This window comes from Myripristis murdjan, chromosome 17 (genome assembly GCF_902150065.1).
Source record: "Myripristis murdjan chromosome 17, fMyrMur1.1, whole genome shotgun sequence".
Classification (NCBI taxonomy): domain Eukaryota; kingdom Metazoa; phylum Chordata; class Actinopteri; order Holocentriformes; family Holocentridae; genus Myripristis; species Myripristis murdjan.
Window position 1 is genome coordinate 545,626 of NC_043996.1, and position 130,598 is coordinate 676,223.

The window sequence follows — 130,598 nt, forward strand, 5'->3', positions numbered from 1 at the left end:
AAAAAAAAAAAAACCCAAAAAAACCAATTTGCACCCTCTTAAAAGTTTTCTTTTCCCCAAGACACCATGCTGGTATTCTTGTAATGGTACTTTATTCACTTCTAAGCACCCAAAATTTGTGAGCATTATGCATAAAGCACTGACTCACTTCCCATGCTTGTTCTGGTCCAACAGTCCCTCCCTTCAACAAGGACTATGTTAAAATACAAACTCATGACATCATTGAAATGCACTTTTCTTATGACTTCTTGTGAAATGTTTGCTGGTAGCTATTGTGTGTGTGCAGATCCATCACGCTTGAGTTCATCTATTTATAACTCTTGGGCCCCACTCTGGCTAGAAAACCACACAACAACACTGCTTCTCATTAATCAATTTTATTAATGGAACAGAGAAATGTATGAACATAACAGTGCACTGAGAGAACAATTAAACTACCAAAATTACAATACTAAAAGCTCCATAAACCTGAAACCAAATGACAAAAACAAATCTTAAAAGAAAGATCAAGCAAAACAATACAGAACTCTCATATCCCTCCTGTAATGGTGTGATATCTGACTTTGACTGCACAGAAACCAATGGTTGTGAGAAAGTGAATATCCTAGTTAAATTCATACCTACTTTATCAAAAATTAATATTTCCAGGAGAGCAAAGTTTTTCTTTCTAATTGGCTGAGCAGACTGGGCTGGTGCTGACGATGTCATCACTAGGGGACATTCCCTCTGCCCATAGCTCCTCCTCTTCGAGTGAAACCTGGAGATGAATGGAAGGAAGCAAGGAGGAGAAAGAAACGCTCAGTTCTGCCCTGCATCACCTGTTTTGTTGTGATTTAATGCCCAAAATCGATGTGGTGTGTGTGTGTGTGTGTGTGTGTGTGCTGCTCTCTGCTTCAGTAACTCCAATAAACAGCTTCTTCATCACAATTGCACTGACTTGCGTCCACTTTGTAACTCTGTAACTGCTTTTCGAAGAGGAAGTCAGGGTTTTGAGTTTTGGTTTTAAGTTTTGACTCAAGCGAGGGAAAATCTCAAGTGGAAAGTGAAAAAATACTTAAGGGCAAATTAAGTTTCATCACGTAGATTTTGACAGTTGAAAACAACTGAATCAGGGAAATCTGAGATGAAATAGATGAGTTAGAAATCTTATTCCAAAAAAATATGTCTGCCTTTATGGACATTATGGAAAACAACAACCAAGAAGGAGGTTGGAGGAGGAATTTTAGATTCAGACAAAAGCTGTGAAATACTGAGAGCAGCAGGAATTAGACCACTACCATTTTAACAGACAGGGAACATTAGAGCTGTTTTTCAAAAACAATTCAGGTACACAGGAGCACTTGCATACTGCATCGTAAGTATTCATCTTAAGTTAAATACTGTCACTACACCAGTCTAACAGAGGCTAATATAAATATATAATACAATATAACACAAGGGACGTTACCACACTCATTTTATTCTTATTTGTAAAACCATAACTAAGAAATAGACAAGAAAAAAATTTGAATACCTGCAACAAAGTTTTCAGTAAGTTTTTCTGTTATGTCTAGTTAAAGTCTGAACTCAGTCGCTGTGTTAGCTGTAACACATCCTCCTAAACTGATTTATGCAAAACACCCAAAGTGGAGTAGTTTAATGTTACACCCCTCAGTTTAGGTCATTTATCTCCGTAAGTATTAAACTTAAGACAAATACTTCAGATCAGGGATACTCAAAGTCCGGCCCTCGGACCACTTCCGGCCTGTGACACAATTTTGACTGGCCCCCCAAGCAATCAATCAAAAATAAAAATAAAATGCTAAAATACAAAATAATAATATCAAAATTATTATTTTAAAATTGCAATAAAGATATGATCTTATCATTAATTACATTACTAGTATATAATTAACTCATCTAAACAGGCAAGGCTGCCCTCACTCAGAACAGATCTGTGTTGAATGTGGCCAAGTCATACATGACTCTGTGTGAAGCAGCTGAAGGAGATGTGCTCAGGTATCTTCAGTGTTAACCCACCTGACAGCAGACAGACGCACAGAAAGCTGTTCATGTACATTTGTTGTTCATGTAAAAAGTTGTTTGTGTTAAATGTCCAAATCGCACTTACAGAATTATTCAATATTGAGGAAAAATGTGGCAAATTCATTTGATTCCAAACTGTGTTGTGGACATAACAAAAATGAAAAGCCAAACCATAAAAGACTATCATTGCACTTACCTTTTGATACGTTTTGTGAAAATAAAACAAATGAGAGAGAGAAGTAATCAAGTATCATTAATGTTGTCATTTTGTCAACTGGCCCCTGGCCCCATGTCATTTTCCTAAAGTGGCCCCCAGGTTCAGGTATTTGAGTATCCCTGCTTGAGATGCTATATTTAAGCGCCCCCCTGTCCCTCAATTTCTTTTTGAGAAACTGGCATAGAGGAGAAAAGTTCAAAGCATCCAGCCAGAGACACTGACAGACTAAGCTCCTCTTTTAGACTCTGAAGGACAGGTTAGAGTGTTACCTCTGCGGCTGAGTGTGGCCCTGACCTCGCCCCGACCTCCTCGGCTTCCTCTGGCCAACAGGCTGCTGTTCTGAGGCTGGCCTGACAGTGGGCGCCGTGGAGCCATGCTGCTGGTGTCTGCAAAGCCAGAGAGGAGAAATCAGATCACACTGAATGAACCTGTCAGTGATGCTAAAATGTATACAGGACTATCACAGCAGCATGTAGACAACAACAGAAAAAAATCTGCCAAAGACTGAACCAATCAGAACCTAATAAATCAACTTTTTCCAAAAAGAGCTGCTGCTGCTATAAAGCACAAGCTGCTACTAATAAGGAATAACCTTCTGAAACCCAAGTACATTCACTTGATTTCTTTCAAGAACAGAAAAAAGGTGATTCACAATTTATCAAAAGATCTAGAAAATTCAAAATAAATAACTTATTAACTACCGAAATATTGATTCAGAAAAGCCTCTGAATCGATTCAACCCCTAACCAGTAGGGGGCGCGGTGAGCAACACCTCCGTATGATTCACGTTGTACGGACGGAAGCCACACTGTACACAACAACATCATGGAAGCAAGTAGCAGCAGCATTAAGTCGGCGCCTGTGACTTTAAAATCTGACGTTGGGCTCACTTTGGATTTAAATGTAACCCCTTGACACAGGTAACAGACGAGAGTCAAGTCGTGTGTAAACTGTGCCAGGCAGTATTAAGGTAGTGTAATAATACCACGAACCTGCACAGCCACCTTAGCCGACACCAGGCCCATGTTATGCAGCAACCTGTGGCTAAACCAAAACAGATGCAACTCCACACATCCTTTTAAGCATTATTACACGAGAGGGTGTGCTTGATGCTAACAGGCGCATCACTGAAGTGACAATAATGACGGTCAAGCACACCCTCTCGTGTAATAATGCGATTATACAACTATTACCAACAAAATTAAATGTATAATCAAAAAATATTCATACTGTGAGCATTTTGCTCTCAAAATATAAATGCTTTTTGCTAGTATTCTCATGAGAAAACATGAGATCTGACGTTAACTAGTCCTTGTCAGCCAACCAACTTGGGCTTATCATGTTTTCCTGACATCGTGATTCCCCAAAACTGAATAAATACCACACATAGCAACACAAAACTGCTTTGCGAGCGCTATCATGATGTAACTAGAATATCTGCTGGAAAAATTTTTTTTTTCATGGACTGATAGTTATACTTCTGCCGACTTCTCAGTCATTTTTAATCTAACAGGTGCCGTGACAACGACTCACCAACACAACTGATCTTTATCTACAACCAACTTATGTTAACAGTTATATTTAAATACAGGCAACTGCAATCCAGTGTCGGCACCATAAAAACATCTGTCTTTTAATAAACTCAACAGCAGATGTTTTATTTCAGCTGGGGGTGTGCCACTCCAAGTTAACGTCAGCTCCGAATAATGTGGCTAAGCAGCAAAAAATATTTGTGCATTTCGACTTATTACTGAATCGATATTGAAGTGTTACCCAAAGAATCGAACCCCCCCTGGGCATGCGACTATAGGGTTACCGTGCTGATGGCTGAGTTAGGTGGACTGGAGGCACCTGTAGGCTACTGGCCGATAAAGTATATGTTGCAATAAACTTTACCCTGCTTGTTTTTGGTTTCGTATTCTGTGCATTTGAGTCTGTTTTCAGTCCAACTCCCATTGTCCTGTACATCACAGTAACCTCCCTCCAATTTTCCACCCTGCGGCTGGCCCGCGAACTACTTGTGTCCAGCCCACAAAAACAAACAAAAAACCCAAAATGTGTGTATTACAGCATGCCTGTGTACGCCCACTAGCAATCATCAATAAAATAGCTACACTGCACATATCTTGTGCAGGTCCTGTGGGTAGCCCCGCCCCATGCAGAACTCTAACTCACACACAACAAGGTGAAAAAGGCAAACTGACTTCAACATTATAGCCCCTGACATTCCTCTCACAAAGAAATAATGGCTGATGTTTCATGAGGAGGACCAAAGTAGTCTAAGGCACACTGCAATGTTGAAGTACATAGAAAGCAGAAGAAATTACCCAGGTCTTGGCTGGTGGACGGCAGAGCGGTGTCATCACTCTGCTGTCCTGTAGGTTCCATGTCTGTCTGCTGACTCTCTAAAGACTCGATAGGACTACACCACACACACACACACACACACACACACACACACACACACACACACACACACACACACACACACACACACACACACACACACAGTCAGTTGTCTGTTACCTTGAATACATTGAAGTTCCAATTATTTATTTTTTTTAACTCACGCACTGAAACCAGTTTTTATTTTTCAACCAGTTGTAAAGTTTAGTGCAATAGAATTTAATTGTAAGCCATGATTTAATTAATTAATTAATTAATTCTCACTCTCTCTCTTCTTTTTTTTAGCAGCAGCTTACTTAACATTCAAATGTCGAGATGATGTTACCCATTGACTGCCCTCTCAGAGAGGTTGTTGGTTTGAATCTCCTGACTGGCTCCTAAAATCAGTCAAAATGCTGCCTGTCTAAATTCAAACCTACAGCTTCAGTTTGCTTCTGCCACTTGAGCTTATAAAAATCTATTTATTCTTGTAAGTCTCATGTTTCAGTGTGATCAGTGGAAAGGCCCTCAGCCCAGCCCAGACTGGTAAGAAGAGGCTCACCCCTCGCCTTCTTGCTCCATGAAAACCTCGTCTCCATCGTCGGTGGCAGCAGTGATTCCCGTGGAGGCGGTAACCATGGGAACAGACTGGGAGGCCATGTTGTCACTGCTGTCTGAGGGCAGAGACTCTGTGAAGACTGTCACTGCAGAGACAGAGACAGGAATAAGACTATTTACTAATCTCAATATTTTCCTACACCACACAACCAGGGCTAATATCTGTTATATAAAACCTGTTTGAAGATTTTTGGTCTAAAATCTATGTCTCACTCTCTATCTAAGTAGAGAGGAAATTTGAAAAAAGTATGTGGGCAATAGAAATTTCAATCACAAATCATGTAAGCCTAGTTGACATTATTGCTGGACACCTGCTACATTAATAAGAAACCCACCATAGTTCTGGGAAAGATACACACATTGGCTAAAGTTAGGATTCTAGTTGGGTGAGGGTTTTCTGGGATACATCCACTTGGTCTTCAGTTCAATTTAAGACTATTAATGACTTTTAAAGCCTAATACTTGTAAAACTGAATTGCAGATATTGTAAGACTTTTTAAGGACAAGCAGACAACTGGCATGCACAAAATTGATTGAACTCAAAGAGAAAAGATACTAAAAAGCAGGTTTACGTTAGAAACACAAACAAAAATGAAACACATTTTGTTTGTGAAGTTTTGCACTAAATTAACCTCATAAATAACACACTGCTGATACACTTGTGATGAGGTTATACAGCATATGCTAATTATTGGCACAGATTAGTTGCTCCTGTATACTGAAACCATGGATTCTGAGATGTGTGTCTGTGTTACCTGGTGCAGCCACCTGCAACGGTGTGGTGGGGACACTCCGTCCACCCCCCTCTTCTTCATGAGCAGCCAGAAACAGAGGAGACTCATACATACCAAGACCTGCACACACACACACACACACACACACACACACACACACACACACACACACACACACACACACACACACACACACACACACACACACACACACACACACACACACACACACACACACACACACACACACACACACACACACACACCATATTTAAGAAAAAAAAAAATTAAGCATTTGGAAAAATGGGAGAACAGGATTTTGCATAACTGTCTGTTTGAGGTTTAGCTTCTTTGCTCTTATTAGGTATTTGCGTGTGTGTGTGTGTGTGTGTGTGTGTGTGTGTGTGTGTGTGTGTGTGTGTGTGTGTAGTACCTCCTTGTGAGGCCAGCTGTCCCAGGTCAGAGTGTGAAGCTGATGTCTGAGGTAGCAGGTCTTCTGGAGGTCCAAACCTGAACCTGGTGGATAATCTCTCCCCTGCTACCTGAGGTGAGCTAAGGAGAGGAGAGACATTCCATTTTACAAATTTTCATGGCTAAATGTTCCTCCTTCCTGATTTGTTCATATTATTCAGCATGGGTTCTACTTCAGTTGGACTGAAAACCACTAGTTGATGCAATGGATGTATTAAAAAAGCTGGATAACATTCTGCCTCATTCCAGTAGACTGACCATCTGTAAAACACCCTGGAATACCAACTCTGAATCCCATGGTATTCCAGGACTTCAAATACCAGTGGGTATATGGAATATAAAATTAGTGAAAAAGTTAGTGTAAAGTTAGTGAAGTTGCCAGTGTGTCTGTGTATTTTACTTTGTATACTGTATATAATAACACCGTCTCTGTGTGTGTGTCTTACTGTATAGCCTCAGCAAAGCCATCAGTACGGTGTGGGACCACCAGGGTGGGAGTACTGGGAACCATCCTGTCATCATCATCAAAAAAATGTTGTTGCTGAAACACACACACACACACACACACACACACACACACACACACACACACACACACACACACACACACACACAGAGTTACTGGTTCAGATGTGGATGTTTTGTGTGGCATGTAATTTTTCATTTATAAAACCAGTAACACCAACACACACATTAGCAAACAAACAAAAAACAAAAGAGGGAAAAAAATGCATCCATGAACTGTCTCTTACCATACTTCCAATTCCAGGCGTTAGCTGAGGTACTCGTCCCACTGATGGCCGTCGGAGCTGAGAGGACTGTCTCTGGATGGACAAACACACATCATCACTGTATGTTTAGTAAGCAGCAGTTTGGGCTGTTACAAGTTGTATAACCTGCTGTAGCAGCTGATAACATAATAACTGCCAATAATGGAATGATTTTTCCATTCTTAATGTAATGAATGCTGAAATTGTAATAATTGACCAATAATGTAATCAAATTTCGGAACCAATAATGTTATAACTTTTTGCCAATAATATAATAAAGTATTACATCATTGGCTGGTTATTACAGTGTCACAGTGTTGATGTTGTATTATGATGATTAAATGTTCCCTTAATTTTTTGAACAGTGTATACAAGAAATGTTAATCCATGTGCACAAATCTCAACTAAATGAACTATTTAGCCTACTAAATTAAATTAAAGCTGAAAGCTAAAGTCGTGTGGCTGAAACAGTTTGCTTGAAAGTGATTTCAACAAGTTAAATTCAAGATTAAAGACATTCTTTGATGAAAAGAAGAGGTGGTCTTTGTATTCCAGGGCAAAGCATCTTCAAAAAGGTATAGATCATTTCATTTTATACAACATCAGAATGATGTCTGTGTTTGCAAACATTTGATCTCAGATGGTTAAGGAAGAGAAGGCAGAGCTGGAGATAAGTAGCACAAACAAATAAATAGTTAATTCCTGGGAGCCGGTGTGTCGGCAGAGACTATTTGCATGTTCGTAGATCCATGCATACTTAATGAGTGCAAGCTGTGGAGTTAAGAGTACAGCTACTCATCCAAAAATGTACTTGAGTTTGAGTTACCTTGTTAAAAAACTACTCAAGTAAAAGAGGGTAACTTTGAACTTTCAGCATTTTTCTTGTTCATCAACTGTCAACTATGAGATGTAAGCGTGGCTAAGAGCCACTCCATGCAGCCTCTGATTTGATCGTTTGAACTTCCATTGCTGCTAGCTAGTCGAGTTGAAAAGGTCACTGACTGCAGCGCAGCTTCTTCTTTAATCTCTTCTATGTTGTGCTGACTGTGCGGCTGCAGAGTGATGTGTGGCTGTCAGCTCACTGTATGAAAATCATCGAGTTTGCACCAAAGATCCACAACAAGACTGGGGACATACACATGCTATATTATGCATATCAATGAAAAAACATTAATTTCTTAACATTTCAATATGTATTTGACTTTTTTTTAATACAACCCTTGCTCTTAAAATCTTAAAATCAAATTCCCAAATAAAATTCAAGCAAGAATTAAGTAGTGGAAAATAATGCATTCCCATACTTTAAGGGGCTTTCACATAGCGCGTGGTTTGGGCTGTGCTCTGCGCTGGGTATGGTTCACAGCAACGCTTCGACGCACATTTTTGCTTAACATGTAACTCTCAATCAACAGCCTAAATCATAAACACAAAGTTCAAATAGCGTCGGCGTGTGCTAACAGGACTAGCAAAAGATGTGATGCAAGGCTGCCTGTTAGCTGTCTCCACTGTTTTCTCCTTGTGCTTTAAGAGCATGTGGTTAAGCATCGAGCTAGTATTTCTCTGATATGCAAGTTAAACGCCACATATCTTGCACTGCACGTTAGCGTCGTCTTTTATAGTATATCCAGACATCACTCTTCCTGGTTGCGGCTGACATGGTGCATGTAATGCCAAATGAGTTGTAGCCAAAACCAACACACTGCAGAGGTGCACGAATAGGAAGACGTTACTCAAATACTGACGAGTACTGACGAATACTCAAGTACTCATACCCACCTCTAAACAAGACGTGCTAAAACTTGCAAATACTTGCAAAAGAATATGGAGTTTCCTCCTCTTGAAAACATTAATTTCTCTTAAGGTGGTTACACACTGACAAGAGGACATCCCCTGAAAGCAACTTAGCATCTAACATCCAGACACACACTAGAACACTATTTCAAAACCAGACACCTGCCACTTAACAAGATGAGTCACAGCAACACTCTCCAGGCTCTGTCTGTTAGTCACTCAGAATGACTAACAAGTGCTTCAACATGAACAGTCCACACCTGTGTGTGTGTGTGTGTGTATACCTGTGTGTGTGGAGGTCCAAGCTCTTGAGCAGTGGTCTGGATGCAGAGTTGTGGGGGGAGAGGGTGGTGGGGCCGACGGGTATGTGAGAGGCGAGGGGTGAGGGAGGAGGGGGCAGAAGAGGAGCTGGGTGGGGGGTGCACTGGGTCTCTGGGGGGGTCCGACTCTGATGTAGCACTACTGCTGCCTTCACCTGGAGAAAAAAAACAATCAATTAAAAACTGACATGAGTCAAACATTAAACTTCCCTGCCCCTTCTGCACCCGTCTGTTGTCTTTCAGTTCTCCATAAACAATGGCACACACACCACACAAGTTTTTGCCAAGATGGTACAAATCCACTACTGCCATTCTTTTACACAGGAACAAATAAAATCAAGGCTTCTTCATTAGGAGTTGCTCTTTACCAGGGATTTCAATTTTATGCCCCTATCTGAAAAGATGGCACTGCAGTAAACATCTCTAAACCTTCCAACTTTTAAGCGGTTTTGCAATACAAGAATGCTAACCATTAGCCTTAATAGCTACTGATGTATCCTCTAAATGTGACACAGTGCCCCACCACAAAATGCTATTCACTGAGGTCATGGATCAGTTCATCTTCAGGCAGCAGGGAACAGTGGCAGTGTCCACTGGCTGGATTCACTTTGAGATAATCCCAACCAAGTTTGTTTAAACATCTCAAGAGTCTAAATGGACCATCACTAGTAAAGCATTTTAACATTATTTTCCCCTCAGCTGTGCAACAAGCCTATTTATTTGCATGCAAACACAATGTCAGTATAAATGCATTACTATTATGTGTTGCATCCAGATACACTCCTAGGTTTAGCTCAAGGCGATACATCAATGAATTATTACTAAACTGGGGTACTTTGATAGAATAATAGAGAACAAATGAAATTATAGCTGCTGTGCAGCAGTGGTCAGGGCCGGGCAATTTTAGGCAATTCTGAGCAACAAGTGGAGAATTGGAAGATGGCATTCTAATGTGCATTTTGCATCAGCTGAGGTATGAACTCACAATTTCTGGCATGAAGGACAATGCTCAACCTCACTGAGCTAATTAGCAAGTGACAACACAGCAATATGTTTAAAACTAATTCTAGGTTATTATGGGAATTACAGCAACAATAACAAGCTAAGGCTTGAACTCAAGATCTCTGAGGCCAAGGACCATCTTCTATCTCACTGAGCTAATTCCTCAAATTGTGAGGATTCACAAGTGGACTAAGCCAGTCACATGATAGCAGCAGCCTATGCATGGAAAGGCAGCTTTCAAATTACTGTATATAAAAAAAAAAAAAAAAAAAAAAAAAAAAAAAAAAATCACTGTAGGCTCAATTTTTGATCAATCGAAAATCTCCGTGGATCGTTTGTGTAGGACAGTCTGAAGATGCTATGTAGCAAGTTTGGTGTCAATTGAGCAAAAATTGTGGGAGGAGATAGGTTTAATAAGTTTTACAGTTTTTGAAAAAAAACAGAGTGATGGACTTCATAATTTGCGATAGGTTTAAGTGCACAAAAGTTTCTTCAGTATCGGGGCTACATTTTGGTGAAAGTTGCATAGCACATATGGTTGATTTGTTATGAATTTTCAAATTTAGAGGTTTGCTGTAGCGCCACCATCAGGACTATTGGCTTGTGTTTGAATCTGAGGTAATCTGGCATGGGACTGGACCTTTGTGCAAAATTTGGTGATTTTTCATGCAAGGGAAGTAGGACTTCCTCGAAAGAAAGAAAGAAAGAAAGAAAGAAGAAGAAGAAGAACACGCAGGACTACAAGAGGGCCCTGGCAACTTAGGCTGCCCGGCCCCTAATTACGGCTCAGACAAGTACTACCCTTTATCACACATCAGTGCTGCTGTTAATGCTGTTTTCTTTCAAAATGAATCACATTTCCCATCAGCCTCATTGCTTCCTGTTCCTCCATCCCCTGCCTGTTTTGTGCCGTAAAGCAGCATGGCAGATTTTCTGACAAATCCAACTTGGGAGTAAATAATGCATTGTGAGGCTGCCACCAACTGACAGTCTGACAGCGTCTGTCATTTATGGCAATTATAATATTGTCTCAAAATTGAAAAGATTATTTTTGGGCATTTCTGCTTTATTTAATAGTAGAGTAAAGAGAGAGGAAAGGCAGGGGAGAGAGAGTGAGAGGGGATGACATGGAGCAGATGGACTGGGCTTAGACTTGAACCCAGGACGCTTCTGTCAGAACTCAGCCTTATCAAGTGGTACGCGCTCTATCAGGTGTTCCTCCAGGCCAACCCCATATTGTCTCAAAATTAATGTGGTAATTATTTATTGATGTTTAAAGGATAAACGTAACACCCTAAACTGCATGCGAGGTGATGCATAAATGATGCAAATACAAAAGCAGAAGGTCCATGGCTACTGCAATCCACAGTCTGTTGAACAGGCACCTGTATACAAATGATGTTAGCCTGTTTTAAGTGATATTTCTGGACATTTATCTGATAAAAGGTTAACAAGAGGGTCATCTGTAATATGAAATTAACAAGCATAAAATAATCACTTCTCTCTAGCTGTAATTGCTCCTTACTGCTGTGTGAGGGCTCTGAGGGCTGATGGGAGTCTGAAGAGGCTCCACAGAGAGTCTCCTCAGCATTAGTGTCTTCTGAAGCCTCCTCCTCCTCATTCTCCTCATCATCCTCTGCCTCTGGGCTCCCCTCATTACTCTCTTCTCCTCTTCCCATCCCTCCATCACCAGCATCCTCGTCATCCTCATCATCTCCTTCTTCTTCTTTATACTGAGGCAGAGACAGCAGGGTGGGACATTAATTTCAGACAAGAGATAAAAAGCCTCTGAAATCTTTGACAAGTTTTAACAGTGCAGCACCACCTCCTCCTCTTCTTCTTCTTCTTCTTCTTCATCATCTTCCTCCTCTTCCTCTTCTTTCTCCTCTCCCTCTTTGCTCTCCCGGCTCTCACTGTCTGTGTCAATCACGATGACGTCTCTCTCCTGACTGGAGGCTTGAGGGGTCGTTTGATTGGAGGGAACAGACTGGGACACATCTGCATCCCCGATCTCATCTTCCTCAGCGAGGACTGGAAAACCCTCCTCTGGGAGCTCCTACACATACACAAAGATTTATGTTATATTATATTAGACTATATTATATTCTAATTAGGGATCGGACATTAAAAAAAAAAAAAAATCTATTCATCTACAATTGTAATTTTTTGGTTCGATGATTTTTATATCGCCATGCTGACCCTGAATTGATCAGTTAAATAAAATAACAAAAGGAAATTGAATAAAAAAAACAATTTAAATATATTTGCTCTTTTTATATATGTATATATATTACTTATTTTTATTGTCATTATTACTTGTATTTTAACTGCATTTAATAAATAAATGTATTTATTAATTTAATTAATTTATTTATTTAATTTTAATTCTCATCTTTTTATACATTAATTACAATAATTGTAGAAATAAAAGTAAAAAATTGCATAATAGAGCTATACTGAATGGCGATACTTCACCATACATAGAAATGGTACCCAAGTATTGTGAATCGTATTGTATTGCGGGGTCCCCTTCGATTGCCATCCCTAATTATAATGTATTATGTTATATGCAGGCATTTCAGTGGAATAACTAGTTTCCCGTGTGTTAGTCTGGTTTTCAGTGTCTTGCAGTCCAGGTTTCTACTAACTGATTAACTGACCTGACTGTTGTCAGCCGAGTCCTGTTGCTCTCTCTCCTCCTCGAGCTCTTCTTCCATCCCTTCATCACCTTCCACCTGAAACACACAGACACACACACACACACACACACGGTATGACACATCCAAAGTCTTAACAGTTTATAAGCCTCAACAAGTTATGAGTTAGTGATGACTTACACTAAATGATTGTTGTTGTTGTAACCACTGTTGCTGTTATTACTATTATCACCACCAGTTGTTCAGTGTACACAGAGACAGACACAAACACACACAACTAAATATTTCAGTTACCCAATTCAGCACGGAGATTGGTTTACTGCTTTATGAGCAAGCAAAAAATAAAGGCTCAAATTCCAATCATCACTGATTTTAAAGTGTTGAAAGTAGTGCTGGACGATATGGCCAAAAAATAAAATGTAAACAAAATAGAAGTCACAATTCACGGTTTTAATCCAGATTTTACTTTTTTTTCACCACTACTACTAAATGATGGAAGTCTTGCCGTCATGTGATCATGATCATGTGACTGGTGATTGGTGATGCAGTGTTTGGTGACTGGTTTTCAGGTTGATGGGAGTGGGTTAGGGCAGTGTCTTAGTGTAACTGTGTGTGTGTATACCTGCAGTGTTATCATTTGTCTCAGTCGTAGTTTCTTAGTGGTTGGAGGAGTGTGTGAGCTCTCCGGTTCGCCCTCCTCCTCCTCTCTCCCCCGCTTTGGTCCTGCTGAAACCACACACACACACACACACACACACCTCAGCTGTCAGGTAATAAATACTACTTGGGATATTATGCTTAGGCAAGGTACCCTCATATCTCAAACTTGCGGAATTGTCATCAGTAAGGATCAATATGAATGGCTTTCATCACATTAGTCACCTTGTAGACCCTCCAGAAATACGCGATTATGCGATCGCATGAATTCCCGCATAAATCACCCAAATGTCGCTGATTATGCGGGGGTCAATTATTTTCCAAAAGGGTGCATAATCCCCGCAATAATCGCAAATTCCCATGGAAAATATGCGAAATATGTGGGTCTCGCTTCATTTCACAATTTTCCGCATAAAATGAGAAAAATATAAGTAAAATAAATACATGGAGTTGTGATGTTAATTTATATGCGGCGCCCGGCCCAACGTCATCAGCTCTTGCATTCACAACACAACACAACACAACAACGAGCTAATGGAAGAACGGCGCCCACAGGAGAGAGAAAAGATGATACTGCACTGAACAGGGTTCAGATGGTGCAATAAGGCTCTTAAACTATTTAGACCTATAGGTTTGGCTCATTGAGAGCTGTTATTTTTAGAGTTTAGAGTTGATGTTCAACAGTTGAGTTTAAACTGTTTTTGTAAACATTGTAGCAGATGGTTTGTTCTACCACAATTTATACCTCAGCTGGGGTCCGTTTCACAAAGCAGGTTTAGTTAAAACTCGGAGTCTGTTAACCCTGAAATGAGGGAAACTGAGTTTTCTGTTTCACAAAGAGTTTTGGCATGGCATATTAGTTCTGCCGTCTGTTATTTAAAAAAATAATAATAAATTAAAAAAAACAGTCAGCAGGCCTTTAATAGAAGTCCATTAGTAGTAAAGGCTGAATTATGCTTCAGCGTTAGAAGAGCGTACGGGGGTTGTGCGAAGCACGCATTTCCTATGCAGCGCGTGTGTGTCCAACATACCTCTGCGAAACACACTGAGCAATTCTCCGCCCACCAACGTCGCTGCGAGAGGACGAGTCGTATAGGTGCGGGTACTTGCGCACCTCCTCGGCCAGGCGTTCTTCCGCGAGATCCAGCACTCTCCAAAGTTTTCAAACACAACCGACGAGTTGAGACACAACAGTTGTTTTAAAAATGGCGCTGCCGGACGGCATAACAACAGGATGTGATGCCGGTTGCAATGAAATGCCGGAAATGATGTACTTCGGTGGACCAATCACAGCTCTTGTGGGGCTGCGTAGGGTCCGCGTAGTTACAATTTTTGGGAGGCGCGCGGCAAGGCTCTGCGGCGGTCACACAACCCCTGTAAGCTTCGCACAACCTCCGTACGCTCTTCCTACGTGGAAGCATAATTCAGCCTTAAAGTGGTGACTTTTTTCACGAACATGGCATGTCCTTTCAACAGCGATCCCATGTATAAAGGTGCAGTGTTACTGCGCAGAGAATTAAATATTTGTCGGGAGATGGTTATTAAGACCATCTCCTGACAATGTTTTTATATTTCATCTTAAGCTGCTGCCAAGTGCGCTTCTCCCCGCGGGATTGCATCTAAATTAAATAAATTAATAGGCTACCATTCAAGCAGTTTCCCCGTGTAATATTATTGTGATTGCAACGGACTAGGCTACATTTAAACTTACGCATTGACCCGAGCAGCAGTGTTCTCCCACGCCATGTCCCTCTCCTTTGCTGCTGCAGTGGTGTTGCACTTTTTTAAAAAAAAAAACATGTTCAAACTCGCTTAACGCCAGGTGAAACTACTCCGAGTTGATCAAACTAACTCAAATCAGCTGTTCTGGAACCTAAAACTCAGAGTTTCCTATGTCAGAGTAGATCAACTCAGAGTTTGGGGTAAGACTCGGAGTTTGTTGAACCTGCTTCGTGAAACGGACCCCAGGAAGCATGTTTTATTTTTGACAAATTTGTGATTGAGGAATGTTTAAGCCATGCTTAAATTGATAAAATAAAATAAATTAAACATTACCAGCACTTTCTGTGATGTAGCTTGCTTCTAGTATGCCTGTTTATCATAGGATATCTTTAAAATTGGTCTTTTTCATTCAGTAGTAGCCTAATAACAGGGTGTGGGAGAAGAATCACCTTTTTTTCCAGTTCCCGCATATTTAGCATCTTTTCGCATATTTCACAACTATTTGCATACTTTGAAACTTCCCGCAATTTCACCGCATAAAATGACATAAAACCCCCGCATATTTAATCGCATAATCAAGGATTTTAGCCCACGGAATCAAGGATTGTTGGCCGGGTGTTTCTGGAGGGTCTAACCTTGTAATCACAACTTGCAAAATTCCAAAGGTTATTACTGAGTTATTACTGATTTTAATGTTTTGTGTGCTGCGAAACATGAAGTCAAATGTACTATCAGTCAGTGCGTTTGTGTTAACTGTGGAAAATCCAATGACTACAGGAAACTTCAATCATGGCACTGTTTGATTTAAAAGAGACTGAACACTTCCAAGTACTTGTTTGTCATTATCAAGTTGTTAAAGCAGTTATTCTCATATGACCTAAGAGTACAAGCTGAACACGGCTCTTTTCCTGTCGCACTGTATTTTGCTCACCTGCTCCAATCAGGCCGGAGGATGTGGATGGTCGCTCTGCCTCTGCACCAGGCCCTGAGTCTTGACTGGTTGCCTGTTGCTGGGTAGGCTGGACAAAAGCTGTGGCTTGCAAGCTGGTTGGCTGTGTCATTGGTGTGTTCACCAGACTGGAGCTGGTGGAGTGCACTGAACCGGCAACACTGATCAGCGCTGGAAAGAGCGACACTGGATTATACACATCATTTACAGTGCATTCAGAAAATTTTCAGACCCCCTTCACTTTTTTCACTTTTGTTATGTTGCAGCCTGATGCTACAATCTTTTAAATTCGTTTTCTGAATACCTGGGTAATATTTTATACATATTAAAAAAACAAAAAAAACAATAGTTTATGAAAATAGCTTTTTACCAGAGTTTGGAGAACAATTGAACTTAGTTTGTGAAGGAGAAAACTGGATGTTTGGTTAATTCATTTTCCCCCTTATTTATATTTTATTAGTGAATTTTAATTTGATTGCCATCTGGAAATACATACATTATACTGAAGTGTCTCAAGTGCACTAACAGTATATATGTGAATAATTTCCTGATATTATAATAAGTAGACTTGTGATGACTTTTTTATTTATTCATTTAGTATTCTTATATATATATATATATATATATATATGTGTGTGTGTGTGTGTGTGTGTGTGTGTGGGTGTGTGTGTGTTTTTCTTTCTTATACGGTGCATTCAGAAAGTATTCAGACCCCCTTCACTTTTTCACTTTTGTTATGTTGCAGCCTGATGCTACAATCGTTTCAATTCATTTTTTGTCTCATTCATCTACACTCAGTACCCCCAAATGACAAGATGCAGTACGCCAAGAATAACAGGATGTTCTATTACATCTAGTCAGATTTTGCAGTATGCATGTCAGCATGCTTCTCTGGCCATTCTGACCCACAATCCTTTGCGCAGCACAAGTTAGGTCGCACTGACTGAGCTGCGTGTACAAGCCACACCCACATACGGAAGACAACACGACACACATGTTGCATGTCAGTGACAGCAGCAGCGACAGAAAGACAGAAGATCAGAAATATGACAGACGACAGCGCAGTATGAAACAGCACTAGCATTTTGACAACAACATTCAAATGTGGCGCTACGGACGGCGGCGGAAGTGAGCAAGATGGTCAGAGTTCAGGGATGATGTATGTAGTGTGTCCCAATAGTATGCATACATATGGATACTGCATATAATATAACACTACATGCTTTGTAAGGGCAGCTGTAGTACATACTAAAAGTAAAAAGTAGAAGTATGTGATTTGGAACACAGCCACGAACTGCCTTTAGAGCTCAGAGACAGCAGTGTTGCAAGGCACAGATCTGGGGAAGGCTACAAAAAAAAATTCTGCTGCACTGAAGGTTCCCAAGAGCACAGTGACCTCCATCATTCTCAAATGGAAGAAGTTTGGCACAACCAGGACTCTTCCAAGAGCTGGTCACCCGGCCAAACTGAGCAATCGTGAGAGAAAGGTCTTAGTGTCAAAAAGGTTACCAAGAACCCGATGGTCACTCTGACTGAGCTCCAGAGATCCTGTGTGGAGATGGGACAAAGTTCCAGAAGGACAACCATCACTGTGGCCCTCCATCGATCTGGGCTTTATGGCAGAGTGGCTAGACGGAAGCCTCTCCTCAGTGCAAAACACATGAAAGCCCACTTGGAGTTTGACTCTCAGACTGTGAGAAACAAGATTCTCTGGTTTGATGAAACCAAGATTGAACTGTTTGGCCTCAATTCCAAACGTTATGTCTGGAGCCCAAGGTCCTTTCTGTGTGGAGTTTGCATGTTCTCCCCGTGTCTGCGTGGGTTTCCTCCGGGCACTCCGGTTTCCTCCCACCGTCCAAAGACATGCAGGTTAGGTGAGGTGTGACTGTGTGTGTGAATGTCAGTGTTTGTCTGTCTGCCCTGCGATGGACTGGCGACCTGTCCAGGGTGTTTCACTGCCTTCGCCCTATGAGCACTGGGATAGGCTCCAGCACCCCCCCCGCGACCCTAGTGAGGATAAGCGGTTTAGAAGATGAATGAAGGAATGAGGAAAGCAGGCACCGCTCATCACCTGCCCAGTACCATCCCAACAGTGAAGGTGGCAGCATCAGGCTGTGGGGCTGTTTTTCAGCAGCAGGGACTGGGAGAGTGGTCAGGGTTGAGGGAAAGCTGAATGGAGCAAAGTCCAGAGATATCCTCAATGAAAGCCTGTTCCACAGCACTCAGGACCTCAGACTGGGATGAAGGTTCACCTTTCAACATGACAGTGACCCTAAGCACACAGCCAAGACAACACAGGAGTGGCTTAGGGACAACTCTGTGAATGTCCTAGAGTGGCCCAGCCAGAGCCCTGACTTGAACCCTATCTATCATCTCTGGAGAGATCCTCCTCCAGAGGATTTGCAAAGAAGAATGGAAGAAAATCCCCCAGTCCAGGTGTTAACAGCTTGTTGTGTCATACCCAAAAAGACTGGAGGCTGTAATTGCTGCCAAAGGGGCTTCAACTAAGCACTGAGTAAAGGGTCTGAATATGTATGCCAATGTGATTTTTCAGTATTTTCTTTTTAATAAATTTATTAAAAAAATATATATATATAAAAAGTTTTCACCTTGTCATTATGGGGTACTGAGTGTAGATTAATGAGAGAAAAAATGAATTGTGAAGTGAAGAAAGTGAAGGGGGCCTGAATATTTTCTGAATGCACTATATATGGTATTTCTGGACTATTAAGGGTGGAAAGGTGGGAGGGTGAGGGTGAGAGATTGATTCAGCATAAGATAGAAATTCTTTTTCCTCACAATAATCAGCAATTCCCTGATACATAAGAAAATCCTTTTTATTTACATTTTTGTCACTTCACCGTCACAAGTAAAAACTGAAGCCAAAAGGGATGTGGATAGATTATATTGAAAATATGAAAAAAAGCCAGTACTACTTAGTACTTATGTTCATAATTTCCTTTTATAATACAGTCAAAGAGGTTGCTCTATTTTAAGCATAGGGCTATATGAAAATTTCATGTCCTGATTAGCCTGACCAAAAGAATTGCGATTCATAGTATTATCCTGATAATCATCAAAATATGCTTAAAGCTCTTTAAATGGTACTAAAACATACTGGAATCACTTTACCTAACATTTTGTTTAGAATAAATATTTTTACAAAAGCCTTGAGACATGGTGACAGGCTTAGAATTCTGGAATTACTGGAAAGATGTGTGCTCCCCCTTGTGGCGACTGGTGAGTACATTAGCAAGCTGGGCAGCTTTTTTAAATCATTCATGTGACTTGGTTACTCACGATTGTCCTGATTTATTATCCTGATCTGAGATACTTTTTTTTTTAATTATTATTATTAAACTGCAGTGCTTAAGTAAAATGTGGAAAAGGACACTTTGATTTGTCACACAATTTCTTTTCACAATACACCTTTTTCACAGCAGGCATTTTGACATGAAATAGCAGGTAAACACAGGTGTTACTGGTTACATTATTTACAGTTCTGTGCTGTTTAGGTCTAATAGAGCCAGGGTCCTGGTGCTGTTCATGCTGGCTCACACAAAGACTCTGACGCACTTCAATGGAGCAAATTATTAGATTATTAATCTCATTAGTAACACCTGTATTTACACTGCTCTTTTATCTTTTCTCTCTTTCTCTCTCTCTCTTTCTCACTCTCACTCTCTCACTCACCCTCTTGGCTGTCTGTCTGTGTGGTTGGCATGACAGTAGCAGTGGGCGTTGGCATGGAGACAGTTGCTGGGGTAACCATGGGCCGGATGCTGGCACGGGGTGTGGCCTTGTTACCAGGGGAAGGGCTTGGCTTGCTGCTCGGAGAGGGCGTGCTCGGGGTGGGCCGGATGTTGGCCGTGGGAGGGTCTGACAGACTGGAGCTGACAGAAGCAGAATCAAGAGTTAGACTGATAGCAGGATATCCTGACTACTACTCTGGTATTTGTCTACATCAGGCTCTTTTCATAGGCAGCTAGTTCTACTAGTTTCTCCTGTCTTTTCTTCTTTTTTCTTGTGCTAATTAGGATAGCAGATGAACTGTTTATTTAAACTATGTGTATACTGTAAGTGTGTTTTCAAAGCCATCAATCTTTTCATTTGACTGACATGCTGTGTGTTAGCCCTCAGCCTGAAAAAGCTCAGTATGGTCAATTTACTTAAAGACAGAATGAATAGGATTTTCCTAAAAACAGTATATAGATTCATACACAAGTAATCCCACTCAATCATCACTTAGGTAGGTCGAATAACAGGGCGTGGTGCCAGATTGACAGCACCACATTCAATAGGAGGCTACAAAAATTGCAAACATGGACTATGGAAAAAGGAAATCTAGCAGGAAGAGCGCCAAGCAGACAAAGCTTGTTCCACAACAAAAGTGAAGCTGGGGTTAACTTTCATCCACTGGTGAGCACTGAGGGAGAAGATGGGGATGAAGAGTGACACACTGCTGGTCTGTTTCCTGTTGGACCGGTAGAGGCCGGTGGGCCAATTTTCCTAGGACAGCGACAGAATGTTTCACATCTTGGGCAGTTTTTTCATTCCGTTGCCATTCCAGGGAAGAAAAACTCCTGGCCATTAGCTTAGCCGGGAGAAGGGACCAACTTTGAATGTTGTGTTGACAAACAGCAATGATAAATCCTACTCATTCTGCCTTTAAATTTGCTCACAACCTCACTTTTCCATGTTCTGGCCCTCCATGTGTTTATTTTGCTCATACATGGATTCTGGGCGGAGAGCAGCCTAAGGGAATTCAGTATTCAGAATACAGAAGTTTTTTTTGGTAACTTTACAGTAATATTGTTGTAATTTAATTTAAACATATACTTATATCAATTATACATAATTTTCTTGTATTTGTTAAAACACTTTTATGCAAATTTCCTGGTAATGTTTTACTAACTTGCAAATTTTTGCTAAATATAAAAAAAATATGTATTTTTGGGGGGGCTAATTTTTTTTGTATTTTCTGGTCATTTTCTTTTAAGTTTTTACTTACACTTACACATAAAATACTTGCAATTTTATGTGTAATTTCTTGCTAATTTGCATTTTCCCCGTATGTTTTTGAAAGAAATCAAGTAAATTTGTTCATGTTTAAAAGGGTTGAATGCTTGTGAAAGGGGTCTGAGTGCAGCTTTTCACAATTTAGCCAAAGGAAATCTGACGTCAATCCAGCATTATCGATATGACTTCTAAATATGTATTTTTTAATTACAAGAGAGGCATTTCATTTTTTTCTGGCAAATTTTCTGGTAATCTTTTTTGCTCTTTTTTTAATGTGTGTGTGTGTGTCTGTGTTACCTTCCTCTGTCTTGGGCAGGATTTTTCAGAGATATCTGCCTCTGGTCTGCTGATCTGGGCTGATCACCCACCTACACACACAAACAAATATGTTATATATATTTTGGAATTCTCACCACTGGAAAATGTAACAGACTGACACTATCACAGTTAGGAGCAATGATATTGCATATTTAGAGAAAAGATGTTGAGCAGCAAAATTTTGTTTTCAGCCTTCCATTTTTGGTTTGGTTTTTAAGGTCATGAGTCTTGAAAATTAAATGGTCAACCTGTACAACAGGTCCACTGGAAATATTTTAACTGGTACTGGTACTAACTAGTTTAACAGAATATTCACCAGCATCCATGCTAAAAATACACATCGCTTTTAACTCTAGTAGCAAAACACCCTCTATTCCAGGTTTGGGGTGTTTAATTATGCAGTCCTATTGTAATCAAAATGAGTTGAAACCTCTGTCAAACCATTGCTGATGACCAGAAAAAAGGTGCACACTTCAAAGGCTCTTTGTGTTGGGAGAAATAAATACCGTCAAACACAATCATACCAGAAAACTTAAAACAATTAAAATAAAAAAAAATAAACAACAAGTTTATAACTTTAAAAAAGCCTTGTGAAATGAAAAGGAAACTGAATGCAGTCTTGGTGCGTTTTTACACGTGGTCCCTTTGTTGTGGTTTGAATAAAGTAAATAGAGTAGAATAAAACAGTTGATACTTTGTGGCACTGTTCATTTGGTTCAGTTTGGTCTGGCATGAGGTGGAATGGTGGTGCAATAATTATTGCTATTGTCTAACAGCAAGAAGGTCTGTTCTCTCAGGGCTGCCTCACACTGCCTTCTGTGTCCCCTACCTGTGGTGTCTGCTGTGCTCTGTATCTGACTGACTGCCATGATTTCTGCACTGTCTTGTATGCAAAAACAGTACAATAAATAACATATAGAAATATGAATTGATGAATCAATTGTTTGTTGCCTGCCCCAATTGTTTGTTGCCTGCCTGAGCATGAAAGGTGCAATGCATTTCCTCTTGCAATAATGTAACCGGGGAAACTCCTGTACTCTTGCTAATTAAAAACTTCCTAGCAGGCAGGAGAGCCGCACGCACAGGAGACTCAGTTAGCTATCATCTGGCAATGACTGTGTTGACTGAGTCTGGCTGGGATGACTGTACTTGAGATCTTTCACTGATAAAAAAAAAAAAAAAATCCCCAAATTCCCTTCTAAAAAATTAAATAAAGAGATAGAGATTTTTGTTAAGGGGTGAAATAAAACTTGCATATAAGTTTTATGTGGCATGATGGCTGTACCTTAGAGGCACTCTGGTCCTGAGCCTCCTCTCGACAGTCAGAGTGTGTTTGTGTCTCTCTCATCTCCTTGAGCTCTCTGTCCAGTCGGAGAAGTCGACCTTCATACTGAGACTTGAGGGCGTTCAGTCTCACCTCCTGTTCCTCCTTACACTGCTTCAGCTCCTCTATCTCTTGACAGAGCTGCTCCTTTGCACCTGAAGGCCAGGGCAAGACAAGCAAGTCACAAATTACAAACACTCCATCTTTTTCCTTTTTTGAGATTTTTGCCCCATGTTTGTAATTGCCAATGAATACAGAGATTAAGTCACAGGCAACATATTGTGCCTGTGTGCTGTGTTCAGGTGCCTTTGACAAGGACCACTAGTGGCTGATTGGGCACAAAATGTCAGCAGTAACTTACTATTTAGTTGATTGATTTTGGTCTTGGCTCCGAGGAAAGCCTTCTTGGTCTTTTCTTCTTTGTCAGCCATCTGCTGCCTGAGCTGCTCCTCTCTGTTGCTGCTGTCTGACAGCTGCAGCACAACACCACCAACATAATTCATTTTAATCTGCTTCACATTATTTAACCTTTATCCTGGATAATTCCTTGAACTAAATTCTGCTTAAGGCTGCACAAGCAATTTTTAATTTTTAATGATTTTGGCTTCAGGCGATCATGCATACCAGAAAATATAACAAATGATGTATTTATTTGTTTTTCAATTCAATTATATTTAAAGTTCAAGAGGATCCACTGTTAATAAAGTTCAGTTTCTTAAGAAGTTTTTTTTTTTTTTTTATAGTTGTGATTTTATTTTTAGCCATAATTGTGCAACCCTAATGCAGGTTGTTTTTTTCTTCAGAACAAGAACAAGAATGTGCTTTAACACATACAGGAGAGAAAATGTGGCTTTCACATGTGGAAAATAATTAATGACAGTGGGTAAAATCCGAATCAGTCACAATTTACTGTTAACAGGCAAAAATGGAAGACAGCATTTGGACAACAGTAATGAATAAACATTTGATGTACCTCCTGTCTGAGTTTAGCCAGCTCCTCCTGTAGTGCCTGGTTAGTGTCACCAGCAACGTTAACACTGCTGGACTGGACAGACAGGGAGCTCTGGCTGGCTTCGTTAGCCTGGTTAGCTTCAGTGAGCTGCTCCTGCAAGCGCCTGTTCTCTGCTTCACACTCACCAACAGTCTGTCACAGATGGATGAGGTAGAAAAAAATAGATTAATAAAATACAGATGAATAGAATATTAGAAGGCATGAGGGGATGGGGGAGTGTAAATAAGGGAAGGATGGAAGAATAAGAACAGAATTAGGAAGAGAGGAGTGAAGAAAGATGAGTTTACAATTTATTTGTGATGTAGCTTCAGTGTAGCACTGCAACCAACAAACAGAATATGTTTGTGTCATTGTCATACAATATAGAGAAAGACTTTTTCTACCCTTTAAGCTACCTATGGGGCTGTTGAAAGGAAAATCAGAGTTCAACAGTCAGCAAGATTCAAACATTAGTGTGGAAGATAAAAGAATGAAGTGCAGAGTTTACCTTCTGAAGGCTGTCCAGCTGGCCTTGCAGCTCAGCCACCTGTTTGGAGGGAACAATGGATAGAGATGCACTAGTTATTTGTTATTAGTTTTATTGCAGGACATTAAATATCTAGTTTAAACATCAGGAATCAACCAAAGTCTTCTACAGTGACAGAGGAAAGACAAAGTAGATATAGACAAAAGCCACCTCACCTTGCTTTCTGACTGGCTAAGAGAAGTCTTAAGGGTGTTGACTTCCTGGTTGTAGCTCTGCTGACTGGTTAGTTGGGTCTGTTGTAGTTCTTTTTGATTGGTGAGGTTCTGCTGAAGGGTTTCTTTAGCCTGCTGGAGCTCTCTCTGGAGTTGCTGAATCTGATTCTGACGGGCCTGGGCTTGAGACTGTGATGATTTTAACTGGTTCTGTAACTACAAATGACAAGTCAGCAGATTAGACTGGTTAATGTCGACCTGCTGCTTCTAATGAACCACAGACTGGCACTGGGTGAATTTTTTTGGATCCTATGGTACATATTGATTCAGTTACACGCTGACCCTGAATCGATAGTTTGTCCTTAATTTAAATCAAATTTTAAAAAATGAATTAAAAATTTTCAATTAAATACAATTTGATTAAATTAAATTAAAATACATATGCTTTATCGAAATATGAAGAAAATACATTCAGAACTGTGTTTGGGGAACCCTGCCGATTCCCATCCCTACCTGCAGTAGCAAACTATGGTTGTTCCTACTTCTCACACTTAACACAGAAGAACACTTACATTTGAGTTTATGTTTAATAACAAACCTTGCAGTATCCAGAAAAAAAGAAAAATTCAGTAAGCAGTTCATGTTCATGGTATTTAAAGAGCTGTGTCTGTGTGTCCGGTGCAGTTTTTCCACGCAGCCTTCAGTACCTGCTGCATGTGGTTCTTGGATTGCTGAAGGTCTTTTTGACTCTGGGTCTGATGCTGCTGGAGTTGTGTTTGGCTCTGGCTCAACTGGGACTGGACCTACAGAACCAACAAACCAGTTCAAAAGTTGACATGAATGTCAACTGAACAAATCCATGAAGTAATTGTTGCATTTTCCCTCACTTAGAAAATGGCCAGACCATAGACAGACTAAGTTAGGTTAAGCTGCAGTACCTGTGTTAGCTGGTTCTCCATCTGGGACAGCTGATTTTGGACATCCTGAAACTGTTCCTTGGTCTGCTGGTTTTCCTTTTGAGCCGCCTCCAACTCCTGCTGGCACTTCTGGGCCTGATGAAAAAATAAATCAATAGGCAGTTTCCTGACAAGCCCAACACAAAATTAAAACTTATTTAGGGAAATTTAAAATTACACAGAAAGTACAGGATAGCCGACATAATAAAACTTGAGGCTCAACCAAAAACATCATCCACAGCAATGCCATGAAAACTTCTGTTTCAGATTTTGTTTTCAGGTAGTTCAATCAAAAAATTAGAAAAACAAAAAAGGGGGTGTGGTATATCACAATAAGTAACAGGACTTCACAATGGATTAACATCACACCAACTGGGCCATTCCCACTTCAGTACAATTTCTCCAAAGGGGACCTTGTGGGATGTTGTCTGACTTGCTGTGTAACTGCTGACAAGTTAACTGATAGACAACCACGCCCAGTTGTGGTTGTGCTCTTTGGTACATATTATATCAGAGGTATGAGCTCTACTGACTCTCTGTTGCTCCTGATCAAAGATGGGAGTAGGATGCACCACTGTTGGGGAAAAACATGTTTACTTGTTCAGGTAAGGTTCTCTAAAGTCAGTAAGAGTTTTCTAAAGATACTTCTCCTGCTCACCTCCTCCTGTTTTCTCTGCACCTCCTCTTTACACCTGCTCAGTTCCTCTCTGGCTTTGCTGAGCTCTTCCTGGGCCTGACTGAGCTCCTGCTGCGCCTCCTTGCTCGGTCCGGCTTCAGTTCCTGATCTAGCTGCTGTTTCTGCCACCAGCTGAGAAAACAGACACACACATGAACACAATAAAATATAGTTCTGAATGAAAACATTGCTATGAGCTGCTCACATCATATCTAAACTATGACTCTGTATCAGTCAGGCTGCTCACTTACTGGCTGCCACTGCTCTACATCTTGACTGAGTTCTTTGTTAAGTACCCTAGTGTTAGTTAATGCTGTGAGGTCATCATAAACAAACAAACACACAATAAATCATACACTGCATATATTAGTGAGAAAAAACTGTTTTATTAGCCCTTGGCATGTCAGCCAAAAACTTCTTGTTTGGTAGTTAGCCAAAAATATCATTATTAGCAATGTGCTTCAAAAACCCACAATGAATCAGCCAACTGTTCATCCATTTAGTAAAAAATTAGTTTGCAAACCAACCAGTGAACCAAGCCAGGCACAGTCCCACCTTGTCATGCTGGGCTTTCAGCTCCTCGTACTGGGTCTTGTAGCGCCGTCCGATCTTCTTGACCTGGGTGATGGTCTTATTCTTTTCCACAAGGTCATTCGATTTTGTTTCCAGGTCTTTCTTCGCCATGTCTCTCTCTGAGGTCAGTCGGGCCACAGAGTCTTTGAGGGCTTGTAGCTGAGACTGGGCCGAGTTACTGCTGGCACTGGATCTGATCAGCACATGGGAATAAAAATGATAAATTTACGTAGATTCTCTTATACTAAAGTTTTAATATAATTAAAAAAAAAAAAAAATACCATTTTTAGGCAAACTCAGTTCAATCTGCCACTGATCATGATCGACCAATAGATGTCCCAATGGGTTGTTTCAGATGTCCAGTCACATTACAATGCAGACTTACATTTGTTATTTAGTCTCACTGAACACTGTCTTTATTTTCTAATGAAGAGAAGGCCTGTTGCTTCTTCCAGCAGCCTTTTTTGTTAATTTTCAGAGATAGTTTCAGTGTGGCTTGATTGTTGATTATTCTTTCATTTGAATATCTGGTTAAAATCTGTAAAGTGAGTGGTGATACAAACCCTAAAAAAATTGGCGATAATGTTTATTTTATTTCTCAAGTCAACCACTAGAATCAGTCAAGTTCCTGAATCCCTTTACCAACTGAAACTGAGGCTGGGTCAAAATGAAATTTGGTCCCAAGGAGAAGAAAACATAGTATTCCATAATTAGCGGTCTGTATTGCGGATGAGTCTGATCTTCACAGAACTTTTGACTAAAGTTGACTAATGTTTCACCTAAATATGGCTGAGACAATACGCTTATCTCCTGATTTGCTACTGTCATGATACTTGGGTGCCAATTCAATATGTATTGCGATTCTTAAGTATTGTGATTTGATATTATATGATTTATTGTCATTTTTGTTTTTTTTTTAATTATCCTCTGATTTGTGGCTGTAAAGTTTGATGAGACTGTGATTATCCTAGAGGTCAAAATAGGTCATTTTATACAGTGACAGCAAGTTTCAAAAAAATTGTCTCACAACAATGAAATGTCTACTACGGGGGCTAACATCATCAAACATGAACCAAATGTCGCTCACTGAATCCACAAAAGTCGCAGCTTTTCAGTCAAATGCAATTTATGCAACTCCAAGACTGAGAAATACATTGTTTGGCAAAGGCAAAAACAACACATTTGCACTGCATGGTTTGTGCCCCAAAACTGCATGTAGTATTAGCGTAAGGTAATCATGTCTGCAAAGGGGACATTCATGGGTGCCCATAGAACCCATTTTCATAGATATCCTGAGCCCTGCCAGATTTTCCCTTGCCAAAATTTTGCTGTTATCACTGGACTGAGCAAATACTGCCGAGAAAGCATATTTACACCATCTTTATGTTAGCTCCAAAATGTAATAATAATAATAAGTATGCAGAATAGCAATATATGTCTTCTTTGCAGCAGACACATAACAACAACAACAACAACAATAAAATAAAATTTCAGAGGAAATTTTTAATGTGCCTGTTGCTCTGCACGCATAGTGGTTTGTGTAGTTGCCAATGTCTTTCTCAGAAAAACATTAAACTGTGCTGGGGATGGGATTTGAACCAGCGACCTACAAGCCCACAGGTCTACCCACTGAACCACACTAGCTGCATTGGTTTTGACAATCATGAATGTATTATTCATGTGAGGCTGTTATCACCAAATTGAGCAAAAGTTGTTGAGAAAGTAGATGTACACCTTCTTTATGTTAGCTCCAAAATGTGTGAAGGCACACAGATATAAAGTTCCTGTCTAACAGGTAGTGCGAAGGCATTACATCTGGCAAAAACATCAAAATGGCGCTGCCCGCTTTTCATGCTTCTATGGGCTGCTGTTGGCATCACATCGTTTCACGTTTAGTACTGCTGGATTCAGCCAAAAACACTGAAAAGATGAATGTCTCATATGTGCATGTCTGTTTGAATTGCGGCCTCTTGTAATGAAAAACTACCTTTTTTTGGGGGGATAAAAGTCTGTCTCACAGAATGTGTAGTAGAGTGGGGGAGGGCCACCTATTGTAGCAGGCTGCTAGTCTTCTTTAAATATAGTGTTTTGTTGTGCAAACTTAACCTTTGTTTTCTTCCACAGTACAACAGATATCAAGATGATGTTCTGCACACATAAAATTCCACTTGTGCTGACTGGTTTAAACTTCAAATGAAGTTTTTTGGGAAAAGTATGTGGTAGTTGTGAGGTCACGATTTCTGCAATTTTAACGTGTTGACAAATGTAAAAAAATAAAATGATTTGTGGAAAAAACACTATGGATTTGAGACAAAATTGGCACGCAGTATGGTATGGGAAACTATTGCCCCGATTTTCATGTAAATCAGACCAAGTATTCCCCAGATATAAATAAACAAGCATAACAGCACCCCCTACTGGCCGGTGGGCACCAAATTTTGCACAGACCCCCACCCCTACACTTAAAGCTTCATTTTGTTGCTGGTCAACTTGGCCAGCTCAATAGCTTGGCAGTTTTATGGTTAGCTCCATGTTGTGTCTGAGTGTTTGTTTGCATGGTGTGTATATGCTGTCTGTGTTTGTATTCTACCTGGCCAGTTCAGTCTTTAGTTTGCCAGTCTCTTCAACTAGCTGTGCGATGCGTCTCTGCTGAGCTTCTCTCTCACTGGCCAGTTTCTGTCGCTCCTCTATATTGCTGTCCTTCTGTTGGCTCACCAGTTGCTATAGATGCGCACACATACACATCCACCCACCCAACACACACACACACACACACACACACACACACACACACACACACACACACACACACACACACACACACACACACAAAAGTGAGTGAAAATGAATCCAGAAAATGAAAGAGATTCGATACACTTCAATCACAGCTGTAGATTACCTGTACTCTGGTCTGCAAGCGTTTGAGGTCATCCTCCAGGATCCTCTTATCAGCTTGCAGGGAGCCGTTCCTCTCAGACAGCTTGGCCAAAGAGTCCTGGAGAGGGCTGATGTCAACCTGGAGCTTCGTCACCTGATACAGACAGAGAAAGAAGGGGGGAATGTGTTCTTGTGAGCTTTGCATAAGCTCAAATATTGCACTTCCACCGAAGTGACAGTACAGTGTAGACAAGTGGATTTAGATGAAGATGGAGGGTAGCTCTAATATACCCTGTTCCCTGTTCTGCTCATATTTTTTTTTTAGTTTTCACCATGCTGCCAGAGCATATTTTGCATTGCAGGGTAACTAAACACCCTGTTTTAGCTAGTATGCACCTCTTTCACAGACTGAAAAATACATTCAAAGTTGGGGGAAAAAGTAGGTGGGTAGGGTTTGAGGTAGTTACCACAGCCAAGGCCCCGACCCCCATTGACACTGCAGTGGAGAGGTTGTGCAGTTGTTGATGAGGTGGGAAAATTATGAAACTTACATCATGTGTAATTTAGTGCTATGTAGCTGAACACTGCAAAATTCACTGATACTTCTTGGGTTCCTGTTTACAGCAGCAGCACACACGATACACTGAGGCTTAAAGTCCTGCCTATTCAACCACCTGGTTTTCAAATTATATGGTTTATAGTCAAACCCTCCTCTCAGAACCTGGATACCTTTTACCATCAGACACTTGATATTACCAATGGTGTGAATGTGAGACTAAATTAATGCTAACTCAATTAAAGAAACAGAAGCAAGTGTACAGTACAGGCCAAAAGTTTGGACACACCTTCTCATTCAATGCGTTTTCTTTATTTTCATGACTATTTACATTGTAGATTCTAACTGAAGGCATCAAAACTATGAATGAACACATGTGGAGTTATGTACTTAACAAAAAAAGGTGAAATAACTGAAAACATGTTTTATATTCTAGTTTCTTCAAAATAGCCACCCTTTGCTCTGATTACTGCTTTGCACACTCTTGGCATTCTCTCGATAGCTACTGTATGTGTAATTTTTGGTCTCACTTTAGCTTGTGCTTGCTGCAGCTCCTGCTCCATTTTATCTCTGTCCATTTTCAGCCTCCGGTTGGCCTCCTGGAGCGTGTTAATGTTATCCAACCGCTTTAACTGCTCCTCTTTCTCTGACAGAGTCTTCACTGTAGCCTGAATGAGAGAGGAAGGGAGAACAGACACCAAAGGTATTTAACTCAAGCTACTTTTGTTCCTTTAAGCCCAGAAGTTACCATCCATTATTTAGTTGTGTTCAGTGCAGTCCCACAGCGAAGTAATGGTTTTGCAAGATGCTGCTAACGAGCTAAAAATGATTTCAAAATGCACTGTAGAAGCACAGACAGCCACACTCCATGCCCAGATGAAAATAAGAAGCCCTACCTTTTTTAAGGTTCAGAGGGTGAAAGGGCATATCAAACAAACCAAGATGTTGACATCACCAATCAAAGATTAAATACAAGGGGTAGTTCTTTCTGAATAGAACAAGAGGACAGTGGGAGGTGGAAGGGTGCATTTACAGTAAAAACATCTTTCATTTGAGTGAGTGCTTGTTCATGCCCATCACCCCTATCTGTTCTATTTGAGATCAACTCTGGGTGTTTTCTCATCCCTCTACAGTGCTTCACATAAATGATAGTTTGTCCTTGTTAATGTACGGCCTACATATTAATTTTTAATATTAAATATCATTAGGTAAATCAAGCTGTTGTAGTCAGGTTTATTTGTGGTACTTTCAGTAATTTTTAGTTGTACTGTGCATGGTCTCCAAATATCCACCACCTTGACTTTGTATCTCTGGCAGGTTGTTAGCTCTTGCTCTTGGACTACTAGACTCTTTCTTCGCTAAACAGGTTAAGTTGACCAACGGGCCAAATGTTCCAAAACCTTGGTGTATTCTTTTAATATTTTCTTATCTACAATCCGTCCTTTCATTCCCACCTGCATCTTCGCTCTCTCTGTGTTCAGAACTTCCTGAAAGTCCTTCAGTTCTTTCTCCTGGTGTTCAACTCTCTGTCTATGGCGAAGAGCTTCTCCATCAGATGCCTCACACTGAGCGACAGCGATCTCCTTCTCACGGCGAACAAACCTACAACAGCCACACACACAACACATGACACAGATTCAGGTTGTCAAACTCAGTCCCAGCAAGGGCCACACTCAGAAATGAAAACTAAGGCAATGAGGCAAAACTTTCATGATCCTGGAAAGAAATGGATTGCGGTGTCCTCTATTTGCAAAAAAAGGTTTGCATTTCTTATGTCAGAACTGAAAGCACTCCTCACCAGTCTAGTGATACAGAGTAACCCTTAGTGCTGAAGGATTACCTGAGTATTTCCAGGAGCTGTTCAGTGGTCTTCCCTTCTTCACTGAAGGACACATTGAGCTGATGCTGCTGTTGTTGTTGTTGCTTTTGTTGTTCCTGACTCCTGGAGGCCATTTCATCCATTTGTTGGTGCAGGAGGGCATTCTGCTTCACCAACTCCTCAGAGCGACGACGCTGATTGGACACATCATCCTGGGGTAGGGACAGTCAGAATGCAACACTTAAGGCTCTATTTTAATGATCTAAGAGCCCTGGGTGCACAGAAGGGCACAAGTGCATTTGCTATTTGCACAACGGGGGCTCTGGACAGGAACATGACAACTACATTGGTTGGAAACTAGCAAAGGCACTTTCGTCACACTTGGTGCTGCGTTGCACTGGGTGTAAGACTGGGCCTAGAGACTGTATGACTAAGCTGTTATATTTGAGCAGTGGTTCTAAAGTAGGCCTTTTTGACCAATAAGGAACTGATTCTGTTCCTGTTTGTGAGGCTACTTCTGAACCATTTGAGTATCTTTAAATATTTCAAAGTAGGGACCATGGCAACAACAAGAGGGGGTGTCTCTTTAGTCCAGTAATTTTAGGCCAAAATTGGGGTCAACCTACCACTGGTGGAAAGTTTTGAAAATCACCTATACATGTGACCATGTAATACCAAAAAACACCCTTTTTAACACACAGGTGAAAGGGGTTCAAAATTTTACTTTCAGATATCACTATAAAAATTCACGATCGTAATCAAGTTGATTACACACACAAAGACAAGAAAAAAAGTCAATTACAAGTTCTTTGAATTATTCTGTTTACACATGCATATCACACATTATCTGATTTGATATGCGCTAATTGGAATAAATTCCAGAACAGATATTTAAACAGTGAATTAAAAGGTTACTATATATATAGTAACCTTGAATTAAAAGGTTACTATATAACAGTGAATATAGTAACCTTTTAATTCACTGTTTAAATATCTGTTCCTTATATTCCTTATTAGCGCGTATCAAATCAGATAGTCAGTTTAACACTTTAAACCCAGGAGCCCACAGGCGGCTCTCGAATCCACTTCACTCCTTCAAACCAAACCAGAGAATTTAAAAACTGATACTTTGGACTGTGAATATTTTCTCTCTCTCTCTCTGTAACATTCAGCTGCCAGACATCACAGCGGTATGGATTTCTATTCTGTGTTGCTTCACACGTAACTGTCAATCAACAGCCTAAATCATAAAAACAAAGTTCAAATGGAACAAGCAAATTTTTACTTGTGACACAAGTGAACAAGTAAAAACTAGCTTGTTCCACTGGCAAAATGTGTTTACTTGTTTCAAGTAAATTTTCACTTGAAACAAGTGAAAATTGTCTAAAGACAAGTAATTTCTGAGCTGATCATGTCTTATTTTAAGTGTAATGAGATATTTTGACTAGAAATAAGACATTTTTACTTGAAATAAGACAAATAATCTTGGTAAGATTTTGACTTTTTGCAGTGCAGGGTAGTTTCCAGTCTACTCTGTTAACATCTCTTTGCTCAACTCTTTGCCGTGATGCGTTTTGTTCACTTTTTCTGAAATTTTCTACTTTTCTTTCTCTCCACTTGCCATCCACTGTTTGTCCTCCTCATGCATTGTCTAAACTCCCCTCCTCTCTCCTCCTACCTTCAGCTGTCTCTCCAGTGCGGTCCAGGAAGCATTTTTCTCTTGCAGGAGGGAAGAGGTCTTGTTGAGATGTTCTTCCAGCTCTTTCTTCCTCTCTGCTTCGTGTTGAAGTTGTTTCTTCACCTCCTGCAAGGCCTCCACGTCAGCAGCATGCAGCATCAGCTCCCGTTCATATTTCGCCTGAGCTTCCATAGCTAGCTTAGTCTGGGAGGAGAGGACAGAGGTGTTTGTATGGAAGTTAATGGGCCTCATTTATCAATATGTTTGTAAGTTTACTGTAACTTTACTGAGAGCAAACACCACATTATGTGCGGTAACAATATGATTAATATTACAGAGTTACAAGTGTTATACTGTTTTCCATAATTTAACTAGAAAGCTGACTCCCATCTACACCTGGCTGACAAGGATGAGCTAAATTTCTTTAGAAAGATAGACTGTAAGTCCAAATCCTGTCCCTCTGTATCACTAAATAAGAGAGGTGAATACCAAGGGAGCTAGTGGCTCATTTCTACCTAAGTAGAGTTATATAAATTCTGTTCAATTCATGAATCCAAAAAGCCTCTTTTCTTTACAGCTGATTAATCCAACTACCTCCTCTTGGATTAGTTCACACTCTTGATCGTTCTAGACAACGGCAATATGATCATATTCTCAACAGTATTTCATCTGAATTATTGTCCAAGAGGTCAAACAAAAATGTTATGGAGAGGCAGCAGTGAATAAACAAAAACAAAAAGCAATCACAAATCACATTGTAGTATTATACAAATCATCAATAATCAGTAAATGGGACTTTCATAAATTACAAGTCCCCAGATAAAATGTGTTTTGCAAGCTAGAATTCTATTTGAGTGTCAAGTCAAGATGGTGTAAAGGAGAAGAGAGGAGTCAAAGAAAGTAAGCACTGAGTGCTTGAGCACTTTTGGGTACTTTTGGGTGATTAGTAGAACCCATGTTGGCTCCTTAGAGCTCAAAAGACAGTGCTGTGGTAAACAGCAGCCAGATGCATGCAGGCATCAGAGAGTTTGTGTTTAGGTGTATGTGTGTATGAACCTGCAGTAGACTGTCCTGTGTGGCCTTCTGCTCCTGTGTGACAGCAGCAGTGGCTCTCTCCAGTGCCTCTTGCTGGTCTGTCTGGCTGGACTTCAGGCTGCGCTTCAGCTCACACACCTGCACAACAGAGGAGGGAAGCGAAACACCTGAAGCTGTACTGTCAGTGGTGAACACTGCGACAGAATGAGAGGTAAGTGACAATGGCAGAACTTGAATGGAGTAGAATCCACTTTGTATAGTTTGTCATGGTCATCTACCTGGTACAGAATAAAATGTCAATTATAATTAGTTAGTTATGCTGAACATCTGAATCTCTGTTTCCTGTTGTGTTATACAAACGCTTATACACAACAGTCAAAACTCAGCTGAAGTCTGACATTAGCCACAAGGTACTGTATAAAAGTGTGTGTTAAATTTAACACCAGCTGAAATGCAAGACATCTTTCCACTTCCTGAGTACTTGCTGTAAAATGTCATCTCAGAGAGTCGGCGACTTGCCAGAAGCTGATTTATATGCAGTCTAATATAGCCTGGTACCATGGCAGTGGTGCATATGGTACTAGGCTGCAAATGGCCGCTACTCCGACCATCCTGGTATGGTGATTTGAATGGGAAAGACCATTCTACTCCATTTAAGTTCAGTGGTGACCATTTACTGGTGTGCATGACAATGGAAAGTTATTGCTATTGTAAAATCAAAAATGCTAATTTAATGCAACCTGTTGTAATGGCTAAAAATAAACGATAACTTAGATGTATTAATCATATCTTAAGATATCCTTTACTTATCAAGGATCAAGGTCCCACTGACATACAATATCTCTTCTTTCAGGGAGTCCTGGTCAAAAAGTGTAAGACCTACTAATGCCACATTAAAATCCACAGGTTCCATGTGTCACTACGGCAGTATGGAACAGATTTATGGCTGTGTGGGTCCAGTCTCTGGCCCATGAAGACACAGTGGACTAACAAGCAATCCAGGGTGTGTGAGTGTGTTATTGAGCTGTCTGATTCTTGCTAAAATGTGATTCACAATTTTTCTCTCTCAGAACTGAGATCACAATTGTCTCATACCATTCTTACTTTTTCAACAAAAATACTGATTGATGCTCAAGTAAAAAAATAGAAATTATGCAAATATGCAACCGAATTACGAGTCATTGTGCATCATCGTGCATCACCTCACCACCAGAATTTTCCTTTGTGTCGCTCTTTTTTTTTTTTTCTTTCTTTTGAAAAGTTTCTGGCTCTGACTTCTCCAAGTAGGCTGGCTAAGTTTCTGTTTCTGACTGCCTCCTTCTGGCTTGTTCTACATGTGCCATATCAAGTTGTTATGGTATCCAGGACTGACAGCAGAGCACTGTGAGTTAGAACAAACACTGAATGCCTTGTATGCAGGAATAATGAATTAATAGCGTGTTTTGCTTTACAGTGGGTACAGAAGTATGAATCAAGATAATGATTTTTTTTTTTAATTAACTGTGCAGCCCTAGTGTTAACAGACCAACCTGTTTCTCCACGGCATCAACAGCCTTCCTCCTCTCTTCCCGTTCCTGTTGTTTCTCCTTTTCCACCTCGATAATCCTCTTCTCCAGCTGCTTCTGCACATCCTCTGACTGCTTCAGTCGCACCTCCAGAGGGGAGCGTGCCTGAAGGACAAGGGGGTTTAGTGTTTGTGTGTGTGTGTGTGTGTGAGTGAGAGAGAGAGGGGCAGACAGACAGAGTACAGAGAAGTGAAAAAGAAGCAATAGCTATACCTGCTTCTCTTTCTTCAGACTGTCTTCCAGAGTCAGCACCACAGCTTTGTACTTCTCCACGGTAGTGTTAGCGTTCTTTAGCTGCTCTGCCAGTTCGCTTTTCTGCTCCTCAGCATCACACAGGCGACTTTTGACCTCTGCAAGCTCCTGATCTGCCTGGCTGGACTGCTGGGAAGCTGGCACCATTGGAGCTGAGAACGTGCACAGACACAAGCAGAGTTCAGAGAGATGATCCCACAACACCTGTAGGCAGTATTTAGCTTTGGGACCAAGAAATGCTCGAAAGTTACTTTATCACTGATGGTATGTCACTTAAATGTCCCAACTGATCTGAAATGTCTACATAACTACTGGTATGTTCATGTTATACTCGGAAGCTCCGACATGTGAGTCTTCAAGCTAGCTGTCAAAGAGCATTGCTTTTATTTGCTGTTCAGTCAAAAAATAACAACCAGGAATACGTACAAGGACACTGGGGAAAGGACAACTTGGCTCCTTCTTGACTTGCATTAAACAAGTTATGATAGTTTGTCCGGCTAACTACCAAGTATAATTTTTTCCGATTTGTCAAAAGCACATGAATGCTCCAGTCCTTTCCGTTACACTCAGAAATCCACAAAACAGAAAATGTCTCCAGATGAGAAAAGACCCTGCGGAAAACACTGTTTCATAGACTAAAAATATTCAGACTATATGAGAAGTTATTACTAGCTGCTTTCTGTTAAGTGAGGGCCAATTCATAGTTTGTGTGTCTGTGTGACATAAATACTCTAGATGGATCACTCTATGTTCCTGACAGATTGTTACACACTTTCACACAAACACAACATGCAGGAGCAAGGAAGCTAGCTCTACCAGCCAGCTGATGTTCATATCCATGTTATGGGACACATACTCTCACATCTCTGATCACACACACATCGGATCAGGAAATGCGCATGTGTGGACTGACACTCCTGTCTGTACAACCAGAACAGTTGTGCGGCTGCCCGCAGACACAACACATGGAAAGTATGTTAAAGTCTTAATACAAGCCTTCACATTCACAGAACTGCTGTCTACCTCTGAGTGGCGCTCTGAGACCCAAGATCCTAGTTGCTGGGGTGGTGGCACTGCTGGGGGTGGCTGTTGTGGTAATGGCTTCAGAGGAGGCAGAGCTTAACTGGACTTTCAGCACTGCCACCTGCTGTTCAGAACTACGCAACAGCTCCCTAGTCTTCTGCTGCAAGGTATTCTGGGTCTCCAGCTGCTTCTTAGCTTCTAACAATTGGGCCTGAAATGAAAATGCAAAGCAAGAGTAAATCACTAACTGCTAAACTATTGACTGTCCAGCTGTCAGAGAGGAATGAATGCACAGATAGATAAAAGACACAAGCAAAAGGTTACTGAGTAAGACAGAAAGACAGCAAAAACTAGGGACTGACCGATATGATATATAGGGCCAGTGTCTGAAATTGCAAATTGTGTTTATATACATAATGTGGGTTTAGCATTGGGAGATTGGACCGGTATGTCCCTATATTTAGTTAGGTTTTTTTTAACTTTGGTCTTCTAAAACATTTCAGAAACCCTTCACCACCAAATTGACCCATACCCTTTGACTGTTATTTTTGGCATTGCTCCAGACTTGAATTTGCCTAACGCAAAACTGAATGTGTTAGCTTTAACTTCTTTACTGGCTCGATGAGATATCATACTTCCCACTCTCAATGGGTTAGAGACATTATGTCCTGAATGAATCTAGAGAAAATGTGTTATCCTACCCAGGGAACAGAGAGTAAATTTTATAAAGTGTGGCGGCCCCTCTTGGCATTTTTTGAAAAACCTACTACAGTAATCTATTTTCTATTTTTTATTTATTTATTCTTGTTTCTGTTTTTTTTTTTTTTTTAACTTAATGTTTCTGTTACAACTGAGGTATATCATAGGTATTTTCTCTGTGCTGTCTGGTATTGTTTTAATTTCAAATTCATTTGTATATGGTTTAGAGCATGTCTTCTAACCAGTAAAAAGACCTTGGAAAGCATTGGGAGATTGTAAGGACATATGGGTGGTGGTTGACACAACATTCGTATAAGAAGTCCAAAAATTTGTCCCACATATGAGTCTGACCATCTATCCAAGCTGTGTCCCAGAACATATATAAACTTTTAGTGTGTGTATGAATATGCGTGTAATAAATATATACATACATCCATATCGCGTCCCAGGGCATGTCTCTGCTCTACCTCCCGGTCTAGTTTAGTCTTCATGGTAGCAAGCTCTGCCTCCAAATGCTCGATCTGGCTGTTCATTCGCTGGCGAGTCTCTGTCTCTGTACGCTCCATTGTCAGCTAAAAGGCCGACACAGATAACGGGACACAAAACAAGTTCAGTGAGGACAACACCAAACAACAAACGTGTGTTTGGGTTAATGCTGAAAGGTCTATTCAATGCCTTGATAACTATTAAGATCATGAAGTGGTGCTACTGTGAAGAGCACTGTTGCTGTTGCAGTTAAAGTCAAAGCACATAGTGTCTGGTATCAGTGTTTTTGAAGGCCAGCTATCACGGTTTTTCCCTAATTGTATTATTGTCTGGGTAGAGCAGCCTTTGAGATAGCATTCAGACCACTGGATACTAGGGGTGCACCGAAATTTCGGTAACGGAAAATTTTCGGCCGAAAATAGCAAAAAAAAAAAAACACACTTTCGGTTTTCGGTGGACCAGGTGAAAAGCAAGGCCGAAAATAGCGGCGTGTTTTGACGTTGCAATCAGTGAGTGACAGTGACAACAATCAAGATGTCGACGGTGTGGCAGTATTTCCGAGTGTCGGAGAATGACAGAAGAAAGGCCATTTGCGAAGTGTGTTCTGCTGAAGTATCTAGAGAGGGCCATTTGCTCTGTATCGTACTAAAGCAAAAATGCCCCCCTCCCTAGTCCCCTGCTGGCCTGCACTCACATTACTTAAACCCCAAACGCTGGCACTGCGCCCACCCAGACAGGTCTGCCAGATCTGACAGGTGAGCGGCACACACAGACTGCCATATATACCTTTCATCATAAGTCAACTTTTGTTTATACGTGGTTGCAGCAGCACAATGGACAGCGACACAGACAACGTGGTTGATTAGTGATTGCGCAACGTGGCCATTCGCTGGTAATCACGCTGCGCGCATTAACCGATTTTGCTTTGATGAGCAGTTTTTTTTTTTTTTTTTTTTTAAATTTATGCAATAGTAAAAAAAAATGGCTAAATAAATGAAAAACTGAACAACCGTTTTCGGTTTTTGGCTTTTGGTTTTCAGCCAAGTGTTTAATTTTTTTCGGTTTCAGTTTCGGCCACAAATTTTCATTTCGGTGCATCCCTACTGGATACTAAATCTGGCAACTGAAACTCAGCAGAACACAAACATATTCATGTGTACAATCTGATCAAAATGTCTGAGCAGAATCAATTCAGGTTATGGCCTTCATTTAGACCAGGGATTTTCAAACTTAGTCATGTTCTGGACTTGTAAGTTTTATTGGGCCATGGACCCCTGTCTGAAATTATTTCAGGGGCTCTGATAGGAAAATATATTTTGTTTGCATGAAGTATTTAATTGTTTAGATGCCAATCATGAAAACTGAAAAAATTAAAAGAGGTAGGATTATAATAGCACGCTAAAGTAATGACTTTTTTTTGTAGAAGGACAATTTCTAATTACTTAATTACCTCTTAAAAGGAGGTGATGGAAGTTATGTAATCGGCTGGTCTGCTGGTAAGAAAGATATCTCAAAAAGTTCTGAGGGGATGTATATGAATCTTTGTAGAAAGGTCGTGAGCCAAGAGTGAGCTGATTCAATTTTACCACCTATCAGGCAAAAGACACGACATGGGCCACGTTTGGTTAACTGACTTCATATGGGGGATAAGACACGTAAGTGGCATAGACTCCAATGTCAAAACAATGCTATAAAAAATGCTATTTCAAGAGTAGTATTGAATGAAATGGCAAACAGGTCACACTTTCGCAATTTCAAAGACTTCTTATGCGTTTATCATTGGTTTTCATAATATAAAGTATCAGATCAGTGATACTGGATTGATGTCAGATTTCTTCTTAACCCTTTGAAACTTAAGCCAAGTCTCCTGATTTCTTTAAAAAAAAAAAAAGTGGGAAAATGTGTTGAGCACATTAGCAAGAAATGACCCCAAATTCAGATAGAAATTAGTAAAAAGTCACAAGACAATATCCAGAAAATTATCAAAAAATGTATTTAACCCTTGTAAAGCCTTAAGGGTCAAAACGACCCAGGCGTCTTCGAGTCTTTTTTCCGGGGTCCTGTGGCACATTCGGGGCCCAGGCTGGGGGTCCGGGGGGCCTGGGGGGCCCAGGGGGCCCGGGGGCACTGGAAAAAAAGACTCGCAGACACTCGGGTCGTTTTGACCCCTTAAGGCTTTACGAGGGTTAAGGAAAAAAAAAAACTACCAGAAAATGATATATAAAAATACATAAAAATTCCAAAATAAACAAATAATAAATAAAATAATACTAATAACATTAATAAATGTCAGATCAGTGATGCTGTAATGGCATTAGAATTCTTGTGTTGACATGCTTGTGCCATAGACTGCTAGTTTAAGAAAGATCAAAACAATGACACATCTAAAGTCACTGACACCTAGCTGTTCAAGAATTACAGCACATTTTATTCACTGCATAAAATGAGGGGTATACTGATGTATTGTTAGAACAACAATACCTGTATGGTCTTGAGGTTTGTGAGCAGCAGGTTCTGGTTACGTTGCTCAGCCGCTATGGCTTCTTTTTCCTGGCTGAGGCGACTCTCTGCCTCCTTCAACATGTCCCGCTCTTTGGTCAAGTTCTCTACTCGCACCTACAAATAAATACAACAAAATAAAGGAGGGAATGATTATTAAAAATTAAAAATTTATGCTAAGGAACACTACATATTACTACTAACTACTAAATATTTTGAACGGCTTCGCATTCAGTAAATTTATTCTGTCAATTCATGAACATGAAAACTGCACTAATGTTAAACTGTAATGTTAAAGCATGATAATTGTCCAGAATTACAGGTGTTGTTTGTTAATTTATCTGTTTAACACAGAAAAAATGCAGTAATTTAACAAGAATCCAAGTTCTCGGATACACTGAGGAAAAGGGTTGGCTCTAATCTGCATCAATTATTGGGACTACAAAGTGTTGCAGTTTGGAATGCTGTCTCCTGTCTCACAGTCGAGGTAATACACTCTCATCTACTTTCCTATCTGTTAACATCTATCTTTCCATACCTCAAGCAGAGCCAGTTTTTCATTGGCCTGTTGCAGGTCCTGGTTCATGGTGTGAATGATGTCTTCGTGTTGTTGGGCTGTGGCTGTCATTTTGTGGTTCCTGTCCTGTAGTGCAGAGATCTCTCTACGGTAGGCTGAAGCTGTTTCATTGAGCATCTCATACCTGTCAGATAGAAGAAAAAAGACAGAAACCGCACACAGAGCACAAGAGTTATTTCAACGTGAAGGGGAAACCTGCTTTTCTCAAACTACTAAGGTGCCCTTGGATGGACTTTGCTGCATCTGACCTTAACTTTCAGTGAGCTAGCTACTAATTACAACTAAATGCATTGCGCTCTAATAAGATATTTTCATAAAATAAATGTCTGCTTTACAACTCTACATCACTCACTGATATAACCAGATTTGGGGTAAGAAGTTACTATGTTACTATGCGGCTATGTTGTCGCTGTTGAGGCTTGGTGTAACAGAAAATGGGTCTGTGCAGCAATTTGTGCTTATAGTTCTTATAGTATTTTTTCTGTGTGAGTTTGGTGTGTTCTTCCAAGAACTGACAATAAGTGGATTGAAAACACCTTATCTGAACTCAGACTGACCTGACCTTACTTATGACTTGCGTATTTGTAGTCAACAAACATTGTCATCTCAGTTATTTAAAAAAAAAATGAAATGAGCTTTCTTGCCTGCAACCATTTTTGAGTTGATAATGCACTCAGTAAGGCAGTATTTCTCAACAGCAGTGATGCTATCAAAATTACCCACATGCTTTAATGTGGGTAACTTCACAGTACTCTAATTGAAGAGTAACTAAGTAATAAAGAGTAACTAAGCAAAGTAACTAGTTACTTTCAAAAGTAACTTCATAACAGCTGTGATTCAACCAACAGACAGTTCATGGGTTTTACATTTCAATTTTGTTTGGAATAAACAGAAGTGAGTAGTTAGTATTGACAGCCATCATGCCTGAACAGACAAAGAAAGGAGGTACTGATCTTTTCTTTTTAGAAACTAACAATGGATCAAAAGAAAATCCCAGGAGAAAGACATCATTTTGATAGGTAATCTCAGAGGTGCAGTGCACAACTACGTCTGCAATGAGTGCTTAGCACCAAAGATACTGACAAAATTATGGAAAGGAGCATATGACGCACCACTACTCTAACAACTCAACACACCTCTTGTTGCTAAAGTCCAGTTGAGAGACCAGCTTGGCCTTGCTGGAGCGCAGCTCTGTCAGCTGTTTCTGCAGCCTGTCATTGGTGTCATTCATCAGCCTGTCGTTCTCTCCCTTCTCCTTCTTATACAGAGTGAAGGCATCATTGAGCTGGATACATACACATACAAATGAGAGCTATTAATTTTCATTTTTCCACAGTAATGAGAAGACAAGAATGCAGATATGATGTGTGTGGACAGGTGTTCATCACCTGTTTGAGAGCAGCTTTAGCCTGAGCAGTTTGGGCGGACTCAGCAGAAGCTGTTCTTTGTGGAGTCGAGCGAGTGGCTGGGACAGAGGGCCGAAGCTGAGGAGGCTGGGGGGACGAGTCTGGACCTAGAAGCACACATGAAAACTTTGCCTCATCCTGTATTGACCATTACATTATACTGTTTTATTATTGTCAGAAAAGTTGCTTCATGGCAGTAATTTACACCACTGGCTCGGAGTTCCTAGATCAGGGCTACTCAACTTAAGATGGCTCAGAGGCCACTCAGCAAAATTCAGCTGTGTCCAAGGGCCGCAAGCTAAAAATATCTGTCCTATTTTGGATGTTTAAACAATAATTTTGTCACAAGCTACATGACTAGTCTAAAAATTAATGAAACATAGAGAAAACAGCCACAACTGGTGTGGGCTTGTATATCAGCTATGTAAGGTGAGGCATGCCCACTTCTGGTCAGTAGGTCAAAACAGGTTCATGACATCAGCGCAACAGCCTATGCATTATCTTCCTCTTGTGGTTAGTGATAGAAATGAATTGTCCACAGACTGAAAGTCAATAATTAGATAGAATAATATTTTTGTTATATGACAGTGGTGGGCTGCATGAAAAAATGATATACGGGCCGCATGTGGCCCTTGGGCCGCGAGTTGAGTAGCCCTGTCCTAGATGTCTTGAATGCAAAATTACCACACATGGGCTCAAATAATATGCAAACATGGAAGAATGTGACACAAACTGAAATTCCTTTCAACACCCAAGACAACCAAGACGGAATGAGGAACTTGTACCTAAAAAGTGGGATACTTTTGTTATTTGGATATGGTTTGGATGCATGAACTTTGGCAATGTTAAGAAAACAGTACTCTTCAAAGTATGCTGCAGAAGAGTTCCCACATCAGACCTCAGCACAACAAACCTCCTGTACCACTGACAGATTAACCATGAAAGACAGTACACGGAAAGCAAAAAATGGGAGCTACATGTAAAGGCCGGATTATGGTTCTGCGGACAGTCGATGCAACGCGCACGCAGTTGCCACGCAGGGCATGTGTGTCCAACATACCTCTGCGAAACACGCTAAGCAATTCTCGGCCAAAACGCTATGGGGCACGTTTTTTTTTTTTTTTTTGGCAGACCTACATACACCCTGTGATGTATGGTCGCTCCTCTACCTGTTGTGGTGCCGGCAGCGCTATTTTTAAAAGGAGCAGCAGTAGATCCAGATCCAGCATGATCCAAACTTTCCAAATAATTTGAAATTAACTGACGAGTCAAGATGTGATCACAACAGCAGTTCTTTTAATTAAAGCTGCAAGCAGCGTTGGACGGGCCCTCGCACCCATGCCACCTCGTGCCCACTTGTGCCCGGTGGCTGTGGCATTAAGCACACACACACACATACACACACACACACACACACAGTTGTTACTGCTCCTTCCCAATGAGTGTGCATTGGGAGAAGGCTGCAGGCAGCTACTGTGAGTCAGAGGAGTGGAGGAGGGGAGGGAGAACAGTGCAGTGCAGAGAGTAGAGCAGAGGAAAAAAAAAAACAGAGTCCACACCTGTTAAACAGGTCTTCACCGCGGCCACAACCTTTTTCGAATCCACAGCAAGACCTCCTATTTTTGTAGGAGAATTCGTGCTCTTTCCATCTGCATAGGTTTGGAAGCTGTCAGACGTTTACTTTGGACTGCTGGGGCCTAATTAGTGTCCATTGTCAGGCAAGTGGCTGTTTATTCACAGCAGGCACACCAGGGTCAATGGGAAAAAGTGGAGGCGTTGGTTGTGGACACTCTGACTTTGAGGGCTTCTGAAATCCAAACGGTTCGAAATTATACTTAACCTTGAAGAACTTTTGTTAAGCACTGTTTACTCTGTCATGTATTAAATTTTCAAGCCGATAAAAGTAACGCCCTGGGAGTTTATAGATTTCATGTAAAGCGCAAATTTGGGTGAAAATGTGACTTTCAATTGCAAATTGCGGACTTCCTGTTGGTTTTAAGTGGGGGGCACGAGCACGAAAAATGTCGGGCTTGATGAGATCTACGTTTCAGCGCTGGTTTGGTCTTTCTATGACATTCCCTGTTAAGCACTGTTTACTCTGTCATGTATTAAATTTTCAAGCCGATAAAAGTAATGCCCTGGGAGTTTATAGATTTCATGTAAAGCGCAAATTTGGGCGAAAATGTGACTTTCAATTGCAAATTGCGGACTTCCTGTTGGTTTTAGGTGGGGGGCACGAGCATGAAAAATGTCGGGCTTGATGAGATCTACGTTTCGGCGCTGGTTTGGTCTTTCTATGACATTCCTGTGGGCCGCAGCAGCTGCCTTTACGTCCCTAGGTGGTGTTACCGAGCCCATTTTTGCACGGGGGGGTTCCAATTTGTGATTTTATCGAATTTTTCGCCAGACCTGGTGTGCATGCCAAATTTGGTGAGTTTTTGAGCATGTTTAGGGGGTCCAATTAAGCGTCAAAGAGACGTAATAATAAGGGAGAAGGAGAAGAAACCTTACAGATACAATAGGGCTTTGCACTAGGACAGTGCTCGGGCCCTAAAAATGATGCTGCCGGCATAACAACGTTGAGAATTACGTGGGGTCCGCGTAGTTACAATTTTTCGGAGGTGCGCGGCAAGGCTCTGCGGCGGTCGCACAACCCCCACAAGCTTCGTACAACCCCCATACGCTCCACTTACGCAGAAGCATAATTCAGCCTTAAGACACATGTTGAAAGCAAAAGCAAACTTTAGTTCTGTTCAATGTCACTTCAAAATAAAGGGATAAAAGAGAAAGTGTCTGTCATTGTATTTAGTTTACAGAAATATCAAAAGTAGTCATGGTGGATGTGGATATTTTGTATAGACAATTTTTTCATTAAATTTACAGAAAACATGTTATATCATGACATATATCGCCATCAAGATACTACACTTTCTACATCATGACAGAATATTGTGTATATTGCACAGCTGTACAATGTGTGGTGGCCAAAGGCAAAGCCCCTAGCAAACACTGAACAAACATCTGATGATAAGCTGACAAGCCCAGAATGTAAGGAACTAATCCTCGAACATCAAATAACATGTTACTTTATAAATGCAGGTTACTTTATATACGTGCATGTGTTTGTGTGTCTGTGTGTGTGTCTGTGTGATGAATATACATACTATTTTTCCATCTATTTTGGTAAAATGCTGCCACACTGATGACGTCTTTGACATGGTAGAGGACTAACTGTTCATTTAACGTTCTTAATTAAACAAATATTCGGAAAACCAGGCCTACATAAGGGCCTACCTATCTGTCTCCGCCAGTGGGTTGGGCTAATCCAATTGTGAGAACAAGGGGGGTGTTTTGAAGACAGACTGTTACCTGTGAAACAGTGTGTTCTGAAAACATCCCCATTAGCACTTGGTGCTTTATTCCTGATAAAATTAACACGGCAAATAATCGACCAATCAGATTTTGGTCGACCAAGAACATATCGACCAATAAATCGACAAATCGACTAATAGACTACAGCCCTAGTGCAAACACACAACTTTCGCGCTCAACTAATCACACATACCCACCAACCACCTAAAATGCTTTAGTGTTCTTCATCTACTTGAGAATCTTATATTCCTGTGAAAAATGATCTCTGCATCTTCCTCAGCAGTTTTCACACAATTCTCAACATCATCTACTGGTATTCAGAAACTCTGTACTGTTTTTGATTACACATCTCAACAGCTCTTCAAGTATGTCCTTTGTTTTTCATTGATGTAAGTTATTACACACCTGATGCACCAAAAAGGTCAAAATTGTAGAACATCTATAATAAAAAACCAAGCAACCAGCAAAAACAAGCAAAAACCCAAAGGCACACTGACGCTAACAGTTTTAATTGTCGATTCTGATGAAGGATTCTTCAGTGTTGTAACATTAGCTGTTAGATCTGCAACTACTGAATGTGCTTTAAAACAGTTTTGTCTATGTGAATCTTGCAAAACATGTGCATGCTGCATGTTTTTGTTTTTTGTTTTTTTTTTTTACCTTGAGGTGGCAAACTGTAGCCACTCTGAGACAGCAGTATCCGGTACATGTCTCTCTGTCTGGCGTTAGAGTCAGCCAGTTGTTTCTGTTGGTTTCTCTGCTCTTTCAGCTGCTCCACTTCCTTCTGCAGCTGATCATTGCTTGTCTCCAGCTCTGATACACTGGAAAGAACCAAACAGAGAACTGGTGGTTAAAACTCCACCGCTTCTCAGTACTCTACTCCATCAGTCAAACACACACACACACACACACACACACACACACACACACACACACACACACACACACACACACACACACACACACACACACACACACACACAGTGGTGGAAAAAAGTTTTCAGACACCCTTAAAATTTTTACATCATGAAATATTTGTGGAAAAATCTTTTTGTGTCTCAAAAGGTGTGGCTGCATTAGACAGATACAAACAAATACAAATGATACTTTTTGTTTATTGTTTACAAGAAAAACTAACAAAACTAAATTCTTGACAAATTCCTCTGACCACAGAATCTTCTTCCAGTTCCTGGCTGTCCAGTTCTTGTGTGCCTGGGCCGACGACACCAGGCTAACCTCTGTCTCTCATTGATCAGGGGCTTCTTGATAGCCTTGTAGGACCTTAAGCCATGATCTAAAAGTCGGCCACGTACAGTGCAGGTGGAACACTGGACACCAGTTTGGTTTGACCACTGCTGCTGAAGCTCCTGTGATGTCATTCGGTGGTTTTGCCTGCACATGCGGATCAGGATGCGGTCATTTCTTGCTGAAGAAACCCTTGGACGCCCAGATCTTGGTTTGTCTTCCAAGCTGTTGGTTCGCCTGTATTTCTGCAGAGTGGATCCAACTGCTGAAGGACTGCATCTCCACTTCCTGGCTATCTGGCGGCAGCTGTACCCTTCCTGGGTGAGAATCTTTATCTTCAGGCGTGTTTCCTGCATTAGGTTCCTTGTTTTAGCCATTTTTGTGTCTGAAGAACTTTCAGATGTGCTGGCTTTATATAGACACCAAGCTTGGAAACAAAAATTGTGTCTTTTAATAAAAAGAACAACCTTCATCACTGGTACCAAAATGGCCCAATACTCAAAATTTGGTTCCATGCATTTTAATGGAACCAATCAATTTTAAGTTTTTTAATGGCTTTTTTAGGATTTTTTTTTAGTATTTTGGCTGTGACTGTACTAAAAGAAATTGCACTTAAAGACCTAAGAGTGATTCTTAATGCAATATTTCACAATGAATGGGGTGTCCGAAAACTTTTTTCCACCACTGTATTTTTGTTTCCTCAGCAAATTAGATTTTTTTTTAAAGCTCAGTTAAAAAATTGTATACTCTTCTACTTTTGTACATATTGAAGCAAAGTAAAAACGGTTCAAAACAGAATGCTACAAAGTCTTATGGTCTTGTGTCAGACAAGGTGATCATCTTTTGGACTTGTATTGATCTATTCATTGTAAAACGTTTAGCCCCACCTGTCTCAGGACAGCCCTGTTCATGGTACTATTAGAACTAGCTCCCATTACCGTGTTGATGTAAACTGGCTCTGTTGTCTCTCTCTCTCCTCCTCCAGCTCCCTCAGCCTTCCCAGCAGGCTTTGGTTCTGTCTCTGAAGTTCCTCCACACTACGGAAGGCCAGCTGGCGGGGGCTGATGACCTCAGAGGAGCTGCTGATGTCAGCAGAGCTGCCATCATCCTTGGTCACATGACTTCCCCTGGCTTCCCCTAGTTCCACCAGAAGAGCACAAACCTAGACAAGCAAAAGATGAATGAATGAACACTAATCCATGGTTTATAATTACCTACTTGTATGCACATGCAGACTATTTTATTCATAATGAACTCCAATATTCCTTTAAAATACATGGCTTACAAGATAAATAGATAATCAGATAAATAGATAGATAAAAATAAATAAAGTTTCTAGTTAAAAAGAAATTTCTTCCTTGACCAAACAGGCATAGAAAGAGCATGATATATTCCAACTGATAAGTAGGGCTGCAACGGATCAAAAAACTCACGGATCGGATCACATCATGGTTTTGAGTCATGGATCGGATCATTTTTCAGATCAGCAAAAAAAAAAAAAGAAAAAAAAATACAAGACAAGACAAATATAACTTTGTCCTCCATTTATTTTGTAAAACACTTTTGCCCATTAAATAAAAACATTCAACTAAAAATGTCGATCCAATGTTTAATTAAAATTTTAAATTATATAAAAACAACTGTGCAAAGTACAATTTCAGGCATGATACCTTCTAATTTCGCATGCCACAGTGCCTACACAGGGCAATGTGGGCAACCGCCCAGGGCGCAATACACTCGGTCGCGGCACCGGCTGTTACCGCGCCCACCCGGTCAGGTCTGCTGGATTTGACAGGTGAGCGGCCGGTGCCGGTGCCGGCCTGCCTGGTGCCGCGGCCAACTGGCGCTATGGTAGGAGTAGTAACGTGGAAGGGCGCAAGCCAGTAATTTCACCTAGGGCGGCAACATAGGCAGAACCGGCACTGTTGTCCACCATCATTGTATGTTACAGGGAAGCCAAAATGCTCCCATACATGAGACTTAAATGATGCAGGAGGTTTTTCAAATTCCTCTGCTCCTCCGCTAGCCATGATTATTGCAGCGCTTGTGTGCATTGCACATGCACCCTTCACGTGAACGCACACAACTTTTTTTTTTTCATCAACCAATCTGCGGACCACGCTCGTGCCGAACCGTGGAGAGGGATCCGTACGGATCACGGATCAACGATGATCCGTTGCACCACTACTGATAAGAGAAGTTGGTTTTTTTTACACCACCTCACCCACATCCAATAAAATCTCCCTGGGAATCAGCTGGTCTATTTCATTCCAGATGACTGTGAGACACTGCTATCTTGACTATAAATGTGTGTGTGTGTGTGTGTGTGTGTGAGAGAGAGAGAGACAGTCAGTATACCATGGTGGTTGTGTGTTTCCATACCCATGAATTACACTTTGCTTAAAAAAAAAAAAAAAATTGAAATATTGTGATTCATATGCAATTTCTCTGTTGAGAAAGTAACTGACCCAATCAGCACCTTTGTAAAGTGGAATAAAACTGTGTCAAAGCCATAAAGATCGTAGCATATTAGCTAACACTGGACACATTAAAATGGATGATAAAGTTATAGATGTTGCTGCCAACGTGATTCATTCTGCCAACGTGATTTAGCAAAAGTTTATTTTCATTTAGCAACTAGCCCCACTGGTCGGTTTGTTAAAATTAGCCTAGCTCTGTCAGTTACTGAGATGTTGATCCTGTTGACCTAGTTACACTAACAACTGGCTAGTGACGCTCCGTGGAACAGAGCTAGAATTTGCCCAACATCAGTGAATCTTTTGTCCAGATGTTTTTCACCAGCTTTTTGGCAATTTAGAACTCTTGCATTTCATATGTGGCTGAAGTTGCCAAGTTGTAAACATTTGCAATAGACCTTGTTAACTGGCTACCGTGTCAACTAAAAACTAGGTCACAGAGTGTGGAAGCGTCGGTTAGAAATGGGCAGTTTTGTGCAAGTTACTGAAAATTAGTAACAGTAACAAGTTATTTCTCTAAAAGTAACAGCATTACTTATAATACTTATAAAAGTCATTTCGTACTAGGGAAAGTAAGTTTTGTGTCAATTTTAAACATCTGCCTCAATTCTCATTAATGCACACATAGCTGTATTATTTTAATGTTGCTGTGACATATGGCCCTTTTCCATTAGTATCTACTTGGCTCGACTCGGCTCGACTCTACTCGCCTCGACACGGTTTAGGTGGTTTTCCATTACAATTGAGTAGCACCTCGCCGTGGGTGGAGTCGTCACAGCAAGGCGGCGCACCGTCCAGCTCCCTCTGGATTCTTTGGGCTGCCACCAAGCTCAGAAAAGTCTCCACGTCTTTATTTGACCGCGGTAGCGGTTTGCTTGCCATTTTCCGACTTTGACAACTTCGCTGACAATCAATGCGCACGGCCGCTGTTGCCGTTTTTTTTTGTTTTTTTTTTTAAATGTCGGGTTTTGTTTTCGTGCGGGAGTCGCTCTCGTCACTCCCTGTCCAATCAGTTGCCTGCACGGCGTTAACGTCACATTTTCAGCTCGACTCAGCTCGCTTGGAACCCCGGCTGAATAGGTGCTAAAATGGGACCTGCTAGCAGGTACTACCACCTAATGGAAAAGCTCTTAAACCGAGTAGAGTTGAGCCGAGTCGAGCTGAGTAGGTATTAGTGGAAAAGGGGCAATAGTGACCTAAGACACTGTCAACTTTTATCTTGCTTGTCTGAGGACACTGGACTCAACTGTTGACATAGGTTGTATGACTTTAAACAACATACCCTCAAACACTCGGTATTTAGTGTTAGTGTATGTTTATGTTAACAATATGTTAAATTATTATTATTTTAAAAATGTAAATTACTTATCAAACAGACCTAACAATTCAGCTGCCAATGAATGAGCAGTAATATCCATGTGATAACATAGATTGAAAAATAAGCCGAAGTGATACCTCTTCTCTGAATAGACAAGCTAGGCCAGTGTTGCTGTTAGCCAGTGAAAATACAGCGGAGTGGCCACTCTTCATATTGTTACACAATCTATATCAGTGCGCTGCTGTAGCCTGGAAATCCCGGCAAAATAAGACAGTCGCCTAAAAAGTAACTTGTTTTTAGACCACTTTCACTTGTTTCAGGATCGTTTTCCTTGTTCCACTGGTAGTTTTTTTTTTAACTTACTGAACTTAGTGAACTGTGTTTTAAAAACGAACAGCTAGCTAAGAGGATGGCTGGGAAAGTGGAAATTCGAGAGAGGTCGGTTGGTTTGACAAGATCCTTTAATTCACATGAGCCGGCATATACTCCCCGCAAACACATGTCGCACAGATCGGCAGCGTGTGTGAGCTCGTCGTATATCATCATATAGCAGTCAAACTAAGCTGCATTTTCACTTCCACTACCAGGATGCCGATTAACACACACACTAGCGAAGAAACCGCAACACAAAACAAAATCCTCCAGGAAGGGAATTTCGCAGCTCTGTTCTTCCTCTTTGGCAGTTTTGGCAGCGACTTCCAGTGCACTCTTGTTGATACAGTGCCACCACATCGGCGCAATGCTGCAACTGCAGTTAAAATGACATCCATCTACCACAACGCTTGTCAGAAAATAACAGTTTTCCCGACGTCAGAGTTTTGAGAGCCGGGGGCGGCACGAAATTAGGCTGAGGCGGCCACCTCGTAATTTTATATGCAGGAAAAACCCTGATACCTTGTAATCCGTCCATTTAGTTCTGCCTGGTTTACAGACTGTGCACAAAGTCTTGGATTTATAATCAAGCCTTGGCTGTTTGGGTGAAGTGGTTCCTTGCTGGTCAGTGGAGCCAGCACTGGGATCTTTTACAATTAGCTTTGTAAAAGCATGTTGTTTTACAATGTGCTTCGAAAGTTTAGAATTACTATTCTGAACCATGAAATATGGGGAGCAGGCTGCATTTGTCTACTATCAAGAGTAACGAGCCCACTTTAATTTCAGTGATTGTAATTGCTTTATATAATTTGAAAAGCAATTAGTTACATTTATAGGTACTGCTATAAGTAGTAGAATTACTGGAACGCATTACTTCCAACACTGGTGATTGGTTAGTGGGATTCAAATCCCTCCACCTAAAGAAATCAGCTAAAACGGGCAAATTCAGACTGACTAATGGAGTGGAAATAGAATGGTCATTCAGTGTGAATATGAGGCTACCTGGGTGGATGTGTCCTCCAGCTGTCTCTCTATCCTAAGTTTGTCTCTCTCCATGGCAGAGCACCGCTGCTTAGCCTCCTCTTTCTCTTTCTGCAGACTGTGGATCTCCTGATGACAAAGTACTGATCAACATGCAGTTTTCACATAAACACACTGTACTACCACCTAAAAAGAATTAAATTGTGAAAACTTTAAAATTCAACAAACACTTTGATAAACAGATACAAAAATAATGGAACCAGTATAAGAAGAAGTGGCACACCATTCGAGCCTGCTCCAGTTTGTTGCATAGGGAGGTCATGGACCTCTGCATGCTCTCATACTCCTCTCTCTGGCGTTTGAGGATCGGAGCTTTGGACTCCACCTCCTGGACGATGTCATCCAACACCTTGCTCACTCTCTTGGTTTCCTGCTTCTCCAGCTGCAACTTAGTCTGACACTCCGTGTAGGCATTGTACAGCTGGACACACACACAAAGAGAATAGCTGTTATAGTTACACTGCCACAGGTGTGTAGTTATAAGATGAAACTGATCTCTGATTTAACCCAGACAATTAAATTTTTAAATGGTTTTATCTCTCTCTCTCTCTCTCTCTCTCTCTCTCTCTCTCTCACACTCACTCACTCACATGTATATATATATGTACATATGTACATATATATATATATATATATATATATACAAAGTCTCTTTACAATTAAAAAAAAACTATTACAATGCCAAATAACAAAACAGCAGGTCTCGATGGCTTCCCTGCTGAGTTCTATAAACACTTCTGGTCCATATTAACCCCACTCTTCATGAAAGCAATAACAGAGATAAAACAAAAATCAAGATTTCCTATATGAACACTGCCATAATCTCATTGCTCCCCAAACCTAACAAAGCTCTAACCCTACCATCAACTTACCGTCCCATTTCCTTAATCAATGTTGACATAAAAATAATCAGTAAAGCCCTCGCCCAATGGTTAGAAAGTCATCCCTCATAAAACTAGGCAAAAAAAAGCTCTGCACCGCTTTTTCAGTCTGTAATTTCTCCCCTTTATTTATACCCAATAGTGTTGTATCTTATACCGTTGTAAAGCCTGATTCGTCCTCTTTCCAATAACTTGTAAGCATCCTGCATTTCTGGAATGAGTGACACCGGTAATTGTGTGGGAAGTGACCAATTTTTTTTGACAAAATCCCCTGCAATATTTTTTCAGTTGATCATTTCTCCCTTTTAACAATACTGTTTGGTGTTGTCTTTTATACTGTTAGAAAGCCTGATTAGTCCCCTTTTCAATGAGAAATAATTGTAAGGATTGTCAATCGATTGGTATGACCAACATGGCAACATGGCTTTTCCAGCTCTGGTTTGACCACATCACAAAATGTCAAGAACCTTTTGACACAGCTGACTAACAGTATTGCTGCATTAAAATGAAACTCATTTGAAAATAAACCTTCAAGACACTGAAAAATAAGACCTAAAAATTCTATGAGAAACTAAAGGTACAGCATGTCAAACAAACTCACCTCAAAGAATTTCATTCCAGGCTTCACAATCTGAGCTATAGCAGCTGCTGAGGGACACATGGAGTCCAACTGCTCCTCAGTCAAAGAAGGTACACCTACATGACAACAAATACATTCAGATAGAAGCTAGGATGTAGGCTACACATACATGCATACCATAGAAACTGAATTGGGTAGAATCAGCATTGTATTAGAAATCCTACTGTTGCCAATGAATGTACTAGCAGCTATCTTAGAGGAGGTGATTGAATAATTTAATTGACACTTCCTTGGTGACAAAAGAAGCACCTGGCCAGCTGTTCAAACTCTGTCATGGTGTGCATAGCTCACAGCGACAACAAATTTAAGTTGAAATTTATGCATGAAATTAATTATTAAAAGTGACTGGAAGCTAATTCATAGTCTATCTCTGGCTAACCTTAGTATCCGTTAAGCAGATGTTGTCAGCCACTCCTAATTAGCTGCGGTGTTAATAAAATTATTGAATCATGTTCTGGCAAAGCCACCAACAGCCCATCAAGAAAGGCTCAACTCCCCCCAAAACCAACATTGGTTTTTTATATGAATCAAAATCATGAGCCACAAGGTTATTTTAATAATTGCTCATTCTATTTGTCTTCTTGAGAAAACAGAGCTGTTAGCTCAGCCAACATAACCAAACTCTTTTGCCTAGATTTGCCATGAACAAAAAGGACCATGTCAGTTCCACCTGATTCAGTTTCTATGGTATATACGTACTCTCTCACAATGTGTGTGTGTGTGTGTGTGTGTGTGTGTGTGTGTGTGTGTGTGTGTGTGTGTGTGTGTTTCCTCACAGCAGTGCTTGTCAGCAGCCTTCATTGAGGCATTCTCCAGCTCCTTCTCCATCTTCTTGATCTTCTCCCTAAGCTCTGCCTCCAGTTTGGTCTTCAGCGCTTCCCCTTCAGACACCTTACTCTCTAGCACCTTATTAGCTACAAGGATAGTGGAGGGCATTAATCACATCCATCATATCATCTGGGCTCAGTGTAAGATATATCTGCCAACCCCAAAAAGATTTTGTCTGAATTTAGACTCCATCTATCTAATTGTGGTGGAAAACACTGTGCAGGAGCAGCGATTCTGTTAGTTACTGAACTAGAGAAGCTTTGTTCTCTGTCTTAAAAAGCTCCAGACAGATATGGAGGTACAATGACTATTAACACTGTGCTAGCTTGTGCTAGAAATCAAGCACGCTTACTTGAGCAAATTCACTTGATTTCTTTCAAAAACATGGGGGAAAAGGTGATGACAAAATTCACATGAAATGAGATGAAAATTTTAAGGAATTAGTAAATGAGTTACACAAAAATGGCCATGAAATGACCAACAACCAATGACCAACAAATTAGGCCCAAGTGTTTGTGAGGACATATATTTGCAACAAATGTACTGGTGCATACAGTTCATGTGTGCGACGTGTTTCTGGATGTAAAGAAAACAATGGTTGCCTTTGAGGTGCAAGACAATCTTGTAAATGACAAATAGTAAAAATATTAAAATGTAAATACATCAGACCCTGAACCATTTACACAAATATTTGTAATGGAAAAAATGACTTCTGCTCTAAGAGTGAAAGATGATGAGCTTCCAGAAAATGGGAAAATAAAGCCACTCACAACAGTATCATTTTACTGACAATAATGTAAATTATTGTATATAAAGTGTTAATAAGTAAACAGTAATGTAAAGTGCTTTGTAAATGTTTCAAAGCAATACAGACTAACGTGATGAAAACGTAAAGGCACTGGTAAATGGAAGTGTGAGTCTTACCCTCTGTAGTGTCTTTGACCACCCTGCTGAGCTCCTCCACAGCTCTGCTCAACTCTTGGTTCTTCGACTCAGACTCAGATGCTGCCCCCTGCAGGCAGAACAGATAACTGAGTCTCTCTGTTGCCATGCCTAAACCAGTTAACACAATATTTTTCGACACTAACTGAGCTGGAGCACTTTGCTTAAAACACAGTGAAAGAAAATGATCCCAACAGTAATCAATCAGTGCCATTTTCCTGATGCTCCTAAAGTCAGACAACATTTAATGAAATTTCTTGAGCTCAATATATATTTACATACTGCCACTCAGGGGCACCGGGGCACTCCACTGTAGATCACAGATCTTCCATTTCTTATAAATGAGATTTAGAGTGTCACATAAGTCAGCAGCCTCTCTCTCTCTTAACACTTACAGCTGAATTTTCATAATATAATCATTTGAATGAGAGAGTAAATCTAGTGATCCAAAAGACGTGGGATATAAATCCAGCAGTTTACCCTATCATTCTATTAGCGGGGCACAGCGCCTTGCCAACGGAGCCTCCCGCCTTGCCTGAAAGTCACACTAAACTAATTTAATTTAATTAATTTTCAAGTTAAAAAATAAATGAAATCACAACAGAAATGATTTAACGTCACGCTTCTATAGAATATGTCTAGACCGCGTTTTTATCAAATAAACTAAATACGTTCAGGTTGGTTATTAACCTAATGTATATACTGTAATTTCAGCATAGGGTCTATCTGGTCGGAATGCGCTCTGCTGTCTTGTTAGAAGACAGAGAGAGGAGGAGAACAGAGGAGAATCAATTATTCATGTCACGTCTGAAAAACAGGCGGAAATATCGGCGTTTTTTTAAATGCACGGTACAACAGCCTGAGTCGACCACCAGTGGCAAGGATGAGTGTGTTTGTACTCGTCCGGTCCTTGGTCCAAGTCAAATGGACACCCACAAGGGCATTCTAAGCACTATAGCCGCGGGTTGACTCCTTAGTTTGTTAAATTTTCTATTAATATAGATGAGTCAATGAGTACAAATCTGAAGAATATTGAGCAACTTATTAATACTGTCCCAACCCTCCAAAATGTTTGTGTACCCCCAAAAATATTCATGCATGAAGCACGCATCCCCCCTCCTCAAAGCCAGAATCCTAGGGGAAACACTGTCCAGTGAATCTGGACTTACCTTCTCATTAAGTTAGATTTTGAAAATTCAACAGACAGCATAAAAAAAAGGAGGTTGTTCCTATATTGTTCAGTTAGAAGTGTTTTAGGCCATATGGGTATAGAAGGTTGTCCTCATGCTGCTAAAATGTGATCAGTCTTGCAGATACAGAGGTTGGTGTGTTTTATTAGCTTAGTTTCTCTCTAATCTGTTTAAATGTAAAGTAACTGCACTTGGGAATTACACAAAGTGTTATCAGAGACAGCAGAATGTCACAGCAAACAGCCATTGACACAACACTTACTTCAGTGTGTCATTTGGTCACTCAATAAGTTGGTTGTGTTGTTGTGTGGTACAGACACAGCACAATACTTTGTTCAACATCACTGGCTCCAAATCCAAAGTACTTCCAAACTACAGATCACCACCCATGTTCTGCTCCTGACATTTTTTCATCTTCTTCTTACATTACAGGGTTCAACGTTAAGGTTTTTTTTTTCATTTGCCCGGTCGGGCAAGTTGGTCAGACATCTACCTGCCCTAAGTCAGTTTTTACTTGCCCTATAGTAATGGTTTCATTTCAGCTGCTATCAAATAAAAACAGACTACAGTTAATTTACAGCAGCACACTGGCTTAGCTTGTCTATTCAGAGAAGAGGTATCACTTCGGCTTATTTTTCAATCTATGTTATCACATGCATACTACTGCTCATTCATTGGTAGCTGAATTGTTAGGTCTGTTTGATAAGTAATTTACATTTTTAAAACAAATAATAATTTAACATATTGTTGCTGAAGCCCTCCCCCACAGTTTCAAAAAATCCAGGAGGAAACCCTGAAAATGCTAAACTTTAAATGAATGTTAAAATTATAGTCTACTTTTTTTTGAAGTGGGGTTGTATCTGCCAGAGCTCTCTTCTCTCCTCCAGTTTGCAGCACCAGTGCTGAGAACAGTCCAACTCCACTTCAAAAAAGTAAATTACGTTATGCCTTTAAAAAGAGCCAAGTGTACAAGGTTAAAAAAATGCGCCCGTTTTGTTGGCCTTAAGCGGATTTCACATAGCGCATGCACAGCGCAGTCATTCATTGTGTATGTGATCGCGCACCAGTCTGCGCCGAGCTAAGCGCAGCACAAGGCTGGCGCTGGCGCATCTGCCCGCTGCAAGTTGAATTTTTTTTAACTTGGCGCGTCCAATAGGAGAGAATAGTGGAATCTGAAAAAAATCTGGTGGATTTTGGCAGAACAGCAAAACAACAATGGAGGAAAGCCTCACTGTGGCTGTCTCTCTGCGTGCAGAGCTGTGGTACACCAGACTACAGTCCTACCGGGATCTCATCAAAAGCCCAATCATGGAGAGAGATATCCAACAATTTGGGAATACCAGGTGTGTTTAAAAACTGGCAGAGATACTGTATGTTTTTGCTTTCCACAATAGGCAAGATTTTTTTCCCTTTTTTTCTGCAATCAAAGACCAATACTGTTGTAAACTGAAGTAAATGATTTACTACACGGACAGGAGGTGTATGTATTCAGAAATCTAGATGATTGACATCATGAGATATGCACTACTCTTGCAAACAATGCAGTATAACCATACATTTATTATTCTGCACGCGCGTGCGCGCAGCTCTGCACCCAAACCGCGTGCTATGTGAAAGCCACTTTACTTTCAAATCTGCAGCAAACTGCAGAGAACATACAGGGTGACCCAAAAAAACGGGAATTTTTGAAGTGCGTATTGGCAGACATGAGCAAGTGGCAGCACTGCGAGACAGTGACCTTGAGCAAGTAAACACTCCGCCATTTTAGTAACCATGGATCGGTGGAACGGGCAACAGCGTGCGTTAGCGAGAATTGTTTGGTAACCGTGTGATCTCAAGATTCGGTAACGCTCCCTGGCCCCCTAGATCGCCAGATTTGTCAGTTTGTGATTTTTTCTTGTGGGGCTATCTCAAGAGTAAAGTGTACACGACTCGACCAAGAACTCTGGATGAGTTAAAACGGAGAATTCAGGATGAAATTCACAGTATCCCAGCTGAGATGTTGCAGCGGTCAGTGAGGAATCTCAACAGCAGATTTCAAGAATGCATTCGTACAGGAGGACGCCATCTACAGGACGTAATTTAAAAAAAATGAAAATTCCATCATTGTTTCTTAAATGGCATGTTTTAAGGTTTCAATAACTATGAATAAAATATTTTTCTTCCATTACCCTTGGTTTTATTGGATTGTTAAAAAGTTCCTGTTTTTTTGGGTCACCCTGTAGTTGGAGTTTAACCCACCTCTAATGCCACTCAGCTAAATTCTTTTTTTCACGACTCCTGAAACACTCGCTTACGCTTTTGTTCATACTTCAGCTTATCTGAGACTTCTTCTTCATTGGTTTCAGCAGGTAGACGCTTCCGCGGGGTTTTGCTGCCTTCTATTTTTTTTTTTTTTTTTTTTTTTTGAGAAAGACTGTCATGTCACACACAATATGCTGCTGGCGGTGAATGACATGGAAATCAGGAGGGAGTGGGGATGAATAGCTTCATGATACGTGATTTAACTATTTAACTTTTTCTATTTTTGTCAAAAGAAGAGATGCCAATCATCCTAACCTGACTACCTAGTGAGTAAAACTACTCAAAATGTCAATGTGTCATGTGAGCCTCAGAGATTTCATGTAAAGCAGGATGCTGCCTGCTGTCTTTCTTACCTTGTAGAGTGAAGACAACTTGATGTGAGCGTTGAGTTCATTACGATATTTCTCCTCCATAGCACTCTGCTGATCTTTAGACTGGAGACAGACACAAGCAGCATGTAAACAGAGCATCTCGTAAACACAGCACATACTGTGTGTCTGCATGTATTTAGTGGTTTCAAGGCTCTCAACTTCTCAAGCCGGCAGCCGGTGACTCTAGTCGACTTACCATCACCCAATCAGGATTTTTACCACAGCATCATTTTTAATGACACACCAAAACAAATAAATGATAAAGAATGTAATAAACAGTTCATCAAACAGTAATGATAAAAAAATGTTTCCATTCTTTAAGGTCTATTCACAGAGTCTGCAAATAAATGACTTGAAATGATAAAATATTCAAGTTTTTCTGATCTACAGCCCCTAGCCCCTGCAATGTCCTGCTGCAGCCCCCTACTACCTCACATCAGCAATTTCTAAATATCTAAATATCTTTCTAAAATTCTATATCTAAGATTTAGGACTGCATGGCATGTTGATGTTTTTGGATATTTTGCCAAATGGCTTAACATCAAAAACAAAATGGTGTTAAGCCATCATGATCTGGCTACATGTGGGTAACCTATGAAGAAAATGACTATCTTTAACAATGTGTCAATTTACATATTCTACAATAGTCTGGCTATGAATTTGTTATTCATTGTCACATTTAATGTCACATAAAATCACTATCTAAAATCTTAAAAGGACCACAACAGTAATTTTGCATATTTAGCACAGTATGTACAAAATGTATATACTTCATGATTCTGTTTATCTTTTCCTAAAGCAAGGAGCAAAATTTTAGAACTCAGAGACTTGATAATTTCTTCAAACTAGTATTCCATCATGTCATCCACATTACTTTTCCTAAAAACAGCACTGCTATGTTCTGATGACTTGAAATTGTGTGGAAAATAGTCTCAGGAAACATTTGCTTTACACAGCAAATTAGTTCTGTCGTTTATGAATGGTCGTCATTTTGGTAGCCACAAAAGCAGAGCATTATAAAGTGAGTATTCCAACCAAAAATTCAAATTTGAAAATGGAGAGATTTTGATCACATGTTGTTAAATCTTTAGTACACCCAAATGATTTGCAAAATGGTTTGGTGCAATGTGAAATGGGAGGGATAGTGGTAAATGGGTCAAAAATTCTAAATCACTGGTATGGTCCTTGAAAAATTTGTGGTTGGGACAACAGCATGTTCAGATTACCTGTTTGAGTTTATCGTTGAGGTCTTCTGCTCTTCTGCACTGGCTGTCACTGCACTCCTTCAGAGAAGCTAGCTGGCTCTCTAGTCTGGTCACCTGTTGATTGAAAGTGGTGAGGTAAAAACATCTTCAAACATAGTGCCATACTAATTTTCTAGTAACTTTTAGTCATTCTGATGGGAACCCCCTTGAGGGCCCTCAAGGACCTCTTCTCCACATTTTGCCAAGATTTGGGATTTTAAAGGCAGTGGTCTTAAACTTTTGATCAGCTGATGAACAACCTATTTCAGTTTAATGGTTGTTTGCAATAAATTGCTTACTCAAATTTTTTTTGTCTCACTCCCATTTTTTCTTTTTGCACTTTGAACCTTCTTAAGATTCAACAGTGCAAAATGTAAATTCTTGCAATTTCTCAACTGGTCTTAAGATTTTGATCAGTAGTGTATTACACAACTTCCAATAATGTCACCTGCTCTCTACAGTTGTCCAGACTGCGACGTAGCTCCAATATCTCTTTTCCTTTCTCTCTGTTGGTGTTCAGCAGTTCTTCAGTCTTGGTTTTCAGCTCAGCATTTAACCACTCTGTTTGTTTCTGCAGTAACTCCTTCTCCTGCTCCATACGCTTTTCCCGATGCTACAACACCATCACACACAACAGGAAAAGTACATTTACAAATCTGGAAGACATTCAAAAACCTGGCCCAGAGAGTATCATCACTGTGACCTCTTACAAACACAGATTGAAATGCACTTCCTCCTCTAACATCCAAAATATGAGGGAAACATAACACTAAATTTGCAGAAATATTTCCATATTTTACAATCCTTTCAGAAACACAAAAAATACCAATAATTCCGGGAGAGACTAAGCAGCCACACATTTCTCTATTCTGTTAAGGAGCTGCTGAGATTGCTACTAAAATGAGAACAGCCGGTCCTCCTTAAAGGTAAGTCCACCTTAAGTGAGCCTGGTCAGGTTAAGCTAACCCACTGTAACCAACTCTCACTCTCTGCACTGATCTATCACATAAAGGAGCCTGGCTCCTAGAATAACGCTATAGTAAGTTACTTAAAATTGACTTAATATTGCTGTAAAAAAAAAAAAACAATCATTGTTTATCCCTTCAATCACTGAAAGGATGATCAGCAGTAATCCCCTTGATGAGCTATTTTTTGATTCCAAAAGGTGACAAGTTTGCATGCGTGATTCCTAGCCAACTGACAAAAGCGTGAGTGTGTTGCTGCTGTGTGTTTAGTCTGTACCTGGATAGACATCTCTGATGACTGTATGGAATCCAGCTTTAGCTGCAACTCCACCTTCATTTTGTTGGTCTCTTTCAACCTCTCATTCAGACGCTTCACGTCCTCTGCAGATCCAAACACACATACACAATAACAAGGGAGAACATAAACCAGATAAAACAAGAGTGATTGCCCCTGTACTAACAAAAATCAGAGGGAAAAACACTGAAGCCCTCAGCAGTGCTGTCCCTAGACCAGGCCTATTCAATTGGCGGCCCGCGGGCCACATGCAGCACAGAAGCAATTCCCGAGTGGCCCAGCTTGTGGTTCAGCCAAAAAAGCAGATTATACAACACGTAGATCCGACCGGGCAATCTGATTGGTCAAACAGACGTTTAGAATGTGCTCAAATGAGCATGACAGCACGGCTAGCCGTGCGCAAATGAAAAATATCTCATCACTGAAAATATTACTCCGCCTATATCTTATTGCCCGGGTCTGTGTGGTTTCCATGGCAACACGAAACGTTTCTCAACTTAAGTAAAGAAGAGCTAAACAAGATACTCTGTGAATTTTATGAAGCTTTAATTTCTATAATAGAGAGAATTAAATGCCTCAGCGGATTCAGCATCATGGGCAGTACCTGCTGAGGCGGATTCAGCACCATGGACAGTACCTGTAAGATTTTCCACAGAGATGTGCGGCTATAACTTTGTTCTTGTTATTAATGTGTTAATGTTGTCAGTTATTAATCAGCCTATTAATCTTTATTAATTTATTTATTCTTTATGAGTTGCCTAGGCCATTGATTTATTTAATTAATAATTCATATCTGTGAAAACCTTCGTCTTTATTTCAGAGGTAAATTGATAATAGCCTGAAAAGGTGATCAGCAAAAGCCCCTGAAATATCATACATGAGTCAATATCAATATAGGGTACCATTTGGTGTCCCGAAATCACTCACTTTTCATGAAAAATTTGCAAAATAACAAAACTCTGAGGGTTTATTATAAATGGCCAAACATTTAAACACACATTGGTACAGAGATACATCTTTAAAAGGGTGTTTTTCATATTTTAAAAAAATGTTCTATGATTAGATGCATGTGATTTTGCCATGTCCCAAACTCCTCCCTACTAACTTCACTGAGTGAAATAAGTAGATAAATGATATACAATGTACAAACCTTTTAACTGCTCTTGTTGCTCTCATCAAGTACTTGAATAAAATGAGTCAATTGGATCATTTATGGTCTAATTTCATAATAATAATAAACGTTTTGCATGTGTCCCTGGATTTGCTGTCCACCCCGTCATTAGGTGGTTACTGCCACTATAAGAAACCACCTGCTGTAATCAGTGACATCACTACCACTGCTTTGTCTTTTACAAATGGAGTGAAGAATAGCTCCTGCAGAGAGAGTACATATCAACATTTATATTTTGACATTTTCATCATTTCATGATTGAACTTGAATGTGTTCAATCTTAATGTGTCCACCCTGTCATTGCAAAATATGAATCTATATAAATGCTTTTCAGAAATTCAAAATATGTTTGTTAAAATATACAGTCACCTTCCTAACTGATACATGTTGCTAGCTAATGGCCCAACATGTGCTCATTAAGTGCAAACTTCAGCCAGAAACGTCCTCCCTGTCATTGTCCACCCCGTCATCAAGTCTAGTTTTATAACAGTTTTATAAGTTTTTCAGTGTTCCAGAAGTCAAGTGGAGGACAAAACATATGCAGAGAAAGAAACCATTTGAAAGGATACCTATGTTTATACTTTTTGTGGTAGGCCTACATTTAGGGACCAAGGGTTTTTGTTTTGTTTATATTAATCTTGTTTTTTCGTCTAGTTGAAGGTTTTATTTATTTATTTTTGCTGTTGTTGAGTGTCATTTCCAGATGTAGCCTACCTGTGCACAATTCAAAATACAGCAGGTGAAAAAAGTCATGTTTTGACAAAAAACATTTGTTGACAAAACCATAACCTTTTTTCCTTTAAATATATATGAGGCACTTCACTATTGTCCACCCTGTCATGCCAAGGTCCACCCCGTCATGTCATTGTCCACCCCGTCATGTTCATGCTTTATGTGAATAAATAATTATTTTCACAAGTTATCAAAACCTTGTTTGATTTTGCTCTGAAGAGATTAGGGCCAAACAGTATTATTTCAAAGTTTGACCAGATACCTTTATTTATAGAGTTTATTCAGAAAAGAAAGTACAACTTTCACAGATTTTACATATACAAACATATTTTTCCATAATTTCTGTATTTTTCAGAGATGTTTTCCAGAAACTAAAATATATTCCTGAATGAGGGACCAAATACCTTTCTGAAAATGTACATTTTGTAATCAATATATGATTAGAATATATTTACCCTATTTAGAAATTGTCCCATGACAGGGTGGACACATTTTGCAATTCGCTTGTTCTTTCTATGCTTGCAGTCAATTTATAAAAGGTGCAGGAGCTTGACCAATATGCATTTGTAACAGCTTAAGGTCTACTTTATACAATGGATATGGAGTTCAGTGGAAAATCTCATCTTTTTTGTGTGACATTGGGAAGTCTCAATGGCACTCTATACTGATATTGACTCACATCATCATCAGGTTTAAACCTGAACAAGTTCCACACACTGGAATGTGTTGATTTTTTTGGTATGATCTGGCTAAGTTTCTGACAGTCTCTTTCCAGCTTGTTCTACACATGCCGTGTTACTATATTAACATGGACTAACATCTGCAGCACTGTGAGTGGGGAAGAGAACTGAGAAAACACTGATTGAGTTTTACATTGTGTACGTGTGATTGATACAAAGCAAACAGGTCAATACGTGAATGCAGCGTGATGTGAACGCGTAGGGGAACAGCAGTGAGTGAATAATCATTTAGAAATGATATCGCATAGATACATAAATTAGGATCATGATTTTTTTTTAACAATTAATTGTGCAACCCTACAACAGACCAAGTTTGCCTTGTGATCAAGCAGAGGGCACACTTCACTATCAGCCTTACTTATAGCATCCTCTATTGACTGTGTTACTGTGTGTGTGTGGTGAGTTGAGGATCTCACCTGTAAGATTCTCCACCTCCTGGTTTCTCTTCTCCAGCAGTCTAGCCAGCTCTCTCCTCTCTGCCTCAATCTCATACTTGGCTTTAGTCTGATGGGGGTCCAGTTGCAGGTAAGTCAGTCCAGTGTTATGATGCATGAGTGCAAAACAAGCAGAAAAAAATCATTTCTGATCCCTCCTATTACATCTTCCAAAATCGCCCTTTTAAAAAGGACTTTTTTTCTTGGTCAGTTCCTTCTATAAAGTTATAAAGACTCACTAAAATTGCTGTTAGAAACGAGTTGGAAACGCGGCAAAGCTGCCAGCTGAATTTTCAAAATATTACTGTTTGAATGAGAAAATAGATGGGATGATCCAGAAAATCCAGTAATTACAGGGAACCTGGATCTTGTTCAAAAATAATGAGGAGCTGGTTTTAGCACTAAAACGTTTTGTGAAGCACTCTTATCCCAACAATACAGAAGTCATGAAGTTAGTTGCTCCTATATCAGCAAGTTAGGAACTACTTTTAGCCTTAAGAGATTTTGTGAATATCTGAATAAATGTAATTCATTAAAAATCTAATTTCAAATTTGTGCTAGTCACTGGACAAAGGGTCATGCAGGATTCACAGGGATTGGTTGAATTTGCATGAATTGTTGCATTCACAACATTGCAAAATCCTGGAGGGCCTCTATTACTTTGAATACAATAATACTTTGACAAACTCTTCAATTAATTTCTCAGTGTGCCACAGAAATATTTGTGGCAGCTTTAAGTTCTGTGTTTAGCATTTTATCATTTGCAACACAACATGCTCATGTAAATGTAGATGTTTAGCACCAGGTAGGAGCTAGCTTTGTATCACTTCAAAAGCACTATAGTAATACTATACTATACTATACAGGTTCAACTGTCTCTTTACGATCCCCTCTTCAAACACTGGCTCGCTCTTCAATCATTTCATGTGCCAAAAACATACAAATCATTACCCATCTGTCAAAGTTTGTTTGTATGGGACTGAGCTGAGAATCAGGCTAGGTTTCACTGACAACTGCCTGTTAAAAACTAGTCTAAACATAATATCATAACACTATGTTCTCATAAGGTATGTGTGTGTATGTGTTCACCTGCTGTGGTGTTTTTTCTTCAAACGTCTCTCCCTCAATGCCCTTGAGAGTGCTCAGCTCTTCATCTGCATACACACAAGCAGTGAGACATTTACACAGAGTTGGCACTTAGGCCTAAAAAAAATCTACAACAGTCAGCATTGTGGGAGATTCATCAACAACAGCAAACTGCTTTCTCATTTTCAAGAGATTTTGGTTAGCAAAAAAAGTCCATGTGTGCTATGCTAAAACAATAAAAACCTGATCTGTTGAACAGTACAGTGTGGGTGTTTACTTTCAACATTACAAATTAATAATAAGCCAACGGTAAGTGGAATGGCCCATCTTTCTTGTCTTGGAAATAGTATCTTGTGGAAAATGCCAATAATATCAAGAAAAGCAAAACTTGGGCAGAGGGCAAAGTTCACAGCCTGATTGTTTTTAAAAGACATCAATCCTACAGCAGGGACAGACAGAATGCTTGTTAAGAGAGGCAAGGCAAATCAGGGTCCTTGATATTCATCTGCTTTCTGTTGTAGAAAATTAAGGCCTGATGCAATTTTTTCCTGTACCAGGATGTAATGATGTCACCACAGTTGCAACAGTCTGCCTAAGCTGTAGAAAAGCAACTTTCTGAAATAATAGAGAATTTGTAAAACTTTTACAAGTGACAGAATTTAAAGTTATCTTCAGGTTTCAAAAAGCCAAACCGAAGACATTTCTATCCGAAGACATACCTATCAATATTAGAGCACTATAAAATCCATTTTATTTTTTCCCCAAATTCAGTTTTATTTTTTCCCAAATTCCGTTTTTTTCCGTTTTAATTTTTGGAAATTCCGTTTTTTATGGTCTCTAAAGCCTTCTGAGGAGCTGCTGACTCCAGTATTTGGACTTGAAGAGTGTGTCAGTATGCATGAGGATGTCACTGTGGATGGGCAGATGCCTCAGACAAATGCATTAAGCACAAAAGCAAATGTAAAAACAAAAAACACACAAAAGTGGTAACCGTGGGTCGGTCTAATTCGTCAATGACCAAAAGTAAATAAAATGTACTGTTCACTCACTAAGTCTTTTATTCTCCTCTTTGAGCGTCTGCAGGTCTCTAGTGGTGGACACGATCTGCTCCTGACTCTCTGCCAGTCTCTTCTCAACATCAAAGTACTGTTGCTCTGAGGGGCAGAAAACACACAACAGGAATTCAACATGTCACACAGAGTAAAATCATCACTACATAGCACTGACGTGTACTTTTTACACTCTTGTGTCTGTCATGTCTGCTGACAGACTACAACTTTGAACAGAGGAGGCACTCCTGTAGTGCTGTGCCTTGTCAGATCACAGAGGATCTTTCAAAATATAATTACTTGCACCATCTAAGAATGTAATAAGGACAACAAAAGAAAACAAACATTTGTGTTGTGGTGGACGATACAGCAGGAATCTCCATTCAAACACAAACAAAACCAGTTTTTGAGGCCTTAAAATTAAAGTATTTGCTGTTATGGAGAGTTCAAAGTAAGTGTATTACTACTGTATATAATATAACCTGTTAAGTATGTGCATGTTTTGGGACTGTATTAACCTTTAAGGCCTGAAGTAACCTGTCTATTTTAAATCCACCCAATTTAATGTATGCAGTCATGAAGGGCTTTAGGTAAATTTATGACTGTTACTTAACATATATGTATACACTGATGCTGTATTTGTCCATTGAAGGTTCTGAGGCCTTGATGTCTGTTGTATTAATTATTATGGTGGGTTCAAAGTAAATGTATTATTCATTTTGATTTTATATCCTAAATGTATCGCTAGGCTAATCTACATATGAATGAGAATGTATCTTTTTGAGACTTCATTTAGCCTTTGGGGCCCTTAGTATCTATTTTATAGTATCAGGCAGTCAGGATAGGATGGGGGGAAATTCATGTTACTTAACATTTTTTTTTTTTATAGTTCTGTTTTTTGCTGTAAAATGTGACCTGGCAAATTGATATTTGGTACTTATGCTTTCATAGGTTAAAGTCCAGCTGGTGGTAGGCTTAAGCCACTCCCTATTTACTCCCACTATGTAGGATTTTACATTTTTGCAAAACAGCATCCCTACATGTTCTGAGTGCAATTCCATCTCCCACCACTGTCATAAAGTCTAGAACATGTGCATTTGTTTACAAGCTGGAGGACTAGAAACCGACGAAGATGATGCCAAAAGAAAAATTACATGTTGACGGGCAACGTAGGGTATTACAGGATTTTACAAGAATATGATAATACTCATTTTTATTTATTGTTACGTTGGAGATGAACACTAACATAACAAAACAAACAGCAAAAAAGAATGACAGAAAGTCTGAGTTTTGTTGAAATGCTGCTTGTGTTTTCAGGCAATATTGTGTGTGTAATGGAATAAATTGTTGTTGGCGGCATGATATAGGCTACACTGCACCTAGCTGGACAGTGTAATTTAGTTAGTTGCAACAGGATTACAAGACTGGAATGTCTCAAGGCTTACTTGGCATGAGATTGACAAAGACTGACAAAACCTTTGCCGTGAGATGAATTCATCTATTTGCCTGCTAGCCTGAGACACAAGTGGGGCTGCATGATTCTTAGGCTCTGAAAAAAACTTCTGTGAGAAAGGTGACACCAATACGGTGACAGCCCACATCGCAATCTTTGATAAATAACATGGGCAGGGATGAGCACTCTGCTGTTTTCCACAAGGAATGTCAGGACAGTGGAGACAGTTTGATTTTTATCCAGTGTTTATTAGATGCAGTACCAGCGGCATCAAATTAACTTGGCGGCAAATAAGGAGCAAGCAATGTAGTTGCTATGGCTTATTATTCTTGTATTTTGTGATATTCAGTGTAAAATTTGAAGGATTAACAGTTGTATTATCCAAAGCAAAACAGGAAAAAAGGCGATTTTCAGCCAAAACTCTGAACATAACCTGGTCCCGAGTAGGTTATGCAGCGTATGTTACCATGGTGATGAAGCTGGGTCAAGAGAGCCACCTTTGTGACACCGCAAACTTTAGACTCGACATACCTCACTAACCTGTTAATCTTATTTCGTAGTACAGCCCTCTGATGTCCCAGACATTATTTATTTACTAATGAAACAAAACATGTACATTTACATCTCTTGAATTATTTATCATACTAAAAAATCACAACCAATTTGAGGGGACAACAAGTTCTATATTTATTGAATGCTTTTGACCCAAAGTGGTCATTCTGGATCAAAATATGTCCCGTATAAAAATGAATCATACACAGTATGAACTTTACATGAGCTATTCCTCCCCCAAAATATCTTCCTTTAGCACAAATCAAGAATATGTGAAACTAAACAGAGTGGAAAGTGACATGAAGAGTCCACTGCATCATTCTTTTTCCTTGCATATTGTATCTACAAACCCTCCCTGAATCCTCTCAAATGAAAAAGTTTCATCAGATGGAATCAAAAATAACAACATAACTGATATTTAGCTGAGAAGAAATCTAGAGTCATGTTTTATTCATAAATGTACATTTCTGTCACGGTAATCCTATATTATTGAGATAGTAGTGGAGGTCTTGTACTGGGCTACATTATTTTGAGAGGTGTTTCTAATTTCTTGTCTGCCCTATTTATACACATGAGGGGGACAGAATAGCAGAAACATTAACTAGGAGCTGAATGCCAAACATCTAACTGAATTAACAGCACTAGTACTGTGACAAAAAGAAAACCTGAGCATTTTAGGCATCATAAAAGTAAACGTTATAGCAAAACAGATGTATTGGATTGTATTAGATTGTGTACCTAACAAAGTGGCTACTGAGTGTGTAAGAAATACCAATATTTTACACACATTTGTTTTAGTTGTTTTGGAAGACACTGAGGAACTATAACATGCCGTTTATAATCTTCAAAAAGCTTCCCTCTATTTAGGGTCCTCACCAAACATAGCCACACCAGTAGCAGTGTGAGAACCACTGATAATTCTTATGACATTTGAGAGGGAAAAACATAATTCCCACATGAACCTTGATGTATTGGGGGGATATGTTCTAATTAAAGGCTGTTTTAGGCAGTCAAAAAGACACATACAGTACCTGACACCTAAACTTAGGCAACTATTTTTTTTTTTTTTTTTATCACAATCATTTTCTGGAGGTTTAAATTGCCACTTTTTAAGTGGACGTTCGTTCGTCATATTATCTTCCCTTCAGATAACGTTGCGTGATAGGAGACGGCTGCGAGCACTGTGAAGCACTTGTAAAAGTAGAGCTTCGTATTTCTAAACTGCTGCTTGATTACTGCCGCGAAAAATCGGTTGTTAGATCCGGCAACTAATCATTTCACTGGAGTTTGGCGTGAAGTTTGCACATGGGCTAGATATGGATTTGGGCTAGCTATCATGCTAGGCGGCTAGTTTCGGTTTGGCTGCACTCACCGCAGTCTGCTTTGAAGCGCTCGTGCTGCGTCCTGAGCGCCTCGCTCGCGCTCTGCAACTCAGTCACAAATTTTTCAAGCTTGTTCTGGGCACCTTTCGGGAGTTTATTCAACTCCGCCCGCTCCAACACCTGCAGCAGGACGGCCGCCATCTCCTCCACAGTCCCCAAACTCCTAAAACACCCACAAGCAGAGTAAATGAAACGCTGGCCTCCTTGCTGAACTGTAGCGACCCTGGAGCCGCAGCTAAAGAATCAAACAGCCCACAGCGAACACAGGATATCCTACTCTTTCTTCTTCTTCGCTGTTACTGGCGGTTGGCAAAGCAGTATTTCCGATTATTACTTTCAAAATAAAAGGCATCTTGACGGACGCACGCAAACTTGTTTTTGTTAGTTAAAATAAAATTTGTGTTTTGTATGTTATTTGGCAAACATTGTTTTTTTAAAGTTACGTCAAATCAAATTATTAACAATAGCAAACCTTCTTTCAAGAGAAATATTATTCTTTAGCTAAAGGACTTCTGAGGAAATCCTTCGCAGGGTATCATGTGACTGCAATACGAATTTGCACATAAATTATTTAACTGAGATAAAGTGAAGAAATAATCTGAAAGCGGATGACAACAAACTCCTGTCCAGATCAAACAGCTCTATCTAACTTGTAAACTAAGTTTACCTGATCATTTTCTGTTGCATGTTACACTGAGATAAAAGACAAATGGGTCTTGGTAAGATCCAGCTTATTATTTTTTCATAAGCAAAACAGAATAGTCGGTAGTTGCAGTAATTGCTTCTAAATGACAAAAAATAAGCACTATCCAAGTAGGTGGTGGTAATCAATAACATCATATGGATATTTTTTGTTTGTTTGTTTGTTTGTTTGGATTGATATGACGCGTGAATGCAAAACCACATCCAATGCCCATATTAATGTTCATCCCATTGCCTCAAATGTTGGGTATGAGGTCAAACAACAATCTGAAATTTTGGAATAATATTCCCCAAAATGTGTAATAAATGATTTGTTAGAAACTTAGAGAGCAATTCTGCATCATAATTGTGTCGCCACTGTCCAGGGTGTTTCACTGCCTTCGCCCTATGTGTGCTGGGATAGGCTCCAGCAACCCCCCGCGACCCTAGTGAGGATAAGCGGTTTAGAAGATGAATGAATGAATGAATGAATTGTGTCGCCATATCTCAAAATCATCATATCACCACAACTGTAAAATAAAATAAATGATAATACTGAATTATACCAAAGTTTGACTTGAACTACTATTATCTCCAAGCATAAGTGTTTTTATCCAAGTGACAAATAAACGCTTATTTTTTCTTTCAATAAACTTTACTAAGAGATTCTCAAAGTCTCTTCTTCAAAATATCAGAGGCGGTCGGCTCCGAAACTATGTTTTTTTTTTTTTTTTCTTCTTCTTCTACCAATAAAACAACACAAGGCTTGTTTGTTTGAACAACACAGTAATGTCTTGTGCCAACAATGTTGCGGTGTCTTTGCGGTGGGATCAAGTGTTAAAAGGCAATTTATAGAGAGAGTAATTCACATTTGTGTCTCTTTTAATTTATGTAAGTAATGTTTCTCTATATAGAATCTATGGACCCACTTAAAAAAGACTCGTTTTACCTTATTTTTTAGATTTGTGGTAAGGACCGAACTTTTTTCCAGTCAGTGTTACTAACAAAATTACTTCAAGGAAATGTTGCTCTAACAGCAGAAATCACCTTGTTCTGAAACAGAGCTCTTATTTTGGAGTTCATGCCTCTGTTAAAAGAAAACCAAACATAACGTCATGGAGAATGTGACATCTAACAGTATTATTGGGTATTTCTCATAGATATCTATAATAAAGGCTTATATCTATAATAAAGGCCTTTATTATAGATATCTATGGTATTTCTGCTCTGACGGAAACACGATTCGGCGCGGAGCATCATGGTAAATGTAGTTGTCCCGCTCTGCTGACGTATCCACCATCTGCTGTCAGAAGGAAAATGAAGTTAACGGGAGTTTGGTTCTTGTGTTAGCTAACTCAGGTACTTCCACACAGGTTCAGAGTGAATGTGGACAGGTTTCTGGAGTTAAACGTGTATTGTGCTGTTCTTTTGAATGAAATAACTGTGACAAGCTGACGTAAATTACATCGAACTTGTCAACCAACACCTGCTAGCTAACTGTATGGAGTAACAGACTGGGACAGACAGACACAGGCTGTGGTTTTTGTTCTCCACAACTTCAAGTGGATGTAAGCAAACATTGCTCAGACCATGTGTCCGTGTGTATTTGCAGCAGAGATGTTGTCAGTTTTCCCGGCATTGCAATGTGTATCGGAGGTTACACCAATGAGGGTAATCATATGCTCAGATTCGGTTGCAGCTATGAAAAGCTTCGAACATTTTCGTCCTGATGTGGAGAGGCTTTACTTTGGGTCATAATACAAATTCTTCTTCAGATCAGTAGAATGATGACAGACTTAGAATCTACTTTCCATCACCTTTCCAGCAGTGAAGTAATCACCTGCCTATTTTCATATCTACACGAAATTGGAATGATTCATAGAATTGAGAGCAAGGCTACACATTAAGAGTTGGTGGTGGTGCTCTATCAAAAGGTAGCCCTGCACCAATACAAGAAAAAAGACGACAGTCAGACACAAGTGAACAAGTGGCTCCGATGTTAACTGCCAGTCTCTTAAGTGTTGTTTCTTTTTAACTAAATGTACAGTTTTCGCAGAGTCTGTGTTTTATCTGCCTTTTTCTATTTTCAAAATATGACAGTAACAAATAATAAATGTTATTTGCACGATCCTCCACCACCTCTCTGTCCAGTCAGTATGGGTCGTGGTTATATAGTGGAAGATTCCGTGGAGGGCTACCTGTCCAAAATGTGTGAAGCAGGAGCAGGTCCAGTCACAGGTGTGCTCATCGGCCAGGTAAGGCTTTCTTTGCAACACACACACCATATGCTAAAAGCATACTCCATGCTCATTTGAACCACATCAGTATGAAAATGTAGTATACTCAAGAATGTGGGTGTACATACTCAACTGGCTCAGTATTTTGAGTGTGAATACTTTTGTCTACATAATGTACCTTAAAGGACCATACCAGTGAGTTTGAGTGTTTGACCAGTTTATTACAATTAACCCACATTTTACACTGTAACTGTTATAATTGGCTGTATAGTTCAATGTTTCTTGCATTATCCAATGTATTACATTGTTCAGGACAGCTTGGCTGCTAAGCAGAGGACAGACACAGCAGGAGCCAGATGTACTTTCTCTATCTTGTTATTTAGGTCTGTTGCATTAGATACACGCCCAGTCAACATTCACACACATAGCATAGCACATTCCAGAAACAAGGCATGGACAGTGGTTGGCCTGTCCATGTCCGGGTAACTGGCCAATTATTCTCGGTTGCGTTTAAGTCCAACCTATGTACGGGGCAGGCCCAAGCCCAAGAACATAAATGTGTATCATTTCCTGATATCGGGGCTCATTCTGACTGAGATCCTGCAAGAGCTCTGTCACACTGAGACCAGCGCTGCCTTGCTTTATATGTGACCATAATAAATATTGCATCAGAAAATTGAAGACTGACTCCGGTCTGTTCTTGGGCTTTCAACAAAAGAATTGGGAGCTAACATAACAAGACATTTTGCAAATCATGCAGGGATACTAAAAATTTCACAACATATAATCAAAGTCACTCAATTTTTAAACTGGAATGTTTGGTTGAAACATCCATCTTGTAATGTTCTGCTTGTGTGGTTAACAAAGGCATCACTGTCAGTGTTGTGCAAGTTACTGTAAATAAATAATTAGTAGCCTGAACTAGTTAAGTTAACCAATTACTGCATATAAAAGTGATTAGTTTCAAGGGAAAATAACTTCTGAGTTTAACTTTTGAGTTTGAATTGTCAACTCGTTACACATATGTTCCTAATATGATAAATGTTGCACAGAATGTTGTAAAGTCCCATTAATTGATTACCCTCCCAACACACACACACACACACACACCCCAATCCTCACACATACATCTGTTTCAGAGCTCTGGTCAGAGGGATTTTGTCGTTACGGCAACTAGGACCCCCCAGAGGGAGGAGTCTGCTGGAGCAGCTGGCAGCTCATTGGACAAGGAGTGGGTTACTGAGCATGCCCGCCAGGTAGGCAAATAGGAAGATGTTTGTAATAGCAAAGTCATTATTACCAGCACCACCAGACCAACTTAGAAATGTGGTACTCAGGCTGCATTGTGTCTGTGCAGTTTGCCAAGCAGCAAAGGCAAAAAACTGAGAAAAACTCTGTAATGCAGTCCAGGTGATTTATTTACAAAGGTGAAAAACACAGACAAATCCAGTGTAGCAGTATATACAGTGCAGGGCTGGTGGGGAAAAAATAACACTGAAAAAAAAAAAAAAAAAAATCAATACTTGCAAAATAAGAGAAAATTACCCCAAGAAACTACAGCTTTGTATTACACTGAAGGCTCTGCCCTTTTAACACAGGACCCTTAGCAGATACATCTGAGTGGCCACCAGTTCGCCTGGTCACAACTGCTCCCAAAGGACGTCCAGCCTCCTCCTTTTATAAGCTGGGCCCTACCAGAAATACAAGATAATCAATTATCCCATAGAAGATAAGTCATTTCACTACAAATACATAAAAATATGTATTTGAAAGAGAAAGAATGAATGCAAGGCATTGAATGATGCAAGTTCAACATAGGGCTGTATAGTAATGGGAAGGATATGATATTTATTTAAAATAAAAAAAATGTTTCTGTTCACATAATTCATCTTAACTATCACAAATCCCTCTTGCATAAAACACCATGACAGGACAAACGACTTTCTGGACTTTGATTTCTGGTTGAGAAATGGGCCTGGTTTCGCTGTAAGGCCTGAAGGCACTTTAAAACTCGTTAAGCTCAGGTGTGCATTACGTGTGAAACACTGATGAGAAGCAAGGACCTCTGTCATGGCATTTGAAAGCTTCAGATGGGGCTCAGCATTTGAACACTTCTACATTGCTGTCTTTCAGGCAGATTAACCCTTTTTTTAACAGGTATTTTTTGGCATTGTGGCTTAATTTGATAGTGACAGTAGAGAGAGACAGGAAAAGCAGAGGAGAGAGGGCATGACATGCAGCAAATGGCCTGGGCTTGGACCCAGGACTCTGCAGTCAGGACTCAGCCCTAACAAGTGGTATGTGCTCTACCAGGAGAGCTAGCAGGGCACCCAACACATTAACCCTGAAACATGGGAGGCTCCCCGCTGGCTTACCAGGCAGAGTGCATGTCACATAAATTGTATTGAGGCCAAGTGTTAGCTGCAGCAACCCATGTTAAGTTCAGGCCCAGGACCACTGCTGCATGTCATCCTCTCTCTCCACAGTACGTATCTAATGAAGCAGAAACGCCCCCAAAAAGAACATGAAAAAACAAGGTGGCGCCCTGTTGGCTCACCTTGTAGAGTGCAGACTATTTGTCAAGGCTAAGTCCTGATCGCAGGGTTCGAGTCCAAGCCCGGCCCATTTGCTGCATGTCATCTCCTCCTCCCCCTGCCGTTTCTGTCTCTCTCTACTGTAACAATCACATAAAGCGGAAATGTCAAAAAATTATCTTTAAAAAAAGTGGAAAATTTGCCCCTCAAAGACGTAAAAATTGCAAGTATAAAACATGACTATTATGCATTTAAATATCAGATTTGTGATGCTGGATTGACATCAACTTTCTTGTGTTGAAATGCTTGTGAAAAGTGCCTGAACGCAGCAAAATCTCTTGATTTCTTTCGAAGACACTGGGAAGAAAGGGTGATGAGCAAATGAGCTGGTGTGTTGATGAGCTGCTTTGTATTTCTAGGTGTCCAGGATGTTGCCTGGAGGCCTGTCAGTACTAGGAGTCTTCATCATCAGTGATGCTGATCCCAAGGACATGCTCATCTCACTTCGACAGGTCACACACACACACACACACACACACACACACATATTAGTGACATTCACCTTTAAGATGGTGTCGTTGAAGGCCACATTTCTCAAATGGGGGTATGCCTACCCCTAGTGGTATGTGGAGGTACTACAGGGGATACATGAGAAAAATCTGAAAATAGAAAAAAATAAGAATAAATAATTAATATATTACAGGTTTTGGAAATATGTAATTTTAGATAATAATAAATAATAATAAAAGTGTTAAAATAAATCTGCTCAGGAGGCACTAACTTCTTCAGAGGGTCAGTTATTGTTCATTCATTGCATGCTAGTTTTGGTTTTCGGTTGCAGTTTTCTAAGCAAAATGTTGTAGTCAGGTAAAACGGGAATACTTGGATTCAGAAATCAGGGAAAGGAGGTACTGAAGTCAAAAAAAGTTTGAGAACCATTGATTTAAGGTATCCAGACTGACTGAGTCTCAGTGTGTGTACATCCTATAGTATTATATTCTTGTCAGGTGGATTAAAAGCACTGTTGTTTTGTCAGTTTTTTCACCTGTGCATGTGTGTGTGTGTTTGTATTATAAGACTGATGTGTGTGTGTGTGTGTGTGTGTAGCTGGTTTTTGCAGTGGAAAACCTGATCTCTAAGGATCGTCTGTGGGCTGCTGCGGATGATGACATTACAGACCGCATTGCACTGCATGTCAACTCCAAAACCAGAAAGTATCCTTCCACACTGCCATCTACTGGCTCAGATATGTGCCAGCAGATGGATGGATAGATGAGGGGCTGGGTAGAGGGATTGGGTGGATTGATTGGGTAAATGGATTAGTTAAGAAGGAAGAGTCTGAGCCTCTGAATGAATTAAAGACTCAGGAAACTTTAAATATGTGAATACCTTCCTTTGGTCTTTCATTACGTTTGGGGTTGTAAGAAATTCACCTTAAATGTAACAAACAGAAAAAAAGAGTTGTTAAAGGGATAATTCACCTATTTTGAAAAAAATTGATTTATTTCACCTCCCCCCTAGCTGTTATGTAGGACAGTAGTGGTGCTGTCTTCCTCTCACTCTCACTATAGCAGGATTCCTATACTGTCTGAAAAAGTATGAAATATAATTTAGATGAATTCCAGGTCTGGATAAGTATGGAAAAAGAGGACAGAATATGGAAAAATACTTGCATTTCCAGACTATTGCTTGTATTTCCAGTTTTCTTAAAAGTGCAATACACAAATTGCAATAATAAATGAATCACACAAGCAGCAAATTTTGATTTTGTTGACCTTTGGAGCAGATAGCTGAATATGTTTTCCACTCTAGAGGGAGGGGCAGAGCGTCCATGTTATGGCATGTCCTGTCCCATCCTGTCCAAGAACACAAGACGGGAAAATACAAGTTTTGTGAGAAATGGCTTCCCCAGTGGTTGGAGAAGGATTCTGAAACATAGAAAATAGCACAGTGCAAACAGTGTATGAAATCACTGGACATCTCTAACATGGGTGAGGCAGACCTCACTAGTGATATGGAAGGGAAGAAGCATGGTGATTTTGTGAAAGCAGTATCAGCACCTGGTGTCTCATCATTTTTTGTTCAACCCACCAACACAAGGCCGACAAACGACAAAGGCTACAGCACGTGTAACAGTTGGAATATTTCCATGCATGATAAACATGTAGCTATTAGCAGTCTGAGATGTGAAACAGTCTAAAACAAAATCCACTGAGAAGTGTGAAAATATAGGTCTGGAAATGTCTGGAATTTTGAAATGGAAATCATATAGGAACTACACGATTTAAAGCTTGTTGGATCATGGTTCATGATGTTCTTTTTTCTGTGGTGTACAAAATTAAGTAGTGTTTCTTCTCAACCTCTCAACATTTAAATGGCCAGTGAATTAGAGAATGAATGAATGAGCTCTAGAATAATAGCTTGCAATTTTATTTTTGTGGATGTTCTTTGATCAGTCATATCAGAGCTGTCTGCAGAAGCCTTGACGTCAGAGACCCTAAGGTTAGTTTCCAGCAGCATATCATTTCTTTCCCCAGTGTCATGGCTTCTGTCTTTAGCCTTTAGGATTCATCCAGTGGACAGTCTCCCTCTGGGTTATGGTGTTACTGCCTCAATGGAAAATGGAATGCATTGGGGTTTTTTGTCTACACACAATATACAACAATATCAAAATGTTTATTTTAATTGTTATTAATATATACGTTTTTTTTTTTTTGTTTGTTTGTTTTTTTGCAAAGTTATTGATAATGCAAAGCTGAAGTGTTTGAAGTTTACAGTGACACTTCAGATTGAGTTAATGTGCGTCCAAATTCTTGTGAATGTTCTTGAAGGACCATACCGGTGATTCTCAAAGTGTGGCCTGTGTACTACAATTTACACACATTTTACCAATTTTGCAAATTATGTGGGGGTACTGAAGATTTCACAACATATGATTAAAATCCAGGTTTTCGGTTGAAATAGTCCCTTAATAATATTCTGTGTCATGGAATTGATTATCTGCTGTGTAAAGCAAACATTTCCTCAGGGACTGTTCTCCAGAAAAGAAACGGTTAAACACCCAATTTCAAGTCATCAAAACACAACAGTGCTGCTGCTTTTAGGAAAACTCATGTGGACGACTTTATTACAGTGATGGAATACTGGTGTGAAGAAAGGCTGAAGTCTCTGAAAGATCATTTTCATATCGCAGTGGAATGAATGGAAATCAATGACTGGATAAAAGGGAGGAAAAATGATATTGGAGTTCTAAAATACAGCTGCTTGATTTTGGAAAAGATTAGCAGAAACATGAAGTTAATACATTTTGTTGATATTAAAGACTACATAAACATTATGCATTACATTACACATCGCACAAAATCACTGGTACGGTCCTTTAAGATTTACAGCTTTGAGTCTAGTTGTGGCCAGTGTGACTGATGGGACGTTATTTGAACAGATTGGGGACTAAAGTTGCATTTAATTTCTTGACAAATGTAATTCTGACTGGGGTTTTTCATATGCTTTGGTCATTTTATGATGTCATTTTTTTCTGCTAATTTCCCAGTCAGTTTCAATTCGAGTGTGAGGTTTTGGCACAACAGGATTAAATTTAATTTAGGTTTTGAGTAAAAATTAAACTGAGGTTTAAAGAGAGGTATACATTGGACCCTTCTTCATTTTAAACCATTAACAAAGGTTGATGCAACAGAATTTAGTAGTAAACCATGATTTAATCTAGTTAGAGCTGCGCAGCCTGAATGAGGTTTGACTCATACTTGTCCTTGAGACTTGATTTGGACTTGCACTGATTTGTGCAAATCATCCACACTAGTCCATACCAATGCAGAGAAAACTGAAAATGCATCTTTATTTCTCCTTTTTTCACTTACGCCCACACTAAAATGAAACAATATGCCAAGTGGATTCATTTGAAAATACGGGTTTTGTGTAGAGTTGTAGCAGCGAAAACAAGGAAAACAGGATTTGGTTTGATGACCTGTTCCTGAAGGAGAATTAAAACAGTCATCATGGCAAGTATTTTGTGTGCTGGCATTTCACAAGAGCACAGTGGGCTCCAGCATTAGGAAAGGGAAAATGTCTATCTACTACGACTTTCCATAGAGCTGCTCACTCATCAAACTTTGATTCAGCGTATACAAACAAGCAAAGGCTGCACTGCACAGGCCCTGATAGCTTGGGCATGTAATGCTGTCCTGAGTAACAAGCACTGCTGTGATTGGCTGTTACAGAGCACAGCCAAGCCTGCTGATTGGAGGTACCAATCGGGTGTGTGTTCCTGTTGGGCCACGGTGTCGTGTTGCCTGGAGGTGGACTTGCTGTTGGCGCTGCCAGAGAACAGAACCAGCATAGAGAGCATGGAGAAATGTCTCAAGGTTAGCACACACAGCCACACAGCCGATAAAGGAATAGTTCACCCGTTTTGAAAAAAGTGATCTTTTTTCTTTCTTTTTTCTTTTTTCTTTTTCTCCTTTCTTTTCTCTTCACTGTGTGTGTCAAAGATGTTGACTGACTGAAGAAATTTACAATGCACATCCAAATGTTCATAAATAAAGAAACTGTGGAATAAGTTCGGGTTTTATAAGAAAGATGAGAAACTTTGCAAAAGTTTTATCTAAAGTGCATGTGCACTTGTGAAATATACAGGTAGCCTCTCTAATATAAGCCCACATTAAGAGACGTCATTGTGCAGGAATGGGATATGTTTAAGTTATTTTTAGAGCCCCTAACAACACTATGTTTTGGCAACTTTGCATCTCCTCCTGTTTCACATCATTTCCATTTCTATTTAACTTCCAGTTGGACATCAGAAAACAGTGTGATGATATGTAGCAGCCTCTGAACAGCCTGAAATGGCATAAAAGATGCCGATCATTAAAAAAAAAAAAAGTCAACAGTGAAACTATTTTCTAGGTTCATGAAACATGTATGATAAAGGGGAATGGAGGAAAAGAAGAAGCTAGCCATAATATTACTTGCCAGCTATCTTTTAGTCATTTTTTAGAAGGCTGTCATTTTTGTCCACCAACATTTGTACTTAAATGAAGAAAAAAATGATAGCAAACTACTTTAATCTAGTTTTACAGGAATTGCAGAAGTTACCAGAACTTTCCAGATGTTGATATCAAGAAAAATACAGTTGTAAATGGGAACTTGCGTTATTCTACTATCCATGTGCTCTTGGTAGTTGTATGTGCATTTTAGTTTTGGAAATGTTTAGTTTGGGAACACTTGTAAAGTGGTGTTAAACCTTCTTTGATTGGATTAATGTCATTTTCAAGAATGTTCACTGGAGGGAAGTCCGCCTCAATGGCAGGATCCAGACAGTATCCAGCACTCAGTAATGGGAGGGGACGGGAGTGGTAGTGCACATTTCATCCACTTTCCACTTTCCATTTTTCCAAAATGGGTGAACTTACCCTTTAAAGATATGTGTTTTCAGCAGTTTTCAGTGGTACTGTTCTCAGGTCAGGCTTTGTTTCAGGACGGACTGAAAGCATGGGCGCATCAGGTTGAGGATGGAGTTTGTCTCATTGATGGAAAGAAGCTGCCAGCGGACACAGAGCTCACAGCAGGCCAGGTGGTATAAATGGAATCACTTATGTAAAGTCAGGCAGTCAGAAAACTCATGAAACCTGGGTTTATCCAAGGCAGATAGGCCACTTACACAGTCACAGACATGTTCAAGGGCACTGCCAGAAGATTTGATGCATAGAAACTGAATTGGGTAGAATCAGCACTATTCAGAGAATTATAGCACGAGTATACAACGGTCACCTAATGAGATAAATACAAATAAGCAGAACAAGTAGAAAATGTATGAATAATACAGTTCCAACTGATTCTCTGGACTGGAGAATGAATCTAAGTCAAGTTGCTGTGTTTGATTTCTGTCTCTAGAAAAGGAATGTGAGACAGACCTTCACCGCTCAGCTGCTGCTAACTCCGGTAAGACACAAACACACTTTCTCATTGTAGTGTTTTATGAAGCAATACAAATGGTTGTAGCATCAACACATTCTGTTGAGTCTATCCAGCTTTAATTCCCGTCATGTTTTTTCATTTGAAATTTTTAAGATTTTGGTAGGGAGCTCAGGTGAAACTTGGGATTACCTCAGGTTCATGGGATGTGAAAAAACAAGAGAGGAAATTGTCTGCTTTGTCTCTGTTTGCTTGACTAGATCTGTACTCTGCAGTGCGTCTGTTTTAAATTAAAAAAAAAAAAATGCATCCTCTCAATAAATGTCCACAGATAATCAAAAAACTAAACATGAATGAAAGCAAATATAATTTGAGTTCACTTAACAGCATTCATCAGCAGATAAGGGGAAGCACTAACCGGGTTCATTAGCAGCCAGCAGGCTGCCTGCACGTGTCTGCTGACATGTCTCTGCCTCGTGAGAGCAGATATTGGCTGATGCCGATTATCTGGAAATGCTAAATATCATCCCGATTAATCGCTCTATCTCACCATCATGTAATCATGCTGCTCTGTTGGCTTTGGTTACTATTCACTCTATTGTGTGTCTTACTCTGCTGTCTCAGGCTGTTATTTTAATCATGGCTATTCTTTTCATACATATATATATATATATATATATATATATATATATATATATATATATATATATATATATATATATATATATACACTACTCACAAAAAGTTAGGGATATTCGGCTTTCGGGTGAAATTTCAGGATGAACCTAAAATGCATTCTAACCTTTACAGGTGACCTTAATGTGACCTTCTGTAAACTTTTGAATGCACATGTCCAACTGTTCAGTGTTTCAGTACTTTTTGCACAAGTTGCTGTTCTCTAACACGGAGTTTAACGGCAAAATTCACATCAGGTGTTTGATGCTCCAGCTCATCGAGGTCGTATCATTAGGGAACGGCTGCTGGAGACTGGGGTAAATATCCCTAACCTTTTGTGAGTAGTGTATATAAATATAAATAAATAAATATATATATATATATATATATATATATATATATATATATATATAAGGTATAATGTGTACTTAGGTCATGTCAAATACATAAAAGTGTGAAACTTGTTGAATCTGTTCCCACCACAATTGTTCATTGACCAGCCTAATAGCAGCTGGTAGGAAGGACTTCCTGCTGCGCTCAGACTTGCACCTTGGTGCCAGTGGTCTGTTGCTGAAAGTGCTGCTGTTGATCACCTCCAGAGCATGGAGTGGATGTGCAGGGTTGGTCATTACTGACTTCAATTTGGTGAGCATTCTCCTCTCCGCCACCTGCTGGACAGGATTGAGTACAGACCCGACACCAGAGCCTGCCTTCCTAATGAGCTTATTGATGCTGTTCTCATCAGCTGAGCGGACACCTGTCCCCAGCAGGCCACCGCAAAGAACAGAGCACTGGCTGCCATATAAATAAAGTTTATTTGTATTATTCTTAGTAGTAGTCGTGTTGTGAGTAACTGGATGTGTATACCACTTTGTATTGAGCCAGAGAACCAGTTTGAATGTTGTGTCATGAGCGGCAGTAGTTGATCTGCCTCTGTTTTGAGAAGGTTGGCATGCTTTGGAAATCAGATCCTATTCTAACGTTCCTTCTATTGTCCCAGTCAGCAGATGTTTCTAGCACTTCTCAGTGGAAGTTATAGCTGTGTTGTCTGCTGCTCCAAGTGTGAACACAGCTTTAAAGTTGATTGAAATGAAAAAGCACGTCTCAGATGGAACAGCATAAAGTTTCCTGTAGCACATGTCTTCCTGAGCTGTGTGTCCTTCCTGACAGGACGGGCAGAGGTTAGCAGATGGGGCTCAGCAGTGTGGAGGCAGCGTGTCCCTTAGAGGAGCCATCCACAGTAGAGCCTACCTACACAGCAATAAACCCAAAGTCAATTTGGCTGAGAAGGTAAGGCTGTAATACCCCACATACTGTCAAGCAAAGCCTAGAGAAGACTGCATCAGTTTAGCATAAACCCTTATTCTGGACAGCTGCTCAAGCGGGACGTGGTTTCTACGGTGGCTGTGAGGGTTCAGATGCTACTGGAAGAGCTACTGACAGAGGAGGAGGGCAAGGGCAACTCCAAAGAAAAACACTGGGCAGGTACAACACACAATGCCCACATCAGCCAAGACTTTAAAGGGATAGTTCACCCATCTTGGAAAATGAATGATATTTAATTCACCCTTAGTGACTTAATATCAATTTTTTAAAAATGGGTAAACTATCCCTTTAAGTCCAAACTGTCTCATTTTCACTTGAGCTAAACTTAGAAAGTTTTTTTTTTGCTTCCACACCTACCTGATATGTAAATGATTTCTGTCCTCTCTGGCTGTGTTTATGTCTCTCAGAGCAGTTGTCTCTGCCCCGCCGTGTCCTCTGCCCGGTTAAGGGGCATGGGCCAGTGTGTGTTTGTGACTACCAGTTCAGTGACGAGGGTCTGGCTGAGGTGACTGACAGGCTGAAGGAGATGCTGGACCTGGATGCAGCAGAGCAGGACTTGGACACCAGGCAGGAGCTGGCTGCTGAGCCTGCAGATAGCAGTGGCCCAACAGGTGTGCAAACCATGTGTGCTCATCTAAAACTATAGTAGTCAGGGGTGTAGTGGGCACAGGCGGTGGCTGGCACAAGTATTGAAATGCTTGTCAAATGCATCTGAATGCAGCCTTAAACATGAGAAATCAGATGTCAATCCAGCATCACTGATCTGACATTATAATTATTGTCATGATTCTAAATTTTCTTTACTTTTTTAAATAAATATTTTAAGTAAAATATGTTACAGAATGTTATTTATTTATTTTTTTTTTTTTTGATAATTTGCTAATCGCCTTTCGCTAACCGACCATGTTTTTGAGTACTTCTAAAGTATAATATTATTATGTTTTATGACATTAAAATGTTGTGTGTTTCCAGAGCCCAGTGTAGAGACGGTGCAGGAGCCCAAGAGGAACACCTACACTGGTAAATAAAAAAAAAAAAAAAAAAAAAAAAAAAATTGGGAAGTGAGCACATTTTTGCCATTCTGCACAAATACAAAGGCAAATTGTGTCTTTTTGGTTTAGGTTAGATATTGGGAACGACACACTCGATATCTTACACCAATCCCATCTCCAATTTCGGTAGTACAGGTAGCACACAAGGCGAGTTTTCAAGAGAAAAGGCGCTTGCCCACGTCCATGTTTTATCTGCCACAACCCTGAAGAGCAACACGCCTCAACACCGGTTCCAAGTTAATGTGAAACTGTTGGCAACCCCTGATGCCCGGTACTGGGTGGCGGGCACTGTCAGACTTGGTTGAGCCTGATGGAATCACTTCACTCCCTGAGTCTTTACTTGATGCACCTTGCGTCTTGGCACGGCCCTAGTCCTGTTTGACAATCTACACATATTGTCGGTGGTTACTATGGCGTTGTTACAGAAATAGGGCCCTTGGTGGGCGTTCTGTTTAGATCCCACCACCCCGTGGGCCTTTCCCGGTCCCCCAATACTATCACAACAGTCAGTGACAGTTGGTTGTTATTAGGAAGAAATAAGGAGACAGATAAGAGAGAGTTGCTTTCCTTCTTGGTAACCACGCAATGTTCTGTTCGGGTCATTTTATGTTGGGACTTGTTATTGTAGGTTTATTCTGCTGTGGGCTAATTGGTGTTTTAGTATCTCTTTTTGGCGAGGCCTTGTAGGGGTTTGGGTTTTCGGATGAGGGTTGGGTGTTAGAGTGAGTGTTAGGTTAAGGGTAAGGGTTAAGGTTAGGGTGTGGGTGGTGGTGTGGATTAAGCCTAGGAGTTAGTGTTGGCTTGGGGTTTTTTTAAGGTAAGGTGTTTAGGTCAGCGTTATCTATTCCTTCTCCGATTTCCGAGGTACGGGCGATTTGTAATGGTTATCTTTTGCGAGGACAAGCAGTTACATACATCTGTTTAGTACCATGTGGCAACTGCTGATGCCCGGGCCTGGGAGGCAGGAGCTGTCAGTGTTGGTTTAGTTTTGTGGGATCTCATAATCATCCTAGCCTTTGTGTGTTGCAACAGATTGAGGTCCTTTCTCTCATCTGATTGGCTATACCTGTTGTTGGTAGTTAGTATTTTAATTGGTTTCAGCCCATTTAGACGTTATGAAGACGGCCTGATGGCTACAGTTCTACTCTAAACTGGTTAAGGTTAGGATTAAGGATGGTTTTGGCATAGTTTAAGAGTAATCCAGGATCTAATTTTGGCTTTGGAATTATTGCCAGATATAACTGTACACTTATTTTGAGCTATTTAGGATTAGGTTCTGGATTGATTTAGGTTTAAATTAAATTAATGACTTGTGACCTAAATAGACAGATTAACAGGAAAATGCAGGTGGTTTTTAATTTTCAAAGATCATGCAAGATAATTTTTTGTGGTTACTGGCTTCTCTGGTTACACTTTCTGTTCTTTGATTTTTGTTCCTATTTCATATTTTAAGCTTTTGAGCAAGGACCTTTCTATCTGTAGCGTCACCACAAAATCAGTGTTTCGGCTGTTTACACACTTAGACACTCATCCATGGAGGCCAGCTAGGGTGATCAAATCCCAGCTAATGTTCCATGCCCAACTAATTTTATTATTTGTTGCCATTAACTTGCTATTTTTTGACATATTTTGCAGGTGGTGGGGGTCTGACTCTAACTCTAAGATGTGTCCTAAATAACCATTACTGAATTGCTTCTGGAGTTGCCATTGCTTAGCCTAGGTTTTACATTATTTAGCAAAATTTTAGAATTTTTAAGATAGTCTCCCAATTAAGTTGTTAAGCTTTAGATTTAGGATTTGGGTTTTGGGGTTACTGGTTATGGCTATGGTCCCATTGCAACCTCGCTAGTCACCTAAACTGGATTAGAGGTTGTTAATTTGAAGGGGAGTGGTCGTTTGAAAGTGTATAATTGGTGAAGGGAGTTTCATATTAGTTTACTTAGAGGTAGAGTCAGGGTTAAGGTTAGGGTTTGGGTTAGGCATTTGTTGGTTATGGTTCAGATCAGGGAAAGGCTGTAGAAGCAGGGAAGGAATGGAAGTCAGTATACTCGAATGGCTTGTGTGTGTGAGTGTGTGAGAGTGAGAGTGAGAGAGAGTGAGAGAGAGAGAGAGAGAGAGAGAGAGAGGGGGGGGGGGTGAGGGAGAGAGGGGGAGGAAGAGAGAGAGAGAGAGAGAGTGCTCCTGATTTACATCTCTGTATCTCTGTTGTTTGTTTAGGTGTTGCCATGGCTACTGCTGCTGCGCTGCTGGCCACTGCTGCCTCACTGCTCTATCTCCAAGACGACTAACACACACACACACACACACACACAGGTAATGTTTGTTGTTTAATAAACTGAAACATGTAACAGTTACATGTGTGTGTGGCTGATTTAGGGAGTATTTCTGTTGCTGGAGTTATGTACTTTTTTGTGACAAGCCACACTCACCACACTTCCTTTGGACCAATCAGTGTGAAAGGTTAATCAGCTCTTCCATGCCCCATGACCAAGCTTTCCACAAAATCTTGTGACATGAATCATTAATGATTCACGGTATATGAATCTGTTTGGTAGTTCTGCACTTTTTCTCGATGAGCCACACCCACTGTCATGCCCATTTTGGCTTGTTGTCCTGAAAAGTTCTTCCGCTCCTCTCCTCTCCTCTGCTTATGACCAACTTTTCCATAACTTTTATATGCCTTTTTATGATTGGCAACACCCACCACCACAGCCCTTTTTGACCAATCAGCATCAAAGGTCCATCAGCTCTTTCCCTGGACTTCCCTTTCCACATAATTCGAATCCCTTCCAAACTTTTAGAGACAACTTGCTAACAGACAAACAAATGGAATGGAGTGAAAGCATGAGCCCATTCAGAGTACCTAACCTTCACTTTGACTGATTTCTTAGTTTTTCAGTATCAGTATTTGCAGTAGGCTTTTTATTCATCATTGAAAATATCTCTAATATATTATTTACATATGATACAAGGGTGCAATGACATGATGGAAATACATATAATATGAAAACAATAATCTCAAAGTAAGCCCTGATGAGGCAATAAGTCTATTACATGACTATTAATCAAAGGTTTTATTTGATAAACAACTGATTAAAAATTATTTTATTACAAGCTCAAGTAATTTACAGGCTTATGTCAGAAAAAACTAGTGCAGCCAGGTTAAGTAGGTTAGAAATTAACTTTTGAATATAACAATAAAAAAAAACAACAGATTGTCCATCTCATTCAGTAGGTCTTTGTAAGTTGGCAGTATACAATATGACAAGGTTAAAATGAGCCATCACAAAAGATCATCTGGACAAAAGGAATGCAAGCTTACATTTCTCCACTGTGAAAAGACGATGTCACAGCAGAATGAACAGGATACAGAATTTCAACCAATTGTAGTTCAGACAAAATATAGAAAATTTAGTTGAGGGTCAGAGGTTTAGGCAAGTAAATTTGGTCAGTTTCATTTTCAGCAAATGGACAGTTTTTATTTATTTTATTGACACCTAATGTAAGCAGGAAACACCTCACTGAGATATGACATATCTCACAGGAGTGTCCTGGCCAAGTTAGGCAGCACTGCATATCAACAGTTTAAAAAAAAAAAAAAAAAAAAAAGCACAAGACACACAACATGTAAATTTGGGAACAATGAAAACAATTTGTGGGACGGTGACTGAAATGAGAAAAAAGCTAATATTTTGATTTTGTTAATACAGGCTGCCTAAAAAGAATAAAACAAAGTGACAGCATACCCCAAACATTAGAGAGGTTCGGCAAACATAAAAGCTTCTTCCTAATTCAGCACGGACAGACACAACAGAAAACAGTTATAAAGTCTGTGATCACAAGCAACAGGCAGGGGCCCTTTTTTAACTGATGAAGCTCCACAAGTAAGATGGTAAGAGCACAGAACTAGTTTTATAACTCAGGGTGTACTAGTGAATCAGGCCATGTGTGGTCAGTGCAGGCCAGGCAACCAGGTCATGCACAACAGGATGAGTGTTAAACCTTAAGGCACCTTGGTTAAACACAGTCAAGAGCAGTGAAAAGAAGCATGCTTATAAAATACATGAAAGTAGCAGAGATGGGTTTACTTGTGATTAAAGTAAAAAAGAGGGGTTGTTCCTGAACTAAAAGCCAAGTTGTATCTTCAGTTTGCAAGATATAAAGCCTAAACTGAAGGAACTACTATTTGTGACCCAGGTATCAACATTCACTCATCAAACTGCTGTCTCTAGGCATGTATCCACCACTTCAAATTCCACAGCAGGACATCATGCTCGTTCCACTAAATGTAATTACACCAGACTGGTTTGAATGATAACCTGTGGTTGGTTGCGCTAAATACATTGTATTATTTTGCAGAAGAAAATACTTCAAACTAAACCATTTAAATGTATTTTATACTGAGTGCAAAAGCAAAAAATTCTATACGTGAAAACATGCCATAAAAAAGTATTAGAAAAAGTCTGTAAATGTCTTCATTTAGCATGCCATGAGGAGAAAATGAGGAAGTAGCAGACAGATTCCTGTTCTTTAAAAGATGATCTTGATGCGATCGCAGGGTGACACCATCTTCCGAGTTGAACTGGGAGAGAAGAGAGGCTTCCTCTTGTTTCTGCAGGTTACCACGGTGACTCGGATCAGCAGCATAACACAGGTCAACAGCAGCAGTATCACTGATGGGAAACAGGAAGCAGGAAACCATAGAAAAACAATGGATCAACCTCTATCCAATAACCACCTTCATAAGAATCACACAAGTTCAAGAGCAGCGTCTACACACAGATTTCTGTCCAAAGAGAATCATTTGTTTTGTCATAGTATTTCAAGGCCATCTCCTGGCTCCCTAACTCACAGTGATGAGCGCACTTGAGTAGAATTTTCAGAAAAACTGGCGCATGACATCTCACAAGTTCATCTTCCTTTCTTTTCCACCAAACAAATTCATTCATTTTAATAAATTTGTCTGTTTAATCACATGACATAATTGAGTTTCCAAATTTGTTCCCAAGCTTGACTGCAATTTTATTTTTCCTTATGCCAGACCTTATGCCAAAAAAAGAACCACCAAGTGAATAAATGATGAAAACTGCTTTGACCTATATAAGATTAAATTTACAGTCTTAACTGGTTTCCTTAGACACAACTGCATTACTAAAGGAATAATACAATAATAACATTACAGGTGGCAGCAGTGTGTGTGGCTTTTCAGCAGAGAAACACAAGGCCATGCAATCAGTTTGAAACTCTGCTGCTTTGTTGATTTTTTTTCCATCCAGATCAGATCAAAGTTACATTAATTAAAACAGTGGACAGTCTGACAATGATCCTAGGGATCCAAGTGTTCCACAAATAAATATTAAGGAAGCTTGAATTTTCAGTGTTCAGACACTGACTTCTTTTTCATTTGTCTGTGAGTCCTGCACCTGGAAAATCAGGCCCAGCACGTAGGGCCACGCCTCCCTCAATACAGGGCCCACAACTTTTTTTTTTTGTTTGCTCAATTAACCTTTGAAACGTGAACTGGTTCACTTGATTTCGATCAGTAAAATCGTAAAGCTATACTAAAAAATTACCATAGAACTGTGTTACAATTATTATAATTATTATAATCTGCAGAAAATTATCACAAAAAAATTGTAAATGCCCCCCCAACTGGAAAAAAAAGAAATACAGTGAATGCTGTTAAGATGGTGAAATAAAATAATAAATCTATTTTTTGCCCCAGGCGCTCATATGTCAAACAACGGCACTGTTACTGGCCTACAGAGAAACAATGTTATGGATTTTTTAACTGTGTTTTTGGCAGGGATGCACGATAATATCAGCATGACATCCGTATAGGCTGATATCGGCTTTAGAAATGAAATATTGGTATCCGCCTGAAATGAAGATTTCTGTTGATATGACATGCTGATAAATGAGAAAGGTCAAATCTGCCGTGCTTATGGCTGTTGTCAGCATTTTTTTAGGGAGACAATCATTCAAGCCTGTTTCAGCAGGATGAATCTTACAGTTTTGTTTGAAAGAAAATGTAATATCAAAGGCTTAGGTTATGTTTTACATAACCTAAGATGGAATAGTTTTCTCTTCTTTTGTATTTTATGTCTGCATCTGCCAGTGGGCCTTCACAATAAGAGCAGGCATAATAAAATGTTAATTCCACTGCATGAGAGACTTATTGTTTTCTGCAATTAGGTGTAAAAAAAAAAAATATGTGCATATATCAGTATCAGCATCATCTAAAAAAGTTTGCCAATATAAGCCAAAGCCAATATAATATTGGCTATTTTTGGCTCTGTTCACTACTGCTGAAGAGGGCATCACTGACTTTGTTTGCTTGTTAGACTCACCCATAAAAATAGCATTGGGACTAGGGTCAGCTCGGTCCAGGTGTTTGGTGATGTTTCCAACCAGTGCCACAATCACCACAGGATAGACTGTGAGGATGCTGCGCACCCAGCGATCCAACACACAGTTCTCCAGGATAAACCTGCACACACACAAGCAGCAGCTCACTCTCACGGTTCTCTGTAGCAATCCTCCTGCAGGATGGCTAGGAATCCAAACGATCACTTTCAAATCCAGGGCTAGAAATCTACTAAAAGCACATGAGTCTGTGTGAATCCACTGGTGAATGGCTGCCAAAGTCAGACACGAAATGATACCATGTGAGGTTTGATCATTATGGATGTTTGATTCTTACATTGTTAGATTAAAGCAGCCAATTCAGCATTTAGGCAATTCAGGCAATTCAGCATTTATCTGTGGTCCAAAAATGGACCACAGATAGAGGAGACCATATTCCTGGCCAGACAGGTGTGCCATAGGTGTCAACCCAGTGAGCAAATTACAAACATTACAGTCATAAATCAAATGCAAGAAGACTCAGTAGTAGACAGTATGGCAGCAGACGCAGCAGGAGGCTTTGGCTGAGGCTGCAGACAGACACAGGTTGAGGATTAGCTACAGAGCAGCCGCAGCAGCCAGGACTAGGAGGATGGTGATGACAAGGAGGGGAACCTGGCAGGAGATGGCCACACTTGCACAGGGCATGCAACTCATGCATATGAGACACAAACACACCAAAGAAGGGGGAGGAAGGGAGACAACATTAATGGGACCAAGACAAAGAACCAGGTGCATAAATGTATCAGTGGAGCTAAGCTAGTGGCTGTGGACAGTGCAGGAGTGAGCAGAGCCAGCAGGGGGAGCGGGACCAGGTACAGCAGGGCATGGGGACAGAGCCAGGGTGCCGGCCCAAGATGGTAGCCACATCCATGCAGCAGACAACCACTCAGACACACAGGAGAATGGGTTAGTAACAGAAAACATCACAGTCAGAGCTGAAGGTAGAAATTAAAGAGAGGAAGAGAGAAACTGTGAGGGAACATTTAACCTGCCAGAAACTAAACTAAACTAAAACAGGAGAGACTGAGCCTCTCTCAAAGCTCAAATCAGAATTATATTATCCACAGCTTTAGAGAAAACAAATAAATCTTAAGTTTGGTTTTAAAAGTAACAATAGAGTTTGCCTCCCTTATTTCTTTAGGTAGTTCTTTAGGTAGAGAAAGGGAGAGCAGTAGGAAAAGGCTCGGTGGCCCGCTGACTTCTCTTTAACTTTTGGAACAACCAACAGACCAGCACCCGAGAGCACAGGGAGCGGGGCGGGTTGTTGGGTGTAATTAAGTCAGATAGGTAGGCCGGCACAAGTGGCAAGAATCCAAGAAGAGGATTTTAAAATCTGCCAAGGCATGAATTTCAAACTTCCTTGTTGTGGTCAGGATTCTGGCAGCAGCATTCTGGACCAGCTGAAGACTCCCAGTACTGGAGGCAGGCGGACCAGAGTACAGAACATGACAGTAATCAAGGTGAAACATGACAAACAGTTTCTGCATCAACCATACTTAGCATAGGCTGAATTTGAGCAATATTGCAGAGGTGATAAAAAGCAGTTTTAGTAGTGTTTTTGATGTGAGTGACAGGTGAGAGACTGGAGTCAAAAATCACACTGATTTTTTTTTAGCTGTATAGTTTGAGAGATGAAGCAGTCAAAGTTTAGGGTAAGATCACTGAAAAGATGCTTTTGCGTAGGGGGACCAGTGACCGGCATATCAGTCTTGCCAGTGTTAAGCATCAGGAAATTTGAGGACATCCAGGCTTTAATTTCACACAGACACGCCTCATAGTTAGCCAATGCAGAGCGGTCATTGTGCTTGATGGGGATGAAAATCTGAGTATCATCAGCATACCGGTGCAAGCTAATGTTATAGTTGCAGATGATATCACCCAGAGGGAGCATGCAGATGGAGAACAGGATAGAATAGGTTTCTTTTCAAACTAGTAAAAAAATAAATGAAAATGTGTTACGACAGACAGGTACAGCAATAAAACCTCAAAGAACCTGATGATCCAACAGAAACTTCTATTAGAATGCTGATACGGTCATATGTTTAATAAACACAGGCTTTCAGGTTGAAAATGGATTATTAAGAAGAGCATTATTCCTCAATTATTTCATTCAAGAGAAGGGCAATTAGACCTTTCCAAGAGAGGACATTTTACACTTCTTTGGAAACAAAAGGACACTTGGTATTTGAATTTATAGGGAATTGAATCTGACCCCTGGCATTAAAGGACCACAGCAGTGATTTTGCACATCTGCTTTTTTCTGCTTTTCGTATTGTAGAACTCTGATACGATTTTTCGTACCTTTTATCCAGCCACTGGTTTCCAATTACTCCACTGATATGAGAATGAACTTTCTGAGTCTTCAAACTTTCTTCACAGCATTATTCCATTACTGTCTGTAATAAAGTCCTCTGCATTACTTTTCCCTAAAAGCAGCAGCACTGTTGTGTTTTGATGACTTGAAACGGCAGTGAAACACACCAGAGAAAATAGTCTCCAGGGAAGCGTTTGCCTTACATAGCCAATTATCAGTTGTTTGGTTTATGAATGGTGAAAACTTTGTTAGCCCAAGAAGCAAAACATTATAAAGTGGCTGATACAACCAAAAATTCAGATTTAAAAATCAAGAGATTGTGATTATATGTTGGGAAATATTTAGTACCCCCACATGGTTTGCAAAATGGTTTATTACAGTGTAAAGTGTGGGTAAATTGTAGTCAAGATTCAAAATCACTGGCATGGTCCTCTAAGATTTCCTGGTAGTCCAAACCGGTGACTGAGGTGGTATTGTCTTTAAAACATCATACTGGGACATCCTCCTCGAAAAACCTCATCCAATCAGAGCTTACCATCCCACCAGCTCTGCAAACAGGATGCACAGAGAGGCTGTTGCTGCAGTGCTCTTGGCCACACCCCATAGGTTCAGGACCAGGGAGAAGTTGATCAGGGTAGCGATGGATGTCCAGGTTGCATAAAGAGCCAAACCATTCTGGACCTACATACATGAACAATGACAAAAAAAACACCTTTAAATCTCTGTAGGAGCTGGAGTGTAGCCTGAGATCCCGCCTAGCTGTCCTCATTGTGCATTCATGTTACAAGGGGAAGATGACAGAGCTAAGCTTCTTGCTGGGAAATGAAAATGTTTGGCTCAGCCATTAGACTGTAAACACTATTTTAGGGTGGAGTTTGGCAGTGGACAAACTTCTTTCTGACTTCGTGAATTCTAAAATCACCCACAAGAAAAATAGCTGTGGTTAAGTTTAGGAAACGATGTATGTCTAGCAAATAACAGAGTTGAAAATGAAAGATCTTCATCACATAAGTCTGAACACTGAACTCCATCCCCACACAAGGCTTAAGTCAAACTAGCTGTGATCTCTGATCAAAAACACCATAACTATTACAAAGAAAGGGTACAATGTGTTTTTCACATTTTATATGAAAGTGATTTATAAGTGCTTCTTTGTAAGGTTTGTTAATTGTTGTTTTAATGTTTTCCTGCCCAGGGACTACAGACGCAAATTAGCTAATTAGCTAATTCTGGCTCAACTATAAGGCAATGATACAGGAAAACTGAGAAATGGAGAAAATAAGATGTTGTTTTCAGTGGGTGAGATATGAGGCCAAGGAACAGTCAATGACATAATTCAAAGTTACCTTAACAAAAGAGTAGACAAAAGGATAGGGCAGATATATAGAAAACAAACAATAATCCAGAGACATACTCAATGCAGTGTACACAAGTTACAGGAGGAGAAGACGCCCAAATACAACTCCCCCACCCACCACCACAATTAAGTTAGCACATTTAACACCTCTTTTATTTTATTTATCCATGCATGTATGCCGGTGTATTAGTGTACACACATGAATATATGTGTTTATATTCATGTGTAGTCATGTGTGTTTACAAGTACATATGTTATTACCTATAGGTGAATATGTATAAATACACATTTTCTGTTTGTGTCACTAGGTGTAAAAAATATAAAGATCAATAATAATTGCAAGGACATGAGCATTGTACATGCTATATATATTTACTGAATCATGAACTTTCTTCAGTAAAAGTATGAGGAAAAACAATTTTGTTGCTCATAGCCCCTATCTGATAAACTCAACTAAACTAATCATGTGACCATGGCAGGAAATAAACCTGTTGGACTGCCAGATGGAGCAACTCAAATCTGTAGATAACTTCAACACTAAATAACTTAAGGCAGAAAACTTCTTGAGGCAGAAAACGTCTTTGCACTTCCCTGTGGGGGGTAGGAAATTTTGGGCATTTTGTACTTCTGGTGACACCCAAACAGTGATATAGCAGAGTGTATTTTAGCAGCTGTTAACGGCCGGTGGCAGCTGTGACTACATGATATGCACATTGTATGAAAGTTTCAACCCCAGAGGGCACTGCAGCAGACATTCTGCTGGTGTTGACAACATTTCCAAATTGCGGACTTTATGTAAGGATCATGTCAGGATCGTGTTTTTGAGCATTTTAGCTCATTTACTACAATTCCAGTGTACTTCACATTACTACTGACCATTTTCCACAGCATACTGTGCTTTTTATTAGATGTGAATGTGTTTTCCTCCTTTACAAGAAGCTGTTTGTTTACATTTATTTAGGGTACAAAACACAACTTGCAGGCAGTTGAAACTTGCAGTTTAATTTGTGTATTGACTGAAAACATCTGCAAGTCATACACATGTTGGTGAGAGGCTGCATCAACAGGACTCTGAAGCCAGAGGCCAAATAGCCTTGGATTCATTTGCTATTCTGTTGTAAAGTCAAAACCAGAAGACAGAAAACAAGCAAACATGGACATCCTGAGAGGGGTGATTCAGATTTGTCTGCTTCTGGTTTTTGAAAGTTATGATAATCTTGCTAAAATCAAGTGGGATACTTGTCTTTCCAACTTATCCAAAGGCATGTGAATGCATCATTATTCTGTCAAATTTTCCAAGCAGACACACCCACACAACTGCATGTTTGTGTCAGCTAGAAAATGGTTCCTGCCAAGGAGAGAAGCTTTCAAACTAAATGCAACTGTCCATGTCCTCCAGCTATAAATACTAGCTGTTTAAAAAAATCCCAAAAACATACAGCTTTGGAAAATGTTTGGTAGAATATGTGCACAGAATAGTAAATGGGCTAAAACAATGGAATGTTGAGCTGTTGAATAGTGACTGTCTACTATCCAGGTCCATTTGCTTTGCAACAGCCAGCCTGAAGAGCTAATTCTGGCAAAATCAGTGGATCACTACTACAACAAAAGTTCACACTTTGTGTTCTTTTTTTTTTTTTTTCTACTTCATTGACTATGTTTACATGCACACCATATTCCGGTATTATTCGGAATATTCACAATATTCCGGTTGCGCACGTGTCATGTCAACACGCACCGAACCCGATTAAGGTCATATTCCGGTTGGAGAGAATTCCGAATAAGACCCCTGGCATATGCCTGTTCCAACCGGAATATTGGGGCATGTAAACACCTTAGTCGGAAAATGCCCTGAATGCTCCTGATTCAGTCACGACTGCGCATGCTCAATTCGCAAGGAATTCTGGGGCGTCTTTGTTGCTATGGTTACTGCAAGCGGGGAAAACGACATGGCACACACTACAGCATGGAGAAGAGCAGCAAGAGCCAGGAGACTGCAGTCTGCCTTCAGCTAATGAAAGACTTAAATATCATGGAGTATACAGCAGTGGAAAAAAGTTTTCGGACACCCTTAAAATTTTACACAATCTCAAATATTATCATGAAATATTTGTGGAAAAATCTTTTTTGTGTTTCAAAAGGTGTGGCTGCATTAGACAGATACAAACAAATACAAATGATATTTTTTTGTTTATTGTTTACAAGAAAAACTAACAAAACTAAATTCTTGACAAATTCCTCTGACCACAGAATCTTCTTTCAGTTCCTGGCTGTCCAGTTCTTGTGTGCCTGGGCCGACGACGCCGGGCTAGCCTCTGTCTCTCATTGATCAGGGGCTTCTTGATAGCCTTGTAGGACCTTAAGCCATGATCTAAAAGTCGGCCACGTACAGTGCGGCTGGAACACTGGACACCAGTTTGGTTTGACCACTGCTGCTGAAGCTCCTGTGATGTCATTCGGTGGTTTTGCCTGCACATGTGGATCAGGATGCGGTCATTTCTTGCTGAAGAAACCCTTGGACGCCCAGATCTTGGTTTGTCTTCCAAGCTGTTGGTTCGTCTGTATTTCTGCAGAGTGGATCCAACTGCTGAAGGACTGCATCTGCACTTCCTGGCTATCTGGCGGCAGCTGTACCCTTCCTGGCTGAGAATCTTTATCTTCAGGCGTGTTTCCTGCATTAGGTTCCTTGTTTTAGCCATTTTTGTGTCTGAAGAACTTTCAGATGTGCTGGCTTTATATAGACACCAAGCTTGGCAACAAAAATTGTGTCTTTTAATAAAAAGAACGACCTTCGTCACTGGTACCAAAATGACCCAATACTCAAAATTTCTTATGTATTTTTATGGAACCAATCAATTTGAAGTTTTAAATGGCTTTTTTAGGATTTGTTTAGTATTTAGGCTGTGACTGTACTAAAAGAAACTGCACTTGAAGACCTAAGAGTGATTCTTAATGCAATATTTCACAATGAATGGGGTGTCCGAAAACTTTTTTCCACCACTGTATAGATGGGGAAAAAACACAGAAATAGCAACAGAAGAAGAAGAAGACTTCTTCTGTATTTCCGGCAGACCAGACGCCTATACGCGTACTACTGCCCCCCCGCAGCTGAGTGTCGCATTGCATAAGAGAGTGGAATACGCCGAAACACGGGAATATGCCAAGTAACATGTAAACGCAGTTACCTTAACCGGAATATTGACCTGAACCGGAATATGGTGTGCATGTAAACGGAGTCATTGTGGCCACCACCTCTGCCTCTGGTATTCCTCCATGTTTACTAAATCATGTATGATATTTTTTATGTTTATGCATCAGTATGTTCTTTTTCTGTCATAGTTATTTTAGATCAAGACTAAATTACAATGTCCATTTTAAAATGACATTTTGTCTTGCAGTGGTGGCAGTTCCCTGGTGGTGGTGATGCACCACTGCTAAATGAATTCAGAGGAAACACTGCGCTGCTGATTGGATTTTGAAGAAATATGGCAGAATGATGCATCTCACAGCTGAAGTCTTTTACACTTTTTTACACTGATTGCTTCACAGATTGGCCCAAAACGACATGTCAAAATCTGACACTTTTACTTATATAGCTCTAAAGTTAGAATGACATAAGATTTCGTGAATGTATCCTGTATGTCTTTAGTCTACAAATCTGCCAATAGGACCATCGGTGTATTACATGAGCAAATACAGGCATGTGTGTGCACACAAACACATTCTTACCAGCACTCTGAGACAGAAAAGGTCTTTGGGATAATATGTCTTGAGCCAGAGTCCATAGTAATCCGTGGCAAAGCAGCAGAAGAACAAGGCACTGTAGTTGGAGACTGCTATTAGTGCCAGCACAACCAGAGCAACCACCATCATCCTGCAGGAGAAACAGACAGTGCAAGTGGTTCACATCAGCACTCAGGTTTGGATCTCACATTAATACTGCTAATATTTGTTACTGCTATTATAATGACTACTGCTGGTGCTTTTACTAGGATCACTGCTAGAGTTATGAGGGCAACTAATTATTCTTTTCATTGTTGATTAAGCTATCAGTTATTTCTCATGGGAGGTTAGCATACATCTTGGGTACCAAGCCCCAGTAACAACAAAGGCCAACCTTAAAGGGTAGTTGATCTGAGATTTAAGATAATAACTAAGCTGATGTAGGAACAACCCATCCCCCCCCCCCCCCCCCCCCAACGACACAAAAACTACTCAAATGTTGACAGGTATGGTGTGACAACCTTGACTACCTCTGGTGGTACTTAGTAGTATTCCAGTACCTTCTGAATTAGCTGGTGGGGTGTTTTCTCCCATCGATATACTCCATGATAACTAACTATAACCACAGCCTGGGAGGCAGCTCTGCCATGTAGTCAGTGAGGGCAAAAAAAATGCATTAAGTGCTTCATTCCCACACCATTTCCTGCTCTCCTGAAAAATTTGGTGGTGTGGGAGGTATTGAGAGTCTTGAAACTGAGTTGGGTGTGGTGTTTTTGTTCCAAAACCCAGTGCAACTCCACATTTACAGAGTTCCAAAAACCACCAGTGAGATGAAAGCCAGAAATCTTGGCACCCAGCAAAGGAGGAGCTGAGTCACTGGTACTGAACCTCAGCTCTGTTAACCCCTATCTCTGTGTTTTTGAAACACATGAGGTGAATTTGTCCAGGTTTCAACAAAACCTGAGCCAATTCACTTGAATTCTTTCATAAAATTACCACAAAATTACACACAACAAATGAAAAATAAAAATAAATAAGAGAAAACCATTCAACTCACAGACCCCTGGGTTTCAACAGGTTAATATCAGTAGTAGCAAAAATAGTAATAATGATCACAGTACTTGTCATCATAGCAGCATTAACACTGGTAATAGTAGTAACAGCACTTGTGACAGTATTAATATTAGTGGTCATAGTGGTGGTAGTGATAGTAAAAGACTAGCTGTACTGTCACAGTAGTAGTAGTAGTAGTAGTAGTAGTTGTAGTGGTGGTGGTGGTAGTGTTAATGGCAGTAGTAGTAGTGGTAGTAGTAGTAATAGCAGTAGTAATAGCAGTAGTAGCAGTAGTTGTAGTGGTTGTGGTAATAGCAGTAGTAGTAGAAGTGGTAGTGGTAGTGGTGGTGGTAATAGCAGTAGTAATCGTATTAGTGGTTGTAATAATATTGGTGGTAGTAGTAGTATTGGTGGTAGAATTTGTAGTAGAAGTAGCAACAGTAGTAGTAGTAGTAGTAGTAGTAGTAGTGACAGTAGTAGTAGCAGTAGTAGTAGTAGTAGTAGTAGTAATAGCAGTAGTAACAGTAGTAGTAGTAGTAGTAGTAGCTGTGGTGGTAGTAGTAGCAGTAATAGTCGTGGTAGTAGAAGTAGTAGTAGTTGCAGTAGTAGCATTGGTGGTGGTAGCGGTAGTAGCAGTACATACTCTCTGTCCCACAGCAGCAGCCAGATCACGTTCATCACTATGTTGGCCAGCCAGCTGCCATAGAAGGCGTACGGCAGAAGACACAGAGCCCAGGTTCTGCAAAGAGAGAGAAAGGTCAGCTTAACCTGTATGTTGGTCTGTTAAAGGAATAGCTCACTCATTTTGAAAAATGTGATTTTATTTCACTGTTCTGTAGGACAGTAGTGATGCTATCTTCCTCTCATTGTTAATGAGTTCTGGACACTGGCTAGATGCTCCTAATACTAATGCTGATATGTAGCACAATTTATAGCCCAGTTCATCCCACCCCAACCGGACTGTCTCCTCTCCCTCTCCTGTAGAGATAGGCCCTGGTTCCAACGTGGGTGATCTGATCACACTGGTCAGCACTACGTACAGGTGTAAACAGCACCCAATGCGTCCTCAGTGTGTCTTAAGATCTGATTGCTCAGGCCACATTCACACATCGCATTTGAAGTGTAAACAGACATGTGTCCCAGGATGCGTTGAAGGACATCTTGTATCTTAAGCTCTCCTCCAGCTCTCAAACCTGCAGGAATAATTAAATAATCTGCGCCTGGACCAACGTGATCGGGTTGAGCCTGACAGGGTTCTGGTTTGAGAATTGCAAACTAGAGTTGAGACATTTACATTTTCCTACATAATGAGTTTTACGAATGAGTGTCAGCTTTTGTATCCGGCCAGTATCCAGCACTCAGTAACGATGAGAGGAAGATAGCACCACTACTGTCCAACAGAACAGCTAACACAAAACAGAGCAAATTTGGATGTGAATAAAATAGGCTAACAGACAAGCAACTTAAAGGAATACTTTGCTTACCTTTGGCTACAATACATAGAAGGTATTATCAGTATTATCAGTTAAGCAAACAGAAATGAGCAACAAGTTGGATCTGCAAATTATGCATTGTGACTGCATTTCATCAGTAGCTTACCCTCTACATGAATAGGTGGTGATGTATATGACCATGAGGGACAGCCAGGTGTAGATGACGCCCCAGATAGAGAAGGTCCAGCCAGCTGGAGTGATGTCTGTCTCATAGCGGCCTGACACATTACCAGTAGTGGAGTGGAATGGAGCTGGGAAACAACAGATACACAACTGAAAACATCAAAACATCAAAACCCTTAATTTTATTTTTTTTTTAATAATTAATTTTTGTCCACTTGAGTGCTCACATGCCCTTGGAGTTTACCACAAAGTTGGCTGACTTAAAAAGATAAGGATACAGATAATGTAGATGGTTGAACAGATACACAGATAGTGGTGTACTTGCTCATCCCTAATGGTAACCTCCCTTATATGTAATTTCCAAAAAAAAAAAAAAGCAGGTTTGGGGGATGGCTTTCCATGTGCTTGCTGTACATTCACAAATTTTAGCTTAATTATAGCTTGTTCATCTTGAACTAGCCAACCATTTTATACCCAAATCATGACCTTGTGAGGCTAGTAAAGCTAGCCTCACAAGTTCGCTAGTAAATTTGTTATGAAGTTAAGAAGACTTGAAAAAAGTCTTTTACCTTGAGGGAGAATGTTGTTTTGCCTGATGTCTAACAACTTCAGTGGGGGTCTGAAGATGTAAAATGCATCTTCAGACTTTTTAAGACTTTTTAAAAGTTGTTCTTAGTCTTATTTAAGAACACTCAAAGACTGTATTACATGTTCCAAATCAGATGCAGATAATGCATGTTTTATGTTACTGTTACATTACAAAGAAACTTTTCAGGGACCATAGGCAACTGGATTATTTATTCTTGTTTACTAGTTGTTGTTTTGGCTTGGCTTTTGGCTTTTAACAAATCATGGGGTTCTGTGATGAGTCATTAGGATTCCATACAGAACCGCAGCTCTAACCAAAGAGCCTTGCTCTTCCAAGTTCACTGCATTCTTTTTGTTATGACTCTAGTCTGTCGCATATAGGCTACCAGCCCGACTCGTTTTTCTTCAAATAAACTCACATCTGTGAGGTAAGCTTTTCCTTCCAGACTCAGGGAGGAAACCCGGGCAGTAAACTGTCCTTGGAACAGAAATTATCATTGTGTAAGAACATAACCAGCGGCCAACACTTCCCCATTCCCAAGAGTCTCCCTTAGCCTTGGACAATATAAATAACAAAGTGAAATCCCTACACGCGGCACCTTTATACCCCTCTTACAGCATAGGTTATATCACGTTCTTAACTTACGGGGGCCAGCCTTCCATTCGGCACACATTTAACACATCAGGCATACGTTATTCGAATAAGTAATCATCTTTTGCAATAAGTTATATGCTAATTCCCACTATTATTCCCACCAAAACGCACCGCAGAGGGCGAGAGCAACCACGTTTAATAACTGAAGCTCTGCTGTATTAATGGAGTTAACCACGGAGGAGCCCGGAGATTCACAAAAACACAAAGACTCGGAAATCCCCGAAAACTGAATTTACACTATGTTTAATATCGACTGTGTCGCTTTGAAGCTGTAAATAAGTCTCAAAGACTTTTTTGGAAATGAATATTGCACTGGAGACTGCAGTCGCTATATGAAACCGTAACAGATAGAAAACAGCTGCAAATACTTAACTCACCTTTACCCGTCCCCGCCAGATAGTTGAAGATTAAAACTACTACAAACACCAGCGCACACAACACAATGAAAACAGCACGACAGACACTGTTGAGCTGCATTATTTGTCCGTGGTCAAACTGCTGGATGTTTGTATCTTTGTCTGTAAATGTCGAAAGTCCAGAACCATCGACGCAGACTGGCTATTTGCTGCCAAGTGGTGCTGCCTTCAAGAGCTCCTCGTAATGTCCTGTTTCCGAGTTGAAGGCTTCGACAGCAGGTCTTTTCCACGTCTTAGCGCAAGGGTGGATCTAGAAAAATATTCACGGGGAGGCCAAAGGGTTGCATGGAAATTTTACACGGTAGCAGACAGGAGTGGCAAAAAAAATTCTAATATAACATACTGTGTCAGTCAAATGCATAATTTATGTCTTTCATTTGAAGACAAAGATGAAGACAAATAGCCATTTAGTGAAGAATCCCATTGCTTTTAATGAGGGTCATTTTGATCGTGTCTGTACACAAACGTGTAATTTGGTGGCTGAGGTCATGCATTCTACCAGGCAAAGTCCCCTGATAGATAACAGCTGCATATATTTAACTCACCTTTGCCTGTCCCAGCCAGATAGCTGAAAATTAAAACTACCACAAACAGAGGAAAGACAGAGCAAGAGGGAGACAGAGAGAAGGGATAAGGAAGTACGGGGAAAATATGAGTCAGAACCATCTATAATTAACTGCTTCCCTGTTTATTGGCTTGTTTTCTAGTTATGCAGACCAAAAGTATAACATTAGTCCCCTTTCAGAACTACTAAGTCATTCAAGACACATTACCATCTTAACATATAGTTTAGTTGTTTTTCTTAATATATGCAATGAGACGTTAGGTTTCATAATTGTTTTATTATTGTTTCAAGTATGCATCCTAGACATGCCTTTTAAATGTCCACTGTTGAAAGAACAGAACAAAATGTTGAAAGAAGTGTTCGCTGCTTTTTATGGAGCATCCCAATTTTTTATTTATCCCAAAAAAGCCCCCCAAAAATAAGAAAAACTGAGAAGTTATTTCAGATTTGATTGTTTTGTGTTTTTGTTGTTGCCAGTCCCCAAGGAGCCTCCTGACCCTAACCTGGGGCCTCTTGCACAAAACTAGGATAAGGGATTAAGCCGGGATATCTTGGTCATTGTATGAAAGCCCCTATGCGCGCCCGCCGATAATTGGCCCGTAGCAGGGACGCGCACGGACATGCGCTTCAGGCGTGCCAGGGCATGTGCCGCTAGACACGCACTGACATGCCCCTTTTAACGCTGCGAGCCTCAGAGCGGTCAGTTCTGCGCAACACGGACAGTTGACTCCTTTTTTTCATTTGTGTGTGTGGATTTATGTGCGTGAGTGAGCCAGGTAAGCGCACATTTCTATTCACTCCACTGTAAAGTAACCTAATTCCAGTTGAATGTATGACTTTGCATCTTCCTGTTCATTATTATTGATTGTTGTTGCCGCGATATAATTTGTTAATTAAGCTCTGTGTAACCGGCAGCTAAGTTACATTTATAACTGCTGTTCCCTGAGTAATGGTGATGTTTAGTTATAGGGAGCTGGTTATTGTAATTGATCCATAATTGGAGATTATATTAATAATATGGTAAATTCATTTATTTGGAAATGTGGTTAAGATATTATTTTGTTTCCTTAATTTGCAGAACCACAAACATATACACACCTGTAAACCTTGTTTGAATAAATCCTCTCTACACCGACTCTCTGGCCGGAGTTATCACTCTGTAGTTGTCCTGCTCAATCAAACCAGTGTGTCCCCGAGGTCCCCTTCCTCACAAAATTTGGTCCTTCGAGCCGGATTGGGCATCCATCATACACTATGGAGAAAGCACCATTGGACATCCCAGAGCTAGCATCTGAACGACCTCACCGAGATCGCCATCCCCCCACACATTTGGCCAGCTACGATGTTGACTATCTTCCCTCCCAGTATCCCTCCAACATGCCACCCCGTTCCCAAGGACAACATGGTGGCGACACGAGGGCTCCCACAGAGAAGAGCAGATCAAGCACCCGGTCAAGTGCATCCTCCAGGCGGACATCGCGGTCGTCAGTGGGAGCTTACCCCAGCAATGCTCTCTCCAGTGTCCAGGCTGCTTTATTGGAGGAGAGGATTAAGGAGATGGAGCTTACAGAGCTGCGACAGCAAGTAGAAGAGGACTCCAAAGCTGACATGGAGTGTGAGCGCCTTGATGCTAAAGCCAGAGAAGGCCAACGCCTACAAGAAGAGGCCCAGAAAGCTCGGGAAGCTATGTCGAAACAGCTAGACCGGTGACGTCGGCTCCAGAAGGTGGAAAATGAACTAGCAGTAGCCAAGCTAGTCACATCTTTCTTACAGGAACAAGAAGATGTTAATTCGTCTAATGCATCATTAGCCGCCAGCTTTGAGCCCTTACCTGTGAGAAAAGACGCCATCCCAGCTGATTCAAGCGCCCATGCTACAGCTAACCCTTGGCAATCAACACCACAGCAGTCGAATGCAGCTAATGTTCCTGTTGTTACAGGCACAGGGCCCACTTCTGATACCACACGCATCTTGCCACCTTCCTCAGTTGCTCCTTTAGCCACACCAAACATGGCACCCCTGAGACCTGCTCCAGCCGCAGTTCCAACTAAACTGCCATCCACGTCAGCTGTTCCCACTGCCACTGCAGCCACCAGTCAGCCTGGTTCCATTGCTCCGACTGCTGCCACAACAACCTTGAGGCCATCGCTGAGTGCTGCACCTGCACTTCCCTCTGCCACTCAGTCGGCAGCCCACTCAGTGCCTGTCATACCACAACCTGCTGTTCCTTCAGGGTTATCACTTCATGGGCATGTTGCTTCACCTAGTCCAGCAATACCAGTGTTGGCGAACCCTAACACAGCTCAGCAGCAGATCCCACCAGTGGTTCCAGCTTCATGCTCAACTTACACCATACCATCAGGTTTACCACCAACTTACCTTAATCCAGCTTGGCCTTACCTGCCTCCAGCTGCACTGTGCCCTGCTCCAGCTATGCCAGCTGTCATCAGTGGTTACCCGGGAACCGAGTCGTTGATTGCCTCCACCTATGGCATTCCGAAACCAACGCTCCCAACCTTCGACACCGGCCGCGAAAGTGACTTCGCATTACTGAAGATGGCACTTGATAACCTGATGAATAATCATCCCCACCTGAGTGAGCAATACAAGTACCAGGTCTTACTTGGCCAGCTAAAGCTCCCCAGTGCACTTCAGCTTGCCAAAGCCTTCATTTATGACCCCCAACCATACACCGCTGCTTTACAGGCCTTGCAAGATAAGTATGGGCAACCCCGACAGCTTGTACAATCAGAGCTCGGAGTAATCCTAAACTCCCCCGCCATCAAAGCCGGAGATGCCGAGGCCTTCAACTCTTTCGCCTTGTCAGTTCAGTCCTTGGTAGGAATGCTCAGGACCCTTGAAGGCCAGGGTGGATCTGAACTCAGATGTGGATCCCATGTCGATCGTCTTCTGAGTAAGATGCCTCCATCACACCGAGACAGCTTTGTGGAGTACTGTTTAAGCCACAGGATTCTACAAAGTGGCACGGACCAAACCTACACTTTGGCGGATCTGGCAGCGTGGTTACAAATGAAGGCCCAAGCTAAACGCCTAGCCAACAGGGCGACAGCTCTGTACCAGCCTGAAGCACCCAAGCCTGTAAAGAAGGACATGCGCATCACCTGGCCCAAAGAGAAGACCTCTACGGTCCTTCTTAACACCACTGAAAACACAAAATCTCCTGAACTTTCTCATTCAAAACCCACTCCCAAGCCCAAGCCATACTGTCCCCACTGTGACAACAAGGAGCATTTCCTGAACTCCTGTCCAGAATTTCAGAAGTTCACCACCAGCCAAGTCATTAAGTGGATTCAAGATGGCCAGCGATGCTGGAAGTGTGGCCGAGCTCACAAGGCAGATGCTTGCACTCTGAAACGACTCTGCAGGACCTGCAAAGAGCTACACCTCACAGTGCTACATGATGCTGCTCAGGAGATATCAAAGACAGTTCTCATGGTGAGTCTTCCTGCGACAAAGGCCTACCTTGATCGACCCAACCGGTCCCAGAAGGTCATGTTGAAAGTCGTGAAAGTCCTTCTACACAATGGGGATCGATTCATGGAAACCTTCGCCGTACTTGATGACGGTTCGGAAAGAACCATTATCCTACCACAGGCCGTAGAACAGCTTGGTCTCAACAGACAACCAGAGACTCTTTTCCTCAGGACAGTCCAGCAGGAGGTCGTAGAGCTTCAAGGTGCCTCAGTGAAGCTGCACATATCCTCATTACATCAGCCTGCCAAGAAATACAGGATCAGTCAAGCCTTTACTGAGAGAGTGAGAGAGAGTGATGACTGCGCATGACAGCAAGATGGTCGCGCTTATGCCGGCAGCAGGCCGTCTGTGCTGGTTCCTCGTTGTGTTTACTCTGTTTTTTGTTTGTTCATCGCTTTGTGAGAACAGTGCTAGTTCGGTGATTGTGTATGATTTTCATACCTTGTTTAACATCCGTGCATCGGTGCTGAGATCGCTGTCTCACCGATCTGAACAGTGGAGCTCCCACCGTCACCTGCACCGCAAAATCCCCGGGGTCATCTGGAGGCCCTCCTGCACCTGCACCCGGCCGAGAAAGTCCAGGAGAAGGAGTAGACGGGCAGGAGCCGCGGTAAAGCTCCGACAACAAACCAGAGGCCGCTCCCTGTCCGTGCTCCACGCCATCTCCAAGGCGGATGGCCCTTGCTGGAGGCTGGCATGCCTACGACCCGTCCTCCCGGCGTCACGGCGCACCTACCGGCGTTTGCTCCGGTGTCCCATCGGCGAGCGCACACGAGAGTGGCTTCAGTGCCTGCGTGTGCGGGAGATCCTCATGCTTCGCCCCCGAGTGTGGAGTTGCTACCTGGAGATGAGCGACTGAGGAGGGAGACCCCTTCCAGGTGTCTGCGGCCCCTACCCCGAGCCTCAAACTTCGGCAGAGCTGGCTCGGACCACATCGCTTTTGGGCTGATTAACGCCAGATCGATTAGAAACAAATCATTTGTTTTAAATGATCTGTTTGTCTCAAGTCACCTGGATTTTCTGCAGATCACAGAGACCTGGCAAAAGGCAGACGAGTTCTCCTCGCTTAATGAACTCTGCTCCTTCTCATGTGCCCCGAGACCCACCGGCTCAGGCGGGGGCCTAGCCTCCATCCACCGAAAGTGCTTCCACACACGGACGGTGGGCTGCAAAGCCTACTCCTCGTTTGAAGTCCTCATAAACAAGGTTGGCCGCACAAACCCCTTTTTCTGTGTCCTTGTTTACCGCCCTCCAGGCAAGAACGGGTCCTTCCTGGCTGAGTTTGGTGACTTTCTGGCATCTATTCTCAGCTTCGAGAGAATCCTGCTGCTTGGAGACTTCAACATCCATGTAAATAAGTGCGCGGATACATTTGCTGTGGACTTCCTCAATCTCACGGACTCTTTCCATCTCATCCAGCATGTGTCCAGTCCGACTCACGAGAGAGGTAACACATTGGACCTTGTTTTCACCATCGGTCTAACTGTTAGCGACGTCCATGTTGTGGACTTGATGCTGTCAGACCACAAAGGTGTAATGTTTCGCTTATCTTTTGACATTGACTTTGTTCCGGAGAAACGTGTGAAAAGCTCCCGCATCATAAACAATCTAACAGTGGAGAGCTTTAGAGCTAGTTTCAACTGCAATGTTTTGATGTCGCTGGATGATGACGTTGACTGTTTGATTCGTGTTTTCAATGCCCACTGCGCAGCCATTCTGGATGACATAGCTCCTGTCGTCACTCGCTCTGCCCGCCCCACAAACTCGTCTCCCTGGTTGAATGAGGAGATCGGTGTGCTCAGACGTAAACGCCGCAGAGCAGAGAGAGACTGGAAGGCGTCCAATCTGGAAGTCCATAGACTGTACTATAAAGACCTCACGTCTGAATACAATAAGCTGGTTGAAACGGCCAGGACTGCTTATTTCTCTAACCTCATCTCCTCTAACAGGAACAACCCCAGAGTGTTATTTAACACCATTAACACAATTGTTGCTCCTCCTCTTCCACCTGTACCTGTGTTTTCAAATGATGAGTGTAACACCTTTCTCTTGTATTTTGTTAACAAGGTTGCAGATGTAAGAGCCAACATCACTCCATCCCCCTCCCCCCCGGTCCCCAGTCCAGTTGCTTTACCTTCATTGAGCAGCTTTTCACCTGTCTCTCTAGAAGAGCTTTTAGAGGTAGTCAGCTCCATGAAGACCTCCTCAAGCCCCCTGGACATTCTCCCCACCTCCTTACTGAAACAAGTCATTATGTCTGTTGCCCCCTGCCTGGTCACTATCGTTAATAGTTCCCTGGTCACAGGTGTGGTGCCCTCTTATTTTAAGGAGGCGGCAGTCCAGCCCCTCCTTAAAAAGCCCAGCCTGGACCCCTCCTCTCCTCTTAACTACAGGCCCATCTCAAAACTACCATTCATTTCCAAGGTGCTAGAGAGAGTTGTAGCTAACCAACTCAACTCGTATTTGTCCACATATAACATTGGTGACAAATTTCAGTCTGGTTTCCGGAAAAATCACTCCACTGAGTCTGCACTCCTTAGAGTTTCCAATGACATTCTGATGGCCTCGGATTCCGGCAAATGCTCTGTGTTGGTCCTGCTAGACTTAAGCGCAGCTTTGACACGGTTGACCATGGCATCCTATTGGACAGACTGAGGAACTGGGTTGGTGTGTCAGGTTGTGCCCTAGAGTGGTTTGCCTCCTACCTCAGTGAGCGTTACTTTTCAGTGACCGCCGGCCCTTTCAAGTCTGACACCGCCCCTTTACACTGCGGTGTACCCCAGGGTTCGGTGCTGGCCCCTTTACTCTTTGCCTTGTACATGCTGCCGTTAGGTCAGCTCATCAGGAGTTTTCCTGGTGTAGCATATCATTGTTATGCGGACGACATCCAGCTGCATTTCTCTTTTAAACCTGTGAATATGCAAAGTCTCAGCATTCTGCTGGAGTGTTTGGCCGCCATCGAGGGCTGGATGGCGAACAACCTCCTTCAGTTAAATGCGGCCAAGACCGAGGTGCTAGTCATTGCCCCTGATAGTGTCACAGCCAGGGTATTAGAACACCTGGGCCCCCTCAAAAACAACGCCCGTCCTAGTATCAGGAACCTTGGTGTACACTTTGATCAATTAATGCTCCTGGATAATCATGTGAAGTCTCTGAGTCGAAATTGTTTCTTTCATTTAAGAAACATTGCCAAACTGCGTCTTGTCATCTCGCACTCAGAGCTGGAGATGGCCATACATGCTTTTATCTCCTCCAGGCTCGATTATTGTAACGCACTTTTCACTTGTTTAAACCAAGCATCTGTAAACCGTCTCCAACTGGTCCAAAATGCAGCTGCCAGACTACTCACCAGGTCAAAGAAATCATGTCATATTACACCAATACTTGCCGCCCTACACTGGTTACCGGTTCACTTCAGAATCCAATACAAGGTACTACTGTTTACTTTTAAAGCTATCCATGGCTCTGCTCCCAGCTACATCTGTGACCTCATCCACCATCACACCCCCAGTCGCTCTCTGCGGTCAGCTGACCAGGGGCTCCTGGTAGTGCCCCGCACCAAATTAAAAACTAAAGGTGATCGGGCCTTTGCAGCAATGGCACCACGCCTCTGGAACTCGCTTCCTCAGGCTCTGAGAGCTGCCCAGACGGTGGATAGCTTTAGAAAGCAGCTTAAAACACATATTTTCCGGCTAGCCTTCTTAACATAGGCCTGAGGTTACGCCTTCTCCGGGTTCTTTTATTTCATTTGTACAGTGTATGGTCTGCTTCGTTTGCTGGTGAGATAATGCACTTGCACTTTATGTTGCACTGCCTCTTATGCATAGCTATGGCATTATTGTTGATGATGTTTTGTTGTTGGTGATGTCTGTAATAATGATGCGACGGTCAACTGACTGTTTTTTGTTTTATCTGTTTTTTATTGTACAGCACTCTGTGTATTCGTACTGCGAAGGGTGCTATATAAATAAAATTTTACTTACTTACTTACTTACTTTACTGCTGATAGTTTAAGTTTGGCTGAACACACTTACCCAGTGGCTGCAATCCAAAGAAGGTATGAGCACCTCAGAGGCTTGCCCTTACCACCAATAGACCATGCTCGACCTCTGCTACTGATTGGCTCGGACATGCCTCATCTGTTGATCCCGACTCGACCAGTGCGTGTAGGACCTGTAGGAGCACTCTTGGGAGTCTACAACAAGTTTGGATGGACCATACAAGGACCTACTGGACTTGGCCAAATGCCCCCTGCGGCACAGTCATGCCTCCACCTCACCACCATCTCACCAGCCATGGAGCTCTCCAGGCACGTGGAACGCCTCTGGCAGGCCGACACAGTGCCGTTCCTAAGTGAAAAGGTTGCCACCCGATCCAAGCAGGATCAGCAAGCTCTCGCCGTGCTGCAGAAAGCCTCCACCAGGGTAGACGCTGATGGTACTCTACGCCATGCCACTCCACTCCTCCGGCGGACTCCAACAGTTACTTTGCGTGCTTCTAAAGAGGCAGTGCTTCCCAACCTCCGCAACACTGAAAGGCGGCTCCTCAAGGATCCTGATCGAGCGAAGGCGTACTGCAATGAGATCCGCAAACTCGTGGAGGCAGGATATGTGGCTGAGATACCCCCGGAAACAGCCGAACAGTCCCTGGAGTCCTGGTTCATCCCTCACCATATGGTGCAGCACAATGGAAAGGACCGGGTCGTGTTCAACTGTTCCTTTGTCTACAAAGGGCAGTTGTTGAATGACCAACTCCTCCCAGGACCTGCCTTAGGGCCATCCCTTCTAGGCGTCCTCCTAAGGTTTCGGCAGCATACTGTAGCCGTCAGTGGGGACATAAAAGGTATGTTCCACCAGATCCGTCTGTTACCAGCTGATCGACCTGTACTGCGCTTCCTTTGGAGGGACATGCGGCGGTCTGAAGAGCCAACCATCTTCGAATGGCAAGTATTGCCCTTTGGAACCACCTGCAGTCCTTGCTGCGCGGTTTACGCCCTGCAAAGGCACGCCCAAGAGTACAAAGCCAGAAACCCTGCCCTTTCAGAAACGGTGGAACACTCCTTTTATGTCGACAACTGCTTGCACAGCACCAGTTCCATTGATGAAGCCAGAACCCTCGTCGATGGACTTTGCCAGCTCCTTCTCACTGGAGGATTTGAAATCCGACAGTGGGCGAGCAACTTTCCTGAGGTCATCGAACACCTTCCTCCCACAGCACGGTCACAGAATAGTGAGCTGTGGTTGACCCAAGTCAGCAGAGACCTCCAGGAACCCACACTTGGACTTCGCTGGGACTGCCTTCGTGATTCCCTGGGCTACAGACCGCGCCCAGTTGAGACATCTGTTCCTACTCTGCGACACGTCTATAAAGTGTTAGCTTGCCAGTATGACCCGCTGGGTTATATTGTGCCATTCACCACCAGAGGGAAGGTGCTCATCCAGGACTTGTGGAAGGAAGGGATAGGTTGGGATGATCCCATTCAACCTCAGAGTCTGGCAGAAAGATGGATTGCCTGGGAGAAAGAGCTCTCTCACCTGCCTCATTTGGAGCTGCCCAGAAGCTATACACCACCATGTGCTGACACTCCAACTGCCATCAGAGAGATCCACATATTTTGTGACGCCTCTGAGCGAGCTTATGGTTCTGTCGCCTATATGCGGACCACAGATGACCATCAGCATGTTCACGTGGCTTTATACTTGCTCGGTCCGTGTAGCACCGAGGAAGCAGCTGTCAATGCCTCGCCTTGAGCTAAGTGCCGCTCTCACCGGTGCTGAGCTAGCCAAAGTTCTTCAGACAGAACTCTCCATCCCCATCCAGCGAGTCACCCTCTGGTCGGACTCGACCACCGTCCTTTACTGGATCAGATCTGAATCCTGTCGCTACAAGGTTTTTGTAGGAACTCGTATCGCAGAGATTCAAGCCCTGACAGACGTGGAGAGCTGGAGATATGTGGACTCTGCCAGCAACCCCGCTGATGACATCACACGGGGTCTACCTCTGGAAGATCTACAGAACCCCCATCGATGGACAAGAGGCCCGGAGTTCCTCTATCAACCACCAGATCAGTGGCCAGCTATGCCTGCCACCGACCCAGAGCCTGAGAATGTCGAGCTTAAGAAGTCTGCCTTCATTGGCAACATCTCTTTCGACCCTGCTCCACAGATCCCTGACATTGCCAGGTTCACCAGCTGGAAGGAGCTTCTACAAGCCACAGCCCGGTCCCTGCATGGGGCGGCCAACCCCAGCACTGCTTGTGAAGCCACCGACTATGTCAGCGCAGAGAAGCTCCTCTTGTCACACTCTCAAAGGGAGTCATTCCCTGAGGAGATTAAATCTCTTAAGGCTAGTCGTTCCTTGCCCTTGAACAGTCATCTTGGGTCTCTCGCCCCAGAATATGATGACACTACCGGCCTGCTGAGAGTAGGTGGCAGGCTGCGACGGGCAGAAGGTCTTGAGACAGACACAATTCATCCCATCATCTTGGATCCGCACCACCCCATCACAAAAGTTGCTGATCCAAGACTATGACCAGACTCTCCTGCACCCAGGACCAGAACGAGTGCTGGCAGAAATCCGCCGTAGGTTTTGGATTCTACGGGGAAGGGAAGCAGTCCGGAAACAGCAGCATTCATGCCATGAGTGCCAACGATGGCGAGCTAAGCCTGAGGTCCCAAGGATGGCTGACCTCCCCCCAGCTCGATTGCGCCTATTCAAGCCACCGTTCTACTCAACTGGGGTGGACTGTTTTGGTCCATATCAGGTCTGGATTGGTCGCCATCAAGAGAAGAGATGGGGGATTGTATACAAATGCATGACCACCCGTTGTATACATCTCGATCTCCTGGAGAGCATGGACACAGAAGCCTTCTTGATGGCACTCAGGCGTTTCATAGCACGACGAGGCACACCATTTGAACTACTGCTGGATAATGGTACCAACTTCGTAGGTGGGGAGCGGGAGCTGCGAGAGGCCTTCCAGGCCATGGCCCCTCATCTGAAGGACCAGTTGGCCCAGCAAAAGATTTCTTTCCACTTCAACCCACCTAGTGCCCCACACTTTGGGGGCACTTGGGAAAGGGAAGTAAAATCTGTCAAAGCAGCCCTTAAGGTCATCCTAAAGGAACAGGTCGTTCCCGAGCCTGTACTGCGGACTGTGCAGACAGAGGCGGAGGGCATTCTGAACGCCAAGCCCTTGGGCTATCTCTCATCAGATGCTGCAGACCTGGATCCGATTACTCCTAGCATTCTCCTTATGGGACGCCATGATGCCTCTCTACCCCAGGTGATGTATGACTCCAGCGACCTCCTAGGGAAACGTCGTTGGAGGCACAGTCAGATTCTGGCTGACCATTTTTGGTCATCATTCATTCGCCACTACCTACCCGGCCTCCAGGAGAGGCAGAAGTGGAGGAAAGATGGCAAGACCCTAGAGGTGAATGAGGTGGTGCTTATCGTGGACCCACAGCTTCCACGAGCCCTCTGGCCTGTTGGGAGAGTGACACAGACCTACCCTGGAGCTGACGGACGTGTAAGAACAGCAGCTGTCCGAGTCAAAGACAAGAACTATGTTCGCCCTGTTGCCCGTTTGGTCTCCCTTCCCAGGCTCCATGATGATGACGACACTGCGGACATGAAATGAGTGGCTTTCTCCATGTCACTCATGTCTCAAGAGACATTCGGGGGCGGCTGTGTATGAAAGCCCCTATGCGCGCCCGCCGATAATTGGCCCGTAGCAGGGACGCGCACGGACATGCGCTTCAGGCGTGCCAGGGCATGTGCCGCTAGACACGCACTGACATGCCCCTTTTAACGCTGCGAGCCTCAGAGCGGTCAGTTCTGCGCAACACGGACAGTTGACTCCTTTTTTCATTTGTGTGTGTGGATTTATGTGCGTGAGTGAGCCAGGTAAGCGCACATTTCTATTCACTCCACTGTAAAGTAACCTAATTCCAGTTGAATGTATGACTTTGCATCTTCCTGTTCATTATTATTGATTGTTGTTGCCGCGATATAATTTGTTAATTAAGCTCTGTGTAACCGGCAGCTAAGTTACATTTATAACTGCTGTTCCCTGAGTAATGGTGATGTTTAGTTATAGGGAGCTGGTTATTGTAATTGATCCATAATTGGAGATTATATTAATAATATGGTAAATTCATTTATTTGGAAATGTGGTTAAGATATTATTTTGTTTCCTTAATTTGCAGAACCACAAACATATACACACCTGTAAACCTTGTTTGAATAAATCCTCTCTACACCGACTCTCTGGCCGGAGTTATCACTCTGTAGTTGTCCTGCTCAATCAAACCAGTGTGTCCCCGAGGTCCCCTTCCTCACAAAATTTGGTCCTTCGAGCCGGATTGGGCATCCATCATACACTATGGAGAAAGCACCATTGGACATCCCAGAGCTAGCATCTGAACGACCTCACCGAGATCGCCATCCCCCCACACATTTGGCCAGCTACGATGTTGACTATCTTCCCTCCCAGTATCCCTCCAACATGCCACCCCGTTCCCAAGGACAACATGGTGGCGACACGAGGGCTCCCACAGAGAAGAGCAGATCAAGCACCCGGTCAAGTGCATCCTCCAGGCGGACATCGCGGTCGTCAGTGGGAGCTTACCCCAGCAATGCTCTCTCCAGTGTCCAGGCTGCTTTATTGGAGGAGAGGATTAAGGAGATGGAGCTTACAGAGCTGCGACAGCAAGTAGAAGAGGACTCCAAAGCTAACATGGAGTGTGAGCGCCTTGATGCTAAAGCCAGAGAAGGCCAACGCCTACAAGAAGAGGCCCAGAAAGCTCGGGAAGCTATGTCGAAACAGCTAGACCGGTGACGTCGGCTCCAGAAGGTGGAAAATGAACTAGCAGTAGCCAAGCTAGTCACATCTTTCTTACAGGAACAAGAAGATGTTAATTCGTCTAATGCATCATTAGCCGCCAGCTTTGAGCCCTTACCTGTGAGAAAAGACGCCATCCCAGCTGATTCAAGCGCCCATGCTACAGCTAACCCTTGGCAATCAACACCACAGCAGTCGAATGCAGCTAATGTTCCTGTTGTTACAGGCACAGGGCCCCACTTCTGATACCACACGCATCTTGCCACCTTCCTCAGTTGCTCCTTTAGCCACACCAAACATGGCACCCCTGAGACCTGCTCCAGCCGCAGTTCCAACTAAACTGCCATCCACGTCAGCTGTTCCCACTGCCACTGCAGCCACCAGTCAGCCTGGTTCCATTGCTCCGACTGCTGCCACAACAACCTTGAGGCCATCGCTGAGTGCTGCACCTGCACTTCCCTCTGCCACTCAGTCGGCAGCCCACTCAGTGCCTGTCATACCACAACCTGCTGTTCCTTCAGGGTTATCACTTCATGGGCATGTTGCTTCACCTAGTCCAGCAATACCAGTGTTGGCGAACCCTAACACAGCTCAGCAGCAGATCCCACCAGTGGTTCCAGCTTCATGCTCAACTTACACCATACCATCAGGTTTACCACCAACTTACCTTAATCCAGCTTGGCCTTACCTGCCTCCAGCTGCACTGTGCCCTGCTCCAGCTATGCCAGCTGTCATCAGTGGTTACCCGGGAACCGAGTCGTTGATTGCCTCCACCTATGGCATTCCGAAACCAACGCTCCCAACCTTCGACACCGGCCGCGAAAGTGACTTCGCATTACTGAAGATGGCACTTGATAACCTGATGAATAATCATCCCCACCTGAGTGAGCAATACAAGTACCAGGTCTTACTTGGCCAGCTAAAGCTCCCCAGTGCACTTCAGCTTGCCAAAGCCTTCATTTATGACCCCCAACCATACACCGCTGCTTTACAGGCCTTGCAAGATAAGTATGGGCAACCCCGACAGCTTGTACAATCAGAGCTCGGAGTAATCCTAAACTCCCCCGCCATCAAAGCCGGAGATGCCGAGGCCTTCAACTCTTTCGCCTTGTCAGTTCAGTCCTTGGTAGGAATGCTCAGGACCCTTGAAGGCCAGGGTGGATCTGAACTCAGATGTGGATCCCATGTCGATCGTCTTCTGAGTAAGATGCCTCCATCACACCGAGACAGCTTTGTGGAGTACTGTTTAAGCCACAGGATTCTACAAAGTGGCACGGACCAAACCTACACTTTGGCGGATCTGGCAGCGTGGTTACAAATGAAGGCCCAAGCTAAACGCCTAGCCAACAGGGCGACAGCTCTGTACCAGCCTGAAGCACCCAAGCCTGTAAAGAAGGACATGCGCATCACCTGGCCCAAAGAGAAGACCTCTACGGTCCTTCTTAACACCACTGAAAACACAAAATCTCCTGAACTTTCTCATTCAAAACCCACTCCCAAGCCCAAGCCATACTGTCCCCACTGTGACAACAAGGAGCATTTCCTGAACTCCTGTCCAGAATTTCAGAAGTTCACCACCAGCCAAGTCATTAAGTGGATTCAAGATGGCCAGCGATGCTGGAAGTGTGGCCGAGCTCACAAGGCAGATGCTTGCACTCTGAAACGACTCTGCAGGACCTGCAAAGAGCTACACCTCACAGTGCTACATGATGCTGCTCAGGAGATATCAAAGACAGTTCTCATGGTGAGTCTTCCTGCGACAAAGGCCTACCTTGATCGACCCAACCGGTCCCAGAAGGTCATGTTGAAAGTCGTGAAAGTCCTTCTACACAATGGGGATCGATTCATGGAAACCTTCGCCGTACTTGATGACGGTTCGGAAAGAACCATTATCCTACCACAGGCCGTAGAACAGCTTGGTCTCAACAGACAACCAGAGACTCTTTTCCTCAGGACAGTCCAGCAGGAGGTCGTAGAGCTTCAAGGTGCCTCAGTGAAGCTGCACATATCCTCATTACATCAGCCTGCCAAGAAATACAGGATCAGTCAAGCCTTTACTGAGAGAGTGAGAGAGAGTGATGACTGCGCATGACAGCAAGATGGTCGCGCTTATGCCGGCAGCAGGCCGTCTGTGCTGGTTCCTCGTTGTGTTTACTCTGTTTTTTGTTTGTTCATCGCTTTGTGAGAACAGTGCTAGTTCGGTGATTGTGTATGATTTTCATACCTTGTTTAACATCCGTGCATCGGTGCTGAGATCGCTGTCTCACCGATCTGAACAGTGGAGCTCCCACCGTCACCTGCACCGCAAAATCCCCGGGGTCATCTGGAGGCCCTCCTGCACCTGCACCCGGCCGAGAAAGTCCAGGAGAAGGAGTAGACGGGCAGGAGCCGCGGTAAAGCTCCGACAACAAACCAGAGGCCGCTCCCTGTCCGTGCTCCACGCCATCTCCAAGGCGGATGGCCCTTGCTGGAGGCTGGCATGCCTACGACCCGTCCTCCCGGCGTCAACGGCGCACCTACCGGCGTTTGCTCCGGTGTCCCATCGGCGAGCGCACACGAGAGTGGCTTCAGTGCCTGCGTGTGCGGGAGATCCTCATGCTTCGCCCCCGAGTGTGGAGTTGCTACCTGGAGATGAGCGACTGAGGAGGGAGACCCCTTCCAGGTGTCTGCGGCCCCTACCCCGAGCCTCAAACTTCGGCAGAGCTGGCTCGGACCACATCGCTTTTGGGCTGATTAACGCCAGATCGATTAGAAACAAATCATTTGTTTTAAATGATCTGTTTGTCTCAAGTCACCTGGATTTTCTGCAGATCACAGAGACCTGGCAAAAGGCAGACGAGTTCTCCTCGCTTAATGAACTCTGCTCCTTCTCATGTGCCCCGAGACCCACCGGCTCAGGCGGGGGCCTAGCCTCCATCCACCGAAAGTGCTTCCACACACGGACGGTGGGCTGCAAAGCCTACTCCTCGTTTGAAGTCCTCATAAACAAGGTTGGCCGCACAAACCCCTTTTTCTGTGTCCTTGTTTACCGCCCTCCAGGCAAGAACGGGTCCTTCCTGGCTGAGTTTGGTGACTTTCTGGCATCTATTCTCAGCTTCGAGAGAATCCTGCTGCTTGGAGACTTCAACATCCATGTAAATAAGTGCGCGGATACATTTGCTGTGGACTTCCTCAATCTCACGGACTCTTTCCATCTCATCCAGCATGTGTCCAGTCCGACTCACGAGAGAGGTAACACATTGGACCTTGTTTTCACCATCGGTCTAACTGTTAGCGACGTCCATGTTGTGGACTTGATGCTGTCAGACCACAAAGGTGTAATGTTTCGCTTATCTTTTGACATTGACTTTGTTCCGGAGAAACGTGTGAAAAGCTCCCGCATCATAAACAATCTAACAGTGGAGAGCTTTAGAGCTAGTTTCAACTGCAATGTTTTGATGTCGCTGGATGATGACGTTGACTGTTTGATTCGTGTTTTCAATGCCCACTGCGCAGCCATTCTGGATGACATAGCTCCTGTCGTCACTCGCTCTGCCCGCCCCACAAACTCGTCTCCCTGGTTGAATGAGGAGATCGGTGTGCTCAGACGTAAACGCCGCAGAGCAGAGAGAGACTGGAAGGCGTCCAATCTGGAAGTCCATAGACTGTACTATAAAGACCTCACGTCTGAATACAATAAGCTGGTTGAAACGGCCAGGACTGCTTATTTCTCTAACCTCATCTCCTCTAACAGGAACAACCCCAGAGTGTTATTTAACACCATTAACACAATTGTTGCTCCTCCTCTTCCACCTGTACCTGTGTTTTCAAATGATGAGTGTAACACCTTTCTCTTGTATTTTGTTAACAAGGTTGCAGATGTAAGAGCCAACATCACTCCATCCCCCTCCCCCCCCGGTCCCCAGTCCAGTTGCTTTACCTTCATTGAGCAGCTTTTCACCTGTCTCTCTAGAAGAGCTTTTAGAGGTAGTCAGCTCCATGAAGACCTCCTCAAGCCCCCTGGACATTCTCCCCACCTCCTTACTGAAACAAGTCATTATGTCTGTTGCCCCCTGCCTGGTCACTATCGTTAATAGTTCCCTGGTCACAGGTGTGGTGCCCTCTTATTTTAAGGAGGCGGCAGTCCAGCCCCTCCTTAAAAAGCCCAGCCTGGACCCCTCCTCTCCTCTTAACTACAGGCCCATCTCAAAACTACCATTCATTTCCAAGGTGCTAGAGAGAGTTGTAGCTAACCAACTCAACTCGTATTTGTCCACATATAACATTGGTGACAAATTTCAGTCTGGTTTCCGGAAAAATCACTCCACTGAGTCTGCACTCCTTAGAGTTTCCAATGACATTCTGATGGCCTCGGATTCCGGCAAATGCTCTGTGTTGGTCCTGCTAGACTTAAGCGCAGCTTTTGACACGGTTGACCATGGCATCCTATTGGACAGACTGAGGAACTGGGTTGGTGTGTCAGGTTGTGCCCTAGAGTGGTTTGCCTCCTACCTCAGTGAGCGTTACTTTTCAGTGACCGCCGGCCCTTTCAAGTCTGACACCGCCCCTTTACACTGCGGTGTACCCCAGGGTTCGGTGCTGGCCCCTTTACTCTTTGCCTTGTACATGCTGCCGTTAGGTCAGCTCATCAGGAGTTTTCCTGGTGTAGCATATCATTGTTATGCGGACGACATCCAGCTGCATTTCTCTTTTAAACCTGTGAATATGCAAAGTCTCAGCATTCTGCTGGAGTGTTTGGCCGCCATCGAGGGCTGGATGGCGAACAACCTCCTTCAGTTAAATGCGGCCAAGACCGAGGTGCTAGTCATTGCCCCTGATAGTGTCACAGCCAGGGTATTAGAACACCTGGGCCCCCTCAAAAACAACGCCCGTCCTAGTATCAGGAACCTTGGTGTACACTTTGATCAATTAATGCTCCTGGATAATCATGTGAAGTCTCTGAGTCGAAATTGTTTCTTTCATTTAAGAAACATTGCCAAACTGCGTCTTGTCATCTCGCACTCAGAGCTGGAGATGGCCATACATGCTTTTATCTCCTCCAGGCTCGATTATTGTAACGCACTTTTCACTTGTTTAAACCAAGCATCTGTAAACCGTCTCCAACTGGTCCAAAATGCAGCTGCCAGACTACTCACCAGGTCAAAGAAATCATGTCATATTACACCAATACTTGCCGCCCTACACTGGTTACCGGTTCACTTCAGAATCCAATACAAGGTACTACTGTTTACTTTTAAAGCTATCCATGGCTCTGCTCCCAGCTACATCTGTGACCTCATCCACCATCACACCCCCAGTCGCTCTCTGCGGTCAGCTGACCAGGGGCTCCTGGTAGTGCCCCGCACCAAATTAAAAACTAAAGGTGATCGGGCCTTTGCAGCAATGGCACCACGCCTCTGGAACTCGCTTCCTCAGGCTCTGAGAGCTGCCCAGACGGTGGATAGCTTTAGAAAGCAGCTTAAAACACATATTTTCCGGCTAGCCTTCTTAACATAGGCCTGAGGTTACGCCTTCTCCGGGTTCTTTTATTTCATTTGTACAGTGTATGGTCTGCTTCGTTTGCTGGTGAGATAATGCACTTGCACTTTATGTTGCACTGCCTCTTATGCATAGCTATGGCATTATTGTTGATGATGTTTTGTTGTTGGTGATGTCTATGTAATAATGATGCGACGGTCAACTGACTGTTTTTTGTTTTATCTGTTTTTTATTGTACAGCACTCTGTGTATTCGTACTGCGAAGGGTGCTATATAAATAAAATTTTACTTACTTACTTACTTACTTTACTGCTGATAGTTTAAGTTTGGCTGAACACACTTACCCAGTGGCTGCAATCCAAAGAAGGTATGAGCACCTCAGAGGCTTGCCCTTACCACCAATAGACCATGCTCGACCTCTGCTACTGATTGGCTCGGACATGCCTCATCTGTTGATCCCGACTCGACCAGTGCGTGTAGGACCTGTAGGAGCACTCTTGGGAGTCTACAACAAGTTTGGATGGACCATACAAGGACCTACTGGACTTGGCCAAATGCCCCCTGCGGCACAGTCATGCCTCCACCTCACCACCATCTCACCAGCCATGGAGCTCTCCAGGCACGTGGAACGCCTCTGGCAGGCCGACACAGTGCCGTTCCTAAGTGAAAAGGTTGCCACCCGATCCAAGCAGGATCAGCAAGCTCTCGCCGTGCTGCAGAAAGCCTCCACCAGGGTAGACGCTGATGGTACTCTACGCCATGCCACTCCACTCCTCCGGCGGACTCCAACAGTTACTTTGCGTGCTTCTAAAGAGGCAGTGCTTCCCAACCTCCGCAACACTGAAAGGCGGCTCCTCAAGGATCCTGATCGAGCGAAGGCGTACTGCAATGAGATCCGCAAACTCGTGGAGGCAGGATATGTGGCTGAGATACCCCCGGAAACAGCCGAACAGTCCCTGGAGTCCTGGTTCATCCCTCACCATATGGTGCAGCACAATGGAAAGGACCGGGTCGTGTTCAACTGTTCCTTTGTCTACAAAGGGCAGTTGTTGAATGACCAACTCCTCCCAGGACCTGCCTTAGGGCCATCCCTTCTAGGCGTCCTCCTAAGGTTTCGGCAGCATACTGTAGCCGTCAGTGGGGACATAAAAGGTATGTTCCACCAGATCCGTCTGTTACCAGCTGATCGACCTGTACTGCGCTTCCTTTGGAGGGACATGCGGCGGTCTGAAGAGCCAACCATCTTCGAATGGCAAGTATTGCCCTTTGGAACCACCTGCAGTCCTTGCTGCGCGGTTTACGCCCTGCAAAGGCACGCCCAAGAGTACAAAGCCAGAAACCCTGCCCTTTCAGAAACGGTGGAACACTCCTTTTATGTCGACAACTGCTTGCACAGCACCAGTTCCATTGATGAAGCCAGAACCCTCGTCGATGGACTTTGCCAGCTCCTTCTCACTGGAGGATTTGAAATCCGACAGTGGGCGAGCAACTTTCCTGAGGTCATCGAACACCTTCCTCCCACAGCACGGTCACAGAATAGTGAGCTGTGGTTGACCCAAGTCAGCAGAGACCTCCAGGAACCCACACTTGGACTTCGCTGGGACTGCCTTCGTGATTCCCTGGGCTACAGACCGCGCCCAGTTGAGACATCTGTTCCTACTCTGCGACACGTCTATAAAGTGTTAGCTTGCCAGTATGACCCGCTGGGTTATATTGTGCCATTCACCACCAGAGGGAAGGTGCTCATCCAGGACTTGTGGAAGGAAGGGATAGGTTGGGATGATCCCATTCAACCTCAGAGTCTGGCAGAAAGATGGATTGCCTGGGAGAAAGAGCTCTCTCACCTGCCTCATTTGGAGCTGCCCAGAAGCTATACACCACCATGTGCTGACACTCCAACTGCCATCAGAGAGATCCACATATTTTGTGACGCCTCTGAGCGAGCTTATGGTTCTGTCGCCTATATGCGGACCACAGATGACCATCAGCATGTTCACGTGGCTTTTATACTTGCTCGGTCCCGTGTAGCACCGAGGAAGCAGCTGTCAATGCCTCGCCTTGAGCTAAGTGCCGCTCTCACCGGTGCTGAGCTAGCCAAAGTTCTTCAGACAGAACTCTCCATCCCCATCCAGCGAGTCACCCTCTGGTCGGACTCGACCACCGTCCTTTACTGGATCAGATCTGAATCCTGTCGCTACAAGGTTTTTGTAGGAACTCGTATCGCAGAGATTCAAGCCCTGACAGACGTGGAGAGCTGGAGATATGTGGACTCTGCCAGCAACCCCGCTGATGACATCACACGGGGTCTACCTCTGGAAGATCTACAGAACCCCCATCGATGGACAAGAGGCCCGGAGTTCCTCTATCAACCACCAGATCAGTGGCCAGCTATGCCTGCCACCGACCCAGAGCCTGAGAATGTCGAGCTTAAGAAGTCTGCCTTCATTGGCAACATCTCTTTCGACCCTGCTCCACAGATCCCTGACATTGCCAGGTTCACCAGCTGGAAGGAGCTTCTACAAGCCACAGCCCGGTCCCTGCATGGGGCGGCCAACCCCAGCACTGCTTGTGAAGCCACCGACTATGTCAGCGCAGAGAAGCTCCTCTTGTCACACTCTCAAAGGGAGTCATTCCCTGAGGAGATTAAATCTCTTAAGGCTAGTCGTTCCTTGCCCTTGAACAGTCATCTTGGGTCTCTCGCCCCAGAATATGATGACACTACCGGCCTGCTGAGAGTAGGTGGCAGGCTGCGACGGGCAGAAGGTCTTGAGACAGACACAATTCATCCCATCATCTTGGATCCGCACCACCCCATCACAAAAGTTGCTGATCCAAGACTATGACCAGACTCTCCTGCACCCAGGACCAGAACGAGTGCTGGCAGAAATCCGCCGTAGGTTTTGGATTCTACGGGGAAGGGAAGCAGTCCGGAAACAGCAGCATTCATGCCATGAGTGCCAACGATGGCGAGCTAAGCCTGAGGTCCCAAGGATGGCTGACCTCCCCCCAGCTCGATTGCGCCTATTCAAGCCACCGTTCTACTCAACTGGGGTGGACTGTTTTGGTCCATATCAGGTCTGGATTGGTCGCCATCAAGAGAAGAGATGGGGGATTGTATACAAATGCATGACCACCCGTTGTATACATCTCGATCTCCTGGAGAGCATGGACACAGAAGCCTTCTTGATGGCACTCAGGCGTTTCATAGCACGACGAGGCACACCATTTGAACTACTGCTGGATAATGGTACCAACTTCGTAGGTGGGGAGCGGGAGCTGCGAGAGGCCTTCCAGGCCATGGCCCCTCATCTGAAGGACCAGTTGGCCCAGCAAAAGATTTCTTTCCACTTCAACCCACCTAGTGCCCCACACTTTGGGGGCACTTGGGAAAGGGAAGTAAAATCTGTCAAAGCAGCCCTTAAGGTCATCCTAAAGGAACAGGTCGTTCCCGAGCCTGTACTGCGGACTGTGCAGACAGAGGCGGAGGGCATTCTGAACGCCAAGCCCTTGGGCTATCTCTCATCAGATGCTGCAGACCTGGATCCGATTACTCCTAGCATTCTCCTTATGGGACGCCATGATGCCTCTCTACCCCAGGTGATGTATGACTCCAGCGACCTCCTAGGGAAACGTCGTTGGAGGCACAGTCAGATTCTGGCTGACCATTTTTGGTCATCATTCATTCGCCACTACCTACCCGGCCTCCAGGAGAGGCAGAAGTGGAGGAAAGATGGCAAGACCCTAGAGGTGAATGAGGTGGTGCTTATCGTGGACCCACAGCTTCCACGAGCCCTCTGGCCTGTTGGGAGAGTGACACAGACCTACCCTGGAGCTGACGGACGTGTAAGAACAGCAGCTGTCCGAGTCAAAGACAAGAACTATGTTCGCCCTGTTGCCCGTTTGGTCTCCCTTCCCAGGCTCCATGATGATGACGACACTGCGGACATGAAATGAGTGGCTTTCTCCATGTCACTCATGTCTCAAGAGACATTCGGGGGCGGCTGTGTATGAAAGCCCCTATGCGCGCCCGCCGATAATTGGCCCGTAGCAGGGACGCGCACGGACATGCGCTTCAGGCGTGCCAGGGCATGTGCCGCTAGACACGCACTGACATGCCCCTTTTAACGCTGCGAGCCTCAGAGCGGTCAGTTCTGCGCAACACGGACAGTTGACTCCTTTTTTCATTTGTGTGTGTGGATTTATGTGCGTGAGTGAGCCAGGTAAGCGCACATTTCTATTCACTCCACTGTAAAGTAACCTAATTCCAGTTGAATGTATGACTTTGCATCTTCCTGTTCATTATTATTGATTGTTGTTGCCGCAATATAATTTGTTAATTAAGCTCTGTGTAACCGGCAGCTAAGTTACATTTATAACTGCTGTTCCCTGAGTAATGGTGATGTTTAGTTATAGGGAGCTGGTTATTGTAATTGATCCATAATTGGAGATTATATTAATAATATGGTAAATTCATTTATTTGGAAATGTGGTTAAGATATTATTTTGTTTCCTTAATTTGCAGAACCACAAACATATACACACCTGTAAACCTTGTTTGAATAAATCCTCTCTACACCGACTCTCTGGCCGGAGTTATCACTCTGTAGTTGTCCTGCTCAATCAAACCAGTGTGTCCCCGAGGTCCCCTTCCTCACAGTCATCCTGGATGAACTTCTCCGTGATCCAGTTGCACAAAAGTGGGATAGTGGATAGTGGGATATGTTATGACATTAGTTACCGTGGAGATTTATTCTGTGGAGCTAGCCTGCTCCAGATCAGGCTAAGTTCCAGGATCTATTAAATCTCATCTCTTATCTCAGTCAGCAGTCACCACAAACAGAAACCAATAGTTATTCCACTGTTCACTGCACATTGTTATCACATTCAACTAGACCCACTGTCATTATTTAAACATTTGTGATCATGAATTTCAATCATTGTAGATAAATGATGATTTTAAATGACGTTGCAATCATTAGATAATTTACAGTTTCCCATAGACTATAAAATACACATCCCATATACATATACATATAAATACACATACACATCAAAGAGTAACATGATGTTCCTTTATTGAATAAGGATAAATCAAAGCAGGTAAACCATCAGCTCCTTTCAAAACTGAAGTCACACAGTGACTCTACAAGATAGAAAGCACGGAATCAAAGCATATTACACAACACAAGAATAAAGACACATTCAAAGGTCTGTATGTAACACACCCTGCATGTCTGCACACTGAAATAAATGCAGGACAAATCCATACACAACAAATGAACAGACAAATGAATGGATGGAGTAGCAAGCTTGTATACACACCATGGCCAAAACCACCATTTCAACATTGGGGGGGACAGATATTGAATTTGCTATTGAATTGCTAATATATTCCAGCAATATTGGGGGGGACATTTTTGGAGTGCCTGAACATTGGGGGGGGCAAGTCCCCCCCAATGTATATGGACGTTTGGTCCCTGATACACACAGTATACAGCACAAATGACATAAGAGGCAAAATCAATTTAAATACAATTAAAAAAAAAAAATAAATAAAAAAAATAATTCCTCTGCCAATGCAGGCCATATTTAACTGAAATTCACAGCATGCATCTCTGCCACTGCAGGACATATTTAACTTAAATTTAAAGCATGCATGTTAACTAAAATAATTTAACACGTTGGTCCCTGAGCAGCCGACCACATCAGGGAAGATGGCAGGATTGTCCCAGTCTGTGTGTGATGGCACTCTGGGGGCCCTCTCCTTCCTCAGGCAGGCCACATTGTGGAGGGCAGCACCGGCCACAGTGATGTCACATGGCCTCAAAGGGCTGACCCTTAAGTCCTGAAGACAGTGACTACGTTTACATGCACACCATATTCCGGTTCGGGTCAATATTCCGGTTAGATAGTTTCACATAAAACATCTGTGGATTGGTTTTCTTCAGATAACACCTTTAAGGATGTTAAATAACTTCTAATTTCATTCTTAAAACAAGCTAGAGGGTTTACTGTTCTTCCATTTATTCTTATGTATATGATATTTACCCATGATGATAATTATGTTTACCATCTTTGATACCTTCTTTGACAGACCATCCATATAAATCAAAACTTGAGTCTTATTAAAGGAGGGATTGTTGATCTCAAGATTTAACCAGCTATAAATATCTTGCCAAAATTGCATTGTGACCCAGCAAGAGAAAAATAAATGTTCAATAGTTTCCAGCTCTGTCCCACAGAATCCACAAGGATCTACTTCAAAACTGAACCTTTTCCTTACAGTTTATTGTTTATTGTTTATTGTTGATCCCCATTAGTCACTGCCTCAGTAGTGACTATTCTTCCTGGGGTCAAATAAGAAATACAATATAATCAAAAGATTTACAAGCAAAACCTAATAAAAAACAAAAGAAAAAAAAAAATTAAAAACATGTAACATATACAGTCACACATTTATCAAAAAAAAAAAAGAAAACAACAACTATCATCCTAAATAACAAATGAAAACAACTATCATCCTAAATAACAAAGAATGATAAACAAAATATAACAGACATAAAATACCTACAGAAGTAAACAAAAATAGAACATATGTCTATATAGTAAAGATCATTTTACTTAGTACACTAAGTTGAAATCGAATGAGCATAATACAATAAACATCCATTACTCACATTACTCACAAATAGTGTCAATCTAGAACAACTTCTTTCTGTATTATAGCTCTTTTAAGTATTTTCTTGAAACTAAATCTGTTAGACATTAAAATTAAATATTGTGGAAGTCTGTTCCAGTATGTGATTGCCCTGTACATCACTGTTTTCTTGAAGGCATCAGTTTTGGGTTTAGGCAAGGTGAAATTGCCTCTCACGGCTTGTCTAGTGCTGTAGTTGTGACTATCACTAGCAAGCAACAGCTGAGAATATAAACTAGTAGGTTTACGTGAGATATAGATGTTTTTCAAAAATATAATAATGCTACAAGCCAGTCTCTCACCGACTCTCATCCATGACAATTGATTGTGCATTTTTTCAACGCTGTTCCTAAAAGAGCAATGCAGAGCTAATCTCGCAGCTCTATTTTGGGTAAGCTGAATTTTATTTAGTTCTTGTTTAGATGCATTTGACCAGATTACAGGGCAATAGTCAAGATGTGACAAGACAAGGGACTGTATAACATGCTTTTTGGTAGTACTGGTTAGAAAACAAGCACACCTTCTTATCATTGAAATACTCTATATTATTTATGTGAGTAGCCCAAGAAAGCGTTTCATCTATTGTAATGCCTAGCAATCTGGCCTCTTTAACTTGCTCAATCTGTACCCCAGACAAAGAAACACTTAATTTGTGTTCCTTTCTCTGAGCATAACTTGAGCCAATAACAAGACATTTGGTTTTAGAAATATTTAGTTTCATTCTATTTTCAGTGACCCATTTAGAAATCTGCATTAACTCATCTTGTAGTATACTGCTCAGGTCTGTGACATTCTCCGCGGTAGCATATATTGTAGTGTCATCTGCATAAATTATAATTGAAGCATTTTTTAAAATATATGGCATATCATTCACAAATATTGAATATAATAAAGGTCCTAGGCAACTTCCCTGAGGAATACCACAATCTAATGCTTTTACACTTGAAAAACTTCCATTGAACATGACACATTGCTGTCTATTGAATAAGTAGCTTTTCATCCAGTTAATAGCTGAGACTTTGAAACCATAAGCAGCCAGTTTTGTCAATAGCAGTTCATGGTCGATAATATCGAATGCAGCACTAAAATCTAATAATACTGTTCCAACTAATAATTTACTGTCAATATGTTTTAGCCAGTCGTCTGTCAATTGCGTGAGAGCTGTGCATGTTGAATAATAAGTTTTATAGGCATGCTGAAAATCTGAATTAATACTATTAATAAAGAAATAATTTTGAATTTGCTTGAATATAATTTTTTCCATTAATTTTCCTAATACTGGCAAAATACTAATCGGCCTGCTATTTGATCCTGTGAATTCTTCTTTCCTATTTTTAGGTAAGGGAGTGACCTTAGCAACCTTCCATACTTGAGGATAAATTCCTTCCTTAAGACTCAAGTTGAAAATATAACATATAGGACTAGCCACAATTCCCGCTGACAGCTTCAAGAGTCTACTGTCTAATTTATCGTGACCACAAGGTTTGTCACATTTCAACTCAGACAATAACTTTTCAACTTCCAATAC

At 41.8% G+C, this 130,598-nt stretch overlaps 3 protein-coding genes across 13 annotated transcripts; 1 reads left to right on the forward strand and 2 right to left on the reverse strand.

The window, feature by feature from the left end:
- Positions 1-361: 361 nt before the first annotated feature.
- LOC115374976 (nucleoprotein TPR-like) lies at positions 362-71,668 on the reverse strand. Of its 7 annotated transcripts, none has more exons than XM_030074171.1 (55): positions 71,421-71,668; positions 68,044-68,148; positions 66,998-67,062; positions 65,891-65,978; positions 62,814-62,917; positions 62,020-62,184; positions 61,554-61,646; positions 60,310-60,390; positions 56,445-56,532; positions 55,469-55,606; positions 54,654-54,748; positions 53,395-53,592; positions 53,133-53,240; positions 48,902-49,125; positions 47,379-47,539; positions 43,329-43,453; positions 43,077-43,225; positions 41,902-42,064; positions 41,346-41,480; positions 38,810-38,950; positions 37,680-37,890; positions 36,618-36,808; positions 36,369-36,509; positions 34,861-34,977; positions 33,805-34,008; positions 32,148-32,338; positions 31,762-31,909; positions 30,838-30,975; positions 29,774-29,905; positions 29,465-29,595; positions 26,857-27,067; positions 26,284-26,433; positions 25,608-25,721; positions 25,377-25,472; positions 24,673-24,885; positions 24,479-24,517; positions 23,953-24,123; positions 23,341-23,452; positions 22,941-23,134; positions 21,635-21,705; positions 20,012-20,211; positions 16,301-16,504; positions 13,613-13,716; positions 12,994-13,068; positions 12,156-12,389; positions 11,832-12,066; positions 9,296-9,486; positions 7,203-7,274; positions 6,897-6,991; positions 6,413-6,531; positions 6,001-6,099; positions 5,190-5,331; positions 4,570-4,664; positions 2,512-2,628; positions 362-757 (listed from the first exon to the last, which is right to left on the reverse strand). In XM_030074171.1, the coding sequence occupies exons 1-55, from the start codon at positions 71,569-71,571 to the stop codon at positions 711-713; spliced, it is 7,581 nt and encodes a 2,526-aa protein (XP_029930031.1). In that variant the 5' UTR covers positions 71,572-71,668; the 3' UTR covers positions 362-710. The 7 variants fall into 7 exon arrangements, with proteins under 7 accessions (XP_029930031.1, XP_029930038.1, XP_029930035.1 ...); XM_030074178.1 differs by having other exon boundaries at positions 11,859-12,066; positions 12,159-12,389; positions 16,301-16,489; positions 71,421-71,571; XM_030074175.1 differs by having other exon boundaries at positions 16,301-16,489; positions 71,421-71,571.
- A 1,674-nt stretch (positions 71,669-73,342) lies between these two features.
- Positions 73,343-97,255, forward strand: odr4 (odr-4 GPCR localization factor homolog). Of its 5 annotated transcripts, none has more exons than XM_030074600.1 (15): positions 73,343-73,470; positions 74,263-74,366; positions 75,488-75,604; positions 77,302-77,394; positions 77,990-78,096; positions 79,348-79,384; positions 81,118-81,261; positions 82,371-82,466; positions 82,787-82,834; positions 84,653-84,772; positions 84,856-84,967; positions 85,216-85,419; positions 85,781-85,828; positions 88,078-88,173; positions 97,243-97,255. In XM_030074600.1, the coding sequence occupies exons 2-14, from the start codon at positions 74,268-74,270 to the stop codon at positions 88,146-88,148; spliced, it is 1,296 nt and encodes a 431-aa protein (XP_029930460.1). In that variant the 5' UTR covers positions 73,343-73,470; positions 74,263-74,267; the 3' UTR covers positions 88,149-88,173; positions 97,243-97,255. The 5 variants fall into 5 exon arrangements, with proteins under 5 accessions (XP_029930460.1, XP_029930461.1, XP_029930464.1 ...); XM_030074601.1 differs by lacking the exon at positions 97,243-97,255 and adding an exon at positions 92,932-92,943; XM_030074604.1 differs by lacking the exon at positions 97,243-97,255 and having other exon boundaries at positions 73,417-73,470; positions 88,078-88,652.
- On the reverse strand, positions 89,038-104,185 carry LOC115375216 (uncharacterized). The gene is made up of 7 exons (XM_030074605.1): positions 103,952-104,185; positions 102,315-102,459; positions 101,359-101,454; positions 99,669-99,813; positions 95,118-95,263; positions 92,211-92,350; positions 89,038-90,533 (listed from the first exon to the last, which is right to left on the reverse strand). Exons 1-7 carry the CDS (start codon positions 104,049-104,051, stop codon positions 90,391-90,393), a joined length of 915 nt encoding a protein of 304 aa, XP_029930465.1. The 5' UTR covers positions 104,052-104,185; the 3' UTR covers positions 89,038-90,390.
- Between the last annotated feature and the right edge of the window lie 26,413 nt (positions 104,186-130,598).

What these genes read in the sequence shown, in the direction of transcription:
- LOC115375216 (XM_030074605.1), bottom strand. Translation starts at nt 104,051, where the DNA reads ATGCAGCTCAACAGTGTCTGTCGTGCTGTTTTCATTGTGTTGTGTGCG. An exon ending in ACCACCTATTCATGTAGAGG is followed by an intron (nt 101,455 to 102,314) that starts GTAAGCTACTGA and finishes CTCTCTTTGCAG; the next exon opens with AACCTGGGCTCTGTGTCTTC. An exon ending in TCCCAATGCTATTTTTATGG is followed by an intron (nt 90,534 to 92,210) that starts GTGAGTCTAACA and finishes GTTTCCCATCAG; the next exon opens with TGATACTGCTGCTGTTGACC.
- LOC115374976 (XM_030074171.1), bottom strand. Translation starts at nt 71,571, where the DNA reads ATGGCGGCCGTCCTGCTGCAGGTGTTGGAGCGGGCGGAGTTGAATAAA. An exon ending in CTAAAGCTGCTCTCAAACAG is followed by an intron (nt 43,226 to 43,328) that starts GTGATGAACACC and finishes GTATGTATCCAG; the next exon opens with CTCAATGATGCCTTCACTCT. An exon ending in CCCTGGGACGCGATATGGAT is followed by an intron (nt 37,891 to 38,809) that starts GTATGTATATAT and finishes TTTTCATTTCAG; the next exon opens with GCCCAATTGTTAGAAGCTAA.
- odr4 (XM_030074600.1), top strand. Translation starts at nt 74,268, where the DNA reads ATGGGTCGTGGTTATATAGTGGAAGATTCCGTGGAGGGCTACCTGTCC. An exon ending in TTGACGTCAGAGACCCTAAG is followed by an intron (nt 79,385 to 81,117) that starts GTTAGTTTCCAG and finishes TGGCTGTTACAG; the next exon opens with AGCACAGCCAAGCCTGCTGA. An exon ending in CAGAGCTCACAGCAGGCCAG is followed by an intron (nt 82,467 to 82,786) that starts GTGGTATAAATG and finishes TTCTGTCTCTAG; the next exon opens with AAAAGGAATGTGAGACAGAC.